The following is a 103,447-nucleotide window of genomic DNA, read 5'->3' as shown; positions in this document are numbered from 1 at the left end:
TTTAGGGCCAGAGCGCAGTTGTACTCGTAAACCTGCAATAAGCCGACACCGTTTGTTATCGGACCAGGTCAACAGTGTCACACAGCATATTACCACCGAGAACCGCCACTTAGCTTGGTCTTTTCAACAAATGAATAATTTATCTAATCATAGCCATCCATTTCATCACGAATGCACCTTCTACTGTATCAACACAGTAGTTTCTTTTCCGCAACTTTAAATTTCCCTCATCGTCGTCGCCATTTTCTCGTAGTTTGCAAATCATCTTTAATCTCGACGGATTGCTATATTTGGGTAGATATGATATTCATTTATTGTATAGACTAAGGTTAGTGGTGCTTCTCGGTGGTCAGTCTGAATCGGAGAGTACCTGACCGATACCAAACGGTGTCGGCTTATTCCAGGTTTTCGAGTACTTCTGCGCTCTGCCCCTAAACCAGACATCTATCTGTCATAATGTCTAGGTCTGGTGTCAGGGCCAGAGTATCTCGGGCTAACTGACAGCTTCAGTTTGCGGCCGCCATTTTTTTTACTCGCTGTAAAAAATCCCATCAGCGTGAATGCGATGCTTTGAAGTCAGCTCATTTAGTAATCAGGCGGTTCAAACGCTTTAATGATCCGACGAACGTTATCTTCATCCGGCAGAAGCTCAGTGCTATTGCTCTTTATTTGCAAGCGTTCAAGTGATAGATAATCAGTTGACCAAAAACCAAAAAATAAAAAAAATCTTCCTTCTCTTATGTGGATTTCCTTCTCAAATGGGGATTTTGGCAACAGTGTCATACAGCTGAGCTGGCGCTCACCAGGACCGGAGCTGACTGGGCCCGGAGCTAGCTAGGACCGTAATATTACCAATATTTTTATAGTGCTTCCAACTATTATTTTAATGTAATAACCAACTTTCGAATATTTTTCCCGCCAATCTATTACGACTATTTTATGTTAAGTAATTTTTATCGTGATAATATGTAAATATTTATATTTTTGATAGAATCAGTTTTATGCTTAAAAATGTATCTTAAGTCTTATAAGGCTGGATGTTGATATTAGTTTTATTATGTATTTGTATATTATATGCTTGATCGTTTTATGTACATGTATTAACATGTGACACATAAATAAAATATTATATTATTGATTGATTGATTGATTGTATTTCGCTTATAACAATTTTCCTCAACATTATGTCTTAACCTTGTAGCAATATTTGCCTGAGATATATGCCGTGATAGATGGTTTACCTAATTATAAACCAAAATAACTGAGAATTTTGATATATTTTTATTACAATGTACAATTTTTGACAGCATTTGCCTCCCTTTAATCGTTCATATATATCTCAGACATACATGTGTACGCTTGTAACAAGAAGAAGAAAACAAATAAAAGTGGAAAATCAATGTACAAGAAACGTAAACAAAAAAGAAGGATATATCTTCAAGAAAAACACCTTCATGACAAAGGCGAAATACCTTTGTCATGAAGGTTTTTTTTCTTGAAGAAATATATGATATATGTACAAAGAACTTTTTTTGAACTTCATATATATATATATACCTGTATAAGCAATTTAACATTTTTTTTTACATTTACAAAACTTACAGATAATTGGCACAAGCTTTGAAAAAAGAAATATCATTTTAGAGTACTTTAACATTTCAAATGTTATATATACCATATCAAAAAAAATACTTATTGAAATGTTAGAGCTAAGACTTTGTCAGCATGTATTTAAAAGTGTTTAAAATATTTTCATAAGTTTAAAATGATTTCTTTATTTAAAAACAATTTTGCCACGGTTTTAAAAAACATTTTTTTCTTTTTCTCTTTAGCGTTAAAAACAACAAGAACACAAAAGGACGGAGTCAATTGTTAATTCATTTGAAAACATACATTGGTATATCAGTCAGCGGGAACATTGATGAAAATGCAAGAAAATAGAAACAACTATCAGTAATATTCAGATAAAGCTACAAAATATAAAATACATAATATCAATATACACTAAATCATTTATTTTAAAAATCAGGTTAACCTCGATATATTTTAACATGTGTGTATAATATCTGTATACAGCACTAACAGAGATTTAAATAGTATACTATTTAAATCTCTGGCACTAATATACAGCAGACATATAGACATAAAGTATTGCTCTAAGCATAGACGAGTTATCTATCTTTATGGGCCCCACCAGCGCCGATAGTCAGCCCCGGTCCCAGTGAGGGACAGCTCAGCTGCTTGATTCCACTCGGTTTTGGGACAAGGATAGAGTGTGAATATATGAATAAAAAATAAACAGAAAATTCGGCTCGGTTCTTTTTTCTCCATAATTTGAACTTTTTTACAATGCAGGTTACTGAAAAAAGGGCGATTGAACAGCCAGGGCCGTTTTCGATTATGCGGTTTGACTGGTCGGACCTAGTTGGATTAAAGACGGACCTGGTGATTTTATATCGTATTAAGACGAGCTTTGACAAAACCATCACAGGCCTGTATCAGAAACTGCAGGTCCGTCAGGATTTATACCTGAAATAATGACTTTTACAAACTGTCGAACCGGTTGTTCCGAATAAACGTTTTAGTTTAGGTGCGTTCGAACGAAAAAAGAAAGAGGTAAACCGATAATATTAATTTCGTTATATCTAAGATCAAATATTGTTCGATCGATTAATCTAATAATATAAAAAAATGAATTTATTTTCTCATTGTTTCTTTTCGGTTTAATACATGACTAAATCTTGATAACGATTATTAATTCCGCAATGTTCGGAAATGGTATTTAGTTTGGAGTTTTCATATCCCTGTTTTATTCGGAATATTTGTGCAATTATGTAAAAACCCGAGTTATTCCGAGTGTATTAAGAGGTAGAGGTTGGAGGATGACAGAGTGCAAGTGAAGTGCTGTAGGTTTATTCTAGGCAGCTGTTTGAATCGACATATTGTTCAGGATAATGCTATAGACTACGAAAACAATTTTCTGTAACCATGTACTTGAAGGAATATCGCGTGTGTATGCCATTAAGCGTAAAGGAGGTGAGTAGGCAATCAAAACATGGATATTGATTTGTCAGTTTGTTGACAGTGCCTGTGTAACCGAGATTGGTGGTCGTTTGTACAGGTGGACAACCGGACCTGGTGTCGATTGTCGTGTGACAGATCCGGGGTGTACAAGTACATGTAGCCATGCAGTCTATATGGTCATCTATTCGGGGAAATGGTCGAATTTATTAAAACTCTAAAAGTACAAACAAACGACTATTTTTTTCAATGGCTGTTGTACGTCCAGTACATGCCAAACATGGAATAGAAATTTATACCAGACTGGACAAGAATTTACCAGACATTACTTATTCTTGTAGATAAAAGTCCAAATTACAAAAGATCCCTTAGTTAATAAATCATATTTTATTCAACAATATTAAATAATGCAATAAAATTTCAAAATTCAATGATATGTAACATCTCTTGTTTTCCATAAAGAGAACTCAGAGGTTAGATGTTCATTTGGTGTTCAACCGTTTATTAAACAGCCCTGTAAAAAGTACACAAAACACAGTTAAAATAGTACGCTCACACCGACACGCACGCGCCTGAGACATATATATATACCTGAATAATACTTACAATATACAGTAATAAATGTACAGAAATGAAATGTTATTCGACTGCACTTTTATCTTACAATGAGTTATAATAGTTAATATAGCGACTTCATATAAAGCTATAGATGAATAAGCTATAACTGTACGGACTATCAGTGCTATATGCTAATTATAATATATAGAATAATAAGGACTAAGCTACTTATAGAATGAACAGCTATTGGAAAAATATAATAAACTTACCTCGCAGCCATGGTGCAAAGGCTTTGGTAAATATGAAATATATGGACCTGCCCCTCGTCCGTCCCTAGTAAGTCTGGCACGTGTATACCTGGGTATACAGGTGTACCCAGTCCTTGTCGTTGGCGTCCATTCAATGGTCAGTCTCAGGTCACGTGTCATGACATGCATACATAATAAGCTAATATGTAAAACGCACACCACATAACGCACACATAATAGACATAGAGAGACACATTCACATGACGCTACTATTATATCATTACAGGACAATTTGACCAACGGACATATGTGTACATGTATCACAGGACAACTTATACTCACTGTTACAGATACAATAAAGTTTCAAAGTTTAGAGTTTCATACTAACTTTCCAGTGTGCTTAGCAAAAGCAAGGATTTATAATTCATTGGCAAAAGCTGAGAAAGTGATTTTTTTTGATGCTGTGAAACAGCATTCTTAGGTACGCTCAGAGAGCCTGTGCACATCAAAACAATGAAACCACTCCGCGATGAAAATTAAAAGTTGTTTTGTTCATTTCACGTAATACGTGATGGTATGAAAAAATAAAACCCCAATATTCAAAACCACAGACATAGAATTTGTACATACGTATACACCATGGATGGAGTGTTTTAAGTGTTCAGTTGGGACTCTATGATATTTGTATTACTCCGAGAACACTGGTCTCCTGAAAATCACGAACAACGCCTTCTTCGCTTTCATCCTCCGCAACAGACTTTCGATGGATTTTGGATTGTGTATGTTTATTTAAATTTAACGTAATTCATGCTTCTGATCGGTTATTGTAATCAAATGTTAGGAAGGTAACTGCAAAAGAAAGTTCTTATAACGCTTATAAAGTTTTTTGTGTTGGTTGTATTGACGAACTATAGCTGAGATATTATTGCGCAGTAAAAGTTAATAGTTTTGAGTATGTGCCTCCTCGATCCCTTGATCTGTCACTGGGAGTTCTGTCTTTTGATTATCGACAACTGCGGTAAATGAACTTATATTGCCGTGTAATGTACGGTAGCCTTATGAAAACTTGCTAAAGTCTGATGTATTTCAGGAAGTTTTTTTGATGATAGCGTTCTTATGAATTCAAAAGAAATTTGACTGTTATAAGTAACCAAATAATGTACCCTTTACGAGACAAACGTATATGGCATGTTTTATTATAAGTCAAAAGTCGGCAAAGCAAAACTCACGATAAATGTTCTGCACGATAATATCTCGCCAACCAGTTACTGTTAGGCTTACAAAGACTTGCTAAAGTCCGATTCATGACATGAAGTTTTCTTGATGTTAACGGCTAGCGTTCTTGTGAATTTAAAAGAAATCCGAGTGATATACGTAATGAAATAATGTACCTTTTTTTGGCAAAAGTATCTGGCCATGATTTATTAATCAAAAGTCGTCAAAGCAACCCATGTTAGTTTTCTAAAAAGGAAACCAAAACATATCCGGAAATTTTAATATTTCTAATGTTATATTTTTCCGAAAATTTTCTTCAATGTTAAAGGCCCACTACCTTTCCGGAGCAAAATTTAAAGGTTTCTTAAAAAACATTAATAACAAAAGAAAATATATATCGAAGGCTTAAGATGAGGTTACAACACCAAACATATGCAAAATTTCCTGTCTAATGTACGATAACAGTGGAGATTCTTTTCGCTGTTTTGCCGTCTGGCGCAGTGAAAGTCAACTACCGCGCGGCATTTAGGACGACGGCGGGAAACATAAAACGACCCGCGTTATGAAAATTAACATTTTATTTATTCTAATTAAACAGTTCTAATGATGATGATAAGTGTGCTAGTAAACGTATAGCTAATAACTTCTGCGACTCTACAAAATTATTGATCTCGTTTTACATTCCTATTTCAAAAATTAAAAGCCGTTTCGGAAAGGTAGTGGCCCTTTAAGTGGATATTAAGATACGAAAATGTTTACTTATTATTTTTTTGTCTTTGAAGAGACATTGATGAAATTGATAATTTAGCAATTAATAAAGAATTATAATAAAAATGATACTCAGATTCTGAACGGTTTCATTGGTGTTGAAATCGTTATTTCAAAAATAATTAAGAAATAAAATTCATTACAGTTATTTCAGGATAATAAGTTATTCAACTTATTGTTCTTGAAAAAGTTATTCAACTTATTGTTCTTGAAAAACTTCAAATATCATAAAATAGATACGGTATATCGTAAATATTTTTTATTAGACTCCGAAATTCAACACTGCACACTTATGTATAGTTTACTAAATTCTATATTTAAATGAAAAACCAATTTCTTTATTCCTTTGTTTGAGTCCATCATTCACAGCATCTATGAGTGGCCTTGGCACTTTGTTTCTTTTTAGCAAATGATATTTTCATTTAGCAAATAGGGCGTTGCACGCGTCATTTTTCGCGCACCACTGGATATGCTAGAACACCCAATATATGTTACACACCAATGCATATCAAAAATATGACAATCAGTGCTTAAATAGCGGCCTTTACGATTGCAAAGTTTATGACTTTCAGCAAACACTTTACGCCTATTTTACATTCAAAACATGAGTAAATCATTTCAATTATAAGTAGTGTTTGTAAAATAAATTTTATTAGTTATACTGAAATATTAAAAGAAATGTGTAAAATATAAAAATGACTATTTTTGCACCATGACATGTCTATAAAAGTATGTGTGGCTTGATCGATAGATATCAGTTGGAGACAGTCGTCCAAACAGACTAACTCTAAATTCAGTATTATATATCACTAAGAATTTTTTGTGCCTCACTGTCCTTGTTTCAAATAGGAGATGAGAAAATGTAGCTGCCATTAGCGAGGCTTGAACCCAGCACATTAAAAATTTTCCATACGTATATACACTCTGTATGAAAAATTATTCCGAATGGCTCTATATGAAAAATTATTCTGAATGGGAAAATATAATTTCAAAATTATTTATACTACTATTGAAGTTGACATATATATACAATGTACCATAATTAGATATATAACCTTTTATCCCCTAAATTAAGTGTTAAGAAATTGTTTTGCATTTATAATTAATGATAGTGAAGGTAACTTGGTCAAAAGAGACAGAATAAAAATGTAGTAAGCTGAGCATGATTGTGAATTTTGTGTTATAGATACTGATGGATATATATACCAGAAGAGTTCAAATCAGGGTCACAATCAATAGGTTTTTTTCTGTAGGGTATATAACCTTGCTGTAGTGAATACTTATTGTATCCTTAATTATCACCACCATATAGTAACTACTGGTACCAAATCTTACCGTGAAATCATTTGATACCACTGGGCTTGTCTCTTCTTTATTTTGTAGATCCTTTAATCCATTACTAAGCTAAATTGAAACATGGAACATCCACAAATATATAAATTAATGCATAGATATGTGCCAGAACTTGTAGTAATTTGAAGTAAATTCAGTTAAACTATGAGACATTTGCGGTTATCTTTGACTACTTTAGCTTGTGACCTCGTCTGCTGGCCATATCACAGAACCATTGGTTAACTGTGGTTATCTTTGACTACTTTACCTTGTGACCTCGTCTGCTGGCCATCACAGAACCATGAGTTATCTGTGGTTATCTTTGACTACTTTACCTTGTGACCTCGTCTGCTGGCCATCACAGAACCATGAGTTAACTGTGGTTATCTTTGACTACTTTACCTTGTGACCTCGTGTGCTGGCCATCACAGAACCATGAGTTAACTGTGGTTATCTTTGACTACTTTACCTTGTGACCTCGTCTGCTGGCCATCACAGAACCATGAGTTAACTGTGGTTATCTTTGACTACTTTACCTTGTGACCTCGATCGTCTGCTGGCCATCACAGAACCATGAGTTAACTGTGGTTATCTTTGACTACTTTACCTTGTGACCTCGTCTGTGGCCATCACATAGAACCATGAGTTAACTGTGGTTATCTTTGACTACTTTACCTTGTGACCTCGTCTGCTGGCCATCATAGAACCATGAGTTAACTGTGGTTATCTTTGACTACTTTACCTTGTGACCTTGATCGTCTGCTGGCCATCATAGAACCATGAGTTAACTGTGGTTATCTTTGACTACTTTACCTTGTGACCTCGTCTGCTGGCCATCACAGAACCATGAGTTAACTGTGGTTATCTTTGACTACTTTACCTTGTGACCTCGTCTGCTGGCCATCACAGAACCATGAGTTAACTGTAGTTATCTTTGACTACTTTACCTTGTGACCTCGATCGTCTGCTGGCCATCATAGAACCATGAGTTAACTGTAGTTATCTTTGACTACTTTACCTTGTGACCTCGTCTGCTGGCCATCATAGAACCATGAGTTAACTGTGGTTATCTTTGACTACTTTACCTTGTGACCTCGTCTGCTGGCCATCACAGAACCATGAGTTAACTGTGGTTATCTTTGACTACTTTACCTTGTGACCTCGTCTGCTGGCCATCACAGAACCATGAGTTATCTGTGGTTATCTTTGACTACTTTACCTTGTGACCTCGTCTGCTGGCCATCACAGAACCATGAGTTAACTGTAGTTATCTTTGACTACTTTACCTTGTGACCTCGATCGTCTGCTGGCCATCATAGAACCATGAGTTAACTGTAGTTATCTTTGACTACTTTACCTTGTGACCTCGTCTGCTGGCCATCACAGAACCATGAGTTAACTGTGGTTATCTTTGACTACTTTACCTTGTGACCTCGTCTGCTGGCCATCACAGAACCATGAGTTAACTGTGGTTATCTTTGACTACTTTACCTTGTGACCTCGTCTGCTGGCCATCACAGAACCATGAGTTAACTGTGGTTATCTTTGACTACTTTTACCTTGTGACCTCGTCTGCTGGCCATCACAGAACCATGAGTTAACTGTGGTTATCTTTGACTACTTTACCTTGTGACCTCGATCGTCTGCTGGCCATCACAGAACCATGAGTTAACTGTGGTTATCTTTGACTACTTTACCTTGTGACCTCGTCTGCTGGCCATCACAGAACCATGAGTTAACTGTGGTTATCTTTGACTACTTTACCTTGTGACCTCGTCTGCTGGCCATCACACAACCATGAGTTATCTGTAGTTATCTTTGACTACTTTTACCTTGTGACCTCGTCTGCTGGCCATCACAGAACCATGAGTTAACTGTGGTTATCTTTGACTACTTTACCTTGTGACCTCGTCTGCTGGCCATCACAGAACCATGAGTTAACTGTGGTTATCTTTGACTACTTTACCTTGTGACCTCGTCTGCTGGCCATCACAGAACCATGAGTTAACTGTGGTTATCTTTGACTACTTTACCTTGTGACCTCGATCGTCTGTTGGCCATCACAGAACCATGAGTTAACTGTGGTTATCTTTGACTACTTTACCTTGTGACCTCGTCTGCTGGCCATCACAGAACCATGAGTTAACTGTGGTTATCTTTGACTACTTTACCTTGTGACCTCGTCTGCTGGCCATCATAGAACCATGAGTTAACTGTGGTTATCTTTGACTACTTTACCTTGTGACCTCGTCTGCTGGCCATCACAGAACCATGAGTTAACTGTGGTTATCTTTGACTACTTTACCTTGTGACCTCGATCTGCTGGCCATCATAGAACCATGAGTTAACTGTGGTTATCTTTGACTACTTTACCTTGTGACCTCGTCTGCTGGCCATCACAGAACCATGAGTTAACTGTGGTTATCTTTGACTACTTTACCTTGTGACCTCGATCGTCTGCTGGCCATCATAGAACCATGAGTTAACTGTGGTTATCTTTGACTACTTTACCTTGTGACCTCGTCTGCTGGCCATCACAGAACCATGAGTTTATCTTTGACTACTTTACCTTGTGACCTATCGTTGCTGGCCATCACAGAACCATGAGTTAACTGTGGTTATCTTTGACTTTACCTTGTGACCTGTCGTCTGCTGGCCATCACAGAACCATGAGTTAAACTGTGGTTATCTTTGACTACTTTACCTTGTGACCTCGTCTGCTGGCCATCACAGAACCATGAGTTAACTGTGTTATCTTTGACTACTTTACCTTGTGACCTCGTCTGCTGGCCATCACAGAACCATGAGTTAACTGTAGTTATCTTTGACACTTTACCTTGTGACCTCGTCTGCTGGCCATCACAGAACCATGAGAACTGTGTTATCTTGACACTTAACTGACTGTTATCTTTGACTTTGACTTTACCTTGTGACCTCGTCTGCTGGCCATCACAGAACCATGAGTTAACTGTAGTTATCTTTGACTACTTTACCTTGTGACCTCGTCTGCTGGCCATCACAGAACCATGAGTTAACTGTGGTTATCTTTGACTACTTTACCTTGTGACCTCGTCTCTGCTGGCCATCACAGAACCATGAGTTAACTGTGTTTATCTTTGACTACTTTACCTTGTGACCTCGATCGTCTGCTGGCCATCACAGAACCATGAGTTAACTGTGGTTATCTTTGACTACTTTACCTTGTGACCTCGTCTGCTGGCCATCACAGAACCATGAGTTAACTGTGGTTATCTTTGACTACTTTACCTTGTGACCTCGATCGTCTGCTGGCCATCACAGAACCATGAGTTAACTGTGGTTATCTTTGACTACTTTACCTTGTGACCTCGTCTGCTGGCCATCACAGAACCATGAGTTAACTGTGGTTATCTTTGACTACTTTACCTTGTGACCTCGTCTGCTGGCCATCACAGAACCATGAGTTAACTGTGGTTATCTTTGACTACTTTACCTTGTGACCTCGTCTGCTGGCCATCACAGAACCATGAGTTAACTGTGGTTATCTTTGACTACTTTGAACCTTGTGACCTCGATCGTCTGCTGGCCATCATAGAACCATGAGTTAACTGTGGTTATCTTTGACTACTTTACCTTGTGACCTCGTCTGCTGGCCATCACAGAACCATGAGTTAACTGTAGTTATCTTTGACTACTTTACCTTGTGACCTCGTCTGCTGGCCATCACAGAACCATGAGTTAACTGTAGTTATCTTTGACTACTTTACCTTGTGACCTCGTCTGCTGGCCATCACAGAACCATGAGTTAACTGTGGTTATCTTTGACTACTTTACCTTGTGACCTCGTCTGCTGGCCATCACAGAACCATGAGTTAACTGTGGTTATCTTTGACTACTTTACCTTGTGACCTCGTCTGCTGGCCATCACAGAACCATGAGTTAACTGTGGTTATCTTTGACTACTTTACCTTGTGACCTCGATCGTCTGCTGGCCATCACAGAACCATGAGTTAACTGTGGTTATCTTTGACTACTTTACCTTGTGACCTCGTCTGCTGGCCATCACAGAACCATGAGTTAACTGTGGTTATCTTTGACTACTTTACCTTGTGACCTTGTCTGTGGCCATCACAGAACCATGAGTTAACTGTAGTTATCTTTGACTACTTTACGTCTGCTGGCCATCACAGAACCATGAGTTAACTGTGGTTATCTTTGACTACTTTACCTTGTGACCTCGTCTGCTGGCCATCACAGAACCATGAGTTAACTGTGGTTATCTTTGACTACTTTACCTTGTGACCTCGTCTGCTGGCCATCACAGAACCATGAGTTAACTGTAGTTATCTTTGACTACTTTACCTTGTGACCTTGATCGTCTGCTGGCCATCATAGAACCATGAGTTAACTGTAGTTATCTTTGACTACTTTACCTTGTGACCTCGTCTGTTGGCCATCATAGAACCATGAGTTAACTGTGTGTTATCTTTGACTACTTTACCTTGTGACCTCGTCTGCTGGCCATCACAGAACCATGAGTTAACTGTGGTTATCTTTGACTACTTTACCTTGTGACCTCGATCGTCTGTTGGCCATCATAGAACCATGAGTTAACTGTGGTTATCTTTGACTACTTTACCTTGTGACCTCGTCTGCTGGCCATCACAGAACCATGAGTTAACTGTGGTTATCTTTGACTACTTTACCTTGTGACCTCGTCTGCTGGCCATCACAGAACCATGAGTTAACTGTAGTTATCTTTGACTACTTTACCTTGTGACCTCGTCTGCTGGCCATCACAGAACCATGAGTTAACTGTGGTTATCTTTGACTACTTTACCTTGTGACCTCGTCTCGTCTGTGGCCATCACAGAACCATGAGTTAACTGTAGTTATCTTTGACTACTTTACCTTGTGACCTCGTCTGCTGGCCATCACAGAACCATGAGTTGTGTTACTTGACTACTTACCTTGTGACCTGTCTGCTGGCCATCACAGAACCATGAGTTAACTGTGGTTATCTTTGACTACTTTACCTTGTGACCTCGTCTGCTGGCCATCACAGAACCATGAGTTAACTGTAGTTATCTTTGACTACTTTACTTGTGACCTCGTCTGCTGGCCATCACAGAACCATGAGTTAACTGTAGTTATCTTTGACTACTTTACCTTGTGACCTCGTCTGTCTGCTGGCCATCATAGAACCATGAGTTAACTGTAGGTTATCTTTGACTACTTTACCTTGTGACCTCGTCTGCTGGCCATCACAGAACCATGAGTTAACTGTAGTTATCTTTGACTACTTTACCTTGTGACCTCGTCTGCTGGCCATCACAGAACCATGAGTTAACTGTAGTTATCTTTGACTACTTTACCTTGTGACCTCGTCTGCTGGCCATCATAGAACCATGAGTTAACTGTAGTTATCTTTGACTACTTTGACCTTGTACCTTGTGACCTCGTCTGCTGGCCATCACAGAACCATGAGTTAACTGTGGTTATCTTTGACTACTTTACCTTGTGACCTCGTCTGCTGGCCATATCACAGAACCATGAGTTATCTGTGGTTATCTTTGACTACTTTACCTTGTGACCTCGATCGTGCTGGCCATCACAGAACCATGAGTTAACTGTGGTTATCTTTGACTACTTTTACCTTGTGACCTCGATCGTCTGCTGGCCATCATAGAACCATGAGTTAACTGTAGTTATCTTTGACTACTTTACCTTGTGACATCGATCGTCTGCTGGCCATCATAGAACCATGAGTTAACTGTAGTTATCTTTGACTACTTTACCTTGTGACCTCGTGTCTGCTGGCCATCATAGAACCATGAGTTAACTGTAGTTATCTTTGACTACTTTACCTTGTGACCTGTCTGCTGGCCATCATAGAACCATGAGTAACTGTAGTTATCTTGACTACTTTACCTTGTGACCTTGTCTGCTGGCCATCACAGAACCATGAGTAAACTGTAGTTATCTTTGACTACTTTACCTTGTGACCTCGTCTGCTGGCCATCACAGAACCATGAGTTAACTGTGTTCTTTGACGACTTTGCCTTGTGACCTCGTCTGCTGGCCATCATAGAACCATGAGTTAACTGTAGTTATCTTTGACTACTTTACCTTGTGACATCGATCGTCTGCTGGCCATCATAGAACCATGAGTTAACTGTAGTTATCTTTGACTACTTTACCTTGTGACCTCGATCGTCTGCTGGCCATCACAGAACCATGTATTACCAAAGGCTTACTTGGATATCTCAAAATTATCATGAAACTATTTTTTTTTGCCAAAAAATGTATATCCCCAGAAAATGAACCCCTAACAAAATCAAGCTTTAACTGTAAGTAATATTTTGTGTTGGTTTCTGTTCACAGTACCGGATCGGTCAGCTTTACATGATAGCCAAACACAGCCATGAACAAAGTGAGAACGGTGAAGGTGTAGAGGTTGTCACCAACGAACCATGTGAAGATGAAAAACACGGAAAAGGACAGTTTGTTTACGGAAAAAAGAATACATTTATCAAAGTTGGTAACTTCTAAAACAATTCTTAATGTCTGTATTTGTGCATGATGGATTGTAAATCCTAGCTTCTAATGCATGGTGGGTGATGTATGTTCATGCATAAATTAAGTGTATAATCTTCTGAAGAATTTTAATTATCTTTCCTTTTGTATTCTTAAGCTATGGATGAAGCATAAATGTATGTATGCCGCCAAATTATATAAAATTAAGTGCATAGGACAAAGAAGTAATTCTAACAGTGTGGACAAAATAGATATTGTCAAATTTCCGAGACGATCTGCTCCTTTGTCTCAAGACACAAAAAGAATAAACACACATAGAATATACAGATAAACTACTTCATTACTTTATAAATACTTAAATGTAAAAGGCATGATCAATTGGCTCAGTTTTATTGGTTTAATGCCTTATTTACAGCCAGGATAATTTAATTAGGACATGCTAGGGTTATAGTGGGTGGAGGAAAGCTGGTGTATATACCACCAAACCACAGTCAGCACCTGACAATTAATATTCCCTAACATGGGATTCAAACTCACGACCCAGAGGTGGAGGGCATGTGGCAATATGTATGTTGGGATATTATAATTATCACTTGGCAATTGTTGCCCCTGGTTATAAATAACTATGATTCAAGGTTACCTAGTTATCTACCAGTCAATATTAAACTTCTTCTACATAACTGTATGGGTCAGGGTCATGATGTTAAGTAACGTGTTGTCACATTTCTTCCTGAATAAGAAGCCCTGCAGGGGTACAATCTGTAGTTGTGTTAACCTAGACTGAATACCTATAACCAGAGTTATAAATAGAATCTGTTTAGTGTTTGTCCTGATCAAGATCTATATATATAGAGTGGTCTGATCATTACATTGTTTCTTGATCACCTAACACATTATACCACTTTATACCTTAATATATCTTAAATCAATGGTCCAACTGTCTATCATTTCTATTGTTTTTGTATTGCCGGTGACGATAGTTTGCGAAGGCGATACAATGGTGTTACTTTTCCGTCGGTGGCGGCGGTGGCATTGTGGTCAACATTTCATGTTAAAGTTTTGTATTTAGCTCAGTTTCTCAAAAAGTTTAGTCTAAACCTAACCAAACTTTAAACATAGATAAAGGACATTATTATCACCTTAACACACCTAATTATTGCAGGATTAATTTCAGGCCATGCACGTGGGATTCAAGGGCTGTGAAACTTAGGGATGCTAAACTATATACTTAGCTCTTTTTCTCAAAAAGTATAAGTCTAATTCTTAACAATCTTGGAACATAGCTGAAGGCCATCATTATCATATCAACATACCTAATTGTTGCAGGAAAAGCGATTATAGTTATGTAATAAATAAACAAAGCAGTACGGGCGATACTTACACCCGTAATTACGCGTAATTCTCTATAGTGATCAAATAACGCTTTGATCATCACCAACAGCAAAATCAATACCATATTATTTGACCAATGAAAGACACCAATAAAGGAAAGCTTAGATATTTAAAGACTTGAGTGACAGTGTCAATCCATTCAGGACTTATAGCACCCAACCTACCCTGCCCTCGCCCCAACGATTTAGGACCACCTGAGTGTGGTGGTCATATCTATACTATCCTCTTGTTATATTATAAGTAAAGGACATTAGTATGTAAAGCCAGCATCAACAAACAAGTATACAGCTTATAGCTTTCAGACCATTTACCAAATTATATACAGAGTTCTGATCACAAGTGTGTGTTACAAAGCTTTAGTTCTTGGGGACAATGGAGCAAAAGAATCTACATGTCCAGAGTGAAATCTAACAAGCACTAACCCATGTCTCGACAGAAGTAACTACATGTCTAGATTGAAATCTATAATTCTACAGTGTCTCTTCACTGTAATAACATTAGAGCACATTCTCTTGTTGTATCGAAATAAAGGATAGCATGCAGCTAAACAATCTTTTACACACATTTGAAAATAAGGTTTGTTTTGTTTTGACAAGGTTTGTTGATTTAGATCACACTTTATACAATGTTCTTTTAAGATATTTTATAACATGTATATGGCTGGTAATGGATGTGTATTGGGTTTCATCACAAATTATGTTGATTTTCTTTTTCTATATCCATTTATTGTACACCATTTTGTACAGATTATTTATCTTTTACATTTCTAAAATATAAGTTTTGGGATTATACTGTCATAAAAGTTTAGCTAAGTAAAGTGACATTGTACAAGAAAAGTCATTTTGACTTACATTTTGATCTCTAGTCTATTTCCTAACAGAATATCAATAATACTTCAAATATAGGTAATGAGGGTCTATAACTTGGTGAAGCAGTGAGTTACCATGGTTACTGTGGCAATGACATCCTTTAAGTAAATAAGTTCCTCTTGATTGACCCACATGACTTGTTGCAGTAACTTTGTATTTGGGTCAGAAGGTCACCTTGTTGTCATGGGTATATTGTCCTACAGTGTTATACTGGTAATAGGCTCCTAGAAATAAATGGTGGGATTTTAATGGGAGGGGTCTTATTACTGAATAAGGGCCTAAGTTTTTTAATGCCTTATACTTATAAGTATCTTTCTGTCTACACGTGAAAAGCTATGTATGGGTTACAAGGACTCTGTTTGACACTTTAATGATCAATAACACTGTTCTCATGTATATATATGTGTAGGCCATATGTTATTGTACACATGCATCAATATTTCCTATTGCATATTTATATATAGCTTCATTTGTATTCTGTTAATGATCTACATCAGTTCATTTAATGTGAAACTCCAGTGATATTTGAATATCTGATGTACAATGCAATAAGACTTTAAATCTTGAGGATAAAAGTTTCTATATATAAATGCTCATCAGTCTAATGAATATTTGAGTTTTTTTAGGTAGCTAGGATATACCTCTAATATATCTGCACCTGTAATTATACACTGTGCATAGTTATATGTTTGCTAGGAACTTTTTGTCTGTTCCCCTGTTTGTCCAGGCCAAAAATGAAATATTGATTGACTGACTTTTAGAAAATTTTCCAATTTAAAATGTTTTAAAACTGAAAATTAAATGAGTTAAACGAGTATGTCCAGTTTCTGCAACTTCCATTGTACTTATTTGTTCTTCCAAGGAAGTTATCTTATACTGTTTATTTAAAAGTTTTGTCACAAATAAACTGTAAAGATCTCAAAAGTTCCTGAATAGAACACATGTATCTTAGTACAATAATTCTCCTATAGACAAGCAATGCTTTGTATTCAGTTAAGATGATTAAGCATTCATTTAAAGGGGATTAACCAGAATGATGAGTTCGCACGGTGGTACATATAGGACAGGATGTTGTCAGGAAGTAGTATATATTTTTGATCTCCGTAACGTCTGTATCAAAACAGTACTAATGCTGTAGAAGGAATTTGTTTGTATTTAGTGATGTTCACTCACGCTTTGTTAACCCCAAGTCAACTGTGATAAAATTTGAGATATTTGTGTATTAAAGTCTAGCCTCTTCAATTATTACAAGTTAAAAGTTCACAAAGTTCATATATGTACTAGTGGATATGTATATATAGGATCTTACATGAGTGTTCATTTCATATGAGATTTTATGAAACAAGTCTTAAGACGTTTTTATTTTTGCGAGCCTTGACTTCGAGACGAGTTTCGAGTCTTAAGACGTTTTTATTTTTGCGAGAAGAGTTTCATAAAATCTCATATGAAATGAACACAAATTTAAGATACTTTTTATCACATAACTACAAATACCTACATAACAAAGAATTTCACATCAAAATGTATTAAAAAAAATCCACCAAAGGCCGCCATTTTGTCCCGCCGTCCTCGTAATTCTAACGTCATTTTATTGTTTCTGTCTGACGTCACAATGAATTTCCAGCCAAGAAAATCGCTACAGGTCATAATGCACTAGTGACATATGCAAAAAAAATTGCACGAGCGAAATCACTGGATATCAGGCGGATTGTGTGATAAAAGCAATTCTCATATATACTATTTTTTTAGTAGTTAAAAAAAAAAAAAAAAAAAAAGACATTTCTTACCAAAACATTCTTTCTTTCTTTCAGTCGCTTGCCAACCTGGATCCGATCTCTTATTCCAAGGATTTTCTACATTACAGAGAAGGCTTGGAACTATTACCCCTATACAATAACAGGTGAGTAGGTATATTACCCCTATACAATAACAGGTTAGTAGATCTATTACCCCTATACAATAACAGGTTAGTAGGTCTATTATCCCTATACAATAACAGGTTAGTAGGTATATTACCCCTATACAATAACAGGTTAGTAGGTCTATTACCCCTATACAATAACAGGTTAGTAGGTATATTACCCCTATACAATAACAGGTTAGTAGATCTATTACCCCTATACAATAACAGGTTAGTAGGTCTATTACCCCTATACAATAACAGGTTAGTAGGTATATTACCCCTATACAATAACAGGTTAGTAGGTCTATTACCCCTATACAATAACAGGTTAGTAGGTCTATTATCCCTATACAATAACAGGTTAGTAGGTCTATTACCCCTATACAATAACAGGTTAGTAGGTCTATTACCCCTATACAATAACAGGTGAGTAGGTATATTACCCCTATACAATAACAAGTTAGTAGATCTATTACCCCTATACAATAACAGGTTAGTAGATCTATTACCCCTATACAATAACAGGTAGTAGATCTATTATCCCTATACAATAACAGGTTAGTAGATCTATTACCCCTATACAATAACAGGTTAGTACAATAACAGAGTAGTATTATTACCCTATACAATAACAGGTTAGTAGGTATATTACCCTATACAATAACAGGTTAGTAGATCTATTACCCCTATACAATAACAGGTTAGTAGATCTATTACCCCTATACAATAACAGGTTAGTAGGTATATTACCCCTATACAATAACAGGTTAGTAGATCTATTAACTCTATACAATAACAGGTTAGTAGATCTATTACCTCTATACAATAACAGGTTAGTAGGTATATTACCCCTATACAATAACAGGTTAGTAGGTATATTACCCCTATACAATAACAGGTTAGTAGATCTATTACCTCTATACAATAACAGGTTAGTAGGTATATTACCCCTATACAATAACAGGTTAGTAGGTCTATTACCCCTATACAATAACAGGTTAGTAGGTATATTACCCCTATACAATAACAGGTTAGTAGGTCTATTACCCCTATACAATAACAGGTTAGTAGGTCTATTACCCCTATACAATAACAGGTTAGTAGATCTATTACCCTCTATACAATAACAGGTTAGTAGGTCTATTACCCCTATACAATAACAGGTTAGTAGATTATATACAAAACGTTAGTAGTCTATTACCCCTATACAATAACAGGTTAGTAGGTCTATTACCCCTATACAATAACAGGTTAGTAGGTCTATTACCCCTATACAATAACAGGTTAGTAGGTCTATTACCCCTATACAATAACAGGTTAGTAGGTATATTACCCCTATACAATAACAGGTTAGTAGGTCTATTACCTCTATACAATAACAGGTTAGTAGATCTATTACCCCTATACAATAACAGGTTAGTAGGTCTATTTACCCTATACAATAACAGGTTAGTAGATCTATTACCCATAACAATAACAGGTTAGTAGATCTATTACCTCTATACAATAACAGGTTAGTAGGTCTATTACCCCTATACAATAACAGGTTAGTAGGTCTATTACCCCTATACAATAACAGGTTAGTAGGTCTATTACCCCTATACAATAACAGGTTAGTAGGTCTATTACCCTATACAATAACAGGTTAGTAGGTCTATTACCCCTATACAATAACAGGTTAGTAGGTCTATTACCCCTATACAATAACAGGTTAGTAGATCTATTACCCCTATACAATAACAGGTTAGTAGGTCTATTATCCCTATACAATAACAGGTTAGTAGGTCTATTACCCCTATACAATAACAGGTTAGTAGGTCTATTACCCCTATACAATAACAGGTTAGTAGGTCTATTACCCTATACAATAACAGGTTAGTAGGTCTATTACCCCTATACAATAACAGGTTAGTAGGTATATTACCCCTATACAATAACAGGTTAGTAGGTCTATTACCCTATACAATAACAGGTTAGTAGGTCTATTACCCCTATACAATAACAGGTTAGTAGGTATCTATTAACCCCTATACAATAACAGGTTAGTAGGTCTATTACCCTATACAATAACAGGTTAGTAGGTCTATTATCCCTATACAATAACAGGTTAGTAGGTCTATTACCCCTATACAATAACAGGTTAGTAGGTCTATTACCCCTATACAATAACAGGTTAGTAGGTCTATTATCCCTATACAATAACAGGTTAGTAGGTCTATTACCCCTATACAATAACAGGTTAGTAGGTCTATTACCCCTATACAATAACAGGTTAGTAGGTCTATTACCCTATACAATAACAGGTTAGTAGGTCTATTACCCCTATACAATAACAGGTTAGTAGGTCTATTACCCCTATACAATAACAGGTTAGTAGGTCTATTACCCTATACAATAACAGGTTAGTAGGTCTATTACCCCTATACAATAACAGGTTAGTAGGTATCTATTACCCCTATACAATAACAGGTTAGTAGGTCTATTATCCCTATACAATAACAGGTTAGTAGGTCTATTACCTCTATACAATAACAGGTTAGTAGATCTATTACCCCTATACAATAACAGGTTAGTAGATCTATTACCCCTATACAATAACAGGTTAGTAGGTCTATTACCCCAATACATAACAGTTATTAGGTCTATTACCCTATACAATAACAGTTAGTAGGTCTATTACCCTATACAATAACAGGTTAGTAGGTCTATTACCCTATACAATAACAGGTTAGTAGTCTATTACCCCTATACAATAACAGGTTAGTAGGTCTATTACCCTATACAATAACAGGTTAGTAGGTCTATTACCCTATACAATAACGGTTAGTAGTCCCCTATACAATAACAGGTTAGTAGGTCTATTACCCCTATACAATAACAGGTTAGTAGGTCTATTACCCCTATACAATAACAGTTAGTAGTCTATTACCCTATACAATAACAGGTTAGTAGGTCTATTACCCTATACAATAACAGTAGTAGTCTATTACCCCTATACAATAACAGGTTAGTAGGTATATTACCCCTATACAATAACAGGTTAGTAGGTCTATTACCCTATACAATAACAGGTTAGTAGATCTATTACCTCTATACAATAACAGGTTAGTAGATCTATTACCCCTATACAATAACAGGTCAGTAGGTATATTATCCCTATACAATAACAGGTTAGTAGGTCTATTACCCCTATACAATAACAGGTTAGTAGGTCTATTACCCCAAACATATACAATAACAGGTAGTAGGTCTACTATCCCTATACAATAACAGGTTAGTAGGTCTATTACCCCTATACAATAACAGTTTAGTAGGTCTATTACCCCTATACAATAACAGGTTAGTAGGTCTATTACCTCTATACAATAACAGGTGAGTAGGTATATTACCCCTATACAATAACAGGTTAGTAGGTATATTGCCCCTATACAATAACAGGTTAGTAGGTCTATTATCCCTATACAATAACAGGTTAGTAGGTCTATTATCCCTATACAATAACAGGTTAGTTGGTCTATTACCCCTATACAATAACAGGTTAGTAGATCTATTACCTCTATACAATAACAGGTTAGTAGATCTATTACCTCTATACAATAACAGGTTAGTAGGTATATTACCCCTATACAATAACAGGTTAGTAAGGGCAGACTGCATCATCATTGTTTATTTGTTTTATGTATTGTATATATGAATATTTGTTTTGTGTGTTTGACCTATGGTCTTTTTTAATTGGCTATGGCAAACTGTATATATACAGTAAAACATGCCTATATCTAATACACTTACAGTGAGTTCGTGGTTATAACGTAGTTCATGTTAATGTTACTATAATATGTTTCTAATATGTGTATTATGAACTATGCTTATAATAAAGGGATTTTGTTGGTCCCCAGAGGTTCGTTATAACCATGTTTTACTGTATAGCAAATATGAACAGGTATGGGTTTTAGAAGATTTCCATCAAGATGAAATTAAGATTTTGAGGAATTTAAACATTTACACATGTATTCAGATCTGCCAAAGGTATTTTGGATTTTAAAAGGTTTTAAGTGGTACATCATGAAGTGGGCGGGTCTGTAATTCATATTCTAAATAATAATTAAGAGTAATGGGAAAAATATCTACCTTTTTTGCTCTTTGTTACACATCTTAGGTACATCAAAGAGATAAAAATTCAATTTTTTACAATTCCATCTTCTATGAATGGGAAAAAATCTACAATAAAATGCAGGCATAGATTGTATAGGTGCTTTTCCAAATTGATCCAGCTAATAACGTAAAAAGTTATTTGCTTGGAAAAAGAAAGTTATTTATAGATATTGGGAGATTCCGTGATGTGGAGTTTCACATCTCTCGGGATCCTTAGTGGGATTACATGAATGTGTTGTGTTAAGGATTTAGCTATTTTATTGGAACCTTAGGGAATGTCACAGTGCCGTCTATTTCTGTTTTCTTCAAATATGTCAGATTAACGGAGATAACCTCAGCAAAGTTAGGTGAAGGTTGCACTAAAGAAAACAAACATCATGGCAATCACTGGTGTTTTCTGAAGATTCTTCATTGGAAATATGGCATGTCCCACTTAGCACTGGTGATAAATCTCTTGAGTCTTACTTTTAGTGTGGGGAATTCACTCAGAGCTGTAATGAAGACAAACACTTAGTAAACCAACAATTACACACACAAAAATATGGAAACAATTAACATACAAATACTGCTGACTTATTTTTGTCAAGAAATATGCATGGTATGTTGTTTTTATTCTGTCAACAAATCTAGCCAAATAATAACAAGCCTTTTGCATTCTTCATTACAGTGTTACTGCTGCTACTGTATATGTTTCAGATAATTATACATGTATTACTCCTAAGCTTATGTCAGGTGAGCAGACTAGTATCAGCCAATGTTCCAGTGTTCAACTTCTGGCACAGGCATTGAAAATACCAAATTATTCAGATAGATGAATATGGTACAGAAAAATGTGGTTTTTTCATAATCTGTCACTTGAATAGTTCAATATTAAGATGAACATAGTTTTTCATGTACTGAAATATGATCAGGTGTGACATATATTGACCTTGTTTCATTTATAATTGATATCTGCAAAGTGGATACGAGCACTAGATATAGTTCCCTTGTGTATGGACATAAACATATCTAATGAAGCATGTAAAAACACATTTCAGACAGTAGTACCTTATCCTCAGTTGTATTACTATAGAGACAGACAAATTGTTAGGTTCAAAGTTTTCCTGGCTTCAGAGGTAAACATTTTGTATTGGGTATAACTTTATATCTATGTATGATGTATGTAATATGTATTTTACGTAAAAACAGATGGTGGTTTTGTTCCAAAATTCTTTTCTATCTCCACCTCAACACCTGGTTTATAAAGGTTTGCTCCTATTCTTTGTAGCCTTGTAATCATGTTTATGAATTAGATAGCTCAGTGACCTATGGAGATGGGAAAAGTTACAGGAAACATCATCAATCTTTTCAATTGTTCATTAACATATTTGAAATTCTATTAGTGCATGATGTATGATTTTATGAGAATAACAGGTTCTATTCCGAATACAATATTCTCTGTATATATTGATATGTGAGATGTTGTTGACCTAAAACTGAGCACCTAGGGAGCCATTACAATAATGTCTATGTAGTGTAGAAATGTCACACACTGCAGCCGCAGGGATGGGAATCAATATGTAGATCACTAGAGATGTTTTATTGGTCACATGACCAGCCACTTTACCACCGCAGTAACTCTGCCCTGGCTGTAAAAGGGTGATATAGAATTAGGATCTGTTATCAGATCATGTGTTTGAGGTATATCATGGCTTTTGTTTGGTCTGAGGCGATTGACGTCAGTGTCGTGTTAGTACCTTGTAGATTAGTATCTTGTTTCTAAATAGATTAAAAATATCACGCTGTACTTTATTATCTGTATCTTAATTAAAATATATATTGAATTTCATCCAAATATGCGATGAGAATATTAATTTTGTCCCATTGTCTAATTTTCAGTTTTCTACTTATACCATATCTATAAACCTGACACCTAGGGCTCTAAAATATAACAAATGTGCTTGCATTGGGCTTAAAGGGACACCTACATGTACATATTCTAATAATAAAATGGACAATCATTTCTTTCATCTTGCATTGCATATTTTATTGGATGTTTATTGAAAATAACATATACTTTTATCAAGTAATGGACATGAGGACTTTTTTAGGTCACCTGGGACGAAGTCTCAAGTGACCTTTTCTAATCGCCTTTTGTCCGTTGTCGTCCGTCGTCTGTCATATGTCCGTAAACAATTTACATTTTTGACTTCTTCTCCAAAACTTTTGAAGCAATTTATAAGGAAAATACATTTTTGAGTATTATTTGGTCATTTTTAATAGGAAATGAGTCAAATGTTGTCAGAATTATCAGTATGAGATGACTGACCCCAAGGGGCCTTAGGGGCTGGGTCAAAAGGGGTCAAATAGGCTAAAACTTCAAAAACCTTCTTCTGAAATTCTAGAAATGGTAGAATCAAATACACTTTATTGATGAAAAATTCTTAAAGTATTTTATAAAAAGTGTGAATTGTATGACCCTGGGGTCCCACGTTTCCCCTTGGGAGGGGATCAAGTTTGCTATAGTTTATATAGGAAAAACACATTTATGAGCATTTTTTGCTCAATTTTCATAGGAAATGAGTCAAACTTGGTTAGAATTATTAGCCTGATATAGCATTTTAACATCATATCCATAATGGTCCGGATGGACCCCCTGGGGGCAGAGGGGCAGGGCCAAAAAAGGTCATATAGGCTAAAGCTTCAAAACTCTTCTAAAGTTCTGGAATTGGTAGAATCAAATAATTATAGATGGAAAGGTCTTAAGGTGTTTTATAAAAATTGTGAATTATATGACCCTGGGGTCTCACGTTACCTTCTAGGGAGGGGTTCAAGTTTGCTTTAGTTTATATATGAAAAACATTCATGAACATTATTTGCTCAATTTTCATAGGAAATGGGTCAAACTTGATTAGAATTATTAGCCTGAGATATAGCATTTTAACATCCATATAAGTCCTCCATAACCCCCTGGGGGACCAGAGGGGCATGACCTAACAGGGTCAAAATGATTAAAATTAAAAAAATACTTCTAAGTTCACAGGTTTGATGGAAGCAAATACTCTTCATAGACTAAAAAGTCAAATTTATAAATCACTGACCAACTTCAAGGCCCAGCATATAGTGTTTATGTGTCTTTAATTTGTTTCATTATTTGTTTCATTATATATTCTAACTCAGGTGACCGTTAAGGCCCATGGGCCTCTTGTTTCACATCAATATGTTAATTGTTATATTGAACTGCTATATTTAAAATTGGACTGGCTTATTACTTGCCTTAGTATTATAGTTCTATAATCTAGTTATTTATATAATAATGTTATCATGTACATGATTTTTGAAAATTTTAATCGCTGTATACATGGATATAGTTTTTATCTATCCTGGTAAGATAGTCACATGATATTATAAAACTTTTAGATGACGTCGTATCCCTGTTCTGTGAGATTTATGACAAAGATTGTGACATGATGTTATAATAGTAAAACTTTTAATGGCGTTGTGTATCACTGTTCTGTGAGATTTTTTACTAAGATTGTGACATGATGTTATAATAGTAAAACTTTTACATGACGTCGTGTATCACTGTTCTGTGAGATTTTTTACTAAGATTGTGACATGATGTTATAATAGTAAAACTTTTACATGACGTTGTGTATCACTGTTCTGTGAGATTTTTGACTAAGATTGTGACATGATGTTATAATAGTAAAACTTTAACATGACGTCGTGTATCACTATTCTGTGAGATTTTTGACTAAGATTGTGACATGATGTTATAATAATAAAACTTTTACATGACGTTGTGTATCACTGGTCTGTGAGATTTTTGACTAAGATTGTGACATGATGTTATAATAGTAAAACTTTTACATGACGTTGTGTATCACTGTTCTGTGAGATTTTTGACTAAGATTGTGACATGATGTTATAATAGTAAAACTTTTACATGACGTCGTGTATCACTGTTCTGTGAGATTTTTGACTAAGATTGTGACATGATGTTATAATAATAAAACTTTTACATGACGTTGTGTATCGCTGTTCTGTGAGATTTTTGACTAAGATTGTGACATGATGTTATAATAGTAAAACTTTTACATGACGTCGTGTATCCCTGTTCTGTGAGATTTTTGACTAAGATTGTGACATGATGTTATAATAGTAAAACTTTTACATGACATTGTATCAGTATTCTGTGAGATTTATGCGTATGTGGATCTCTTTGATGTCATACAGTTATGTATTAAACAACTAATACTTTTATTGTTCTATTTCCATGTTTGTGCTGTTCCTGCTGTCTATCAGAATATACTGTGAGTATACGCTGCTATCTTTACGTGTTTACGGTGAACTTACCAATACGGGTACTTAACACAGGCCCTTTGTATAGGGCTATTAATAAGTAGGCTACAACAAGCCCTCCACCTTTGGGTTGAGAGTTTGAATCCCATCTGGGACAGTTGCCAGATACTGACCCCTGGTTTTTCTCCACCACTTTAACCTGACATGTCCTTAAATGACCCTGGCTATTAATGGAACATCACTTAACCAAGCCAAATCAACACTGTTCCTTGTATTGGCAGCTTTAAATCCATTTATATATCCAAACCCTTTAAACATTTTGATTGGTTTATTGAAACTGATTATGAAATAAAGAAAAATCAATAATTTCAGAATATGTTTTGTGATTTATTAGTTTAGATTTTGTGAGATAAATCTGCTCTAGTTTATACGTGTATATAGTACCTGTACATTAAGTCCTGCGTACTTAACGGCTGTACCCATTCTTTATGTTTGAACTGTCATTGTGATGAATGACTAAGGTACTATTTAAACACCGTTAAAATCAATTGAGCTGTCAATACGTTTACCTTGTCCAAGTGCTATCTAATATGAAGTTAATTTATTTATAAATATGATGGAGTGCCTGACTTCTCCAGATTGGCTGTATTATAAACCATCTGGGCGGTGAAATCAGCTTTAGTCATGCTTCCATTATTTTGTTTCGACTTAGAAAGTGAGATCAAAGAAGGGCGATGTCCTTCTTGTTCATGTTTACTTCAGAAAATAGGTCAAGGTAATTTGTTGTCAAATCTACCAGTGTGTTCTTACGTCATAAATTGTATCTGAAAACTCTCATAATGTGTATAAAACTCTCCTAACACGCCTATATTTGTGTTCCCTGAACACGAGAGGCCATCAGGGGTCAGCGATTCCCACTGTTAATGTTGTCCCTGAGGCAGTGTGTGTTATTGGTGCTGCATTAACTAGTGTAGGAAATGGTCCATCACATGTATAGGTGAGAAAATCACAGGTATATCTAAACTACAATTCACATTTGTCCTCCATGGTTAAATACACATGAATATCTCGTATAATTATTTTATTTCCATCTGTAACCCTAATAACTTACTGGGTTGGTTATTGACACCCAGGGAAGTTTATAATACCTTTGGTTATACCATAAATCTTCTATTTTAGCTGATCATGACGTCGACATTGCATTTTTAGCTCACCTGGCCCGAAGGGCTGGTGAGCTTATGTCATGGCGCAGCGTCCGTCGTCCGTCGTCCGTCGTCCGTCCGTCCGTCCGTCCGTCCGTCCGTCAACATTTCCTTTAAATCGCTACTAGTCATAGAGTTCTGCATGGATTGTAACCAAATTTGGCTACAAACATCCTTGGGGGAAGGGGAACAGAACTTGTATAAATTTTAGCTCTGACCCCCAGGGGGCAGGAGGGGCGGGGCCCAATAGGGGAAATAGAGGTAAATCCTATAAATCGCTACTTGTCCTAGAGTTCTGCATGGATTGTAACCAAATTTGGCCACAAACATCCTTGGAGGAAGGGGAACAGAACTTGTATAAATTTTAGCTCTGACCCCCAGGGGCAGGAGGGGCGGGGTCCAGTAGGGGAAATAGAGGTAAATCCTATAAATCGCTACTTGTCCTAGAGTTCTGCATGGATTGTAACCAAATTTGGCCACAAACATCCTTGGAGGAAGGGGAACAGAACTTGTATAAATTTTAGTTCTGACCCCCAGGGGGCAGGAGGGGCGGGGCCCAATAGGGGAAATAGACGTAAATCCTATAAATTGCTCCTTGTCCTAGAGTTCTGCATGGATTGTAACCAAATTTGGCCACAAACATACTTGGGGGAAGGGGAACAGAACTTGTATAAATTTCGGCTCTGACCCCCCTCAGGGGCAGGAGGGGCGGGGCCCAATAGGGGAAATAGAGGTAAATCCTATAAATCGCTACTTGTCATAGAGTTTAGGATGGATTGTAACCAAATTTAGCCAGAAACATCCTTGGGGGAAGGGGAATAGAAATTGTATAAATTTTGGCTCTGACCCCCCGGGGGCAGGAGGGGCGGGGCCCAATAGGGAAAATAGAGGTTAATTCTTTAAATCGCTACTTGTCCTAGAGTTCTGCATGGATTGTAACCAAATTTGGCCACAAACATCCTTGGAGGAAGGGGAACAGAACTTGTATAAATTTTAGCTCTGACCCCCAGGGGGCAGGAGGGGCGGGGCCCAATAGGGGAAATAGACGTAAATCCTATAAATTGCTACTTGTCCTAGAGTTCTGCATGGATTGTAACCAAATTTGGCCACAAACATACTTGGGGGAAGGGGAACAGAACTTGTATAAATTTTGGCTCTGACCCCCCTCGGGGGCAGGAGGGGCGGGGCCCAATAGGGGAAATAGAGGTAAATCCTATAAATTGCTACTTGTCATAGAGTTCAGGATGGATTGTAACCAAATTTGGCCAGAAACATCCTTGGGGGAAGGGGAATAGAAATTGTATAAATTTTGGCTCTGACCCCCCGGGGGCAGGAGGGGCGGGGCCCAATAGGGAAAATAGAGGTTAATTCTTTAAATCACTACTCGTCCTAGAGTTCTGCATGGATTGTAACCAAATTTGGCCACAAACATCCTTGGGGGAAGGGGAACAGAACTTGTATAAATTTTGGCTCTGACCCCCCCGGGGCAGAAGGGGCGGGGCCCAATAGGGGTAATAGAGGTAAATCCTATAAATCGCTACTTGTCCTAAAGTTCTGCATGGATTGTAACCAAATTTGGCCACAAACATCCTTGGAGGAAGGGGAACAGAACTTGTATAAATTTTAGCTCTGACCCCCAGGGGGCAGGAGGGGCGGGCCCAATAGGGGAAATAGAGGTAAATCCTATAAATCGCTACTTGTCCTAGAGTTCTGCATGGATTGTAACCAAATTTGGCCAGAAACATCCTTGTGGGAAGGGGAACAGAACTTGTATAAATTTTGGCTTTGACCCCCTGGAGCAGAAAAAGTGGGGCCCAATAGGGGAATTAGAGGTTAATATTCAAATTCCTTCAGAAAATAAACAATGAACTTGTATTCAGAACATTACTTGTCATTACAAACCAGGTGAGCGGTACAGGCCCTCTGGGCCTCTTGTTAGCCTATCACCATCAGATGGTACTTAAATCACCTTTTTTCGGTGGTCTGTCCAATTGTCCCTCCTTTTGTCCATCTGAAGGAATTGTTCTCAAATTTGTATGTTCTCCATAGTGCCAAGTTATGTATACTGAGAAATCATTATATTTTGTGAGGGATTCTTTTCGTGATTTTTATTTTCTGACTTTAAGCAATGAAAACACACAAAAAATTAACAGTTTAAGGGGACATATATGAATGTACACTACAAAAGTCTGGTGACAGGATTAGGCCATATTTTAATGTCGACGCGGGATTACTTAGAAAGGCACAGGTGTAGTACTAACTTTGTATGTAGACTAATATTGGAAAGATCTCACACAAGTTCGAAAAACAACGTGATTCGACAGTAAATTATGGAGTTATTGCCCTTAGCACTAATTATTATTATTGGACCTTGTGAACAGGATAACTTGAGTAAATATGAAATGAGCTTATTAGAACTTTGTACCAAGGTATATAGACTAATATTGGAAAGATCAAAATCAGCGCGATTCAACAGTAATTTACAGAGTTATTGCCCTTTAAATTTGCACTAATAATTATTGGACCTTGTGAACGCAATAACTTGAGTAAATATGAACTGAGCTTGATGAATCTTTGTATGAAGACTAACATTGGAAAGATCTCGGACAAGTTAGAAAATCATTGTAATTCGACAGTTATTTACGGAGAGTAAATATGAAATGAGCTTAATGAAACTTTGTATTTAGACTAACATTGGACAGATCTTGCATGAGCTCTAAAATCAACGTGATTTGACTCTAATTTAATTACTAATATTTGTAATTGGACCTTGTGAATATGATAACTTGAATAAATATGCACTCAGCTTCATGAAACTTTGTATTTAAGAAATTGGAAAGATCTCGGACAAGGTCGAAAATCAACCTGATAAGATCGTAACTTATGAAGTTATAGCCCTTTGCAATAATAATTATTGAATCCGTAAACATGATTATGTTAGTTAATATGCACCAAGCTTAATGAAATTTGTATGTAGACCTATTAGATCTATGTTCCTATTTTATGAACAAAAGACATCAGATGGCTAGTAGATGATATAACTAATTTGTATAAAATATCAGGTGACTGTTAAGGCCCATGGGCCTCTTGTAAAATTATTGCTCAAAGTAAGCCATTGTGTATAAGTGCATTGATTTTGCACAAGAAATTGATAAAAGAAACCTACACATTTTTCAATTTTAGCTCACCTGGCCTGAAGGGCCGGTGAGCGTATTTCAATTGTGGCATCCGTTGTTCGTCGTCTGTCCGTCAACTGTCCACCAACATTTCCTTTAAATCACTACTAGTCATAGAGTTGTGCATGGACTGTAACCAAATTTGGCCAGAAACATGCTTGAGGGAAGGGGAAAAGAGTTTGTATAAATTTTGGCTTTGACCCCATGGAGCAAAAAGAGTGGGGCCAAATAGGGGAATAGAGGTAAATATTCACATTCCTTTAGAAAAGAAACAATGAACCCGTATTCAGAACATTACTTGGTATTACAAACCAGGTGAGCGATACAGGGCCTCTGGGCCTCTTGTTTGTGATTGTATTTAGTTCAAGGTAAGTGAAGTTAAGGCTTAAAAAGATGGATGGGGGCACTTATTGGGTCGAATATAGTAGGTCCCCCTTGGAGTTGTTGTTTAGTTTTATGCCAATCAATAGCCAGGGAATTTTAAGGATGTGCCAGGTTTTGATGGTGGAGAAAAACCATAGTACATGGAGAAAAACCACAGACAAGCAGTCAGTACCTGGCAATTGCCCCACATGGGATTCAAACTGGCATCCCAGAAGTGGGAGGTTTGTGGTGATATGTTGGGACATCTTAACCACTTGGCCATCACTATCCCATGCATGTTTGTTTCATCTCTCTCTATAACAATAATATAAATGATCCACCACCACGACATATGACTATATATTATAACTGTGGACTTTTTTGTTGCAGTGCTCATTTATTCCCCACTTTTCAATTTACATCGAGACTAAGTACAAAGATGACAAGGGTTGTACAGAAAATGTAAGTACAGATTTTCAATGTTAGTAGGATTACCTATCTGTTAGTAAGCATAGGATTTGTCATGGTTTTCAATGATTGTAATGGTAACCATGGTTATCTTGTTTATTATACTTTGATCATCATGATTACCTTTGATTACCAATACTACCATGGTTACCTTTGATTACCATATTTATACTTTTGGTTACCATGGTTAAATTTGATTACCATGATTACCTTTGATTACCATGGTTATATGGTTTAATTAGATTACCATTTTTACATTTGATTACCATGGTTATATGGTTAAATTAGATTACCATGATTACCTTTGATTACCATGGTTACCTTTGATTACCATATCTATACTTTTGATTACAATGGTTACTTTTGATCACCATGGTTAAATTAGATAACCATGGTTACCTTTGATAACCATGGTTATATGGTTAAATTAGATTACCATGATTACCTTTGATTACCATGGTTATCTTTGATAATAATAATTATACCTTTGATTACCATGGTTAAAACAGATTACCATGATTACCTTTGATTACCATGGTTAAATTAGATTACCATGATTGCCTTTGATTACCATGGTTATATGGTTAAATTAGATTACCATGATTGCCTTATAGCATTTTACATATTTTTCAAATTTACCATGTTTGGAAAGCTACATGTCCATAAGGTCTGATGCCAAAATGGGAGTTTGCTCTCTGCATGGGTTGGTCTGGTACTACAAGCTATGTACTTGTATCGACGATGGGAATTCCTGTAAGAAAAATTATGAGAATTGAAACAGTTTAGAAATAAAAGTTTAAATATTTCAATGAAATTTGAACCTAGACTTTTGACTTTTACTTATAACTATAGTATAGTTAGTGTACTACAGGATTATATGAACAACTGAATTAAACTTGAAGATCAGGGGGAGATAACTCATATTCTTTACCCCTACCCCCCATTTTTGGAATATCTAGCAAAAAATATCCAGAACTGAAAATTTAAGCAAAACAAAGGTCCAAAACTGGCCCAATACTATAGATATATAACTTAGTAATCAAAACAATATCATAAAGAAATGATTATAACATATTATGTCATAATCTATCTGATATAACACAGAGAAATGATGGTGCAGCTTATAAAATATGGATACAAAACAGCCCCAAAAATTTCAAATTTGCCCTGATTTTCTTAATGAGATGATTCTAAAATTACAAATGTATACCAATTGATGTGAAAAAGGGAATTATTAACCTCTGAATGATTCCAAGGACAGATAAAATCAAATCTAGAGCAACGTTTGAACCCGAAAGACTGGTCAGAACTTAAGAATCGTGGCTATTAGAAAGAAAATAATTTTGAAAAATAGAATAAAGCTTATCCTTCACTCACATTTTGATGTAAACTAGTCAGTTACAAGATCTGGAAGTGAAAGAATTACACAATTCACCTCTAAAATTGCACCAGGCTGACTGCTTATGCCTCCGTTTACCAGAGACCTACAGACAATGGAAGGGAGATAACTCGAATTTCACTCGACTATCCATCTCGAAGAAATTAAGAACACTGATAATTGAACCAAAGAGGTATATAAGAGAAATATATAGAGAAAAAAGACAAATTATACTCACAAATAAATACTCAGGTCATTTATGGAAAGGTAAATCTGTCTAGTATTTTCGTGAAATGACTTAACTCCCCTTGGCGCTGTCTTCAAGTCAGGAATAAGCTGTTAAACTTGTCCGCCCAAAAGGTATCATGTTCAAAGCTCGGCTGAAACAGAAGAAATGAATAAATGAATAAATAAATGAAAAATAACTAAAATGAATGAGTGAAAGTAGCTGATTAATGAACACAAAAACAGAAAGTGTTTTATATAGATCGATTAGGTTTCATGGCCATTTAAGGATGTGTCAATTGTACTTGGAGGAACCCAGAGTACCCAAATGAAAACCACCGACCTACAGCCTGAATCTATTACCTATTCCTGACCAGTCTTAAACACTTAATAGTGAAAAAGAAGACTATACTGTATATTTTACAGAACCAAACAACACTATATATCCATATGATGAATAAATACATAAGATATTTGAGTTACATGTACAGATAAATAGATTAGTGATTATGATAAATAGATAAATAGAGGGAAAGAGATAATGCCTAAAGCCTAATATTATGCCTGAATATCTCCTAATCACAGTGTATCACGTGGATTCATAGAAGTTTACTAAATATCATTGAAATACACATCATATTCTAAGTCAGCTGACTTCTTACATTCACCCCCCCCAGCCAGGACCCTAGACCCTGTGTCATACTGTCCCAAACCCCTGTGTCATAATCGTGACATAAACATCTTCTGTATAATCACTTTCTAAGATATTGGTTCATGTGCTAAGCTATATTAACAACATATGTGTAATGTGATTTTTTTAACAAAATCCTCCAATTTACAGTGTTGTTATCAAGACAGGAAGGCCTCCGTATTAAAAATAACTACCAAATATGTATAAAGTACAAGCAAAATACCTTCAACATTCGATTTCCAGTCAAAAACATGCAGATTGGGTTCAGTCAAATGGTGTCCAGGGACGCTGAATGATGAAAACGTCATATCCGGTTGTCATCCTATAGAGACCGCAGAACCAAATGATTTCGCTATATACGATATATTAACGTTTGCCACTGTCCAGGTTAAATGGAGTTTTCAAGTCTGGTCACCTGTCACTAATTTTGAAGAATGGCATCTGGCATACCTGTGAATAAAAAGAAATAAAGATCTACCATCAAGCTAAATTTTTATGTGGGGGGTTCCATCTTATGTTGAATTCCGCACCAAAAATTGACCAAAATATTCATGAAATTCCAATATTGATTACCTCCCCCTGTCAGACACACACTTGACAGAATTTTAAAATTTCTTTACATATTTTACATCTACATGTATTGCCCAACCCACACATTAAACATTTGAAACTGATGTGCCCTGAATACCCAATCAGCAGGCTCCGAAACATTCACCTCTCTATGAAATCTTGTGCCCAAAAGGGGATTGCCCAAAAGGGGATTTCCAGGAATCTATTTTTGGTTTGATTCTGCGGTCCCATGAATACCATGGTTATATGGTTAACTTAGATTACCATGATTGCCTTTTAATACCATGGTTATATGGTTAAATTAGATTACCATGATTGCCTTTTAATACCATGGTTATCTTTGATAACAATAATTATACCTTTGATTACCATGGTTATTACCATGGTTAAATTAGATTACCATGATTTGCCTTTCAATACCATGGTTATCTTTGATAACAATAATTATACCTTTGATTACCATGGTTAAATTAGATTACCATGATTGCCTTTTAATACCATGGTTATATGGTTAAATTAGATTACCATGATTGCCTTTTAATACCATGGTTATCTTTGATAACAATAATTATACCTTTGATTACCATGGTTACTTTTGATCACCATGGCTAACTTTGATTACTGTGGTTATTTTTGATTACTGGTTATTTTTTATAACTATGGTTATCTTTCATTATCATGATTACCTTTGTTGCCATGGTTTGATTACCATGGTTATCTGTGATTACCAAAATTCTATTTGATTCCTGATGTTTAAAATTAAATTGTGTAACGTTTTTTAGATCATTGTTTACATGCAGCATTGATATGATACTACAATGTATTGTTTTGTCAGCCTCTATACTGGATTTGGGCGTGACTTAAATATTATATTGTTTGACAGGTTCTTGGTCTCAGTGATGAGGACATGGAAGTACGTGAGATAGAACATATAGACATTGCCTACGATGATATGGCTGACAAACATTACAAAGAAGCAGAGGTTTGTACAACGTTGAGGAATTTTCTTTTTAATTTACTTTGCCATTCCATATACAACATTGAGGTTCCATCTTTACCAAAGATTTCTAGAACATAATTTTGTATATCAAAAGTAAAAAGCTGAATAACAAGAGATTGTACTGAAAAAAATTGTCGTTCTGGTGTTAAATGTCTGGACCATCTGAAAATTACATCTCTTATCATAGTAATGCTATCACGCAATTGATTTTTAACTCTTCAGGTTCATTTATTGATCCATATTCAGTGTTGAACATGCCCACTAGGCAATCTGATTTTATCTGGTGTTAAAACACAATTGGCTCACATGAGATAATATATTTCTGTCAAGTTTTTGTGTCACCTGCAACGCAAAGGCGACAACACATAGGTATCATTATGTCAGCTTCTTTGACGGCATCCGGGAAAAGATTTCCGTGCGATAACTTAAGTATTTATTTTCCGATTTCAACCAAATTTGGTCTATTGCTTAATATCATTAGGATTTGGGATGGGTTTGATACTGGTCAAAATCTGACTTATTTGCAAGAGTTACGAGACTTTAAAATCTTCAAAACAGATAATTTCTTGGTTTCCGCTCAGTAACTTTTGTATTCATTATCCAATTGTCAAAACAGATGATTTCTTGGTTTCCACTCAATAACTTTTGTATTCATTATCTGATTTCAACCAAATTATGTATATTGCTTTGTATCAATGGGATCTCAAATGGGTTTAATATTGGTCAAAATTTGTCAATATTTGCAAGAGTTACGGGACTTGATAACTTCATCTAATTATTTACAATATTTTCAACTGTAAATAACTATTTTTCGTGATATTTTAAACTGCTGTGCAGGTGACACATCCATTTCCGTGGAATTCTTGTTTTCTTCTTTCTTTTAAAAACTATTTTTCTTTTTCAGGACCCAACATTATTTTTATCAAAAAAGACAGGAAGAGGAAAACTAAAGAAGGAATGGAAGGTAAATTGAAAGAAAACTATTTGTTGTGTTATACAGTATTTACTTAGGTTTATGCAAGAGGGATAAACATGCAGTAGAGCTGCTACTATTTGCTAAATTTGTGGATTTCACCGAAGTCATCAAATTTAATGCCTCACAGAGAAAAGTCATAGATTTACATAGTATATGCTTTCACCTAGATGATAATTTGAATGGCTACAGTGTGATTTGACAATAAGATTTTTGGAGAAAAAAGCATGTAACCTGTTTAATTTTGTGTTTATTTTTCCTTGCTTGCTCATGTAGGTTTCGGAAAATAAGAAAAAGGAGACAAAACTGAAATCACCTGTCCATTCTAATCATTGATTTCTTGCTTTGGTCCTAGGACAGTGATGAACCAATGATGTGTTCGTACAAAGCTGTGAAGGTGAAGTTTGAGGTGTGGGGACTACAAACCAAAGTAGAAGCCTTCACTCACAGGGTAATTATCATACCTCAGGGACTCATAGTAGTTAGAGCGTGAAAAATACAGAAAGAAGCCTTCACTCACAGGTTAATTATCATACCTCAGGGACTCATAGTAGTTAGAGCGTGAAAAATACAGAAAGAAGCCTTCACTCACAGGTTAATTATCATACCTCAGGGACTCATAGTAGTTAGAGCGTGAAAAATACAGAAAGAAGCCTTCACTCACAGGTTAATTATCATACCTCAGGGACTCATAGTAGTTAGAGCGTGAAAAATACAGAAAGCCTTCACTCACAGGTTAATTATCATACCTCAGGGACTCATAGTAGTTAGAGCGTGAAAAATACAGAAAGCCTTCACTCACAGGGTAATTATCATACCTCAGGGACTCATAGTAGTTAGAGCGTGAAAAATACAGAAAGCCTTCACTCACAGGGTAATTATCATACCTCAGGGACTCATAGTAGTTAGAGCGTAAAAATACAGAAAGAAGCCTTCACTCACAGGTAAATTATCATACCTCAGGGACTCATAGTAGTTAGAGCGTGAAAAATACAGAAAGCCTTCACTCACAGGGTAATTATCATACCTCAGGGACTCATAGTAGTTAGAGCGTGAAAAATACAGAAAGCCTTCACTCACAGGGTAATTATCATACCTCAGGGACTCATAGTAGTTAGAGCGGAAAAATACAGAAAGCTTTACTCACAGGGTAATTATCATACCTCAGGGACTCATAGTAGTTAGAGCGTGAAAAATACAGAAAGAAGCCTTCACTCACAGGGTAATTATCATACCTCAGGGACTCATAGTAGTTAGAGCGTAAAATACAGAAAGCTTCACTCACAGGGTAATTATCATACCTCAGGGACTCATAGTAGTTAGAGCGTGAAAAATACAGAAAGAAGCCTTCACTCACAGGGTAATTATCATACCTCAGGGACTCATAGTAGTTAGAGCGTAAAGATACAGAAAGAAGCCTTCACTCACAGGGTAATTATCATACCTCAGGGACTCATAGTAGTTAGAGCGTGAAAAATACAGAAAGCCTTCACTCACAGGGTAATTATCATACCTCAGGGACTCATAGTAGTTAGAGCGTGAAAAATACAGAAAGCCTTCACTCACAGGGTAATTATCATACCTCAGGGACTCATAGTAGTTAGAGCGTGAAAAATACAGAAAGAAGCCTTCACTCACAGGGTAATTATCATACCTCAGGGACTCATAGTAGTTAGAGCGTAAAGATACAGAAAGCCTTCACTCACAGGGTAATTATCATACCTCAGGGACTCATAGTAGTTAGAGCGTGAAAAATACAGAAAGAAGCCTTCACTCACAGGGTAATTATCATACCTCAGGGACTCATAGTAGTTAGAGCGTGAAAAATACAGAAAGAAGCCTTCACTCACAGGGTAATTATCATACCTCAGGGACTCATAGTAGTTAGAGCGTGAAAAATACAGAAAGCCTTCACTCACAGGGTAATTATCATACCTCAGGGACTCATAGTAGTTAGAGCGTGAAAAATACAGAAAGAAGCCTTCACTCACAGGTTAATTATCATACCTCAGGGACTCATAGTAGTTAGAGCGTGAAAAATACAGAAAGCCTTCACTCACAGGGTAATTATCATACCTCAGGGACTCATAGTAGTTAGAGCGTGAAAAATACAGAAAGCCTTCACTCACAGGGTAATTATCATACCTCAGGGACTCATAGTAGTTAGAGCGTAAAAATACAGAAAGCCTTCACTCACAGGGTAATTATCATACCTCAGGGACTCATAGTAGTTAGAGCGTGAAAAATACAGAAAGAAGCCTTCACTCACAGGGTAATTATCATACCTCAGGGACTCATAGTAGTTAGAGCGTGAAAAATACAGAAAGCCTTCACTCACAGGGTAATTATCATACCTCAGGGACTCATAGTAGTTAGAGCGTGAAAAATACAGAAAGAAGCCTTCACTCACAGGGTAATTATCATACCTCAGGGACTCATAGTAGTTAGAGCGTAAAAATACAGAAAGCCTTCACTCACAGGGTAATTATCATACCTCAGGGACTCATAGTAGTTTAGAGCGTGTGAAAAATACAGAAAGCCTTCACTCACAGGGTAATTATCATACCTCAGGGACTCATAGTAGTTAGAGCGTGAAAAATACAGAAAGAAGCCTTCACTCACAGGGTAATTATCATACCTCAGGGACTCATAGTAGTTAGAGCGTGAAAAATACAGAAAGAAGCCTTCACTCACAGGTTAATTATCATACCTCAGGGACTCATAGTAGTTAGAGCGTGAAAAATACAGAAAGCCTTCACTCACAGGGTAATTATCATACCTCAGGGACTCATAGTAGTTAGAGCGTGAAAAATACAGAAAGAAGCCTTCACTCACAGGTTAATTATCATACCTCAGGGACTCATAGTAGTTAGAGCGTGAAAAATACAGAAAGCCTTCACTCACAGGGTAATTATCATACCTCAGGGACTCATAGTAGTTAGAGCGTGAAAAATACAGAAAGCCTTCACTCACAGGGTAATTATCATACCTCAGGGACTCATAGTAGTTAGAGCGTGAAAAATACAGAAAGAAGCCTTCACTCACAGGGTAATTATCATACCTCAGGGACTCATAGTAGTTAGAGCGTGAAAAATACAGAAGCATACAGAAATATAGCCTTCACTCACAGGGTAATTATCATACCTCAGGGACTCATAGTAGTTAGAGCGTGAAAAATACAGAAAGCCTTCACTCACAGGGTAATTATCATACCTCAGGGACTCATAGTAGTTAGAGCGTGAAAAATACAGAAAGCCTTCACTCACAGGTAATTATCATACCTCAGGGACTCATAGTAGTTAGAGCGTGAAAAATACAGAAAGCCTTCACTCACAGGGTAATTATCATACCTCAGGGACTCATAGTTTAGAGCGTGAAAATACAGAAAGCCTTCACTCACAGGTAATTATCATACCTCAGGGACTCATAGTAGTTAGAGAGCGTAAAAATACAGAAAGCCTTCACTCACAGGGTAATTATCATACCTCAGGGACTCATAGTAGTTAGAGCGTGAAAAATACAGAAAGAAGCCTTCACTCACAGGGTAATTATCATACCTCAGGGACTCATAGTAGTTAGAGCGTAAAGATACAGAAAGCCTTCACTCACAGGGTAATTATCATACCTCAGGGACTCATAGTAGTTAGAGCGTAAAGATACAGAAAGCCTTCACTCACAGGGTAATTATCATACCTCAGGGACTCATAGTAGTTAGAGCGTAAAGATACAGAAAGCCTTCACTCACAGGGTAATTATCATACCTCAGGGACTCATAGTAGTTAGAGCGTAAAGATACAGAAAGCCTTCACTCACAGGGTAATTATCATACCTCAGGGACTCATAGTAGTTAGAGCGTGAAAAATACAGAAAGAAGCCTTTACTCACAGGGTAATTATCATACCTCAGGGACTCATAGTAGTAGAGCGTCAGGAAAGCCTTCACTCACAGGGTAATTATCATACCTCAGGGACTCATAGTGTTAGAGCGTGAAAAATACGGAAAGCCTTCACTCACAGGGTAATTATCATACCTCAGGGACTCATAGTAGTTAGAGCGTGAAAAATACAGAAAGGCTTTACTCACAGGGTAATTATCATACCTCAGGGACTCATAGTAGTTTGAGCGTAAAAATACAGAAAGCCTTCACTCACAGGGTAACTATCATACCTCAGGGACTCATAGTAGTTTGAGCGTAAAGATACAGAAAGCCTTCACTCACAGGGTAATTATCATACCTCAGGGACTCATAGTAGTTAGAGCGTGAAAAATACAGAAAGAAGCCTTCACTCACAGGGTAATTATCATACCTCAGGGACTCATAGTAGTTAGAGCGTGAAAATACAGAAAGAAGCCTTCACTCACAGGGTAATTATCATACCTCAGGGACTCATAGTAGTTAGAGCGGGAAAAATACAGAAAGAAGCCTTCACTCAGAGGGTAATTATCATACCTCAGAGACTCATAGTAGTTAGAGTGTGAAAAATACAGAAAGGCTTTACTCACAGGGTAATTATCATACCTCAGGGACTCATAGTAGTTAGAGCGTGAAAAATACAGAGAGTCTTTACTCACAGGGTAATTATCATACCTCAGGGACTCATAGTAGTTAGAGCGTGAAAAATACAGAAAGAAGCCTTCACTCACAGGGTAATTATCATACCTCAGGGACTCATAGTAGTTAGAGCGTGAAAAATACAGAAAGGCTTTACTCACAGGGTAATTATCATACCTCAGGGACTCATAGTAGTTAGAGCGTGAAAAATACAGAAAGAAGCCTTCACTCAGAGGGTAATTATCATACCTCAGAGACTCATAGTAGTTAGAGCGTGAAAAATACAGAAAGGCTTTACTCACAGGGTAATTATCATACCTCAGGGACTCATAGTAGTTAGAGCGTGAAAAATACAGAGTCTTTACTCACAGGGTAATTATCATACCTCAGGGACTCATAGTAGTTAGAGCGTGAAAAATACAGAAAGAAGCCTTCACTCAGAGGGTAATTATCATACCTCAGAGACTCATAGTAGTTAGAGCGTGAAAAATACAGAAAGCCTTCACTCACAGGGTAATTATCATACCTCAGGGACTCATAGTAGTTAGAGCGTGATAAATACAGAAAGCCTTCACTCACAGGGTAATTATCATACCTCAGGGACTCATAGTAGTTAGAGCATAAAAATACAGAAAGCCTTCACTCACAGGGTAATTATCATACCTCAGGGACTCATAGTAGTTAGAGCGTGAAAAATACAGAGAGTCTTTACTCACAGGGTAATTATCATACCTCAGGGACTCATAGTAGTTAGAGCATGAAAAATACAGAAAGGCTTTACTCACAGGGTAATTATCATACCTCAGGGACTCATAGTAGTTAGAGCGTGAAAAATACAGAGAGTCTTTACTCACAGGGTAATTATCATACCTCAGGGACTCATAGTAGTTAGAGCATGAAAAATACAGAAAGGCTTTACTCACAGGGTAATTATCATACCTCAGGGACTCATAGTAGTTAGAGCGTGAAAAATACAGAAAGCCTTCATTCACAGGGTAACTATCATACCTCAGGGACTCATAGTAGTTAGAGCGTGAAAAATACAGAAAGCCTTCACTCACAGGTTAATTATCATACCTCAGGGACTCATAGTAGTTAGAGCGTGAAAAATACAGAAAGCCTTCACTCACAGGGTAATTATCTTACCTCAGGGACTCATAGTAGTTAGAGCGTGAAAAATACAGAAAGAAGCCTTCACTTACAATATTTTTGTGGGTTTCATTACATAAAATAAATGAGATATGACAAGATGATAACAGTCAGTGAGCAGTTGGATGGAGTTTAATCAAAACAACATAATGTGCTCTGGAATGCTTTCAGCTCTTTATAAATATTTAATTAAACTGAAATATCTGGTATAGTAATGTAACTTTGTTTGAAGATTTAAAAAGAGAACATTTTTTTTTTTTTTTTTCAGTCTGTGCGGGACATTTTGTTACTAGGCCACCGACAAGCTTTCTGTTGGATTGATGAATGGATAGGTGAGTGTGTGACATAACAATGCTGATATAACGAGATATAACCAGATATATCTCAACCTGTTTAACCTATGGACTGTGAGACTAACTAGTTAGGACAAATCATATAAATGCCAATTGGTTTGAAGGTTATATACACCTGTAACTTTACACTATATATATAAAACTGTTTATTATAGATATGACAGTTGAGGACATCAGGGAGTACGAAAAGTCAATCAACAAAGAGACCAACAAAAAAGTTCTACAGAACAGCTGAGAGGGGGGAGTACGAAAGTCAATTAACAAAGAGACCAACAAAAAAGTTCTACAGAACAGCTGAGAGGTGGGAGTACGAAAGTCAATTAACAAAGAGACCAACAAAAGAGTTCTACAGAACAGCTGAGAGAGGCAATCACGAAAGTCAATTAACAAAGAGACCAACAAAAAAGTTCTACAGAACAGCTGAGAGGTGGGAGTACGAAAGTCAATTAACAAAGAGACCAACAAAAGAGTTCTACAGAACAGCTGAGAGAGGCAATCAACTATACAACCATCAACATGGAAAAAGGGGCATCATATAGGCTAAAAAGTACACTGACATTGTATCAGGCTGCTAAGGAAGGCCATGACAACAATGTGTTAGGTCATTGTTATTAGTACATTATGAGTGTTTTAGTAGGAGTACAATTTGTTGTTGCTCTCGGTATGTATTTATTTGGCGAATCATCATGCAGATTTTATTTATGTCGTTACATTTTACAGGATGTTTTGTTATTTGAGGTAAATATGATTTTACAAGTCTGTTTGTCAAAAGACATGTTGTTACTCTCCAAGTAAGTCCATCGGTGAGGAGAGGTATTTTGTTGTATGTGTACCGGGGGCGGTATTACATCATTTGTTGCCCTTTGTGGTAATTACATCATATAAGTTCGTTGGTAGGGTGACATAGTGTATCCCCTTTAGTGTATAATGACATTGTGTAATTTTACATATTATACAAGGTCATCAGTAGGGAGACTTGTTATCTTCTCCATGTGTATCTATCAATGGCAGAGACATGTTGTGTCTGCCTCTTTGTAATCGATAAGATTTGAGTCCATTTGTTGGGGACCTTGTTGTTTTTAGCTCACTTGGCCCGAAGGGTCGGTGAGCTTATGTCATGGCGCAGCGACTGTCATCCGTCCGCCCGTTGTCTGTCCGTCAACATTTCTTTTAAATCACTACTTGTCATAGAGTTCTTCATGGATTCTGACCAAATTTGGCCAGAAGCATCCTTGGGGGAAGGGGAACAGAACCTGTATAAATTTGGCTCTGACACCCCGGGGGCAGGAGGGACGGGGCCCAATAGGGGAATTAGAGGTAAATCCTATAAATCGCTACTTGTCCTAGAGTTCTGCATGGATTGTGACCAAATTTGGCCACAAATATCCTTTGGGGAAGGGGAACAGAACTTGTATAAATTTTGGCTTTGACCCCCTGGGGGCACGAGGGGTGGGGCCCAATATGGGAATTAGAGGTAGATATTCAAATTCCTTCAGAAAAGAAACAATGAACTTGTATTCAGAACATTATTTGACATTACAAACCAGGTGAGTGATACAGGCCCTCTGGGGCTCTTGTTCAGATAAGTTTTATAAATAGACAATATTGAGTATGATGATGATCGTTAATGGTTTCCAGGTGCTAGTAGAAAACATTAAAGAGGTTTTAATGGTTGATCTCAACATCCATATTTGTTTGTGTAGTGTAGGCAGATACCCATTACCTCGTACCACACCCATTAATGAACATAGAAAGTCCTGTACATAAACTTACTATTATGTTACTCAATTACAAAATTTTACAGATTGTTAACACTTTTTGATTTTATCCATAATCTTATACTAAAGTGTGACACAAACATGTTATTTTTGTTAAAAAATAATTTCTTGCTTTTGTTATGTTGATGCCTTTGCATTGTGTTCCCAGTGCTCAAGATTATTTAATGTTTAGTAAAGACAAAATTATCTCAACCCTGTATAACAGCTGTATAGGACAGTACTTAATGAAATTTGATCTTCACGGCTAATTGGTGAGGTATATGTACAAATTGTCAGCATGCTGTCATTACCAGCTGATGATTGACTAAAATAGATATGTTACTCATCCAGTATCAGTATGTTACACAGTTGTCTGCCCTTGCAGGTTGGTATTTATTGTGTTGTCAAGTGTTTGTGAGCTTGCAGGTTGGTATTTATTGTGTTGTCATGTGTTTTATGAGCTTAGCTAAAGGTAACAGAAAATGATGCAAGTTTGCACACAAAATTGACACTAACTGCAAGAGCAGACAACTCTGTATAATATGTAAAATATATAAAGACAGAATTACATATTCTGCATGAATTACAGATATCTTTTCCAAAATCCTTCTTAATTATGAAATATTTCAGGCAGATACATACATTGGGCCTTTACTTTATGTAAATTTTCAAAAAAAAAAGAGTATATTTTTAGAGGCTTATGATTTCATAAGTTAGTTTGATAAGGATTTGATTTGAACTGTTAAATTACATATGAGATGACAGTCTTACTTTTTAACCAATGTATTTCCAGTCTACTAGCTGCCATCTTGTTTGTGGAAAGATGTCTGACTTATTGAAGATCCTCATCTAGATTAGTTATATAGGCTGATTAAATCATTATTATACATAAAAAATCTTGATTTCGCATTCCATTTTGCCTTTTTGAGTTTGATTTTTATATATCATTTCTTGTGTATTATTTAAATGTAAATATTATGTTTATTAAATGAAAACAAAATTATGTGCACCAATGGATTAACATGGAAGTTTAGTTGATGTTTCACAACGACATTAAGTTGCCACAGACTTGTATGAGTTGGTGGCAGTGATTGAGTGTTTACTAATTAGTAGTACTGTTTCACTGTAGATAATCAACGTTATTAAAACCAAGTGATCAACGATGTTACAACCATGTGATCAATGGTGTTACAACCATGTGGTCAGTGATGTTACAACCATGTGGTCAGTGATATTAGAACCATGTGGTCAGTGATATTAGAACCATGTGGTCAATGATGTAAAAACCATGTGATCAATGATGTTACAACCATGTGGTCAGTGATATTAGAACCATGTGGTCAATGATGTAAAAACCATGTGGTCAGTGATGTTACAACCATGTGGTCAATGATGTTACAACCATGTGGTTAGTGATGTTAGAACCATGTGGTCAGTGATGTTACAACCATGTGGTCTATGATGTATTAACCATGTGGTCAGTGATGTTACAACCATGTGATCAATGATGTTATAACCATGTGGTCAGTGATGTTACAACCATGTGGTCAGTGATGTTACAACCATGTGGTCAATGATGTAAAAAACATGTGGTCAGTGATGTTACAACCATGTGATCAATGATGTTACAACCATGTGGTCAGTGATGTTACAACCATGTGGTCAGTGATGTTACAACCATGTGGTGAGTGATATTAGAACCATGTGGTCAATGATGTAAAAAACCATGTGGTCAGTGATGTTACAACCATGTGGTCAATGATGTAAAAACCATGTGGTCAGTGATGTTACAACCATGTGATCAATGATGTTACAACCATGTGGTCAGTGATGTTACAACCATGTGATCAATGATGTTACAATCATGTGTCAGTGATGTTACAACCATGTGGTCAATGATGTTACAACCATGTGGTCAGTGATATTAGAACCATGTGGTCAATGATGTAAAAACCATGTGGTCAGTGATATTAGAACCATGTGGTCAATGATGTAAAAACCATGTGGTCAGTGATGTTACAACCGTGTGGTCAATGATGTTACAACCATGTGATTGATGTTAGAACCATGTGGTCACTGATGTTACAACCATGTGGTCAGTGATGTTAGAACAACCGTGTGGTCAATGATGTTAGAACCATGTGGTCAATGATGTAAAATTCATGTGGTCAGTGATGTTACAACCATGTGGTCAATGATGTTACAACCATGTGATTGATGTTAGAACCATGTGGTCAGTGATGTTACAACCATGTGGTCAGTGATGTTACAACCATGTGGTCAGTGATGTTACAACCTTGTGGTCAAAAATGTTAAAACCATGTGGTCAATGATGTTACAACCATGTGGTCAGTAATGTTAGAACCATGTGGTCAATGATGTTAGAACTATGTGGTCAGTGATGTTACAACCATGTGGTCAGTGATATTACAACCATGTGGTCAGTGATGTTACAACCATGTGGTCAGTGATGTTACAACCATGTGGTCAATGATGTTACAACCATGTGGTCAGTGATGTTACAACCATGTGGTCAGTGATGTTACAACCATGTGGTCAGTGATGTTACAACCATGTTGTTGATGATGTTACAACCATGTGGTCAGTGATGTTACAACCATGTTGTTGATGATGTTACAACCATGTGGTCAGTGATGTTAGAACCATGTGGTCAGTGATGTTACAACCATGTTGTTGATGATGTTACAACCATGTGGTTAGTGCTGTTACAACCGTGTGGTCAACGATTTTACAACCATGTGGTCAATGATGTTACAATTATATGTTCAATAATGTTACAGTTATATGGATGATGATGTTAGAAATATGTATTGATAATGTTGGTTGACCAATAATGGTTTTGTTTGTATGTTCTTATGTCTGTGATTGTTTGTCATTTCGTTCTTGTTTTGTTGTTGTGCAAGTTCTTTGCTATAATTTTCCTTAATCATATCTTAAACAAATGTACAAGAAGTTTTTTGCCATAGACTCAGCTTTCCATTACAAAAAAAGCATTTTATGCTACCGACTAAAGCTGAAGACTGAATATGTAGTAATTTTAGAAATTTTATGCTATAGACTAAAGCTTTAGACAGAGTAATTTAGTTATTTTAAAGAAATTTTTTTCAATATTTAGATATTGTTCCATTCCAATGAAAATTGTTTTTGTTGGGGTTTCGAGAAATGATACCGATGGTGTGAGTGGGGGAAAGAAGGGCATTTTTTGGTATTTTGGAGATATTTCCTCATTACATGTAGTATTTGTTAGTGTTAACGTATGAATTCAAAATCTATTTGAGGATTTTATGTGTCTGCTTTTGTTAAATTTTGTTTTGTGACTTTAAACTTTCCTCATTACATTTAGTATGTGTCAGCGTTTACGTATGAATTCAAAATATATTTGAGGATTTTATGTGTCTGCTTTTGTTCAATTTTGTTTTGTGACTTTAAACTTTCCTCATTACATTTAGTATGTGTTAGCGTTTACATATAAATTCAAAATATATTTGAGGATTTTATGTGTCTGCTTTTGTTAAAAAAAATTGTGACTTTGAACTTGGTTTGGTTTTGAAATTGTTATCGATTTCATGATTTTAAATTTTTGATTGATTTGCTTTGGTATTTCTGTTTGAACATGTATATGAGGAAATGTTTAAGTTAAGATTTAAGAACTTATAATGATTTTAGTATGTAAACTACCTTCTCAGGTTTTAACACATTGGAACAGCTTGATGCCAGGGTTTAATATCAATGTTTTTTACACATATATGTATATCTTACATTAATACTGTATACATGTATGTCAACATCTAATGGTCGTCTAAAGATTTTGTTGTATCATGTAGTGGGGGCCGCGGTGGCCGAGTGGTTAAGATGTCCCGACATATTACCACAAGCCCTCCACCTCTGGGATGCGGGTTCGAATCCCATGTGGGGCAGTTGCCAGGTACTGACCGCTGGTCGGTGGTTTTTCTCCGGGTACTCCGGCTTTCCTCCACCAACAAACCTGGCACGTCCTTACATGACCCTGGCTGTTAATAGGACGTAAAAATAAACAAACCAAACCAAACCAAAGTATACATGTAGTGATGTAAGTTGAAATTGATAAATGAAATCAATCATCAAGATAGAATCTCAGTATGATATATTGACATCAAAGTTGATTCTATTGTGATTATTGTGTTTGTCTAGGATAAAGATAAAAACATTTGTTAGGGCTAATTTCAAGTGTTAATATTTTATTAACATTTTAAATTTTTAATGTGAATTTGAATCTAAAATGTATCAGAAATGAAAAAATTTGCTTTGATGAATTAATTTTTATAATTCTTAAGTGATTTTACCACCTGCTCAGTTTTTTCTTGGTATTGATTTCCTTCTCTGTGTAGCACACCTGGATAGTGTTCCGAGGTCCCTCACTCATATTGCAGTCTCACCACTACTATTTCTCCTGTTACAAGTTTAAATTAGGATTTTTTTAGAGATCTAACTCTCACAGTGAATAGTTTATATGCATTTTAATATATGTTGAAATCAAAAGTGGAACTAAAGATTTCATGATTTTTTGTAGAACCAATATTTAGTTCTTAATTTCATGTGGTGCTCAGTGTGTTGTTTGTCTGATATTAAAGATAATAAATCATTTAATACAACAAGTAAACAGAACTATTGTGTATGAACAACTTTACTACAAATGCTTGGCGTGATGTTGAAAGCATTGTTCATTTTAGATGTTTGTAATCCTGTAATTTGTTTTGTATGTATAACAATATATGTCTGTGTTGGTGTGTGTTAAATCATCGTTATATATTGTATTGCTAGCATTTTCTACAAAGAGTATGAACAATGGGGAAAATTTAACAACTTGAATGAGTAGACCAGTCTTTCTTTTGAACAAATATTCTCTCATTCCTAGAATCTGATGGATTGAATGGTGTTGATAACTATTGTTGTCAGCAGTGAATAATGTTATGTACTTTTAACCATCAGTTACTTAAAAAGGCAATGAACAAAATCACTGATGGAAAGTTTTATGAATGTAAACCTTGATGAATAAGCCACCTGGAACCTGGAGCTGGTGGCTGTCTGATAACAACAGTATGAAGACTGTTCGGTTTATTTTACATTACAGTCAGGCCAAGTTTGTAAGCATGAATGTTATGTACGCCAAAGTTTATTATGTAGTAGCCGGCTACCTCACCAAAAAAAAGTACCCTGTACTAAAGACCACTGTATAAAGTCTAACTGAAGAGCTAAGGTTGAAGAGAGTGTATACTGGACCTCAATAGGATGAAGAACATCAAGTTTGCTATTATCATTTCAACGGCTACAGGAACTCTGCTTGTGTCCCCAGTGCAGGCTTTGAGATCAAATTCTATGGCTGCTAGCAATAATCTTGTATACAATGTAACAACAACTCATTATCACAAATTGTTATTCCTAGGCAAATGATATTTAGAATTTTATGGCCAGCAAATATGATTTCTTATGAACAAATTATTATTTTATGATATCATGTATAGATTGAGCTGGAACTTTGAAAACCTACCTAAAGTACTTGTTATTAGTACCACACCAACATATGTCATACAGGTGTGTCCATACATCTTATATACTTCTGTGTTTATTGTATTGTCTGTGCACAAAACTATGGTCAATTGGATTATATGTTAATGTACTTAATATTATCATACACAACATGTTTTAATCAAAGGACAAAATTTTCAATCATGTTTTTATCGGACACTTTTAAGTCTCGTGTTATAAAGTATTTTTATCCTAACTAAGCAAACTTCCAATCTTGCCATGTACACAATCTCTTTTTGTTAGATATTTTTAACAGAGAGTTTTACACATTGTTAGTTTTCACAATAATGCACAAATTTGTACTTAGCAGATCATAAGTTGTATGTCCATATGTCATTAACGTTTTTGAATTCTTACGATTGCATCAAAAACATAGATATTGAGATTAAAACACATTCTATGTTAATGTGAAGTGAATAAAAAATCCATCCAAAGATATACAGTATATAGTGAGATTGATTAAAAACACTTTGAGAAGAGTATTTTGTAACACAGGGAGTAAATTATAGATTGATCATGAAGTAATATTAGAATGATGTTTATTACCAGAGATATACAATCAAAATGGCCAGTGTTGCCTGACAACAGGCTAAGTCAGTGGTTAAATAGAGATTGTTTAATGATGTAGGGACTTCCCTGGTAATCTAGATTTTATCTAAAATGGGACAATTCTTGACTGGCATGGACTTTTTTTATACCACATTTGCCCTTTTTGTAAATACAGGTACAAATTGAAAGGAAAAATTAATCCAAGAAAGAGAGTGTTTCCTTTGGAACAGATTCATATGTTTATATAAATTTAGGCTTTTTTTGGCCAGGCCTTCTCTCTCTATGTCATATTTAATAATCAAGATACTCATTTTGCTTGTTTTATTACCAATGATGAACATTCAAATGGAAGGAAAAATCAATCCATGAAATAGATGTTGTTTCTGAAGGTTTAACACACTTAGTACAAAATGTCTGTGTTGTTTCTGTTCATTACTGAGTGAAGCTTGCGAAGAACTGCAGTCATTTGGAGAATTTGTTGAATGTTGTTAATCCAACTAATAGAAATTGTTACATTAAAGGAAACAAAAAGGACAAGATGTATTTGTTTTCATTTTTACAAATTCCCATATTATTTATTTGTCACTCTGTTCGGCTGCAGTACATGACAAATATGTTATAGAACTTAAAACTTTGAGAAAGTCTCTATTGGTTAATGGTCAAAGGTTAAAAATATAAACCGTTGTGTGCAATTTTGACCATCTACATTTATAAAACCTCGACTAGATTATGAAAAGACATTACAAGTGCTGTTGGAGATGGGCCTCAGAACAAGTTTCTTTTGACCAAGGTCACAGTGACCTATTTATCATATCATCAGTCTATAGGTGAGCCCACAGATGAAGTTTCACATGAAAGAATTGTAGGAACAGATTTAGAGCTCAAACATTTTATGCAGATTGAGGGATGACCATACACTATACACAAGACCAAGGTTCTGGTGGTTTTACAGTTCAGATCCCTGAGTTGTATGAACTTAAATAAGTGTTACCCTCGACCTGCAAGTGTGATGAGAAATTGTAGGATTTTACACAACCTTTTGACCTTTCTTTCACGGATATTGAAATAATTTCTCTGAGAAACTTCAAAATCAATGCATGATTTAAATCAAACATAGAATCAGGTAATAATTTACAGTAAAATTACTTTTAACTCAAGTCAGCATGACTAATACATTTCAAGATATCCATGAGTTCAAGTGAATATGTAGTGACAATTGAAGTTGGGACCAACAAATTACTTCGAATGAAAAGTTACACAAGTTTGATTTTACACAATTAAGCTGTACATTACAGTCAAACCTTTGAACTGTTAACTTGGAATCAACAGGTCGGTTGTAAATGAGTAATGAAGTTTAATTTAAATTACTTGAATACATATGGGTAGTGAAAACTTTTAACTACAAGCCATGAACAGACAAGCCATGAACAAACAAGCCATGAACAGACAAGCCATGAACAGACAAGCCATGAACAGACAAGCCATGAACAAACAAGCCATGAACAAACAAGCCATGAACAGACAAGCCATGAACAGACAAGCCATGAACAGACAAGCCATGAACAAACAAGCCATGAACAGACAAGCTTACAGTAAGTGTTACAAACAACACATGTCCCCTGCCGACAAATAGATCTTCGATTCTTAAGCATTAAACTATCTTCCTATGGCATCCATGGTCTATATAGATGATAGAGAATATTTATCTATGGCAAGTTATTATTGCTTAGTTATGCTATCATTGTATGATTATGTTTACGTGTTGTAATGTTAATGTCCGGAAACTAAAATTTGTGACCTCAAATTCAATCCCAAGCTGTATTTTCCGAAATGCTACCAATTTGTGAAGTTTGATCAATATCCATCAATTTGTTCTCAAGTTCTCATCTGGAAACCAAATCCGGACAGACAGACAGACAGACCGACGGGAACAAACACTATAGTCCTCTCTGGTTTCAACACTAGAGTCCCCCCTGGTTTCACCGGCAGGGGACTAATAATTTAATCAGATTTTTTGAATTTAACATCTATAAGGGCTATGCAGTAACATGAGTTTGATTTAACAATGTTCAACTGTACATGTATAGCTTTGATATTCAGTGCTGAATATTTTAAGTATAAAATGAATCGTAAAAATTGACTACAATATATGTCTTATAAGACAAAAATAATAAACAGCTTATGAACACTCAAAACATGATTTATTTAAATATATGTATATTATACATCAATCTATGTATAATTCAATGGCCTCTACAGAAGTTATATATGATTTATACCCCCTCCCAAATCAATGTCAACAATTGTATAAAATTTCAACAGTTGTACTAAAATCAAACAGAATCACAAGCACAGATCAAGTCATAAAATCAAACAGAATCACAAGCACAGATCAAGTCATAAAATCAAACAGAATCACAAGCACAGATCAAGTCATTGCACTAATAACCATGTATATAATAATAACTATAAATAGGATTTGGTTACATCAGTCCTTAACAGATTTACAAAGAGGTAGAAAAGGAAAACATATTGTAGCATCTTTCTAGGTAAAATTTACACTCACAGTAGCGTCTATCTAGATAAAATTTGCACCCACAGTAGCGTCTATCTAGGTAAAATTTACACCCACAGTAGCGTCTATCTAGATAAAATTTGCACCCACAGTAGCATCTATCTAGGTAAAATTTACACTCACAGTAGCGTCTATCTAGATAAAATCTGCAGCCACAGTGGCGTCTATCTAGGTAAAATTTACACCCACAGTAGCGTCTATCTCGGTAAAATTTACATTCACAGTAGTGTCTATCTAGGTAAAATTTACACCCACAGTAGCGTCTATCTAGGTAAAATTTACACCCACAGTAGCGTCTATCCAGGTAAAATTTACACCCACAGTAGCGTCTATCCAGGTAAAATTTACACCCACAGTAGCGTCTATCCAGGTAAAATTTACACCCACAGTAGCGTCTATCCAGGTAAAATTTACACCCACAGTAGTGTCTATCTAGGTAAAATTTACACCCACAGTAGCGTCTATCCAGGTAAAATTTACACCCACAGTAGCGTCTATCCAGGTAAAATTTACACCCACAGTAGTGTCTATCTAGGTAAAATTTACACCCACAGTAGCGTCTATCTAGGTAAAATTTGCACCCACAGTAGCGTCTATCTAGGTAAAATTTACCCTCACAGTAGCATCTATCTAGGTAAAATTTACACCCACAGTAGCGTCTATCCAGGTAAAATTTACACCCACAGTAGCGTCTATCCAGGTAAAATTTACACCCACAGTAGTGTCTATCTCGGTAAAATTTACACCCACAGTAGCGTCTATCTCGGTAAAATTTACATTCACAGTAGTGTCTATCTAGGTAAAATTTACACCCACAGTAGCGTCTATCTAGGTAAAATTTACACCCACAGTAGCGTCTACCCAGGTAAAATTTACACCCACAGTAGCGTCTATCCAGGTAAAATTTACACCCACAGTAGCGTCTATCCAGGTAAAATTTACACCCACAGTAGTGTCTATCTAGGTAAAATTTACACCCACAGTAGCGTCTATCTAGGTAAAATTTACACCCACAGTAGCGTCTATCCAGGTAAAATTTGCACCCACAGTAGCGTCTATCTAGGTAAAATTTACACTCACAGTAGCGTCTATCTAGGTAAAATTTACATTCACAGTAGCGTCTATCTAGGTAAAATTTACACCCACAGTAGCATCTATCTAGGTAAAATTTACACACATAGTAGCCTCTATCTAGGTAAAATTTACAGACACAGTGGCATCTATAACAAGAGGCCCATGGGCCTTAACGGTCACCTGAGTTAGAATATATAATGAAACAAATTAAAGACATATAAACACTATATGCTGGGCCTTGAAGTTGGTCAGTGATTTATAAATTTGACTCTTTAGACTATGAAGAGTATTTGCTTCCATCAAACCTGTGATCTAAGTAGAAGTATTTTTTGAAATTTTAATCATTTTGACCCTTTTTGGTCCTGCCCCTCTGGTCTCCGAAGGGGTCATCGAGGACAGATATGAATATTAAAATGCTATATCTTCGGCTAATAATTCTTATCAAGTTTGACTAATTTCCTACAAAGATTGAAAATAATGTTCACAAATATGTTTTTCCTATATAAACTAAAGTAAACTTGACCCCTCCCCAGGGGGTAACGTGAGACCCAAAGCTCATATAATTCACATTTTTCATAAAACACCTTAAGACCTTTCCATCTATAATTATTTGATTCTACTATATCCAGAATTTTAGAAGATTTTTGAAGTTTTAGCCTATTTGACCCTTTTTTTGCCCCGCCCTCTGCCCCCAGGGGGTCGGCCAGGACCAATGTGGATATGATATTAAAATGCTATCTCAGGCTAATAATTCTAACCAAGTTTGACTCATTTCCTATGAAAATTGAGCAAAAAATGCTCATTAATGTGTTTTTCCTAGATAAACTATAGTAAACTTGACCCCCTCCCCAAGGGGAAACATGAGACCCCAGGGTCATGTAATTTACAATTTTTATAAAAAAAACTTTAAGACCTTTTCATCTATAAAGTGTATTTGATTATACCATTTCCAGAATTTTAAAAGAATATTTTTGAAGTTTTAGCCTATTTGACCTTTTTTGGCCCCGCCCCTCTGCCCCCAGGGGGTCGGCCTGGACCAATATGGATATGATATTAAAATGCTATCTCAGGCTAATAATTCTAACCAAGTTTGACTCGTTTCCAATGAAAATTGAGCAAAAAATGCTCATAAATGTGTTTTTCCTATATAAACTATAGTAAACTTGACCCCCTCCCCAGGGGGAAACGTGAGACCCCAGGGTCATATAATTCACAATTTTTGTAAAGGACCTTAAGACCTTTTTATCTATGAAGAGTATTTGATTCTATCACATCTGTGAGTAGAGAAGAAGATTTTTGAAATTTTACTCAATTTTACCCCTTTTGGCCCCTCCCACAGCCCCCTGGAGGGTGGGGACCATATAATTCACAATTTTGATTGGCCTTATGCCTAAGAAGGTTTGTGCAAAATTTCATTGAAATTGCTTCAGCAGTTTTGGAGAAGAAGACGAAAATGTAAATTGTTTACGGACATACGACGCACGACGGACGACTCACGACGACGGACAAAAGGCGATTAGAATAGGTCACTTGAGACTTCGTAAAATTTACACCCACAGTAGCATCTATCCAGGTAAAATTTGCACCCACAGTAGCGTCTATCTAGGTAAAATTTACAACCACAGTAGCGTCTATCTAGATAAAATTTACACCCACAGTAGCGTCTATCTAATATATAGTATTAAACCATGATATGTATTTGTCGAACTGGTGTTCAGCCATTGAGACATTTTCAAAATATTCATTTTTAATGTAATTTTTTTTTTTTTTCAACTTGATATTGGTATCAAAAACCACTTTCATAAAAGTTCAAAATGCTAAAAATCTCCGTAATTAAAATGTCATTGACACGCATTGTTTGTCATAGTTAGAGACCAGATATTTTAACTGTGGATGATCGATCTCAATTCTAATTGATGAGTAGAATACCCTGTATTCCTCGAACTATTGATCTGGTCCCCAGCTGTTCGAGTTATGGGAGTTTTACTGTATATACACCTGGAAGGTCAAGTCAAGACTTTTCAAGTTGAGTCTTTTTTTTGGTTATAATTCAAAGTTAAAAAAAAAACATTAAAAAGGAAAAAACCAATCAATATACTGGGTATCAATTAGTTTCTAATTTTTCAAATTCCTACTTCTTACATTAAATAACAAAATAAAACTTCAAAGTTCCTCCTCTTGTTAAAACATGAAATATAAATAACATTTTTAATAAGGGTTTCCTACACTAGCTGGAGATGCTTAACAAAATGGCATTCAAGTCACAACGATGACATCAATCAAATCTCTTTAGGGTCTTCCTATGTATATACATACATTCATACAAAATTCATAATATTTCAATAAACATATACACTGTATCACAATTTCACAATAGATAGACAGTACTGTATGTAATAAAATTCAATAGACATTTTTGTGCTCAAAACAAAGAACCATAACCCCAAAAATAGACCAGACGTAAATTGCTATGTAATGTGACGCTTTGATTAAATATATTGTATTGTAAGTTTTTAAAGTTGTTAGAATTAGAAACAATTCTCGGAAATGAAATAATTACCGGTATATACTTTTATAATTAATGCAGTTGTTAGAATTGGAAACCATTATCGGAAGTGAAATAATTACATGTAACTATATTAAATGCTCAATTATCCAGCACTAATCAATATAAATTACAGTCATACATCAGCTGTATATGTTCAAGGGCCATGTAAGATATTGTTTCTATACAGTTTCCTTCAATGCTTAAATCAAGTTCAGCACAATCTATCTCCCTTATCTGTAGTTGATCTGCCTTGGTAAGTCATGGGAGTTATTTCTCCTTACAAGTGATAACTCTGATATCAATACTGCCTAGTTCAGTTCAAAAGATTGTTGTCATGTTAAAGCTGAAGTCCAAAGTCACGTACGAATAGCTGGTTCCATTTTTGTATCACTAAAATAAACAGACATTAATCAGACACACTTAATGTTCAACTTGAGCAAAATTGAAAAAAGAGAAACTCAAATCCCAACAAGACATCACAGAAAATATGTTGTGGTAGACCTGGTTATCATTAGTTATAAGTCTGTAGACCAGGTTATCATTAGTTATAAGTCTGTAGACCAGGTTATCACTAGTTATAAGTCTGTAGACCAGGTTATCATTAGTTATAAGTCTGTAGACCAGGTTATCACTAGTTATAAGTCTGTAGACCAGTTTATCACTAGTTATAAGTCTGTAGACCAGTTTATCACTAGTTATAAGTCTGTAGACCAGGTTATCACTAGTTATAAGTTTGTAGACCAGGTTATCACTAGTTATAAGTCTGTAGATCAGGTTATCACTAGTTATAAGTCTGTAGACCAGTTTATCACTAGTTATAAGTCTGTAGACCAGTTTATCACTAGTTATAAGTCTGTAGACCAGGTTATCACTAGTTATAAGTCTGTAGATCAGGTTATCACTAGTTATAAGTCTGTAGACCAGTTTATCACTAGTTATAAGTCTGTAGACCAGGTTATCACTAGTTATAAGTCTGTAGACCAGGTTATCACTAGTTATAAGTCTGTAGACCAGGTTATCACTAGTTATAAGTCTGTAGATCAGGTTATCACTAGTTATAAGTCTGTAGACCAGGTTATCACTAGTTATAAGTTTGTAGACCAGATTATCGCTGGTTATAAATCTGTAGACCAGGTTATCACTAGTTATAAGTCTGTAGACCAGTTTATCATTAGTTATAAGTCTGTAGACCAGGTTATCACTAGTCATAAGTATATTGACCAGGTTATCACTAGTTATTAGTCTGAAGACTAGGTTATCGCTGGTTATTAGTCTGTTGACCAGGTTATCACTAGTTATAAGTCTGAAGACTAGGTTAAAGCTGGTTATAAGTCTGTAGACCAGGTTATTACTAAATATAAGTCTGTAGATCAGGTTATCACTAGTTATAAGTCTGAAGACCAGGTTATCACTAGTTTTAAGTCTATTGACAATTATCACTGGTTATAAGTATGTAGACTAGGTTATCACTAGTCTGTAGACCAGGTTATCACTAGTTATAAGTCTGTAGACCAGGTTATCACTAGTTATAAGTCTGTAGACCAGGTTATCACTAGTTATAAGTCTGTAGACCAGGTTATCACTAGTTATAAGTCTGTAGACCAGGTTATCACTGGTTATAAGTATGTATACCAGATTTTCACTTGTTATAAGTATGTAGACCAGGTTATCACTAGTTATAAGTCTGTAGACCAGGTTACCACTAATTGTAAGTCTGTAGACCAGGTTATCACTAGTTATAAGTTTGTAGACCAGGTTACCACTAGTTATAAGTTTGTAGACCAGGTTACCACTAATTATAAGTCTGTAGACCAGTTTATCACTAGTTATAAGTCTGTAGACCAGGTTATCACTTGTTATAAGTCTGTAGACCAGGTTATCATAAGTTATAAGTCTGTTGACCAGGTTATCACTAGTTATAAGTCTGTAGACCAGTTTATCACTAGTTATAAGTCTGTAGACCAGGTCACCACTTATTATAAGTCTGTAGACCAGGTTATCACTAGTTATAAGTCTATAGACCAAGTTATCACTAGTCATAAGTCTGTTGACCAAGTTATCACTATTTATAAGTCTGTAGACCAGGTTACCACTAGTCTGTAGACCAGATTTTCACTAATTATAAGTCTGTAGACCAAGTTATCACTAGTTATAAGTTTGTAGACCAGGTTATCACTGGTTATAAGTCTGTAGACTAGGTTATCACTAGTTATAAGTCTGTAGACCAGCTTATCACTAGTTATAAGTCTGTAGACCAGGTTATCACTGGTTATAAGTCTGTTTACCAGGTTATCACTAGTTTCTCAATTTTCAATGAAAGGCACTGATCACAGTAAATATATCATGATAGTCATTATAGTTCATATGTATAAATGTAAATGTACAATCATAAAACTTACTCCTTGTAGTTAGAATAGATTTCTAGCACTTTATTTCTGTGATTTGTAAAAATTCTTTAAAAATGACAAACAAAGTAACAATGACTTTTTGGTGTCCACCAATAAAAACAAAACAGTTATCAAACTTAAAACAAATACACAAACATGCATTGTGTATTATTCATATTAGTAGTGCAAATTAAATGTAGCCACACAAGTATACTACAAAAGAGACAAAATCAAAAGTTTTTTATCCTGAACTTGTATCAGGAATATGAATAATTAATATAGAAAATTGTACTTTCATATAAATGAAATGAATTAAGAAATACATATATGTACTATAATGTCTAATACAATAATTCATTTAATGAATCGTTTGTTGAAATTTAGATGAATAACAGTAGCATCAACAGCTATCTTACTAACAAGAGGCCCAAGAGGCCTTGACGGTCACCTGAGTGCTGCTACAGAAAGAGCATTGCAAAGTTGGTTCAAATCTGTAAAAAGTATTTAAGAATCAGAATAACTTTTAAAGTTGAACCTTCGTATTAGAATTTTTATTTTTTGTTTTTTCATTTTGATAGTTAGTGTATTATGTTACCAAACCTTATGCTTAAAATTCCAATTTGCTTTGCTAACGTTAAACAACAAAACCAAACTAGAAGTCAGTCAGTGTCAGTGATTTTATAAATTTTACTTTTTAATCTATGAAGATTATTTGGTTACATAAAACCTGTGAAATCAGAAGATTTTTGAAATTTTAGCCATTTTGACCCATTTTGGCCCCGCCCCTCTGGTCCCTGGGGGTCAGCCAGGACCAATATGGATATGGTGTTAAAATGATATCTCAGGCTAATAATTCTAACCCAGATTAGCTAATTTCCTATGAAAACTAAGCAAATAATGTTCATAAATGTGTTTTCCCTATATAAACCATAGTAAATTTGACCCCCTCCCCAGGGGAAAATCGAAGATCCCTGGGCCATGAAATTCACAATTTTTGTAAACGGCCTTATGACCGTACAATCTATGAAGAGTATCTGGTTCCATCAAATCTGTGAATTCAGAAGAAGTTTTGAAGTTTTAGCCTATTTGACCCCTTTTGGCCCCGCCCCTAACGTCCCTGGGAGTTGGCCAGGACCAATATGGATATGACGATAAAATGCTATCTCAGGCTAAAAATTCTAACCCAGTTTGACTAATTTCCTATGAAAACTAAGCAAATAATGTTCATAAATGTGTTTTCCCTATATACACTATAGTAAACTTGACCCCCTCCCCAGGGGGAAACATGAAACCCCAGGGTCATATAATTCACACTTTTTGTAAAGGACCTTAAGACCTCTCCATCTATGAAGAGTATTTGATTCTAGCAGTTCCAGAATTCAGAAGAAGATTTTTGAAGTTTAAGCCTATTTGACTCCTTTTGGCCCCGCCCCTAAGGCCCATGGGAGTCAGTCATGGAAAATTTGTTAACATGATTCAATGGCCATTTCATGGGGATATGTCTGACAACATTTAACTAATTTTCTATAATAAATGACCAAAAAATGCTCCAAAATGACCCCAGGGTCATATAATTCTTAATTTCTGTAGAGGGCCTTGAGACCTTTCAATCTATGAAGAGTATTTGATTCTGCCATTTCTGGAATTTCAGAAGAAGATTTTTGAAGTTTTAGCCTATTTGACCCCTTTTGGACCTACCCCTCAGACCCCTGGGGGCTGGGACCATATAATTCACAATTTTGGTTGACATTTGGCTATGGAAGATTTCTGCAAAATTTCAACAAATTTGGTTCCGTAGTTTTGGAGAAGAAGGTGAAAAAGTAAATTGTTTATCGCCATATGACGGACAACGACGGACAAAAGGTGATTAGAATAGGTCACTTGAGACTTCGTCTCAGGTGACCTAATAAATGGTCCTAGAATAAGCAGTTGTATAAGGGACTATAGACAAGCTCTCCCACCAATCTAATGATGGTTCATATGATTTTGGATCCAGGGTTTGAGATGTAGATAGGGTGACTAAGGTTTTTCATATATATATTGAAGTCATGGAAGCATAGGATTAGCCATGGGATTAATACATCACAACGATAAAATACATACATTATACAAAAAGAGAACTTTACTGAACTGTGGTTGGATAAATCATTGAAGGACAGAGGTAACTACTTCTAGAATACAACTTCTACTCTCTACTTATAGCTCTCCTGTTTCTGGCAGCTCTTCCAAATAATTATAAGCTAGAAGATTTTCTAACAAGATTTCTTTTCTTAGAGGAGTGAAATCATAGTGCTGCAAAGAGAAACTGTGGGACGATATATCATGGTATAAACTACTTGGTTCGGTTCACACTATTTTTTTCCGAATATCACGGTACGCCCCACCAGTTTCCGGATCAGGCAAAATCAGGATTTTTATAGCGGTTAATAGTACTTTCTACCAAAGATATTCGCCATTGATGCACATCATTTCTGTAGTTGTAGATTCTAATTCAATATAATCACTAACTAAAGCATCTACGTAAGGCATTTACAGTTTCAAATATGTTTAATCAAGTTACCTAATGCTAAGACTACGGTAGAAAACACTATAGTTTGTATAGGGGAGATAACTTAGTTTAGGTAAGGGAGACAAATCTAGCCTATAATGAGGATCACTCACAAATAGACCCGTCTAGCTTTTATTGTATCAACATTAACATGAATTTGACATCAATTCACCTGGACGAAGCTAACGATCATTTGACTAATGGTAACTATATAACTTTTATATTATACTGCCAACAGCTGCTCCTCACTCAGAAAGCTTCATGCTGAACATCATATTGGATATCACTTTCTATCTGACAGACCCATGACTGACTCTATTAAGCTTGCCCTCACAAGAAGTGATGCTAGTTCAGTTCATGGCAAAAGAAAAGTGATTGTGTCATTGGATCACCAGATAGTCAGCTGGGAACACAGATATATGTTTAGCAGGACTGGATTGGTTCATCAAGCGAATTGCCATAAGCATGCAATTGATTTAAAGTCGTAAAGAAAAAAAATCCTTTCAAGTTTGAAATACATACATGTATATATGTATATATAAACAGTAGTCTACCACAAATTTTATAATCCATTGTCAGTCAAATTTCTATACAATTCTATAGTGTTGACAGATGAATTATAATGTTACCATTATTTTATGTAAATTAATGTAAAATGCAGTTTTGATTGTGTATATTAAAGCTGAAAGACACACACATGCCATCCATCCTCAGCTGAGAATGAGTTAACAAAGCTAATTAGCGTTAGATATGTGAACACAGCTCAGGTGTAAAGCGTGAATTAATTACAGGTATGTCATGTGGGAATTATTTGTATCCTGGACACTGGAGAGTCCTGCCACCGATACCTCCGGGACGAAGCCGTCGGAATTAGGTTCCTCAGACATGTTTTCATCCAACTGTTGTTTTGCAAATTGGAGGAACACCTAAGAGAACAAATATAACCTCCATTTAGGCTGTACTTTGGCACAATATATACACTGGTACTGTAAACCAACTTTCTTTTGCAAATTTTGTGATTCAAGTAAATTTATTAAATTCATCTTCGCAAATTAATTTCCAATATTTACAGTTTGCACTAACATGGGCTCAAAAACCATGAGTTCTAGTATTATCATTATCAGCGTATAATGATAGTATAAAACTGTAAATGTAAGGAATTTTTTTTATTTTGTTGATAATAACTCATGACCTCAACAAAACAAAAATCTATTTCTTAATTCAATTTTTAATCCGCGAATATATTTTGAAATGAAAATAACAAAAATATGTGGTATGATACCTGCTCTAATGTTGACTGACTAAAGCTGTATTCCTCCAGGCTGTGCTTGGATTTGGCTGTGAAAATATAATAATTATGTATTGTTTTCATTTTAGACTGAAACATATATATATCATCTGAGACTCCTAGTTTTTACATTGATATATATTCGTGTAGGAATAAATATTATCATGTTTTCAATTCAATGGATAATCCACATAGTCGTATTGCCCATGCGTTATCTGCTATAATTGTATCATAGTATAAGATGCCTTTCGAGCATATATTACACCTATACACAATTTGGAAAATTATCTTCACACAAATTGCAGGAAGGAACAGGGAGACGTTTAATGCTTAAATTCATAGGTACTCTGTAACTGCATATGACATGTTATTTTGAGTAAATCTGTATATTCCGACCTTGTTCTAAGGCAGTGAATGTTGAAGCTAGAGACCTTATACCATCCCTTGGTATGGTATAATTGGCCCGCTCAGCAAACTTCTCCTGGCATTTGGCCTGAGGGAAGAGTTCCATCACATCTCTCTCCAAGGCCTCCAACCTCTCCTCCAGGTCCTCTTGACCTCCCGACAGACTCAGTTTTAACTCTAACATGTAGCCACTCCCGTACTTGTTCTTCAGACGCTGTGTTTCACCCAAACACCTACATGAACAGCATGTGATCATGAATATATTTGTTTTTAACACTGCCTTGCCTTAAGGTGAAATTAAATTTCATGCATTTCTTTAAAACATTACAGATTTGTACATTAAATACTGATTCAAATGATAAAATATGGTAATGATAAGAGTTGATGGTAACATAAACATTCTGGACTTAACTTTTTAATGGATGATTTCACTAAATGTGTATAAAGTAAATGTTGTATTATCCAAAAAACACCAGTAAATGATCATCAAGTTTTGGTAAAATATCATACTTATTAAAACACTATAGTATATGAAAAATTCTTTTATCATAAAAAGCCCTATAACTTACTGTAATTTTCCATTGACCATTATAGCTACTCTGGAACACAGAGCATCAGCCTCTTCCATGTAATGTGTGGTGAGGATGGCACCACGCTCTGTTCCCTCAAAACAGCTACTGATCGTGTCCCTGTAACCATAATAGGTGTTTGTTACTAACATAAAGTCACATAAACAGTGTCCCAGTTACAACAGTCACGTACTTATCACTTAAACAGTGTCCCAGTTACAACAGTCACGTACTAATCCCATAAACAGTGTCCCAGTTACAACAGTCACGTACTTATCACATAAACAGTGTCCCAGTTACAACAGTCACGTACTTATCACAAAAACAGTGTCCCAGTTACAACAGTCACGTACTTATCACATAAACAGTGTCCCAGTTACAACAGTCACGTACTTATCCCATAAACAGTGTCCCAGTTACAACAGTCACGTAATTATCACATAAACAGTGTCCCAGTTACAACAGTCATGTACTTATCACATAAACAGTGTCCCAGTTACAACAGTCACGTAATTATCACATAAACAGTGTCCCAGTTACAACAGTCACGTACTTATCACATAAACAGTGTCCCAGTTACCAGAGTCACGTACTTATCCCATAAACAGTGTCCTAGTTACAAGAGTCACGTAATTACCCTTACATCATTAGTCACACAAAACTGTACTGACCATAGGAAGCGTTTGGACTGAGGATCCATTCCAGTGGAGGGTTCATCAAGGAGAACAATCTTTGGCCTGCCCAGGATACTCAGGATATAGCTCAGCTATTCAACATAAAAACAAAATCCAAATTATTTTACTTATTAATGATATTCTAAAACTGACAGTACCTCAGCTATTCAACATAAAAACACAATCCAAATTATTTTACTTATTAATGATATTCTAAAACTGACTGTAGCTCAGCTATTCAACATAAAAACACAATCCAAATTATTTTACTTATTAATGATATTCTAAAACTGACTGTAGCTCAGCTATTCAACATAAATTAATGATATTCTAAAACTGACTGTAGCTCAGCTATTCAACATAAAAACACAATCCAAATTATTTTACTTATTAATGATATTCTAAAACTGACGGTAGCTCAGCTATTCAACATAAAAACACAATCCAAATTATTTTACTTATTAATGATATTCTAAAACTGACTGTAGCTCAGCTATTCAAGATAAAAACACAGTCCACATTATTTTACTTATTAATGATATTCTAAAACTGACAGTAGCTCAGCTATTCAAGATAAAAACACAATCCACATTATTTTACTTATTAATGATATTCTAAAACTGACAGTAGCTCAGCTATTCCAGATAAAAACACAATCCAAATTATTTGACTTATTAATGATATTCTAAAACTGACTGTAGCTCAGCTATTCAAGATAAAAACACAATCCAAATTATTTTACTTTGAATGATATTCTAAAACTGACAGTAGCTCAGCTATTCAACATAAAAACACAATCCACATTATTTTACTTATTAATGATATTCTAAAACTGACAGTAGCTCAGCTATTCAACATAAAAACACAATCCACATTATTTTACTTATTAATGATATTCTAAAACTGACAGTAGCTCAGCTATTCAACATAAAAACACAATTCACATTATTTTACTTATTAATGATATTCTAAAACTGACGGTAGCTCAGCTATTCAACATAAAAACACAATTCACATTATTTTACTTATTAATGATATTCTAAAACTGACTGTAGCTCAGCTATTCAACATAAAAACACAATCCAAATTATTTTACTTATTAATGATATTCTAAAACTGACAGTAGCTCTGCTATTCAACATAAAAACACAATCCAAATTATTTTACTTATTAATGATATTCTAAAACTGACGGTAGCTCAGCTATTCAACATAAAAACACAATCCAAATTATTTTACTTATTAATGATATTCTAAAACTGACTGTAGCTCAGCTATTCAAGATAAAAACACAATTCACATTATTTTACTTATTAATGATATTCTAAAACTGACTGTAGCTCAGCTATTCAACATAAAAACACAATCCAAATTATTTTACTTATTAATAATATTCTAAAACTGACTGTAGCTCAGCTATTCAACATAAAAACACAATCCAAATTATTTTACTTATTAATGATATTCTAAAACTGACTGTAGCTCAGCTATTCAACATAAAAACACAATCCAAATTATTTTACTTATTAATGATATTCTAAAACTGACTGTAGCTCAGCTATTCAACATAAAAACACAATCCAAATTATTTTACTTATTAATGATATTCTAAAACTGACGGTAGCTCAGCTATTCAACATAAAAACACAATCCAAATTATTTTACTTATTAATGATATTCTAAAACTGACTGTAGCTCAGCTATTCAAGATAAAAACACAATTCACATTATTTTACTTATTAATGATATTCTAAAACTGACTGTAGCTCAGCTATTCAACATAAAAACACAATCCAAATTATTTTACTTATTAATGATATTCTAAAACTGACTGTAGCTCAGCTATTCAACATAAAAACACAATCCAAATTATTTTACTTATTAATGATATTCTAAAACTGACAGTAGCTCAGCTATTCAACATAAAAACACAATCCAAATTATTTTACTTATTAATGATATTCTAAAACTGACAGTAGCTCAGCTATTCAACATAAAAACACAATCCAAATTATTTTACTTATTAATGATATTCTAAAACTGACAGTAGCTCAGCTATTCAACATAAAAACACAATCCAAATTATTTTACTTATTAATGATATTCTAAAACTGACGGTAGCTCAGCTATTCAACATAAAAACACAATCCAAATTATTTTACTTATTAATGATATTCTAAAACTGACAGTAGCTCAGCTATTCAACATAAATTAATGATATTCTAAAACTGACTGTAGCTCAGCTATTCAAGATAAAAACACAATCCAAATTAATATTACAGATGTCTTACCTTCCTCTTGGTGCCTCCAGACAATGTCTTGGCCTGTTTGTTCTTGTGTTCATCTAACTTCATATTCTGTATAAAACTACCAAATCAAAGTAACATTCAATCCTCCGTTAACAAGACATATCAGTGGTACTCCAATGATTCAATCAAAGTACTCAAAGTACTGCAAATACAACACAACAGAAACAGAAAAATAGAATGAAATCAAATGAATTTCCAAAATATATAAACCATATTATAAAGACTTTAATATCAACTATTTCAAGAACATTCAACTGATCACAGAAAATACATATGTTTTGTTTAACATTTTTCTTGAATAAAGTTCCTACATGAAAATTACAAAGAGTTTTTATCCAATACTCCTGTTTCTTATGTTGCACATACACTTATTTTGGTAAAACTATGCACACATGAGGGCAGCCTTATAAGCTATTTTGCCTTTATCTTAGATCTGTTTTAGGTACACAGAAAGAACATCTGATAAGTTTACTTCATAACTCTTAGGCCTATAAGCCTTAGATAGTAAGTCCAATTTGAATTATCATTAACAGAGATTATGTAAGTTGGACAGAGGAGTCACCAGCAGGCACCAGTTGGGGAGGACTGGCATAAGGTATTATATAACACTCTGTGTATTCTATACACACTCTGTTTATTCTACCAATCAGAAGGCAGTCTTCCCATGACTACTGATTGGTCCAAAGTAATATTATTTAATGAATAGGGAATTTATGAATGGAAGTTTATGAATGAAATGGTTCAAGAGGTCACCACTAGATGTCATGGTAGGGCAAGTCCTACTCAGTCCAACACATCAATTGTAAACCGGATAGCAATAATACAAACGCTGGTCGCATTGTATTAAAAATCAGCAAACCAAATCCATTTTAAACATTAAAGAGTGAAGTGATTTAGTTTATAGTGTTTATTGATACTTAGCCAACAGATTTTATTTACTCAAAATACATGAAACTTTGAATTAAATAAGTTAAAAGACATAACTCTGCAGCAAAGATTGGATTCAGTTTCAGATACAATTTCATAAAAAGCATTATATTCTTTAATTCAATAAATCAAACTTAAATACAAAAGTTTTCTTACTAATTTGAGAGAACAGGAATTTTGTCCTTGGGAACTCCTCGGATATTTGCATAGCATTCAATGTGTTCCTTCAGCGTGACAACATCCCACAACGCATCATGTTGAGGACAGAATCCTAGGCCTTCAAATGCCTCCGACATACAGGAATGGATATCGTACCCTCCAATCACCACCTACAACATCATTTACAGGATTACAGAGGACTCCACATCATCAAATAACACTTATTTGAATATTTCGGTTATTTGCATAAAATTCTGCGATTTTTTCCTTCTTTATCTTTGTTTTTCAACTTCGTGTATTTGAATAGACTTTTACAGACCTCCGGTTATTAGAATAAAATATTTGGGAAATTCTAAAAATAAAATCGAATGTTTTTCAATTTTGCAATATATTTTTAGCGAAATTCGCCAATATATGTTTCAAGATACTTCGCTTTTTAAATATTTTCTTCTGGAAAATGACTTATTCAAATAAGCGGAATCCTCTGTATTTGTACAGTTCGAAGACAGACAGAAAGACTGTAGACGAACTGGTAGACGAACACGTTGAGTTAGTGTTATTTTGGACTGAAGAAGGCCCTATCGTGGCTGAATATATCTTCCATAGAAATGTTTTTTTTTTATTTTACTTTGAATTTATTTTGGCTTTTTATTTCGGATCATTAATATACTAGCTTTATACCGTTTTTACCTCATTAAGACAGAAAGACATTCAGCAAAGAAATTATAGAATCAATATCAGCTGAACTTGGTCAAAGCAAGTATAAAGTTACAGTGTATACCAGAATTGGACTGAGTCGATTATTAGTGACCAGTTAGCTCATTCAACAGAGTACCCAGCTAGTGTTCAGAGGTTCAAACTGTGGTCTGGCCAGTATATTTTCTCCTCTCCTCTTACAATATTGCTGAGCTTGCCAAACCCTATTTCAAGGATTGAAATATGCAAACTTGTGAGTTGTTGTGTCTCTGGGGGAGAAGACTTGGAGAAAGGAGTGTAGTAGACTGGGTCATTAGGTGACCAAGTATATTAATTACGTAGCTCAATCAGTAGACATGCGGCTAGTGCTCTGAGGTCCCAGGTTTGAACCCCAGTCTGTCTTCTCTTCTTCTGTTACAATAGTAAGACTCACCTGTCCTTTAGTAGGAGCGATCTCAGCAATCATCATGTTTAATGTTGTGGATTTGCCAGCACCGTTGGGTCCTAAGAGTCCAAATATCTCCCCTGTATTGACAGCATATGTTGTATTACGGACAACCACCTTGGTTTTTTCCTCTTTAGTTGTTTTTTTACAACATTGTCCAGCTCCATCCTTAATAAACTCCTTCCTTAAGTTCTCCACATAGGCTGCTACATTTCCCTATGTGATAAAAAACACAGAAAACTAATTTCGGTATTAAATTCAGGAACCTTTAACTTGAATTAGATTATAGTGAAGAAGTACTGTCGGTTACGAAGTCCTAATTTAAAAAAAAATACCTTTATATTTTGTAAGGCAAATGTCAAAATGTAGGTCAGGTCACTGTGACCTACTTTTATAACATAACATCATCTTACTGTATGGTTGCTTTTATTCACTAAATTCACAGTCAAGTTCATTTCTACAAAATGATATACCCACGAATAAAATAGCAAGAATGATAAGTAAGAATCTGTATAGCTTATTATTATTAGAAATCGACAAACGCAAGATCATTTCTCCACACGAAAATAAACAACTATACAGAATATAAAAGAACACGAGACTCAAGCAATAAATAATGTTTGAGAGCACAAAAACAAAGTCCTACATGTGAATATTTGTAGAGTAAGTGTGTTTTGAGATTGTTATATGATTATATATTCTCACAAGTCATAAATTGATACCTTGGAATTAACAAATAAGTATACTTCAAATTTTACTGCAATTATCTCATGGAATAACAATTTTGAAAATCAAGTAAGAAACTTAATTTGGTCCCTTTACTCTAATGTCACCTAGTAGAGAATTTTATATAAATACAATCACTGCCTCCACTAAAGATCAAACTCAGGGTTTCATGATTACAAGTCTCACGCTCAACCTCTCTAGCCAAGAGGTATATTGTAGCTAGTATTCACCTTGGTTACACAGCCAATATGTACACTAATTGCACCACAAAATACTGCTGTATTTTGTCAATTCTGAAGACATTAACTTTTACCTGGTTGGATTTGATGTGCAGCACTCTCTCCCTCTCACTTGTCACATCTTCATCTTCACCTTCAATGTCATCATCATTCTTGTGAGGAATCACCTGACTTATTCGATTTTTATTCAGACATGGAAACGTCTCTCTGACATCTCCACCAGTGTTTCTTATGTCAAGCATTCGTAGGACAAAGAAACCCACTGAAAAGTGGATCAAAGGCTGAAAATTAAACAAAATGAAACCTTAAACACTGAATTTCTTTCTGATTATAATACACTAAATATTTCCATCAAACTGAGCACTGTTTTTAGATATTGTCTTTCAGAATAACTTACCATCACAAATGACATGATAAACTCTGTTGAGAAGTAGTCACTGACCGGAATATCTGAGTCGGGGGCTCCCGAATACAAGTGGACACGGTAAACCTACAACAAGGTCAACAAGGGCTACATTCTTTAGAGACAAGAGACAAGGTCAATCACCTTGGAATTGTCTACCTGTATTATCAAATATGAACGCCACTCCAAGGTATAAGCTCACAGGCCTCCTAGGATGGGTGAGGTAAAATGCAAAATAACTTCAATAGATTTAGTTTGGCTTTACAAGTAGGCAATGGATTTTTAAAAAATAACTTGAAAAGTCTTACAATACTGACATAAAATGCCCCCTGTCTCCCCATAAAATTGAGACAGGACGGACATGAGTTACAATATAAGCCCATCACCCTCACTTCATGATGGAGGATAATGTTAGATGTACTTACTCTATCAATGTAGTAGAACCCTCCAAACACAGCATACGGAGGATCAAGGATCAGAAAGATGTAGTGAAGGATGGAGGCTACATTATTCCTTAACAGCATGTCCAACAACGATACCACAATGTAGGGGATAAACGATATCTGAAACACATGGACAGCATGTAAACAACGATACCATGATGTAGGGAATAAACAATAACTAAAACACATGGAGAACAGCATGTAAACAACGATACCACAATGTAGGGAACAAACAATATCTCAAACACATGGACAGCATGTAAACAACGATACCATGATGTAGGGAATAAACAATAACTAAAACACATGGAGGACAGCATGTAAACAACGATACCACAATGTAGGGAACAAACGATATCTCAAACACACGGAGGACAGCATGTAAACAACGATACCACAATGTAGGGAACAAACGATATCTCAAACACATGGAGGACAGCATGTAAACAACAATACCATGATGTAGGGAATAAACAATAACTAAAACACATGGAGGACAGCATGTAAACAACGATACCACAATGTAGGGAACAAACGATAACTAAAACACATGGAGGACAGCATGTAAACGACGATACCACAATGTAGGGAACAAACAATATCTCAAACATATGGACAGCATGTAAACAACGATACCATGATGTAGGGAATAAACAATAACTAAAACACATGGAGGACAGCATGTAAACAACGATACCACAATGTAGGGAACAAACGATAACTAAAACACATGGACAGTATGTAAACAACGATACCACAATGTAGGGAACAAACGATATCTCAAACACATGGACAGCATGTAAACAACAATACCACAATGTAGGGAATAAACAATATCTAAAACACATGGAGGACAGCATGTAAACAATGATACCACAATGTAGGGAATAAACAATAACTAAAACACATGGAGGACAGCATGTAAACAACGATACCACAATGTAGGGAACAAACGATAACTAAAACACATGGAGGACAGCATGTAAACAACGATACCACAATGTAGGGAACAAACAATATCTCAAACACATGGACAGCATGTAAACAACGATACCATGATGTAGGGAATAAACAATAACTAAAACACATGGAGGACAGCATGTAAACAACGATACCACAATGTAGGGAACAAACGAAAACTAAAACACATGGACAGCATGTAAACAACGATACCACAATGTAGGGAACAAACGATATCTCAAACACATGGACAGCATGTAAACAACGATACCACAATGTAGGGAACAAACAATATCTAAAACACATGGAGGACAGCATGTAAACAATGATACCACAATGTAGGGAACAAACGATATCTAAAACACATGGAGGACAGCATGTAAACAACGATACCATGATGTAGGGAACAAACGATATCTCAAACACATGGACAGCATGTAAACAACGATACCATGATGTAGGGAACAAACGATATCTCAAACACATGGACAGCATGTAAACAACGATACCATGATGTAGGGAACAAACGATATCTCAAACACATGGAGGACAGCATGTAAACAACGATACCACAATGTAGGGAACAAACGATAACTAAAACACATGGAGGACAGCATGTAAACAATGATACCACAATGTAGGGAACAAACGATATCTAAAACACATGGAGGACAGCATGTAAACAATAATACCACAATGTAGGGAACAAACGATAACTAAAACACATGGAGGACAGCATGTAAACAACGATACCACAATGTAGGGAACAAACGATATCTAAAACACATGGAGGACAGCATGTAAACAACGATACCACAATGTAGGGAACAAACGATATCTAAAACACATGGAGGACAGCATGTAAACAATGATACCACAATGTAGGGAACAAACGATATCTCAAACACATGGAGGACAGCATGTAAACAACGATACCACAATGTAGGGAACAAACAATATCTGAAACACATGGAGGACAGCATGTAAACAACGATACCACAATGTAGGGAACAAACGATATCTCAAACACATGGACAGCATGTAAACAACGATACCATGATGTAGGGAATAAACAATAACTAAAACACATGGAGGACAGCATGTAAACAACGATACCACAATGTAGGGAACAAACGATATCTCAAACACATGGAGGACAGCATGTAAACAACGATACCACAATGTAGGGAACAAACGATAACTAAAACACATGGAGGACAGCATGTAAACAACGATACCACAATGTAGGGAACAAACAATATCTCAAACACATGGACAGCATGTAAACAACGATACCATGATGTAGGGAATAAACAATAACTAAAACACATGGAGGACAGCATGTAAACAACGATACCACAATGTAGGGAACAAACGATATCTCAAACACATGGAGGACAGCATGTAAACAACGATACCACAATGTAGGGAACAAACGATAACTAAAACACATGGAGGACAGCACGTAAACGATACCAAAATGTAGGGAACAAACGATATCTAAAACACATGGAGGACAGCATGTAAACAACGATACCACAATGTAGGGAACAAACGATATCTCAAACACATGGAGGACAGCATGTAAACAATGATACCACAATGTAGGGAACAAACGATATCTAAAACACATGGAGGACAGCATGTAAACAATGATACCACAATGTAGGGAACAAACGATAACTAAAACACATGGAGGACAGCATGTAAACAACGATACCACAATGTAGGGAACAAACGATATCTCAAACACATGGAGGACAGCATGTAAACAACGATACCACAATGTAGGGAACAAACGATATCTCAAACACATGGAGGACAGCATGTAAACAATGATACCACAATGTAGGGAACAAACGATAACTAAAACACATGGAGGACAGCATGTAAACAACGATACCACAATGTAGGGAACAAACGATATCTCAAACACATGGAGGACAGCATGTAAACAACGATACCACAATGTAGGGAACAAACGATAACTAAAACACATGGAGGACAGCATGTAAACAACGATACCACAATGTAGGGAACAAACAATATCTCAAACACATGGACAGCATGTAAACAACGATACCATGATGTAGGGAACAAACGATATCTCAAACACATGGAGGACAGCATGAAAACAACGATACCACAATGTAGGGAACAAACGATATCTGAAACACATGGACAGCATGTAAACAACGATACCACAATGTAGGGAACAAACAATATCTGAAACACATGGAGGACAGCATGTAAACAACGATACCATAATGTAGGGAACAAACAATATCTAAAACACATGGAGGACAGCATGTAAACAACGATACCACAATGTAGGGAACAAACGATATCTCAAACACATGGAGGACAGCATGTAAACAATAATACCACAATGTAGGGAACAAACGATAACTAAAACACATGGAGGACAGCATGTAAACAACGATACCACAATGTAGGGAACAAACAATATCTAAAACACATGGAGGACAGCATGTAAACAACGATACCATAATGTAGGGAACAAACAATATCTCAAACACATGGAGGACAGCATGTAAACAATGATACCACAATGTAGGGAACAAACGATTACTAAAACACATGGAGGACAGCATGTAAACAATGATACCACAATGTAGGGAACAAACGATATCTAAAACACATGGAGGACAGCATGTAAACAATAATACCACAATGTAGGGAACAAACGATAACTAAAACACATGGAGGACAGCATGTTAACAACAACGATACCACAATGTAGGGAACAAACGATATCTAAAACACATGGAGGACAGCATGTAAACAACGATACCACAATGTAGGGAACAAACGATATCTAAAACACATGGAGGACAGCATGTAAACAACGATACCACAATGTAGGGAACAAACGATATCTCAAACACATGGAGGACAGCATGTAAACAACGATACCACAATGTAGGGAACAAACGATATCTGAAACACATGGAGGACAGCATGTAAACAACGATACCACAATGTAGGGAACAAACGATATCTAAAACACATGGAGGACAGCATGTAAACAACGTTACCACAATGTAGGGAACAAACGATATCTAAAACACATGGAGGACAGCATGTAAACAATAATACCACAATGTAGGGAACAAACGATAACTAAAACACATGGAGGACAGCATGTAAACAACGATACCACAATGTAGGGAACAAACGATATCTAAAACACATGGAGGACAGCATGTAAACAACGATACCACAATGTAGGGAACAAACGATATCTAAAACACATGGAGGACAGCATGTAAACAATGATACCACAATGTAGGGAACAAACGATATCTCAAACACATGGAGGACAGCATGTAAACAACGATACCACAATGTAGGGAACAAACAATATCTGAAACACATGGAGGACAGCATGTAAACAACGATACCACAATGTAGGGAACAAACGATATCTCAAACACATGGACAGCATGTAAACAACGATACCATGATGTAGGGAATAAACAATAACTAAAACACATGGAGGACAGCATGTAAACAACGATACCACAATGTAGGGAACAAACGATATCTCAAACACATGGAGGACAGCATGTAAACAACGATACCACAATGTAGGGAACAAACGATAACTAAAACACATGGAGGACAGCATGTAAACAAGGATACCACAATGTAGGGAACAAACAATATCTCAAACACATGGACAGCATGTAAACAACGATACCATGATGTAGGGAATAAACAATAACTAAAACACATGGAGGACAGCATGTAAACAACGATACCACAATGTAGGGAACAAACGATATCTCAAACACACTGTAGGACAGCATGTAAACAACGATACCACAATGTAGGGAACAAACGATAACTAAAACACATGGAGGACAGCACGTAAACGATACCAAAATGTAGGGAACAAACGATATCTAAAACACATGGAGGACAGCATGTAAACAACGATACCACAATGTAGGGAACAAACGATATCTCAAACACATGGAGGACAGCATGTAAACAACGATACCACAATGTAGGGAACAAACGATAACTAAAACACATGGAGGACAGCATGTAAACAACGATACCACAATGTAGGGAACAAACAATATCTCAAACACATGGACAGCATGTAAACAACGATACCACAATGTAGGGAACAAACGATATCTCAAACACATGGAGGACAGCATGTAAACAACGATACCACAATGTAGGGAACAAACGATATCTCAAACACATGGAGGACAGCATGTAAACAATGATACCACAATGTAGGGAACAAACGATAACTAAAACACATGGAGGACAGCATGTAAACAACGATACCACAATGTAGGGAACAAACGATATCTCAAACACATGGAGGACAGCATGTAAACAACGATACCACAATGTAGGGAACAAACGATAACTAAAACACATGGAGGACAGCATGTAAACAACGATACCACAATGTAGGGAACAAACGATATCTAAAACACATGGAGGACAGCATGTAAACAATGATACCACAATGTAGGGAACAAACGATATCTAAAACACATGGAGGACAGCATGTAAACAACGATACCACAATGTAGGGAATAAACGATATCTAAAACACATGGAGGACAGCATGTAAACAACGATACCACAATGTAGGGAACAAACGATATCTAAAACACATGGAGGACAGCATGTAAACAATGATACCACAATGTAGGGAACAAACGATAACTAAAACACATGGAGGACAGCATGTAAACAACGATACCACAATGTAGGGAACAAACGATATCTAAACACATGGAGGACAGCATGTAAACAACGATACCACAATGTAGGGAACAAACGATATTAAAACCATGAGGCATAAAAACACATGTGAGGACAGCATGTAAATGTACAACGATACCACAATGTAGGGAACAAACGATATCTCAAACACATGGAGGACAGCATGTAAACAACGATACCACAATGTAGGGAACAAACGATATCTAAAACACATGGAGGACAGCATGTAAACAACGATACCACAATGTAGGGAACAAACGATATCTCAAACACATGGAGGACAGCATGTAAACAACGATACCACAATGTAGGGAACAAACGATACTAAAACACATGGAGGACAGCATGTAAACAACGATACCACAATGTAGGGAACAAACGATATCTCAAACACATGGAGGACAGCATGTAAACAACGATACCACAATGTAGGGAACAAACGATATCTGAAACACATGGAGGACAGCATGTAAACAACGATACCACAATGTAGGGAACAAACGATATCTAAAACACATGGAGGACAGCATGTAAACAATGATACCACAATGTAGGGAACAAACGATATCTAAAACACATGGAGGACAGCATGTAAACAACGATACCACAATGTAGGGAACAAACGATATCTCAAACACATGGAGGACAGCATGTAAACAACGATACCACAATGTAGGGAACAAACGATATCTAAAACACATGGAGGACAGCATGTAAACAACGATACCACAATGTAGGGAACAAACGATATCTAAAACACATGGAGGACAGCATGTAAACAACGATACCACAATGTAGGGAACAAACGATATCTAAAACACATGGAGGACAGCATGTAAACAACGATACCACAATGTAGGGAACAAACGATATCTAAAACACATGGAGGACAGCATGTAAACAATAATACCACAATGTAGGGAACAAACGATATCTAAAACACATGGAGGACAGCATGTAAACAACGATACCACAATGTAGGGAACAAACGATATCTAAAACACATGGAGGACAGCATGTAAACAACGATACCACAATGTAGGGAACAAACGATATCTAAAACACATGGAGGACAGCATGTAAACAACGATACCACAATGTAGGGAACAAACGATATCTAAAACACATGGAGGACAGCATGTAAACAACGATACCACAATGTAGGGAACAAACGATATCTCAAACACATGGAGGACAGCATGTAAACAACGATACCACAATGTAGGGAACAAACGATATCTAAAACACATGGAGGACAGCATGTAAACAACGATACCACAATGTAGGGAACAAACGATATCTCAAAACACATGGAGGACAGCATGTAAACAACGATACCACAATGTAGGGAACAAACGATAAACTAAAACACATGGAGGACAGCATGTAAACAACGATACCACAATGTAGGGAACAAACGATATCTAAAACACATGGAGGACAGCATGTAAACAACGATACCACAATGTAGGGAACAAACGATATCTAAAACACATGGAGGACAGCATGTAAACAACGATACCACAATGTAGGGAACAAACGATATCTAAAACACATGGAGGACAGCATGTAAACAACGATACCACAATGTAGGGAACAAACGATATCTAAAACACATGGAGCATGACAGCATGTAAACATAAACGATACCACAATGTAGGGAACAAACGATATCTAAAACAGAGCATGTAAACAAACAAGGGACAAAACACACAGCATGTAAACAACGATACCACAATGTAGGGAACAAACGATATCTCAAACACATGGAGGACAGCATGTAAACAACGATACCACAATGTAGGGAACAAACGATATCTCAAACACATGGAGGACAGCATGTAAACAACGATACCACAATGTAGGGAACAAACGATACTAAAACACATGGAGGACAGCATGTAAACAACGATACCACAATGTAGGGAACAAACGATATCTAAAACACATGGAGGACAGCATGTAAACAACGATACCACAATGTAGGGAACAAACGATATCTCAAACACATGGAGGACAGCATGTAAACAACGATACCACAATGTAGGGAACAAACGATAACTAAAACACATGGAGGACAGCATGTAAACAACGATACCACAATGTAGGGAACAAACGATATCTAAAACACATGGAGGACAGCATGTAAACAACGATACCACAATGTAGGGAACAAACGATATCTAAAACACATGGAGGACAGCATGTAAACAACGATACCACAATGTAGGGAACAAACGATATCTAAAACACATGGAGGACAGCATGTAAACAACGATACCACAATGTAGGGAACAAACGATATCTAAAACACATGGAGGACAGCATGTAAACAATGATACCACAATGTAGGGAACAAACGATATCTCAAAACACATGGAGGACAGCATGTAAACAACGATACCACAATGTAGGGAACAAACGATATCTAAAACACATGGAGGACAGCATGTAAACAACGATACCACAATGTAGGGAACAAACGATATCTCAAACACATGGAGGACAGCATGTAAACAACGATACCACAATGTAGGGAACAAAACGATAACTAAAACACATGGAGGACAGCATGTAAACAACGATACCACAATGTAATGTAGGAACAAACGATATCTAAAACACATGGAGGCGCATGTAAACAGCCATGTAAACAAACGATACCACAATGTAGGGAACAAACAAGATATCTAAACATATCTAAACACATGGAGGACAGCATGTAAACAATGATACCACAATGTAGGGAACAAACGATATCTAAAACACATGGAGGACAGCATGTAAACAACGATACCACAATGTAGGGAACAAACGATATCTAAAAACACATGGAGGACAGCATGTAAACAACGATACCACAATGTAGGGAACAAACGATATCTAAAACACATGGAGGACAGCATGTAAACAACGATACCACAATGTAGGGAACAAACGATATCTAAAACACATGGAGGACAGCATGTAAACAACGATACCACAATGTAGGGAACAAACGATATCTAAAACACATGGAGGACAGCATGTAAACAACGATACCACAATGTAGGGAACAAACGATATCTAAAACACATGGAGGACAGCATGTAAACAACGATACCACAATGTAGGGAACAAACGATATCTAAAACACATGGAGGACAGCATGTAAACAAACGATACCACAATGTATGTAGGGAACAAACGATATCTAAAAACACATGGAGGACAGCATGTAAACAATGATACCACAATGTAGGGAACAAACGATATCTAAAAACACATGGAGGACAGCATGTAAACAACGATACCACAATGTAGGGAACAAACGATATCTAAAACACATTGGAGGACAGCATGTAAACAACCACAATGGAGGGAACAAACGATATCTAAAACACATGGATACCACAGCATGTAAACAAATATCTAAAAACCACATGTAGGGACACCAAAAGAAACAAACGATATCTAAAACACATGGAGGACAGCAATGTAAACAACGATACCACAATGTAGGGAACAAACGATATCTAAAACACATGGAGGACAGCATGTAAACAACGATACCACAATGTAGGGAACAAACGATATCTAAAACACATGGAGGACAGCATGTAAACAACGATACCACAATGTAGGGAACAAACGATATCTAAAACACATGGAGGACAGCATGTAAAACAACATACCACAATGTAGGGAACAAACGATATCTAAAACACATGGAGGACAGCATGTAAACAACGATACCACAATGTAGGGAACAAACGATATCTAAAACACATGGAGGACAGCATGTAAACAACGATACCACAATGTAGGGAACAAACGATATCTAAAACACATGGAGGACAGCATGTAAACAATGAACGATACCACAATGTAGGGAACAAACGATATCTCAAACACATGGAGGACAGCATGTAAACAACGATACCACAATGTAGGGAACAAACGATACCACAATGTAAAACAACGTAGGGGAACAAACGATATCTAAAACACATGGAGGACAGCATGTAAACAACGATACCACAATGTAGGGAACAAACGATATCTAAAACACATGGAGGACAGCATGTAAACAATGATACCACAATGTAGGAACAAACGATATCTAAAACACATGGAGGACAGCATGTAAACAAAACGATACCACAATGTAGGGAACAAACGATATCTCAAACACATGGAGGACAGCATGTAAACAACGATACCACAATGTAGGGAACAAACGATATCTCCAAAAACACATGGAGGACAGCATGTAAACAACGATACCACAATGTAGGGAACAAACGATATCTAAAACACATGGAGGACAGCATGTAAACAACATACACAATGTAGGGAACAAACGATATCTCAAAACACATGGAGCATGACAGCCATGTAAAAACGATACAAAACACATGGAGGATGGGTGGGGGGGGGGGGGGGGGGGTTTTTTACGGGGGGGTTTGTTGTGGTTTGGGGGACAGCAATGTAAACAACAATGATACAACACATGGGGAGGGAACAATGAACCACAATATCTCGAAAACTCACACATGGAGACAGCATGTAAACACACGATACCACAATGTAGGGAATCACCTGTAACAATAGACACTTACATCTAACACCTGTAACTGTGACTACTACAAGCTAACAAAGGTTTTATCAACCATGTAACATAACACTACAGCTATCACGATGTAACATAGACAAACGACTACAAGCATAACAAAGGTTTTTAACACCTGGAACATAGACACTAACAGCTACCAAGAGGGTTTATCACCTGTAACATAGACACTACAGCTATCAAAGGGGTTATACACCTGTATCATAGACACTGACACTAACAAATGGTATTATCACCTGTAGACATAGAAACACTACAGCTAACAAAGAGGTTTACACATGTAACATAGACACTACAGCTATCAAAGGGTTTATCACCTGTAACATAGACACTACAGCTAACAAAGGGTTTATCACCTGTAACATAGACACTACAGCTATCACCTGTAACATAACACTATCAGCTAACAAAGGGTTTATCACCTGTAAACATAGACACTACAGCTATCAAAAGGGTTTATCACCTGTAACATAATACTACACTACAGCTATCACCTTTAACATAGACACTACAGCTAAACAAAGAGGTTTATCACCTGTAACATAGACAGTACAGCTATCACCTGTAACATAGACACTACAGCTATCACCTGTAACATAGACACTACAGCTATCAAATGGTTTATCACCTGTAACATAGACACTACAGCTATCACCTGTAACATAGACACTACAGCTATCACCTGTAACATAGACACTACAGCTATCAAAGGGTTTATCACCTGTAACATAGACACTACAGCTATCAAAGGGTTTATCACCTGTAACATAGACACTACAGCTATCAAAGGGTTTATCACCTGTAACATAGACACTACAGCTAACAAAGGGTTTATCACCTGTAACATAGACACTACAGCTATCACCTGTAACATAGACACTACAGCTATCACAACAATACTTTATTAGAGACTATACCTGTAACATAGACACTACAGCTATCACCTGTAACATAGACACTACAGCTATCACCTGTAACATAGACACTACAGCTAAGAAAGAGTTTATCACCTGTAACATAGACAGTACAGCTATCACCTGTAACATAGACACTACAGCTATCAAAGGGTTTATCACCTGTAACATAGACACTACAGCTATCACCTGTAACATAGACACTACAGCTATCACCTGTAACATAGACACTACAGCTATCAAAGGGTTTATCACCTGTAACATAGACACGACAGCTAACAAAGGGTTATCACCTGTAACAGAGACACTACAGCTAACAAAGGGTTTATCACCTGTAACATAGATACTAGACAAACAGCTATCAAAGGCTTTATCACCTGTAACATAGACACTACAGCTATCACACCTGTAACATAGACACTACAGCTAACAAAAGGTTTTATCACCTGTAACATAGACACTACAGCTACAGCAATCAAAGCTATCACCTGTTTAACATAGACCACTACAGCTATCAAAGTTTTATCACCTTGTAACATAGACACTACAGCTATCAAAGGGTTTATCACCTGTAACATAGACACTACAGCTATCAAAGGGTTTATCACCTATCGTACCTAACATAGTCACTACAGCTATCAAAGGGTTTAATCACCTGTAAAATAGATAATAGACACTACAGCTATACAAAGGGTTTATCACCTGTAACAAAGACACTACAGCTATCACTGGTTTATAGCTATCACAGCCAGTCACCTGTAACATAGACACTATCAATGTTTTTCACCTGTAACATAGACACTACAGCTATCAAAGGGTTTATCACCTGTAACATAGACACTACAGCTATCACCTGTAACATAGACACTACAGCTATCAAAGGGTTTATCACCTGTAACATAGACACTACAGCTAACAAAGGGTTTATCACCTGTAACATAGACACTACAGCTATCAAAGGGTTTATCACCTGTAACATAGACACTACAGCTAACAAAGGGTTTATCACCTGTAACATAGACACTACAGCTATCACCTGTAACATAGACACTACAGCTATCAAAGGGTTTATCACCTGTAACATAGACACACAGCTACAAAGCTTTATCACCTGTAACATAGACACTACAGCTATCAAAGGGTTTATCACCTGTAACATAGACACTACAGCTATCACCTGTAACATAGACAGTACAGCTAACAAAGGGTTTATCACCTGTAACATAGACACTACAGCTATCACCTGTAACATAGACACTACAGCTATCAAAGGGTTTATCACCTGTAACATAGACACTACAGCTAACAAAGGGTTTATCACCTGTAACATAGACACTACAGCTAACAAAGGGTTTATCACCTGTAACATAGACACTACAGCTAACAAAACATTTATCACACTAAAACAAATGTTATCACATAGACACTACAGCTAACAAAGGGTTTAACACTACAGCTATCAAAGGGTTTATCACCTGTAACATAGATAGTACAGCTACAGCTATCAAAGGGTTTATCACCTGTAACATAGACACTACAGCTATCAAAGGGTTTATCACCTGTAACATAGACACTACAGCTATCACCTGTAACATAGACACTACAGCTAACAAAGGGTTTATCACCTGTAACATAGACACTACAGCTATCACCTGTAACATAGACACTACAGCTATCAAAGGGTTTATCACCTGTAACATAGACACTACAGCTATCAAAGGGTTTATCACCTGTAACATAGACACTACAGCTATCAAAGGGTTTATCACCTGTAACAGACACTACAGCTAACAAAGGGTTTATCACCTGTAACATAGACACTACAGCTATCAAAGGGACACTACAGCTATCATCACCTGTAACATAGACACTACAGCTAAACAAAGGGTTTATCACCTGTAACATAGACACTACAGCTAACAAAGGGTTTATTCACCTGTAACATAGATTACTACAGCTAACAAAGGGTTTATCACCTGTAACATAGACACTACAGCTATCAAAGGGTTTATCACCTGTAACATAGACACTACAGCTAACAAAGGGTTTATCACCTGTAACATAGACACTACAGCTAACAAAGGGTTTATCACCTGTAACATAGACACTACAGCTAACAAAGGGTTTATCACCTGTAACATAGACACTACAGCTAGCACCTGTAAACATAGGTAACACTAGACACTACAGCTAGCAAAGGGTTTATCACCTGTAACATAGACACTACAGCTATCACTCAAGGGTTTATCACCTGTAACATAGACACTACAGCTAACCGAGGGTCACCTGTAACATAGACACAATCACTAACAGCTTTATCACCTGTAACATAGACACTACAGCTAACAAAAGGTTTATCACCTGTAACATAAACACTACAGCTATCACCTGTAACATAAGACACTAATAGCTTTATCACCTGTAACATAGACACTACAGCATCAAAGGGTTTATCACCTGTAACATAGATACTACAGCTGTAACATAGACACTACAGCTATCAAAGGGTTATCACAGCTGTAACCTGTAACATAGACACTACAGCTAACAAAGGGTTTATCACCTGTAACATAGACATTACAGCTAACAAAGCTATTATCACCTGTAACATAGAATACTACAGCTATCAAAGGGTTTATCACCTGTAACATAGACACTACAGCTATCACCTTAACATAAGACACTATACAAATGGGTATCACCTGTAACATAGACACTACAGCTATCCAAAGGGTTTATCACCCTGTAAACATAGACACTACAGCTATCAAAGGGTTTATCACCTGTAACATAGACACTACAGCTATCAAAGGGTTTATCACCTGTAACATAGACACTACAGCTAACAAAGGTTTATCACCTGTAACATAGACACTACAGCTAGACAAAGGGTTTATCACCTGTAACATAGACACTACAAGCTATCACCGTAACATAGTACACTTCAAGCTATCACAAGGTGTTTATCACCTGTAACATAGACACTACAGCTATCAAAGGGTTTATCACCTGTAACATAGACACTACAGCTATCACCTGTAACATAGACACTACAGCTATCAAAGGGTTTATCACCTGTAACATAGACACTACAGCTATCACCTGTAACATAGACACTACAGCTATCACCTGTAACATAGACACTACAGCTATCACCTGTAACATAGACACTACAGCTAACAAAGGGTTTATCACCTGTAACATAGACACTACAGCTAACAAAGGGTTTATCACCTGTAACATAGACACTACAGCTATCAAAGGGTTTATCACCTGTAACATAGACACTACAGCTAACAAAGGGTTTATCACCTGTAACATAGACACTACAGCTATCACCTGTAACATAGACACTACAGCTATCAAAGGGTTTATCACCTGTAACATAGACACTACAGCTAACAAAGGGTTTATCACCTGTAACATAGACACTACAGCTAACAAAGGGTTTATCACCTGTAACATAGACACTACAGCTAACACTACAGCTATCACCTGTAACATAGACACTACAGCTAACAAAGGGTTTATCACCTGTAACATAGACACTACAGCTAACAAAGGGTTTATCACCTGTAACATAGACACTACAGCTATCAAAGGGTTTATCACCTGTAACATAGACACTACAGCTATCAAATGGTTTATCACCTGTAACATAGACACTACAGCTATCACCTGTAACATAGACACTACAGCTAACAAAGGGTTTATCACCTGTAACATAGACACTACAGCTATAACAAAGGGTTTATCACCTGTAACATAGACACTATGCTATCACCTGTAACATAGACACTATAGCTATCAAAGGGTTTATCACCTGTAACATAGATACTAGCAGCTAACAAAGGGTTTATCACCTGTAACATAGACACTACAGCTAACAAAGGGTTTATCACCTGTAACATAGACACTACAGCTATCACCTGTAGACACATAGACACTAACAGGTTTTATCACCTGTAACTAAACACTACAGCTAGCAAAGGGTATTATCACCTGTAACATAGACACTACAGCTATCACCTGTAACATAGACACTACAGCTAACAAAGGGTTTATCACCTGTAACATAGACACTACAGCTATCAAAGGGTTTATCACCCTGTAACAAAGACACTACATCTAACAAAGGGTTTATCACCTGTAACATAGACACTACACTATCAAGGTTTAATCACCTGTAACATAGGACCACTACAGCTAACAAAGGGTTTATCACCTGTAACATAGACCACTACAAGTCTACACAAAAGGGTTTATCACCTGTAACATAGATACTACAGCTATCAAAGGGTTTATCACCTGTAACATAGACACTACAGCTAACAAAGGGTTTATCACCTTATCACCTGTAACATAGACACTACAGCTAACAAAGGGTTTATCACCTGTAACAAAGACACTACAGCTAACAAAGGGTTTATCACCTAATAACATAGACACTACACTATCACCTGTAAACATAGACACTATAACATAGCAGCTATCAAAGGTTTATCACCTGTAACATAGACACTACAGCTAACAAAGGGTTTATCACCTGTAACATAGACACTACAGCTATCAAAGGGTTTATCACCTGTAACATAGACACTACAGCTATCAAAGGGTTTATCACCTGTAACATAGACACTACAGCTATCAAAGGGTTTATCACCTGTAACATAGACACTACAGCTAACAAAGGGTTTATATCACCTGTAACATAGACACTACAGCTATCAAAGGGTTTATCACCTGTAACATAGACACTACAGCTATCAAAGGGTTTATCACCTGTAACATAGACACTACAGCTAACAAAGGGTTTATCACCTGTAACATAGACACTACAGCTAACAAAGGGTTTATCACCTGTAACATAGACACTACAGCTACAATAGGGTTTATCACCTGTAACATAGACACTACAGCTATCTGTAACATAGACCACTTCAGCTAACAAAGGGTTTATCACCTGTAACATAGACACTACAGCTAAAGGGGTATCACCTGTAACATAGACACTACAGCTATCAAAGGGTTTATCACCTGTAACATAGACACTACAGCTATCACCTGTAACATAGACACTACAGCTATCAAAAGGGTTTATCACCTGTAACATAGACACTACAGCTAACAAAGGTGTTTATCACCTGTAACATAGACACTACAGCTATCAAAGGGTTTATCACCTGTAACATAGACACTACAGCTATCAAATGGTAATCACCTGTAACATAGACACTTTATCACCTGTAACATAGACACTACAGCTACTACATCAAAGGGTTTATCACCTTGTAACATAGACACTACAGCTAACAAAAGGGTTTATCACCTGTAACATAGACACTACAGCTATCACCTGTAACATAGACACTACAGCTATCAAATGGTTTATCACCTGTAACATAGACACTACAGCTATCAAAGGGTTTATCACCTGTAACATAGACACTACAGCTAACAAAGGGTTTATCACCTGTAACATAGACACTACAGCTAACAAAGGGTTTATCACCTGTAACATAGACACTACAGCTAACATCACCTGTAACATAGACACTACAGCTATCAAAGGGTTTATCACCTGTAACATAGACACTACAGCTAACAAAGGGTTTATCACCTGTAACATAGACACTACAGCTAACAAAGGGTTTATCACCTGTAACATAGACACTACAGCTAACAAAGGGTTTATCACCTGTAACATAGACACTACAGCTAAACAAAGGGTTTATCACCTGTAACATAGACACTACAGCTAACAAAGGGTTTATCACCTGTAACATAGACACTACAGCTAACAAAGGGTTTATCACCTGTAACATAGACACTACAGCTAACAAAGGGTTTATCACCTGTAACATAGACACTACAGCTAACAAAGGGTTTATCACCTGTAACATAGACACTACAGCTAACAAAGGGTTTATCACCTGTAACATAGACACTACAGCTATCACCTGTAACATAGACACTACAGCTAACAAAGGGTTTATCACCTGTAACATAGACACTACAGCTATCACCTGTAACATAGACACTACAGCTATCAAAGGGTTTATCACCTGTAACATAGACACTACAGCTATCACCTGTAACATAGACACTACAGCTATCACCTGTAACATAGACACTACAGCTATCAAAGGGTTTATCACCTGTAACATAGACACTACAGCTAACAAAGGGTTTATCACCTGTAACATAGACACTACAGCTATCACCTGTAACATAGACACTACAGCTATCACCTGTAACATAGACACTACAGCTAACAAAGGGTTTATCACCTGTAACATAGACACTACAGCTATCACCTGTAACATAGACACTACAGCTAACAAAGGGTTTATCACCTGTAACATAGACACTACAGCTAACAAAGGGTTTATCACCTGTAACATAGACACTACAGCTATCAAAGGGTTTATCACCTGTAACATAGACACTACAGCTATCAAAGGGTTTATCACCTGTAACATAGACACTACAGCTAACAAAGGGTTTATCACCTGTAACATAGACACTACAGCTATCACCTGTAACATAGACACTACAGCTATCAAAGGGTTTATCACCTGTAACATAGACACTACAGCTATCAAAGGGTTTATCACCTGTAACATAGACACTACAGCTAACAAAGGGTTTATCACCTGTAACATAGACACTACAGCTATCAAAGGGTTTATCACCTGTAACATAGACACTACAGCTATCAAAGGGTTTATCACCTGTAACATAGACACTACAGCTAACAAAGGGTTTATCACCTGTAACATAGACACTACAGCTATCAAAGGGTTTATCACCTGTAACATAGACACTACAGCTAACAAAGGGTTTATCACCTGTAACATAGACACTACAGCTATCACCTGTAACATAGACACTACAGCTATCACCTGTAACATAGACACTACAGCTATCAAAGGGTTTATCACCTGTAACATAGACACTACAGCTATCAAAGGGTTTATCACCTGTAACATAGACACTACAGCTAACAAAGGGTTTATCACCTGTAACATAGACACTACAGCTATCAAAGGGTTTATCACCTGTAACATAGACACTACAGCTATCACCATAACATAGAGACACTACAGCTATCAAAGGGTTTATCACCTGTAACATAGACACTACAGCTAACAAAGGGTTTATCACCTGTAACATAGACACTACAGCTATCACCTGTAACATAGACACTACAGCTATCAAAGGGTTTATCACCTGTAACATAGACACTACAGCTATCACAACATAGACACTACAGCTATCACCTGTAACATAGACACTACAGCTAACAAAGGGTTTATCACCTGTAACATAGACACTACAGCTAACAAAGGGTTTATCACCTGTAACATAGACACTACAGCTATCAAAGGGTTTATCACCTGTAACATAGACACTACAGCTAACAAAGGGTTTATCACCTGTAACATAGACACTACAGCTATCAAAGGGTTTATCACCTGTAACATAGACACTACAGCTATCAAAGGGTTTATCACCTGTAACATAGACACTACAGCTATCACCTGTAACATAGACACTACAGCTATCACCTGTAACATAGACACTACAGCTATCAAAGGGTTTATCACCTGTAACATAGACACTACAGCTATCAAAGGGTTTATCACCTGTAACATAGACACTACAGCTATCAAAGGGTTTATCACCTGTAACATAGACACTACAGCTATCACCTGTAACATAGACACTACAGCTATCAAAGGGTTTATCACCTGTAACATAGACACTACAGCTATCATCTGTAACATAGACACCTGTAACAGCTATCACCTGTAACATAGACACTACAGCTATCAAAGGGTTTATCATGTGTAACATAGACACTACAGCTATCAAAGGGTTTATCACCTGTAACATAGACACTACAGCTATCACCTGTAACATAGACACTACAGCTATCACCTGTAACATAGACACTACAGCTAACAAAGGGTTTATCACCTGTAACATAGACACTACAGCTATCACAAAGGGTTTATCACCTGTAACATAGACACTACAGCTATCAAAGGGTTTATCACCTGTAACATAGACACTACAGCTAACAAAGGGTTTATCACCTGTAACATAGACACTACAGCTATCACCTGTAACATAGACACTACAGCTATCAAAGGGTTTATCATCTGTAACATAGACACTACAGCTATCAAAGGGTTTATCACCTGTAACATAGACACTACAGCTATCACCTGTAACATAGACACAGTTCAACACCTGTATATACATAGACACTATCATCAAAGGGTTTATCATCTGTAACATAGACACTACAGCTAACAAAGGGTTTATATCACCTGTAACATAGACACTACAGCTATCACCTGTAACATAGACACTACAGCTATCACCTGTAACATAGACACTACAGCTATCAAAGGGTTTATCACCTGTAACATAGACACTACAGCTATCACCTGTAACATAGACACTACAGCTATCACCTGTAACATAGACACTACAGCTATCACCTGTAACATAGACACTACAGCTATCAAAGGGTTTATCACCTGTAACATAGACACTACAGCTAACAAAGGGTTTATCACCTGTAACATAGACACTACAGCTATCACCTGTAACATAGACACTACAGCTATCAAAGGGTTTATCACCTGTAACATAGACACTACAGCTATCAAAGGGTTTATCACCTGTAACATAGACACTACAGCTATCAAAGGGTTTATCACCTGTAACATAGACACTACAGCTATCACCTGTAACATAAACTACACTATCACCTGTAACATAGACACTACAGCTATCAAATGGTTTATCACCTGTAACATAGACACTACAGCTATCACCTGTAACATAGACACTAAGCTATCACCTGTAACATAGACACTACAGCTATCAAAGGGTTTATCACCTGTAACATAGACACTACAGCTATCAAAGGGTTTATCACCTGTAACATAGACACTACAGCTAACAAAGGGTTTATCACCTGTAACATAGACACTACAGCTATCAAAGGGTTTATCACCTGTAACATAGACACTACAGCTATCAAAGGGTTTATCACCTGTAACATAGACACTACAGCTAACAAAGGGTTTATCACCTGTAACATAGACACTACAGCTAACAGAGGGTTTATCACCTGTAACATAGACACACTACAGCTATCAAAGGGTTTATCACCTGTAACATAGACACTACAGCTATCAAAGGGTTTATCACCTGTAACATAGACACTACAGCTAACAAAGGGTTTATCACCTGTAACATAGACACTACAGCTAACAAAGGGTTTATCACCTGTAACATAGACACTACAGCTATCAAAGGGTTTATCACCTGTAACATAGACACTACAGCTAACAAAGGGTTTATCACCTGTAACATAGACACTACAGCTAACAAAGGGTTTATCACCTGTAACATAGACACTACAGCTATCAAAGGGTTTATCACCTGTAACATAGACACTACATCAACAAAGGGTTTATCACCTGTAACATAGACACTACAGCTAACAAAGGGTTTATCACCTGTAACATAGACACTACAGCTAACAAAGGGTTTATCACCTGTAACATAGACACTACAGCTATCAAAGGGTTTATCACCTGTAACATAGACACTACAGCTATCACCTGTAACATAGACACTACAGCTATCAAATGGTTTATCACCTGTAACATAGACACTACAGCTAACAAAGGGTTTATCACCTGTAACATAGACACTACAGCTATCAAAGGGTTTATCACCTGTAACATAGACACTACAGCTATCACCTGTAACATAGACACTACAGCTATCACCTGTAACATAGACACTACAGCTATCACCTGTAACATAGACACTACAGCTATCAAAGGGTTTATCACCTGTAACATAGACACTACAGCTATCACCTGTAACATAGACACTACAGCTATCACCTGTAACATAGACACTACAGCTATCAAAGGGTTTATCACCTGTAACATAGACACTACAGCTAACAAAGGGTTTATCACCTGTAACATAGACTCTACAGCTATCACCTGTAATATAGACACTACATATATCACCTGTAACATAGACACTACAGCTATCAAAGGATTTATCACCTGTAACATAGACACTACAGCTATCACCTGTAACATAGACAGTACAGCTAACAAAGCTGGCTGAAATCACCTTACCCATGGTATCTAGCCAATGTGTGGATCAAGTCATAAGTCCTTCCAGGACTCCATAAGATGATATCAATTCACCAATTGGTCAACAAGGTGGCAGACAGGCCGCCGGCCATCTTAAAATTTTGGTAATTGAAGTTTGTTACCACTCAATATCCTCTATGGCATATGACGGGCCTCTAACATGTTTTGTGCTACAGAATGCTACAAGAAAAAAATGTTTACAAACGACATCCTGATAACTCAACTGACCACTACATGTGCTTCTACAACTATTTTTGTTCTGACCAATTCTGTGACAATATATTTACTGACCACCACATGTGCTGCTACGAAAACACTTATACTGACCGATCCAGTGACCGTGTAGTTGTCCAGTTGAACTCCCATTTGGTGATACCCAGGCAATAGATTACTGGCATTAGTGAAGGTCTCCGTCACAAAGTCGGCAATAATCAAATTCATGAAGGTTGTTGAATCTGCTGAACCTGGAAATAATTATGCCACATCATAATTATGATGTAATTTAATAAATAATGGAAAATTTCAAATTGTAAAATAAGTTCATTAACTCATAGACATTTTTACACAGCAAGGAATTTTGCTTTTATAATATTTGCAGAAACTCTAATTTGCCAAATCTAATCTCTTCAAACAGTATTTCACCTGGCATTACTGAATATATATAATGTTACCCTGACTCTGTTATAACAGTTTGAATAAATCTAATACATAACTACTCTGACAGATTGCTGCATGTGTTTTTTAAAGTAGAAGGGTTACTTACCGACAGCATCATGAACAGCCAGGGTTGGGGTACCAGCGGGCTTTCCTGTTTCTCTGACATACTGTGTGATTGCGTTATTAATGTAGAGGGCCACAGGGGTCGTGTCTGGTGAAGGGGATTGTACATACTTATTCACCAACATACCCGCTAATACAAATATCGCTGGAAAGATCAATGAAAATATCACAGCTCCCGGGTCTCGAACCAGCCGGAAAAACCGAACTTTACAAAGAGACCAAAATTGTTGAGATGTCAAAGTGGAATGATCCACACAGGAAGTAGACAAAGCAGTATCCATTGTCATGGTTTCCGCGTGTACTGGATTGTTGGAATTTTCCATGGCTCCGTACGATTTCTTTGTTGGGGTCGTGGTGATGTCCTTTAAATCAAAAGAACTGTCATCTTCCTCTGGAAATGAAATAGTCTATCATTCTTTTTTGCGACAGTAACTTAAATTGTTATCATATTCTATGTAGAGTAAATCACTTTATTGTCCTATATTTCCATTTTCTCTCAGTTTCCCGTTGAATCTATGTTCTACCAGATGGGCTTTATCAGGCTATGAACTCCCATCTGGTTAAGCGTATGAATATTAAAAGTTTTTATCGCGTCACTGACAATGACTACAATGTATACTTAGCCTATACATAATGGTCAAATAATTTAACAAGAGGGCCATGGACCTTAACAGTCACCTGATATTTGATACAAATTAGTTATGTCATTTACTAGCCAACTGATGTCTTCTTCATGAAATAGGAAAATAGATCTAATAGGTCTACATACAAAGTTTTGCTAAGCTCGGTTTTTATGTAACCAAGTTATCATGTTCACAAGGTTCTATAAATATTATTGCAAAGGGCAATAACTCCATAAGTTACAATCGAATCAGCAGATTTTAAAACTCGTCCAAGATCTTTCCAATGTTAGTCTAAATACAAAGTTTTACTAAGCAGTGCATATTTACTCAAGTTATGGTGTTCACAAAGTACAATTGTTTTTTATAATAATAATTATTAGTGCAAAGGGCAATAATACCCTAAATTACTGTCAAATCAAGCTAACTTTTAAACTCGTCAGTGATCTTTCCAATGTTAGTCTACATACAATGTTTCATTAAGCTTGGTTCATATTTACTCAAGTTATCGCATTCACGAGGCAATGTAAATGGACATCGCACGACGCGCGATGCACGATGAACGACGCACGACAGATGACGACGGACAAAAGACTATTGCAATAGGTCACCATGACCTATGGTCAGGTGACCTGAAAAGAGGTTTTAAAGTTAAGTGGTCTTTAAATTCCAATGCTATTATCGTGTTGACAAAATAGTATACTGAATATATCGCATAGTTTCCATTTGTTCGTTTGTTTCAAAACATTTTGAGGGAACTATATTCAGAAGCTGAAGCTATGGCTGTTTTGTTTATTGAACTTGTTGACGTCAACACTAGCACAAAAGATATACACACGCACGTTTAGTTTTGAATTTTAATGATTGTAATGGAAATATAAGTAATAAACTGTTACCAGATTGGACATACAGTTGATATGAAGCCCATCCGGAAGACAGATAAATAGAATGGTGTCCGTTAATTTTTTTTGTAAATAACATTTATTCAATGAAACATGTAAATTACAGTATACATGTATTTCCTTTTTGTAGAAGGGCTCTCACTCCATTTTCCCGTTAAGTTTATTGCTTATATTTATTAATTAAGTATACTGTAATTTGCATCTTCATTATTTTTAACATATCCGTGAACATATAATTTTCCGACTGAGGGTTCTTACTGTCAAATGTGCAAATTTTATTGGCTTTTATACAATTGTTCATGAAATATTTGAATTCACATTTGAGCTCTCTTGTGAAATAACACAAAAATTTGGATCTGGTAAGTATATAACAGTATCCTAAAAGTTTATAATAAACGAGTCGTAAACTGCTCTGTGTTTGTTTGAATGTTTTACTCATTAAAACACTTTAGTAAGAGTAAGTAAGAATGAATTACAACACATTTACACAAAGTAGTCTACGTTGGAATACATTATATATCAAAACATTTACACGGGTCAATAAATAAGTATTATGATAACTAAAAAAGACAATTTACCTAACTTGAGGAAAACTTCTTCAAGTGAAGTCATGGAAACACCGTAGTTCTTTATCCCAAGTGAGTCGGCCATGGTAGAAATTGTGGTGTTTGGTTTCTCTAGCTCCGAAAATAATACTGGAATAAAAGATAGCGTAGGGATCATAATAACTGTTGATTGACCTTCATCCACTAATGCAATGTTTCATTAGTACATGTATATACAGGATTCAAATGAGGAACATTTATTGAGGTGTAAGCCTATATGTAACTGGTTCATTGGTAGTTTGAATGCATGTATATACCGAAACGTTTATTGAGATGTAAACGTACCTGGGAAGTTCTGTAACTGGTTCAGTGTAAGTATGAATTAATGTATATACAGGATACGTTTATTGAGATGTAAACGTACCTGGGAAGTTCTGTAACTGGTTCAGTGGAAGTGTGAATGTATGATATACAGGATATGTTTATTGAGATGTAAACGTACCTGGGAAGTTCTGTAACTGGTTCAGTGGAAGTGTGAATGTATGATATACAGGATACATTTATTGACATGTAAACGTACCTGGGAAGTTCTGTAACTGGTTCAGTGGAAGTGTGAATGCATTATATACAGGATACGTTTATTGACATGTAAACGTACCTGGGAAGTTCTGTAACTGGTTCAGTGGAAGTGTGAATGCATGATATACAGGATACGTTTATTGACATGTAAATGTACCTGGGAAGTTCTGTAACTGGTTCAGTGGAAGTGTGAATGCATGATATACAGGATACTTTTATTGAGATGTAAACGTACCTGGGAGGTTCTGTAACTGGTTCAGTGGAAGTGTGAATGCATGATATACAGGATACGTTTATTGAGATGTAAATGTACCTGGGAAGTTCTGTAACTGGTTCAGTGGAAGTGTGAATGTATGATATACAAGATACGTTTACTGAGATGTAAACGTACCTGGGAAGTTCTGTAACTGGTTCAGTGGAAGTGTGAATGCATGATATACAGGATACGTTTATTGACATGTAAATGTACCTGCGAAGTTCTGTAACTGGTTCAGTGGAAGTGTGAATGCATGATATACAGGATACGTTTATTGAGATGTAAACGTACCTGGGAAGTTCTGTAACTGGTTCAGTGGAAGTGTGAATGCATGATATACAGGATACCTTTATTGACATGTAAACGTACCTGGGAAGTTCTGTAACTGGTTCAGTGGAAGTGTGAATGCATGATATACAGGATACGTTTATTGAGATGTAAATGTACCTGGGAAGTTCTGTAACTGGTTCAGTGGAAGTGTGAATGCATAATATACAGGATACGTTTATTGAGATGTAAACGTACCTGGGAAGTTCTGTAACTGGTTCAGTGGAAGTGTGAATGCATGATATACAGGATATGTTTATTGACATGTAAACGTACCTGGAAAGTTCTGTAACTGGTTCAGTGGAAGTGTGAATGTATGATATACAGGATACATTTATTGACATGTAAACCTACCTGGGAAGTTCTGTAACTGGTTCAGTGGAAGTGTGAATGTATGATTTAAAGGATACGTTTATTGAGATGTAAACATATCTGGGAAGTTCTGTAACTGGTTCAGTGGAAGTGTGAATGCATGATATACAGGATATGTTTATTGACATGTAAACGTATCTGGGAAGTTCTGTAAGTGGTTCAGTGGAAGTGTGAATGCATGATATACAGGATATGTTTATTGAGATGTAAACGTATCTGGGAAGTTCTGTAACTGGTTCAGTGGAAGTGTGAATGTATGATATACAGGATACGTTTATTGAGATGTAAACGTACCTGGGAAGTTCTGTAAGTGGTTCAGTGGAAGTGTGAATGCATGATATACAGGATACGTTTATTGAGATGTAAACGTACCTGGGAAGTTCTGTAACTGGTTCAGTGGAAGTGTGAATGTGTATATGATGTATATACAGGATATGTTTATTGACATGTAAACGTACCTGGGAAGTTCTGTAACTGGTTCAGTGGAAGTGTGAATGCATGATATACAGGATACGTTTATTGAGATGTAAACGTACCTGGGAAGTTCTGTAACTGGTTCAGTGGAAGTGTGAATGTATGATATACAGGATACGTTTATTGAGATGTAAATGTACCTGGGAAGTTCTGTAACTGGTTCAGTGGAAGTGTGAATGCATGATATACAGGATACGTTTATTGAGATGTAAACGTACCTGGGAAGTTCTGTAACTGGTTCAGTGGAAGTGTGAATGTATGATATACAGGATACATTTATTGACATGTAAACGTACCTGGGAAGTTCTGTAACTGGTTCAGTGGAAGTGTGAATGTATGATATACAGGATACGTTTATTGACATGTAAACGTACCTGGGAAGTTCTGTAACTGGTTCAGTGGAAGTGTGAATGTATGATATACAGGATACGTTTATTGAGATGTAAACGTACCTGGGAAGTTCTGTAACTGGTTCAGTGGAAGTGTGAATGTATGATATACAGGATACGTTTATTGAGATGTAAACGTACCTGGGAAGTTCTGTAACTGGTTCAGTGGAAGTGTGAATGTATGATATACAGGATACGTTTATTGAGATGTAAACGTACCTGGGAAGTTCTGTAACTGGTTCAGTGGAAGTGTGAATGTATGATATACAGGATACGTTTATTGAGATGTAAACGTACCTGGGAAGTTCTGTAACTGGTTCAGTGGAAGTGTGAATGTATGATTAAAGGATACGTTTATTGAGATGTAAACGTACCTGGGAAGTTCTGTAACTGGTTCAGTGGAAGTGTGAATGTATGATATACAGGATCGTTTATTGAGATGTAAACGTATCTGGGAAGTTCTGTAACTGGTTCAGTGGAAGTGTGAATGTATGATATACAGGATACGTTTATTGAGATGTAAACGTACCTGGGAAGTTCTGTAACTGGTTCAGTGGAAGTGTGAATGTATGATATACAGGATACGTTTATTGAGATGTAAACGTACCTGGGAAGTTCTGTAACTGGTTCAGTGGAAGTGTGAATGTATGATATACAGGATACGTTTATTGAGATGTAAACGTACCTGGGAAGTTCTGTAACTGGTTCAGTGGAAGTGTGAATGCATGATATACAGGATACGTTTATTGACATGTAAACGTACCTGGGAAGTTCTGTAACTGGTTCAGTGGAAGTGTGAATGCATGATATACAGGATACGTTTATTGAGATGTAAACGTACCTGGGAAGTTCTGTAACTGGTTCAGTGGAAGTGTGAATGCATGATATACAGGATACGTTTATTGAGATGTAAACGTACCTGGGAAGTTCTGTAACTGGTTCAGTGGAAGTGTGAATGTATGATATACAGGATACGTTTATTGAGATGTAAACGTACCTGGGAAGTTCTGTAACTGGTTCAGTGGAAGTGTGAATGCATGATATACAGGATACGTTTATTGAGATGTAAACGTACCTGGGAAGTTCTGTAACTGGTTCAGTGGAAGTGTGAATGTATGATATACAGGATACGTTTATTGACATGTAAACGTACCTGGGAAGTTCTGTAACTGGTTCAGTGGAAGTGTGAATGTATGATATACGATACTTACAGGATACGTTTGAATTGATGATGATTACATACGTAAACGTACCTGGGAAGTTCTGTAACTGGTTCAGTGGAAGTGTGAATGTATGATATACAGGATACGTTTATTGAGATGTAAACGTACCTGGGAAGTTCTGTAACTGGTTCAGTGGAAGTGTGAATGTATGATATACAGGATACGTTTATTGAGATGTAAACGTACCTGGGAAGTTCTGTAACTGGTTCAGTGGAAGTGTGAATGTATGATATACAGGATACGTTTATTGAGATGTAAACGTACCTGGGAAGTTCTGTAACTGGTTCAGTGGAAGTGTGAATGTATGATATACAGGATACGTTTATTGAGATGTAAACGTACCTGGGAAGTTCTGTAACTGGTTCAGTGGAAGTGTGAATGTATGATATACAGGATACGTTTATTGAGATGTAAACGTACCTGGGAAGTTCTGTAACTGGTTCAGTGGAAGTGTGAATGTATGATATACAGGATACGTTTATTGAGATGTAAACGTACCTGGGAAGTTCTGTAACTGGTTCAGTGGAAGTGTGAATGTATGATATACAGGATACGTTTATTGAGATGTAAACGTACCTGGGAAGTTCTGTAACTGGTTCAGTGGAAGTGTGAATGTATGATATACAGGATACGTTTATTGAGATGTAAACGTACCTGGGAAGTTCTGTAACTGGTTCAGTGGAAGTGTGAATGTATGATATACAGGATACGTTTATTGAGATGTAAACGTACCTGGGAAGTTCTGTAACTGGTTCAGTGGAAGTGTGAATCATGATATACAGGATACGTTTATTGAGATGTAAACGTACCTGGGAAGTTCTGTAACTGGTTCAGTGGAAGTGTGAATGTATGATATACAGGATACGTTTATTGAGATGTAAACGTACCTGGGAAGTTCTGTAACTGGTTCAGTGGAAGTATGAATGTATGATATACAGGATACGTTTATTGAGATGTAAACGTACCTGGGAAGTTCTGTAACTGGTTCAGTGGAAGTGTGAATGCATGATATACAGGATACGTTTATTGAGATGTAAACGTACCTGGGAAGTTCTGTAACTGGTTCAGTGGAAGTGTGAATGCATGATATACAGGATACGTTTATTGAGATGTAAACGTACCTGGGAAGTTCTGTAACTGGTTCAGTGGAAGTGTGAATGTATGATATACAGGATACATTTATTGACATCTAAACGTACCTGGGAAGTTCTGTAACTGGTTCAGTGGAAGTGTGAATGTATGATATACAGGATACGTTTATTGAGATGTAAACGTACCTGGGAAGTTCTGTAACTGGTTCAGTGGAAGTGTGAATGTATGATATACAGGATACGTTTATTGAGATGTAAACGTACCTGGGAAGTTCTGTAACTGGTTCAGTGGAAGTGTGAATGTATGATATACAGGATACGTTTATTGAGATGTAAACGTACCTGGGAAGTTCTGTAACTGGTTCAGTGGAAGTGTGAATGTATGATATACAGGATACGTTTATTGAGATGTAAACGTACCTGGGAAGTTCTGTAACTGGTTCAGTGGAAGTGTGAATGTATGATATACCGGATACGTTTATTGAGATGTAAACGTACCTGGGAAGTTCTGTAACTGGTTCAGTGGAAGTATGAATGCATGATATACTGGATACGTTTATTGAGATGTAAACGTACCTGGGAAGTTCTGTAACTGGTTCAGTGGAAGTGTGAATGTATGATATACAGGATACGTTTATTGACATGTAAACGTACCTGGGAAGTTCTGTAACTGGTTCAGTGGAAGTGTGAATGTATGATATACAGGATACGTTTATTGAGATGTAAACGTACCTGGGAAGTTCTGTAACTGGTTCAGTGGAAGTGTGAATGTATGATATACAGGATACGTTTATTGACATGTAAACGTACCTGGGAAGTTCTGTAACTGGTTCAGTGGAAGTGTGAATGTATGATATACAGGATACGTTTATTGACATGTAAACGTACCTGGGAAGTTCTGTAACTGGTTCAGTGGAAGTGTGAATGTATGATATACAGGATACGTTTATTGAGATGTAAACGTACCTGGGAAGTTCTGTAACTGGTTCAGTGGAAGTGTGAATGTATGATATACAGGATACGTTTATTGAGATGTAAACGTACCTGGGAAGTTCTGTAACTGGTTCAGTGGAAGTGTGAATGTATGATATACAGGATACGTTTATTGAGATGTAAACGTACCTGGGAAGTTCTGTAACTGGTTCAGTGGAAGTGTGAATGCAATGATATACGGATACGTTTATTGAGATGTAAACGTACCTGGGAAGTTCTGTAACTGGTTCAGTGGAAGTGTGAATGCATGATATACAGGATACGTTTATTGACATGTAAACGTACCTGGGAAGTTCTGTAACTGGTTCAGTGGAAGTGTGAATGTATGATATACAGGATACGTTTATTGAGATGTAAACGTACCTGGGAAGTTCTGTAACTGGTTCAGTGGAAGTGTGAATGCATGATATACAGGATACGTTTATTGAGATGTAAACGTACCTGGGAAGTTCTGTAACTGGTTCAGTGGAAGTGTGAATGTATGATATACAGGATACGTTTATTGACATGTAAACGTACCTGGGAAGTTCTGTAACTGGTTCAGTGGAAGTGTGAATGTATGATATACAGGATACGTTTATTGAGATGTAAACGTACCTGGGAAGTTCTGTAACTGGTTCAGTGGAAGTGTGAATGTATGATATACAGGATACGTTTATTGAGATGTAAACGTACCTGGGAAGTTCTGTAACTGGTTCAGTGGAAGTGTGAATGTATGATATACAGGATACGTTTATTGAGATGTAAACGTACCTGGGAAGTTCTGTAACTGGTTCAGTGGAAGTGTGAATGCATGATATACAGGATACGTTTATTGAGATGTAAACGTACCTGGGAAGTTCTGTAACTGGTTCAGTGGAAGTGTGAATGTATGATATACAGGATACGTTTATTGAGATGTAAACGTACCTGGGAAGTTCTGTAACTGGTTCAGTGGAAGTGTGAATGTATGATATACAGGATACGTTTATTGAGATGTAAACGTACCTGGGAAGTTCTGTAACTGGTTCAGTGGAAGTGTGAATGTATGATATACAGGATACGTTTATTGAGATGTAAACGTACCTGGGAAGTTCTGTAACTGGTTCAGTGGAAGTGTGAATGTATGATATACAGGATACGTTTATTGACATGTAAACGTACCTGGGAAGTTCTGTAACTGGTTCAGTGGAAGTGTGAATGTATGATATACAGGATACGTTTATTGAGATGTAAACGTACCTGGGAAGTTCTGTAACTGGTTCAGTGGAAGTGTGAATGTATGATATACAGGATACGTTTATTGAGATGTAAACGTACCTGGGAAGTTCTGTAACTGGTTCAGTGGAAGTGTGAATGTATGATATACAGGATACGTTTATTGAGATGTAAACGTACCTGGGAAGTTCTGTAACTGGTTCAGTGGAAGTGTGAATGTATGATATACAGGATACGTTTATTGAGATGTAAACGTACCTGGGAAGTTCTGTAACTGGTTCAGTGGAAGTGTGAATGTATGATATACAGGATACGTTTATTGAGATGTAAACGTACCTGGGAAGTTCTGTAACTGGTTCAGTGGAAGTGTGAATGTATGATATACCAGGATACGTTTATTGAGATGTAAACGTACCTGGGAAGTTCTGTAACTGGTTCAGTGGAAGTGTGAATGTATGATATACAGGATATCGTTTATTGACATGTAAACGTACCTGGGAAGTTCTGTAACTGGTTCAGTGGAAGTGTGAATGTATGATATACAGGATACGTTTATTGAGATGTAAACGTACCTGGGAAGTTCTGTAACTGGTTCAGTGGAAGTGTGAATGCATGATATACAGGATACGTTTATTGAGATGTAAACGTACCTGGGAAGTTCTGTAACTGGTTCAGTGGAAGTGTGAATGCATGATATACAGGATACGTTTATTGACATGTAAACGTACCTGGGAAGTTCTGTAACTGGTTCAGTGGAAGTGTGAATGTATGATATACAGGATACGTTTATTGAGATGTAAACGTACCTGGGAAGTTCTGTAACTGGTTCAGTGGAAGTGTGAATGTATGATATACAGGATACGTTTATTGAGATGTAAACGTACCTGGGAAGTTCTGTAACTGGTTCAGTGGAAGTGTGAATGTATGATATACAGGATACGTTTATTGAGATGTAAACGTACCTGGGAAGTTCTGTAACTGGTTCAGTGGAAGTGTGAATGTATGATATACAGGATACGTTTATTGACATGTAAACGTACCTGGGAAGTTCTGTAACTGGTTCAGTGGAAGTGTGAATGTATGATATACAGGATACGTTTATTGAGATGTAAACGTACCTGGGAAGTTCTGTAACTGGTTCAGTGGAAGTGTGAATGTATGATATACAGGATACGTTTATTGACATGTAAACGTACCTGGGAAGTTCTGTAACTGGTTCAGTGGAAGTGTGAATGCATGATATACAGGATACGTTTATTGAGATGTAAACGTACCTGGGAAGTTCTGTAACTGGTTCAGTGGAAGTGTGAATGCATGATATACAGGATACGTTTATTGAGATGTAAACGTACCTGGGAAGTTCTGTAACTGGTTCAGTGGAAGTGTGAATGTATGATATACAGGATACGTTTATTGAGATGTAAACGTACCTGGGAAGTTCTGTAACTGGTTCAGTGGAAGTGTGAATGTATGATATACAGGATACGTTTATTGAGATGTAAACGTACCTGGGAAGTTCTGTAACTGGTTCAGTGGAAGTGTGAATGCATGATATACAGGATACGTTT

At 36.4% G+C, this 103,447-nt stretch overlaps 3 protein-coding genes across 4 annotated transcripts; 1 reads left to right on the top strand and 2 right to left on the bottom strand.

Annotated features, from left to right (window-relative positions):
• The first annotated feature begins 2,988 nt into the window (after positions 1-2,988).
• On the top strand, positions 2,989-50,787 carry LOC138324219 (cytoplasmic phosphatidylinositol transfer protein 1-like). The gene is given in 11 exon segments (XM_069269299.1): positions 2,989-3,036; positions 13,506-13,628; positions 13,630-13,658; positions 17,731-17,819; positions 26,262-26,269; positions 31,390-31,461; positions 35,215-35,313; positions 36,236-36,295; positions 36,660-36,755; positions 42,274-42,337; positions 42,514-50,787. Coding segments are annotated over 11 exon segments (768 nt in total). The 3' UTR covers positions 42,594-50,787.
• On the bottom strand, positions 50,557-70,778 carry LOC138322701 (ATP-binding cassette sub-family A member 9-like). Of its 2 annotated transcripts, none has more exons than XM_069266740.1 (12): positions 70,647-70,778; positions 70,216-70,308; positions 69,893-70,099; positions 68,842-69,069; positions 67,710-67,882; positions 66,609-66,684; positions 64,316-64,410; positions 63,645-63,764; positions 63,067-63,308; positions 62,665-62,720; positions 62,172-62,308; positions 50,557-56,837 (listed from the first exon to the last, which is right to left on the bottom strand). In XM_069266740.1, exons 1-12 carry the CDS (start codon positions 70,743-70,745, stop codon positions 56,804-56,806), a joined length of 1,560 nt encoding a protein of 519 aa, XP_069122841.1. In that variant the 5' UTR covers positions 70,746-70,778; the 3' UTR covers positions 50,557-56,803. The 2 variants fall into 2 exon arrangements, with proteins under 2 accessions (XP_069122841.1, XP_069122842.1); XM_069266741.1 differs by having other exon boundaries at positions 62,231-62,308.
• Positions 70,779-92,266: 21,488 nt separating this feature from the next.
• LOC138324218 (uncharacterized) lies at positions 92,267-95,592 on the bottom strand. Its single transcript, XM_069269297.1, has 5 exons — positions 95,559-95,592; positions 95,012-95,128; positions 92,895-93,302; positions 92,459-92,595; positions 92,267-92,311 (listed from the first exon to the last, which is right to left on the bottom strand). Exons 2-5 carry the CDS (start codon positions 95,082-95,084, stop codon positions 92,267-92,269), a joined length of 663 nt encoding a protein of 220 aa, XP_069125398.1. The 5' UTR covers positions 95,085-95,128; positions 95,559-95,592.
• Positions 95,593-103,447: the final 7,855 nt, after the last annotated feature.

This window comes from Argopecten irradians, chromosome 5, assembly GCF_041381155.1.
Source record: "Argopecten irradians isolate NY chromosome 5, Ai_NY, whole genome shotgun sequence".
Lineage (NCBI taxonomy): Eukaryota > Metazoa > Mollusca > Bivalvia > Pectinida > Pectinidae > Argopecten > Argopecten irradians.
Note: the sequence above shows the minus strand (reverse complement) of the source record. Positions and strands in the feature narration are given on the sequence as shown.

What these genes read in the sequence shown, in the direction of transcription:
- LOC138322701 (XM_069266740.1), bottom strand. Translation starts at nt 70,745, where the DNA reads ATGCTGTTAAGGAATAATGTAGCCTCCATCCTTCACTACATCTTTCTG. An exon ending in TTATCATGTCATTTGTGATG is followed by an intron (nt 70,100 to 70,215) that starts GTAAGTTATTCT and finishes TTTAATTTTCAG; the next exon opens with CCTTTGATCCACTTTTCAGT. An exon ending in GTCAGTCAACATTAGAGCAG is followed by an intron (nt 62,309 to 62,664) that starts GTATCATACCAC and finishes TTGTTCTCTTAG; the next exon opens with GTGTTCCTCCAATTTGCAAA.
- LOC138324218 (XM_069269297.1), bottom strand. Translation starts at nt 95,084, where the DNA reads ATGGCCGACTCACTTGGGATAAAGAACTACGGTGTTTCCATGACTTCA. An exon ending in AGAAGTTTTCCTCAAGTTAG is followed by an intron (nt 93,303 to 95,011) that starts GTAAATTGTCTT and finishes TTTCATTTCCAG; the next exon opens with AGGAAGATGACAGTTCTTTT. An exon ending in GGCTGTTCATGATGCTGTCG is followed by an intron (nt 92,596 to 92,894) that starts GTAAGTAACCCT and finishes AATTATTTCCAG; the next exon opens with GTTCAGCAGATTCAACAACC.